Source organism: Leptosomus discolor, chromosome 6, assembly GCF_034619465.1.
Source record: "Leptosomus discolor isolate bLepDis1 chromosome 6, bLepDis1.hap2, whole genome shotgun sequence".
NCBI classification, from domain to species: Eukaryota; Metazoa; Chordata; class Aves; order Leptosomiformes; family Leptosomidae; genus Leptosomus; species Leptosomus discolor.
This window is the reverse complement of record NC_141396.1, coordinates 26780555-26919008: the sequence shown is the minus strand read 5'-3', so window position 1 is coordinate 26919008 and position 138454 is coordinate 26780555. Positions and strand designations below refer to the sequence as shown.

General features: G+C 38.5%; 1 protein-coding gene across 4 annotated transcripts; it reads left to right on the top strand.

The window, feature by feature from the left end:
- The first annotated feature begins 18125 nt into the window (after window positions 1-18125).
- On the top strand, window positions 18126-129243 carry DLG5 (discs large MAGUK scaffold protein 5). Of its 4 annotated transcripts, XM_086466691.1 has the most exons (34): window positions 18126-18426; window positions 61939-62007; window positions 73903-74068; window positions 79251-79394; window positions 82654-82837; window positions 86368-86627; window positions 89723-90035; window positions 92886-93116; window positions 95199-95383; window positions 96026-96151; window positions 96879-97011; window positions 99941-100068; window positions 100732-100907; window positions 101439-101542; window positions 102268-102360; window positions 103261-104280; window positions 107780-107918; window positions 109771-109918; window positions 110416-110537; window positions 111613-111702; window positions 112970-113138; window positions 115983-116060; window positions 116720-116882; window positions 117782-117915; window positions 118498-118662; window positions 119028-119211; window positions 120811-120959; window positions 121261-121431; window positions 122567-122763; window positions 123478-123621; window positions 123820-123947; window positions 124713-124822; window positions 126709-126818; window positions 129140-129243. In XM_086466691.1, the coding sequence occupies exons 1-34, from the start codon at window positions 18126-18128 to the stop codon at window positions 129241-129243; spliced, it is 6138 nt and encodes a 2045-aa protein (XP_086322817.1). The 4 variants fall into 4 exon arrangements, with proteins under 4 accessions (XP_086322817.1, XP_086322819.1, XP_086322818.1 ...); XM_086466693.1 differs by lacking the exon at window positions 115983-116060 and having other exon boundaries at window positions 109774-109918; XM_086466692.1 differs by lacking the exon at window positions 115983-116060.
- Window positions 129244-138454: the final 9211 nt, after the last annotated feature.

Sequence of the window (138454 nt, the reverse complement as noted above, 5' to 3'; positions counted from 1 at the left end):
GCATTGAACTTAGAATAGTAGGGCTGCTGAAGAATCTCAAGTATGAACTGCATAGCCAGTGGTGCAGCCAGCAGGCAGCAAGGCCAGCTGCCAGTGGGAGGCCTGAGATGGGAACCCTGATTCATTATGGTGCTGCTGATGGCATACTTCAAAGAAAGCAAGAATTGCCTACCAAAATTCATTAATTACGGATATCCATATCCTATTTGCTAATTTTCTCCACGTTTTTCATCTGGTTTAAAACAAATGTAAACTTTTCCTTTTAATTGTCAGGCCTAGAAACTCCTCAATAAGTCATTATTTATAAATACATATTAAAAAAACCTGATCCTCGATTTCTCTTTTTTTTCCCTCTGCAAGGTCTGCTGAAAATACTTTACTGTATGACTTGCACTAAAACCTGAAAACAGTTTTCTATCTTAATCTGAAGTAAATGGCAAAGCAGATATGTTGCTCATTTGTATTCTTTCAAGAACAGTAGTTCTGGATTTTCTATGTAGTGGGTCAAAAAAAACCCTTCCATCTCTACTTTTCTGTCTGCCAGGAGTAGCTAAATGAATAATTACTTCTACAAATACATCAGTAGGTACTTGGAGATGGATGGAGCTTCTCTATGACTCTCTCGGCCCTAAAAACAAACAAACAAAACCCCACCTTTCGTCCCTCTGATTGGAACATAGAAAATGACCTGCTGGTCTGGTGACAACTGAGATGGAAAAGCCTGGACGCCTGGCAACAAGTAGACGGCTGCAGTAACGCTGCATGGCGCTGTGCCTACGAAGGGATCAGCCGAGCTCGGCAGTGAGGGCAGCAGCTCTGCAGCGACGGGAACAGACGAGAACATGAGCAGAAGTTAAGGTGAAGGGGACAATGAAGAAATCAAGTGGAGAAGCCAAGTAAAGCTCTACTTCCCCAGGCTATCCCAGGAGGGTTCGTATTCGCTGTGAAATACATTTCTGTGACAGCTGTATGGATGGCAAGATGCAGCTGAGAACATTCAGGAAAGACAAGCCCATGTCCAGGGGCCACAGCCATTTGCTGTGGAGATGGGCAGGGCTGTTGTCCTGGGTTACAGTGTAAAATGTGCCAAAAGGAAAAAAAAGTATTCTATTACCATCTTCATTAGCTGTTGAGACCAGGTGGGGCGGTGCTCCCTGCGTCCCCCCTCTGGACTATCTCCTGTTACTGGGCACAACAATGCCTTATCGCCTGACCCATCGATAACTCGCTCCTGGGCTATCTCCTGTTAATGGCCCATCAAGGAACTGCCTCACGACTCCCCATCCCATTGTGAGATGCTCCGCCTGGGGGGGGGGGGGGGGAAGGAGCCAAGCAGTCCATGCCAAATAAAAACGGAGATTTTGAACACCCTAGCAGCCTTTCTTCCACTGGATTCCCAGAGGAGCTTTTCCCCCCACTGGAGTTCCAGAGGACAAGAGCTACCTACCTACCACTGGACCTTCGGAGGAAGACCAGACTCTTTTACCTGATTGCTGCTTCTACAGAACTACATCCATCGCTTCAGGAGGACTGCAGCCAGCATCTTATCGGACTGCTACTGCCACCCTAACAGGGTGTCAGGTTGTATTCCTGACTCTGTCAGTGTAAACCAGTGGGTTGTTTGTTTTTCCCTGCCTTGTGTTATATATATATATTAGTAAAGAACTGTTATTCCTATTCCCCATATCTTTGCCTGAAGGCCTGTTAATTTCAAAATTATAATAATTTGGAGGGAAGGGGGTTGCACTTTCCATTTCAAGGGAGGCTCCTGCCTTCCTCCACAGACACCTGTCTTTTCAAACCAAGACAGCTGTCTAGGTAGGCTTCAATTGCTGGTCATTGAAGTTAAGCTGGAGTGCTTTTTCAAGCCTGTATTATATTATTCTACAACGTATATACCCTACATAATTTTGACAGAAGACTAGATACAGACCTGACATGATTGTAATTTTTACCAATGAGATTTACACTTACTATCAATCTGTGACTGCTTAACCTATATCCTTTGACAAATGGCTGTTCTCTCCCCATAGTATTTGTGTTTGATGGGAAGAGTACTTTAGGTGAAAGAAGTATGCAGACAAAAATTGAGGTTAAGATAAATTAGTAAATCGATAAGCAGAGACCAATTTTTTTGAAAAGGCACTTAATTTTAAAAAAAAAAAAAAAAAAAGATGAAGTACTTTCTTAGTACATTTATCAGTAAACTGCTTTACAGGTGTCTCTTATCTGCAGAGAGATAAGGAAATGGAAGCATGTTATTTAGGTTTCCTGTGGTGGATAGGGGAAGCTGGGAATAAATCTAGAACTCTGCTGCTTTGGTCCATAATGAAGAAATTCACTATGGAGGGCTGCCTACTCCTGTTTTTTTGCTTTATCTAGGCTTTAAAAAAAAAAAAAACCCACAAAAAAAACCAAAAAAAACCCAAAAAACAGGAAAACAAATGAATGATGTAACTTATAAATTAACTACAAGTAGGATAAAATTTGGTTCCTTGGGGACAAACAGTTCTTGATGTCCGACCACTTGTCACTTTCAGCATAAGCTGAAGGAACCACTGAAACAGGTATTTCCTCAATTTTGTATCCCTGTGCTGCAAACAGAAATGTCTTTAGAAACCCATAGCAAGTAAGATAAAGGTATATATAGTATCTGCATATTTGCCTAAATTCTTCTGTGAATGTAACATGAATGTTCTATCTTGAAAATGGTTAGCTGAAGCTATGTATTCAGACCTAGAAAAGTCTGTCAGTAATGAAATATGTGGAAAAAATTACAAGAAAATAAGCAAAATTGGCATGTGTTTTTTATATTGTCTGAGAACAGAAAAACTAAAAGGGATTAAATTAGAAAATGTGTTAATATTTTAATGCACACATACTTGGCATGTTATTTGGATGTGATCACAGTATTGATATAAATGCATAGTAATCTTTATCTTGAGGAATAAATACTAAAATCTCACAGGACAATCTGAAAGACTGAAATAAAACAAACCAGCCCTACTACTCTTGTGTGTCAGTGCTTATGAAAATGAATTAAGGTTTCCTGTAACTGCTAAAATGAAAATTTCAAAACATTCCTTCAAAACATATGAAATTGTATCATATCATCATCTTCCACTAGAGAGCAGCGTTTTGTTTTGGGAAAAGAGGTGTTCAGGTAGCAGTTCTTTTTCTATTAAAATGGTTTTTTGCAATATGAAGGCTGAAATACAACTATGAGAAGGAATGTTACCTGTTAAAAGGGAGGATACCTAAGGAGAAAACAGTCCAGACATGCCTTTCCACAAATTAGTAAAGACTTGCTTGTCTTTTGCCCCATCTAGCTTAAAAACAAAACAAACGCACACACACACACACCCCCACACACCCCCCAAAGTAGCACGTAATTAGAAGGCTGTAGTCATGCCCAAAGGAACATAGTGAGTTGCTCCGGGCAAGTGGGAGAACAGTGTATCTGTACTGTGAAAGTGGATGTGCCATTTGTGGCAGCATTTTCCGTGCAGCAGTGATAGTTACAATCTGCATTCATTCTCTACAGTGAGTACTTAAATACAGCTCCAAGACCTTCACTGAAGCATGAAGTTCTGGCAGCTCGCTGGGTAGCATCGAGCGTTCTTCAGCTGCTGCAGAACCCCAAAGCAAGGCTGTATTAATAGCACTGGAAGGCGATGCTGAGACATGCAAGAGACCAATGTTTAGAACTGAAAATAATGTGAAACAAGTGGTCTTCTCTGTGCACAGATAGCTGAAAACAGCAAGATTTACGAAAGATGACCTCTACTTTAATGACTGAAAGCTACGGGGATGCCTGAAGCTTTGTTAGTTCCTGTCACATGGGTAACTCAATTCACAGTGGTCTTTTGAGCGAGAACTTCATGTTGCCTGGCTGTGCTTAGAGATATGTTGGTGATGAGCTTCTTTGAATGCAGTTTTGTCTTAACCACCGCAGTTTCTTCTAGATTTATGTAAAGCCACTTGTGCATCAGACGGTAAAAGGTGTTTTGTTATCCAACAAGTCTGTCCTGTGAGTCCAAGCCTGCAAGATCAAAAATAATTGATTGCTCCTTTTGGAAATAATGATGGTAGGTGTGACTGACATTGCACAGGAATCTGGTGGTTTCTGCAGGTGTTGAGGATAGATGGAAGAAAGCTGAAAAGACAGGGAAGGCAAAGATAAGCAAAGGCATATGGAAGCAGAGTAGAGTAGAAGTTTGTATCTCTTTGGGGGGAAACAGAAAGGTGCCAGCTAGGTACACAAAGATACTCATAATCTCTACAAGGAGTCACAGTGAAGTGATGGTGTCCTGGTTTGGGCTAAACCAGAACTAATTCTGTTTCAGTGCTTTAACTTTTCAGTTAAGTCTCCTCTAACTAACAGCACTTTCTGAAACAGCAGCATGTTTTTCCAGACAGTGACTGCTTCTCGCAGTGATAAGGCCTGATGTTTATAGTTCGTACCAAGGAATGGTGTGCAGAGGGGTCCTTGCTTATACTTGTTCTTGTAGCGACCAAGGTCCCTGCTAAATCTTGTGCTCCGTGTTGGGGTGCTGGGAGTTAAAAGGGTCGCAAGCACGTGAAAAGTCGCACCTGCAGGGAGGAGCAAACTGGACGGGTGACCCAAACCTGACCAACAGAGTATTCCATCCTATAGACATCATACTCAGTATAAAGCTGAGGGATCACGAGGGTCTCTCTCTCTTCTTCAATGGCCAACGTCTGAGGAGGACTCTGTCTGTTCTTCTGTCATCAATCCCAACCCATACATCCCTGAATCCAGTGCCTCAGTCCAGCTCCTGCATCCCGTCCCTGTCTGCTGCCGAGTCCAGCCTGGGACTGCCCCAGTGCCAGCCCTGCAGTGCTAGTGGTGATGTATCGTCATCAGGGTGGGGGGAGTTGGGTTCGGTATTGGTTTTGTATCTATTTGTATGTATTCGTACATACTGTATATATTTCATTATTTCCTTATTATTATCTTTTCTTTTATTGTTATTGTTTCATTAAAGCTGTTTTAGTTTTCTTTTCCAAACTGTAAAGTCTCTCTCTCTTGTTCTCTCTCCTTTTCCCTTTTGGGAGGGGAGAGGGGTTAATAGAGAGCGTCTGTCAGTCGTTAGTGGCTGGCCCAGCCTCAACCCATGACAGATGGAAATAGCTGGGAAAAAAGTGTATTCCTGAGAACTAAGATTTTGTCATTTGTGCTGGAGATTTCTGTCACTGGCTGTGACAACTGATAGTTAAATCACCATTCATTCATTAGATGACTATTAATAATGAGTACTAACAATGAATCATTTCCTTCAGTTATTGTATCTGGTTATAATACTCTCACAGAATCATAGAATGACAGGGGTTAGAAGGGACCTCGAAAGATCATCTAGTCCAACCCCCCTGCCAGAGCAGGGCCACCTAGAGTAGGTCACATAGGAACACATCCAGGCGAGTTTTGAATGTCTCCAGAGAAGGACACTCCACAACCTCTCTGGGCAGCTTGTTCCAGTGCTCTGTCACCCTCACAGTGAAAAAGTTTATCCTTATGTTAACGTAGAACCTCCTATACTCCAGTTTGCACCCACTGCCCCTTGTCCTATCATTGGCCATCACGGAGAAGAACCTGGCTACATCCTTCTGACAATCGGCCTTTACATATTTATAAACATTAACGAGGTCACCCCTCAGTCTTCTCTTCTCCAAGCTAAAGAGACCCAGCTCCCTCAGCCTTTCATCAGAAGGGAGATGTTCCACCCCCTGAATCATCTTCGTGGCTCTGCGCTGGACTCTTTCAAGCAGTTCCCTGTCCTTCTTGAACTGAGGGGCCCAGAACTGGACACAATATTCCAGATGCGGTCTCACCAGGGCAGAGGAGAGGAGGAGGAGAACCTCTCTCGACCTACTGACCACAGCCCTTCTAATACACCCCAGGATGCCATTGGCCTACTTGGCCATGAGGGCAGATTGCTGGCTCATGGTGTCCTGGGTTACAGTGTAAAATGTGCCAAAAGAAAAAAAAAAATATTCTATTAACATCTTCAGGAGCTGTTGAGACCAGGTGGGGCGGTGCTCCCTGCGTCCCCCCTCTGGACTATCTCCTGTTACTGGGCACAACAATGCCTTATCGCCTGACCCATCGATAACTCGTTCCTGGGCTATCTCCTGTTAATGGCCCATCAAGGAACTGCCTCACGACTCCCCATCCCATTGTGAGATGCTCCGCCCGGGGGGGGGGGGGGGGGAAGGAGCCAAGCAGTCCATGCCAAATAAAAACGGAGATTTTGAACACCCTAGCAGCCTTTCTTCCACTGGATTCCCAGAGGAGCTTTTCCCCCCACTGGAGTTCCAGAGGACAAGAGCTACCTACCTACCACTGGACCTTCCGAGGAAGACCAGACTCTTTTACCTGATCGCTGCTTCAACAGAACTACATCCATCGCTTCAGGAGGACTGCAGCCAGCATCTTATCGGACTGCTACTGCCACCCTAACAGGGTGTCAGGTTGTATTCCTGACTCTGTCAGTGTAAACCAGTGGGTTGTTTGTTTTTCCCTGCCTTGTGTCATCTATATATATATATATATATATATATATATTAGTAAAGAACTGTTATTCCTATTCCCCATATCTTTGCCTGAAGGTCTGTTAATTTCAAAATTATAATAATTTGGAGGGAAGGGGGTTGCACTTTCCATTTCAAGGGAGGCTCCTGCCTTCCTCCCCAGACACCTGTCTTTCAAACCAAGACACATGGCCATCCTGCTGTCCACCAGGACCCCCAGGTCCCTTTCCCCTACGCTACTCTGCTCAAGTATTACTGCAAAAGTAATACTGAGACTGTGCCAGTAAACTTTAGGAGTCCCAGAAAATGCCAGAATTAGGTGTAAGTGAGACTTAAAAATTATTTGACTTGATTTATTATTCAGGGGGTTGTTAGTTTTTGAGAAGAATTGGTTAGCCGTGTGGTGTGACTCATCCCTGTTTGTAGTCCTGTGATATTATTTTCTGTTACTTCATACAGGCATTGGTTCTTAGTCCACTCTTCTACAGAATGAAGTCCTTCAGCCTAAGCAATACACAGTCACAGATAGGGGATTCTTTGACTCAGGCTGATTCACAGCATCTCTATTGTAACTGCTGATTGTCTTTAGAGTGACAAGGATGGCCTTGGCCATATCATGGTGCAGCTTGAAGCACCAGCAGTGATACTACATGTCTTGTTGCTGAAGGGCACAGTGGGTAAGGGATCTCTTTCATGCACACACTGGGAGGAAGGACACACCTCACTCCTTACTGTACCCTGACCCCTGCACTTTTCCAATGCAATGATGCTAAAGTATTTGCTGTATGTGTAGGTACCTTGACAAGCCCACACAACAACTCATTCCGTTTCCCATATGCCATTCTTCCAGATGTTCAGCTAGTGCAGATGTTTTCCAGTAACATGAGAGGCTTCCTTTAAATTTACATTCTTAAGAAGATATTTAGTTCTTCTGACTTATGCCACTGCTGTGCATTTTCTAGTTCCCTTTCACATTTATCTCTTTCTCCTTGTCCTTGTTTCTCACATAGATTCCTCCCTTCTGGGCCCATAGTGACTGTCACTGCTGGTGACACTGCTTCCCCGCAGCAGTGCTATGTCAACCATACTGTGCCACTGGCTGGCTTCAGCTCAGCCATGCAAAGTTACTGTGAACCTTTGCCTGGAGGATAATTAAACCACTCAAGGAAAAAACATCTCCTCAGCACATCTGGATGTGGAAATTTACTGCCATCAAAATTACAATTATGGTCAAATAACTTTTGAAAAAATGACCTTATTACATAAGGGAACGTATTCTTACTCTAAACTGAAATGAAAGGGATCCCTACTTCATGTGGTTCTTTGTCAGCACTGAAAACTGTATTCAGCTTTCTAATTCTCCACTCGCTTTTGTTTTAGCCTGCTTCTGGTCCTTGCCACTTACCTGACACCAACGTTGTTTCCCTTGCTTGTGTTTGTATGTATTCTGTTGAGAATAAAAATAAGAAGTGATGATCAGCACAGCAGCTTGGTAGGTAATTGCCACATGTAGAATCAGGTAACTCTTGCTGCTGCACATTTGTATGACCTTGGGAAATCTTTAGGCTCTTTGTATTTTAGATTCAGTGTATTAAAGACTATTAAATGATAATAGTCTCTCCTTAGCAACATGGTTGTGAGAGGAGATGATAGAATCATCAAGGTGAGTGAAGTGACTGTGCTTGTGAAAATTTACGCACTATACAGAAGAGTTAGTAAATGGCTCGTACTTGTCTTCCTAGGCTCATATTGCCAGGATGTGTGGATGAAACAATGTGACTAGCACCTGACATATATAGTTCTTTTTATTCTTTCATCTTCCAAAGAAAGCGGAAAAAGGCTAGAAGTTGCTGCTCTTGAAGAAATCTGCAAGATGGAAACTGACTTCAGCAGGAAAAGGAGAGGGCAAAGCAGTGAAGCTCTTTGCTGCCATTAATATTCTTGGAGAGGGAGGATGACAGCCCTGAAGATGCATTAAGGGAAAAAATTCTAAGAGTACTAATAGCCCATGGTAAAAAGGATAATATTTGGCTTGCCTTGCTGATGAAGTGTATTTTTTATCCTTCATGGAATATCCCTAGCAGACTTGGAGACTTTTTATTTCAGTTATTCTTTTGCACAGTATTTTTATTACCAAATTGGGGCTTAATCCAAGTCCCCTGGAAACCAATTAGAGAACTGTAACTCAGCAGAACTGGATGAGCTTTGATATACACATTATATTAAATATTTCTATCCATCAAACTCCTACCAGTTAATGCATCTTCATAAGTTTCAAACAGTTGCACAACACTTCTCTAAACATCATTGCTGCAGACTTGATCTAGAAAGAATCATTTTAACCTAAATGCTTTTTAAGGCTTCCATGCCGCTCAGGACTTGCCCTCAGATGTTTCTGCTTGTTCTGGGCCATGCTGTATATGTTCTTTTCCATTTAGTATTGAGATGGGATTTTTTGTTTGTTTTGGGTGTTGTTTTTTGTTTGTTGTTCAATTCTGACAAATATTGGCATTTATAATAATTGAAGTTCTAAATTACTTTTATGGCATTTTTCTTTAAAAAATACTAGTCAAACTGTTGAATGTTTAATTTTTACATTTGTGTTATGAGGGGAAAAAATACAGATGTGTTGAAGATTTGTAGCTCAGTTTAAACTGGATGACCAAACCTTGTGGAAGCTGGTAATGCAGCTGCCACTGTGCCAAGCTGAGAGATTATTTCATTCTGGAAGTCTCTGATGGCTTTCCCATCCATGCCAAGGCATGTAGACTGACGCAGAAATTGTATTCCTTTTGCCTTCTAAATTAGAGTGTAACTTAGGAGTGATTTCATTTCATGTTAGTTACTGTTTTCAGAACCGATTTTAGTTAAGTTTGGTATTTTTGTTATGTTAAACACTCCTCAGTCTTTAGTTGCGTCTTGGCCATAGTCTGCTTTGCCTGAGTAAATTGACTATAGCAAGTTGTTCAAGGGTTTCTCTTTGACTTTATTCTCACTGTAATCCCAGTCTTGTGTTTACTTCCTACAAAAATAATTTCCCCCTCCCACCCAAGGAATATCCAACAATGTTAAAAGTAAAATTTTTTTCTCAAATCAGAAGCATATGGAATTTATACAGTATTTATGTGAACAGAAATCAATGCGTCGCTGTCAAATAGCAATTACAGTCTTAGCTACAGGTATGACACACAGGATCTGCTTAAAGACCAGCAAATTTTTCAAGCTCCTGATCATCTATGTTTGTCTGGTTTTCAAAAAGACTTGCAAAACTGTTCATAATTAATGAAAGTCCACTAGAAACACTTCTCCTGTACCATAAAACAGATTAATTCAGAATACTAGAGCATTTTATTATGAAACAATAATAATCCGTTCCAGCTGGATGCTCCCCACAATCCTGCTCATCTGCTTCCGTGCATGATAAGCTTTTGGAGTCCAACCAAATCTGACTATTGGTCTACTCTCATATGCAGATGTGCTGGGTACTGCTTTTTTCAGAAGCTGGGCTGCCACTTCTGTTCACCACCTTAGCTTATACATTGCAAAATAGATGAGCTGTGGGACTAGCTCCTCAGGCATGTGTGAAAAGATAGGTGTTGAATGGTATCTAGAGAAACACAGAGAACCACAGTTGCGTGCGTACCTTTCTCCATTTCCTCAGGGAGCTCTTTGGGCTTGGACTAGCAATACCTGGACTGCCCTGGAGCTTTCAAGTATTATTGACTTCTATTTAGCATCAGGAGCCTTTTTCTTCAAGTCCAGCTGTCCCACAATTAAAGCACTGCCCCATGCTCACCATCTATAAAAGTGAGCATTTTTGTACGTCTCAGGCAGTGTTTCCTGTGGCTCTGCAAGCATTCTGCCCCTAAGTCTTTCTAAAGCTCCGCGTTGTCATTTCTGCCTGCTAGACATGATGAGATTTTTTTTTTCCTCTTTCTATACCGATTGGGCTAATGTCTGTCAGGAATTATATTCCATCAAAAGAACTTCCCTTTCTCTCTGGCTGCATTTGTTTTTTAACATACTATATTTTCTCATGATAGAACAAAATGTGTATATTTTGGTAGATAATGAGCAAGACATCTGAACCAAATCATTTTAAAATCAATGCAAGGATCACTGTTACCTGCAAAGAGTCTTGGATTAATTCCTAAGTCCTTTCATTGACTTGGAGACCCTCAAAAACTTAGCTTGTAACTGCGATGTATTCAGCTCTTAAACCCTTCTATGTCAATGAGCAGGGGAACTACTTGCTGTTAAAAGTACGTATATAATTCTCAGCAGATCTGAGGCTTCAAATATGAAATGGAACATAAGAAAATACCTTTCCTTCTTCAAGAGCCTTTAGATTCAAATCCAGTTTGAAAACGCTCATGGCTGACAGAAAACCAATGAAGGTAGTGAAACTGTCCCGAGGCTTACTCCGAAGTCTTTACTATTACATGTGTCTACCTCCTTCAGCTGCAGTTTGGGTTTTCTTATGAATTCCCAGCTTGTGCATGGCTTGTTTACAGAATTTACCCAGGGATGTTTAGGGCACCCATTTGCTTTTATCTCCCCATCAGTGCTAAAAGAAGTAAAAGCAAATGACTGGTATAAATAGCCTTGGCTTGACTTGAAAACTGACCTAGAAACTGAACCAATAACAAACTGCAAGCAACAGCTTTTAAAGGGGCTGTTTAACATCTCCTTGTTTATAGAAGCTAACCACATCACAAGTCAGCCCAGTCTCCCAAAGAAAATTAAAATTACCCCCCAGTCCTGCTCTAAACAGGAGGGTACTTGGGATGTGCTTGCAGGGTGCCTTCCCTACTAAGGCTGAAATTCTTACAGCCCTGTAGGATCACCACTAATGTGCCTCTGTAGTGTTGCTGGTTTTCGTTTGCTGCCTGATTTTGGAAGCAGTTGTCTGAGAAACAGAGGAATTGCGTGTGCTCAGAGCTCCAGGAGGTGCCTACCCTTTCTTTGGTTACCTACCCTTTTCTTCTCACCCCCGCCCCCCCCCAACAAACACCCCTCCTGGCGGGGATTCTGCCCTAGAGGAAGGCCTTTCCTTCCTTTTGTAACAGGCAAATCTTCAGTTCCTTAAGTAAATTTTTTTTTTTTTTTTTTTTTAAATTTGCTTTTTCAACAGCCCTGGGAAATTTATAAACCTTCAGCAGACCGGTTGTTTTCTTTCTATTGAAGCTGACTGAAATAACTGCCGGATCTTCTTCGTTTTAATTTGAATTACCATTTCAGCCCCTGCCCAGAGTGCAAATGGGCCAAAACAATTACTATCTGAAAACTGCTAGTGCAGTGCAAGATGGAATGACTGATAGGTTTTGAGACTACAGAAAAAAAAGCACCATATAATTCTCTGATCTGCTTTCCTTCATACTGTATGTCATAGGACCTCACTTAAGAAAGAGCTAAACCTTTTCCTGGAGTTCACAGTTACACATTTTTAGGAAGATGAATGATCCTTATGCTTCTGTGAGAGTCTGACTCACTTGGACTGAAGCTCACTCGATCCACAGCTTCAGCAGGAGCGCTGAGGATCTCAGAATTTACAGGCATAGTCCATTCCTGGAGGCGGTACTGCCAGGTGAAATATTTTGCCTGGGCAGTGCGGAGACTGCTCACATTATGGGTTGGCTTTTTTTTTCCTTTTTATGCGTAAACGAGATCTTTTGATCTGTTGGCTCATTAGACCAGCACCTTCCTATCCGGAAAAAGCTAATTAATTTTCTGTCAGTTACATCAATTGAAAAAAATAAGCTTCTGTTGAGAACTGCTTAGCTGCTAGTGTTTTATATAACACCTATTACAAAATCTCTATGGTGTGTACTTTGTATCTAGACAGCTCTAATCTTAATTTGAGGATCATTTGCTTTTTTCATACACCTGTCTTGGAGATTGTATAATCTTCCTTCCCAGGATCCATGCAGAGTTGTCAGCTTCCACTAATTTACTGTAAATCCCTCAATATTTTTCTCTAAACCCTTAGATGCTTGAATTATATGATTACGTGAGAAGCTTAGCTTTCATTACATTACAAAACTGTTTCTAGCATACAGGGATGCCAATGAAGCTTGAAGACCTGTATCCTAAGGGCTCCAAAACTGAAAAGCAAATAAAATGTTTCCCGTGTATTTAAAAATAACAGAAAAAATGCCTAATCCTAAAGCAAATCCTCTACTTTTGGCTGTTAGAATTTCTGACTGGTTCGGATTGATGATGTTGATGGGGATGTACCAGTGAAACTACAGCAGCAGAGCTGCTGCTGTCACTCAGGCAGCAGTAAGCAGGTAGGTGTGGAGAAGGGGGAAGTATTTGAGAAGGAATGACAGGTATTTGTTGCACAGAAGACTATTAAAAGTCCTATTAAAGTGAGTATAAGAAATCTGTTTCAAAGCCCAGATGTTTCTAAAGGGTGCCTTATGAGAAAATACCAAGCTAAAATGATACTATAGCGTCACTCAGTATGTGGATGAACGATGTAGAATATAAATCTCATCACCTAACAACTTTTGGAAGTAAAGATTTTGCAAGATGGAAGAACACTGGGTGCAGTTCCTGCCATTGCAGATACAATGTTTTATACTGTCTTAACTGAAATCCATCTTGCAAACAGGTAGGCTTTTCTTTTCTCTTTCTCCTTCTCTACTTTCTTTTTCTCTTCTTCCTCTTTCCTCTGTTCTCTTCTTTCCCTTTCCCTTTCCCACTTGATTGTCATGATGTTCGGAGTCTTCCTGGTTCCAGCCTACAGCTCTCTGATCTCTATGGAAGGTAGTCTTTTACAGTGAGACCTGTGTGCTGGATAATGTGGGTTTGAATCTCTTTTTAGTGAATTTATGACACTACATTATATTTCAGGAAATGTGCTGAGTTGCATACACAAGCATGATGATTATTGCATAATAAAAAATGTGTATTGGCAATTACAGGAACAAAATCTTCTTGTACTAAAAGTTGAATCCTGCTCATGATTCTGATCTTCGTATTTTCAAAGGCTTGCATGTTTGCCTTTTTTTTTTTTTTTTTAACCATAGCTAATATTGTGCAATTTGCTGGGCTTTCATATACTGGACAGTTATATGGACTTATAACAAAGTCTTCAGCTGCAGGACTGTAGCTTGGTGAAACCTAATGCTTGTGCTGAGGATGATCCTATCCTCCCTAGAGAAAGTTCTGCAAAAAAACCTACTTAAAAGTACTTCGCTGCCACCATCTTAAATCTACAGAGGGAGGTTTTTCAGAGGGAGATATACCAAGCAGATACTCAACTTGATTTTTCAAATTCTATGATTCCAATTTCTGCTTTTGAAAATCATTTCCAAGGTCTGATACCTTCTTAAGGCTTGCATGGCAACACCAGTGTTTCTCCTTTTCTTTCTGAAAAGAAGACAAAAAATTGAATAAAAATAAACCCCAATTTCTGCCTCCTTGTCCCCATCTTGTCCCCACAATGTTTGTCAGACTTCATAGGCATAGGTATTGCTAGCCTAATATGTTCTTTCAGGAATTAAGTGTTTCTTTTCTGATGTCCAAAGCATACATCCTCGGTAGCCTAGTTTCCGAATCTTAAAAAAAAGACTTGGAAAGCTTTTCCAAAGCTTAGAAAAATCTACTGATCTTCTTTTTCTGTTAATTTGTGCAGTTGTGGTTTGAATCCAATTTTACACAAGCACCCATGACATCCTGTGTCACAGGTCCTATATTTAATTACAGTTTTTTAAATCCTTCCTTTTATTTGGTTTAAACAAACAAACAAAAAATCTGCTGTCATTTTGGTACTCTGATTGATTCTTGCGTAGTCTGTGCAAATTGTAGGCTTTAATTCATTTCAGGGATCTGTCTTTGATTAACTTAGATTTTAGTTCTGAAAATTTATTTCACAGATATATTCTATTTCTGAAAACTTGGCAGGGGAACCAAAGGGTTTTGCCTATTTTTTCTTTTTCTTTTGGAGGTGGGGATGAAAGAATTAATTGAAAATTGATTTTGCTTCTTATTTTGGCAGTAGGGTTGTTGATTCTGGGGTACTGTCATGATCTGAACCTTGGTCACTTCATAAACTTTTGGCATAATAAATTTGCGTATGTTTCACAGTTTGAGTCTTCAAAGATTACATATATGCCTAAGTCTTATGAAAACTTTCCCTGCACTTGTTGGGGACGGTGCACACTGAGTCAGTTGAGGTAACAGCAAGGTCCCTCTCTTGTACAGGCAAATTGCCTGCTGGCTGGACCCATGAGAGACGTTTATCTGCGCAATGAGAAATTGAACTGAATTTATCTGAGAGCAAAGAAGACTTGCCGTTTGCAAGAAAAATGGAGTGAAAGAGACTCAGATATGATAAAAAGACAGAAACTGCATTGCCAGAAAGAAAGAAAGCTGATATGACAAGGATTTACCTGCTACCTGGCACTATCTGAGCAATGGCAATGGGAGATGTAGATCTGCAAGCAAAACGTGAGGCAGGCATTGCAGAATGAGAAGACTGATGTTTTATTTGGAAAAGAAGGCAAAGGACTACGACACACATTTGGGAAAGGCAGGAGTAAATCGAGTTCAGGGCAAACACTTGCAAAGGCACACCTCGCTCCAGACTTTGGAATGGGACTCAAGATACCCGAGTTACATTACGTGCCCCAACGACGCTGTTCCTGAGTTACTGCAGCCGCTGCTGAAAAGCGCCTAGCAGAGTGCTGAGTCAGGCAGAGGATGAGGACGAGAACCAAGACCATTCTTCTTTATTTCGAGTAGTGAAGGACTGCTGCATAGATCTAAAGTACAGCTCTTACCATAATGCCCCGTGATGAAACTGGGTGGTTTGTTTCCTTTTCTTAACACGAAACTATATAAGCACACACACATGAAAACAATGTTGTTAAAGGACTGCTGAGATTAGAAAGTCTTAAGAACTAGGAAATACTTGAATAGTTTGTGCAATCTTTGTTCAGTTTTCTTGTGCATTTGCCTTACGAAAGCTTTCAATTGCATGATTACTTGCCCCACGTTCTGCTGTAGGCGCAGAAGGGGACTGTCTTGGCGCCGGCTGAGAGCAGCGTCTGCTTTGGCTGCGCACTAGGTGACACGAGGCAGGTTTCACTTCTTACCAGTAGTTTTTCAGTCTGTTCTGTTTCAACTTCGTTTTGCTGGGTTGAAGACAACAATTAATGCATACCGATGTTAAGTAGTATTTCTGGAATGTACGATCACTTTACTGGCTAAACTTTGCCCAACTTATTGGGAAAGATTTCTATTTAGGCAGATTTTCCGATAAATTTAAATAGTCTAGAAAGAACACAGTTTGCAGGAATTTACAACAATAGTCATTAGCTGACAAAACTAATCTCTGTGTATTTTGTCTAGTAAAGAAAGTTTCTAAGAAAACCACGGATGCAAAATCAGAATAAATTACAAGAGCGAGCATAAGTAACATTGGGCCAAACGTGAAAAAACTTGTTTCAAATCATGCCATAATTTCAACTATTGTTTTGAATAATGACTTTTAAAGTTGAGAAAAATCCCTAAATTTCTTTATTCTGTATGTGCCTCCACTAATAGCAGTAGAATGCACACCATGATTATGCATGTAACCCAAGGCTGTTTTCACGTCATCATCATTATCACCTGTTCAACTACATAATGTGACTTAAAACTCCATTCAGCACCTCAATTCTCCTAATGGGTGTGTTAACAGAAAATTTTAGGGAACAATTGCTTCCCCTTGTACCTCACTGAGTCCAGCTTTCTGGACACTAAATAAAGCACACAGAAGGCTTTCCGAAAGTGTTTGGACAGAAGGCTTTCCGAAAATTTCAGTTGCTGCTAGATGTAATGGGGTTAACACAAATACCAGTAATGCTCTTTCTGTGTCGTTTCAGCAACCATTATTTTTTGCGGGATATCAGAAACATACATACAAGTCTTTCATATAAAAGGTGAATTTAAGATTATAATTGTTTGTGGTCATTCTGCAGCCTGTTCCCCTAGCTGTTTGCAAATAAGGTACCACTCGGTGCAAGTGACGTTGGCAGACTGTTTACCTTCAGACAGAAAAGTTGTTACTCCCCTTTTTCTTTGCTGAACAATTACATCCTGCTGCTGAGTACAGACACATTGGTACTTTGTTGATAAGCTGCCTGCTTTCTGGTTATTCACGAAACACGGATGGAAAATTACATTTGGCGGGGAAGATGAGCCAACAGATATTACTAATATTTAGCTCTTTTGTTTGAAAAATTTCATTTTTGTAAATTCTGATGGACAAAGCCCCAAACGGCCTGTTACTGTATTGATGTTCTGCTTTTTCCGGCTCAGGACGGAATAAATCCTGACGTTTGAAGCTGCCGCCCGGCGAAGCCCCTGGCCCCCGCGGCTGGACCGCCAGCACCAGCAACAGGCGGCCGCCCCCACCCTCCGGGAGAGGGCACTGGCACGGCCGCCCGGCTCGGCCCGCCCGGATCCGGGCCGCCAGGGAGGGGGAGGCCGGCAGCCCCCGTGCCCGCCCGGCCCCCGCCGCCGGGGGAGAGCGCCGCCCCGCCACAGCGGAGCCTTTGTCTCAGCACCCGGGGCTGGCCACCCCCTCCTGCCCTGGCGAAGCCCCGTTTCTCCGGAGGGAGGAGCGGGGGAAAGCTCCCAGGGGCCGCCCCTCACAGCGCGAAGGAGAGGCGGCACTACGGCCCGACGCGGGGGTGGGCGCGGGCCCTTCCCCACCGGCCCGGCACGGCCCGCCCCGCCCGGGTGCCGGCGCTCCGCCTCCGCGCCCCACGGGGGCCGGCGGAAAGCCCTTGACTGACGGGTGGGAGGCGGGCAGTGGCCGGGGCAGGGCCAGGGAACAAGAGAGGAGCGGAGAGGCTGCTGCTGCGGCGCGTCGGCGGGAGGCGAGGAGAGAAAAGCGGGCGGGTAATGCGCTGCCGCAGCTCTGTTTCGGCGCAGGCGGCAGCCTTGTGCAACCAATATGGCTGCGTGCGTCCGGGAATGAAAGGAGGTGCTTGGAGCTGAGGCCATCTCCCCCCACCCCCCTCCTCGCCCCGCGGCCGTGTGGCCTGTAGCGAGCGGAGAAGAGAAGTTGCCTGGGCTGCCGGCGGGGGGGGGTGGTGGTGGTGGTGGGTGCCCGGGAGGCAGCGGCGGCGGCCCTTCCCGCAGCTCCTGCTCCCGGCTCTCCCCCTCCCGGGGGCAGGGGAGAGGAGGAGGAGGAGGAGGAGGAGAAGTTGTTTTGCCGCCCGAGGGGGCGGAAAGGAGCCGAGAGGGGCGCCAGCTGGAGGAGAACCGGGAGCAGCAGCCCCTCACGGCGGCTCGCCCCCCGTCTGCTTGAAGGGGAGCGCGACGGCGGCTCCCGGCCCGGAGGAGGAGGAGGAGGAGGAAGAGGCAAAGCCACCCTCGCCTCAGGTCCTGTCCGAGCTCCGCGGCTCATTCCCGGGACGAAGTTTCGCCGGGGGCCGCTGCGGGGGCGGCCGGCGGAGCCCCGCCTCGACCCGCGCCTCCCCGGGGGCGGCGGTGGTGGAGCGGCGGAGCCGGGGGGCGGCGGCGGTGCGCGGCCCCGGCGAGTGAAGTTTGGTTGGCGGCGGCCTGGCGCGGCCATGGAGCCGAAGCACAAGGAGCTGCTCGCCCAGTGCCGCCAGAGCCTGGCGCAGGCCATGACCGAGGTAGACAAGGTGGTGGAGCTGCTGGAGGCCGCCGGCGCCCTCGACCCCCGCGACCTGCGCGACCTGGAGGCGGCGGGCGGCGGGAAGGCCGAACTGCTCATCGCCCTGCTGTTGGCCAAGGAACGGGACCACTTCCAGGACCTGCGGGTGGCTCTGGAGAAGACGCAGCCCCACCTGCTCTCCATCCTCTACCTGAACGGCGTGGCGGGGGCGCCGGCGGCGACCGAGACGGCTGGTGAGTGGGGCCGGGGGGCGCGGGGCCCGGGGAAGGTGCAGAGGAGGCTGCCCTTGCCCACCCCTGCTGGGGCAGGGGAGCGGCTGGGCAGCGCGGGCCCCTCGGGGCCCTCATTCTTGAAGGTGGGAAGGGAGCGGGGCGGCTGCGGGCGGGGGTCCTCTTTTTCCCCCGGGGGGGGGGGGAAAAACTCTGTCGTCTTCGCACTTGGGCTCTTGATTCTCGTTTTGTGCTCCCGACCCTTTTTCTTTCTCTTCTGGCGGGCGTGCTGGTGCTGGTCCCCGAGAGGTGCCGCAGATGCTGTAGGGTGTCCATAGGAGAAGCCACCCCAACCTGGTTCTTGCTGCTGCTCCCACCCCCTGAAGCCGGGTGCCGGCTGGGGAAGACCGGACCCGAAAGGGTTTTCCTGCCTTGAGCTCCTCGAGGCCGCCGGTGGTGTTAAACAGTCGCTTCTTGACCGGGCAAACTGTGGAACTGCCCCCTGCAGCTAGTCTGCTGGAGTAGGCTGGCTGGCAGGACTCCAGCAGATGTGCATTTGAATAAATGCTGTAACTATTTTTCTCCGGACAAACATAGGTTTGTTTGAGGCTATATTATTGTAACTTTTTTGGTGGTTAGAACAGGAAAACAACTGGTTTAACTGCAAATCCAGACGAGAAGAATTTGAGTTTGAACCTCTTTCTCGACTGAAGTAGGGCTTTGACCCACAGGTCTTTCCCTATTCTCCTCCCTCTAAAACAAGCCACGGTCTACTTTTATGTGGACGATACCAGGCTTTAAAGTAATAATAATAAAAAAAATTGGTGATAATACACAAGGGTTTGCAAGTGCGGCTGTGTTTCTGGATGAGAAATACATCAATTGAAGTAAATGGTAATGCTGGATTACAGATAAAGAATATGCAGTTGTCCAAGTGACGTGTAGGTAGTCTCTTCCAGTGTGTGTCCAAGTTGGCTGATTCAGAACTGTGGGATTCTCTTTGGTTTTGTTTGTTTCCCTAATTTGGAAGTTGCAGAGTGACTACCTGTTTACATAAGAAACTGCATTGGGAGGGCTTCCTGGCTCTTATAAACTAAACTATTTCTTTAAGAAAATAAAACTCATTAAGAGCTGCTTCCATCTAGAAAATAGTGCTTACATGTGCAGTTGCACTGTGTACTCTACCCTTATTTGAATTATGCGGTTGATGCTAGGAGTTTAGTAAACAAAAATAAATGCATGAGGCTCTTATGTTTTGTTTTGTATCACTGTATTGTAGTGTATGGCCTTTTGTAATGAATATATGACAGGACCTCACAGGATGGGGAAAAACGGACTGAACAATAGACCTCGACACTTCGAACATCATGTGGTCTGACATCAATGGGAGATGAGGGCACTCACGGCCTTTCAGAATGGAGCCATGATGTTTTTGTATGATTAGATTAATGCTTGGTCTTGTCTTGTTGATAAGTTGCATTAATGGTACTGGGCTATTAACATTCCCCAGCCTTCACCTCACAAAGGTAAATGGTAGGAAAAAATAAAGTAGACATTGGATACAGTAATACTCTTGATTTTTAAAATTCAAGTTGGAATTGCAAAATATCTCACAACACTGAGCTCTCAAGGCAAAAGTAGTTTGATTGGCAAAATGAACTATATCCTTCTTGACTGAATATGTTCATAAAGCTAATCTGAGTTAAATTAATATCTCTGTGGGGAAGGATGTTCCCCTGATGGGTTGGGTTTTAAAATGTTATTGCTTTCATTTAGCAGTAGTAATGAAGAGCTAATTTTGAGAGTTACGGTTTTGTTTCCCTTGTGATAAACATGTTTAGAAACTTGTACACAGGAGACTGATGACAGCGAGCTTAGGAATAAACAGTCATGCACACAGGAAGGTCAAGGGCCTGAGCCTGTTGTATCTGTTCCAGCTTCTCTCCACTGAGGACGTCTCATGGTAGCTAGTCATGAGGCTGCTTCTGTGCCCACTGAAGGCTTGTGAGAAATCCTTTTCTATGCAGGAGTTTGTCCTGGGTGTGTTATGCAAAGAGTTGACGTTTGAGGGTAACTGCAATAGAAAGGTTCTTGTTTGAACCTGTGTTCACATGTAATTGTGTTTTGCTCTAATATCTTCCTGTAGGAAGTCTGACCATCCATTGGCTCTTCTGGTGCTGTTTAGGAGTTCTACTCCTTTTCACTGGGGACCTTGAAGGCTGGAGTCAATTCGCTTTTTGTTCTTTGGGTGTAGTAGCAAACTGTAAACAGGGTAGCAAGGGGAACTGTTGGATTCTGTATTTAAAATACTTCAGTGAAACAGTCCTCAGCATATATTACATAAAATGCCTCTATTCTTAAAGCTGAAAAATATATATCTTAAACATCCCTTTAATTGAACCTATCCAGCTCAATTAATATTTAAATTTACTGTTAGTATATGAAAAAATGACAGTTTACAGTGATACTCTTAATTTTAGTATTGCTTGGAAGAGGAGGGTAGTATAAAATACATCCCCTGAATACTTGTTGGAGATGAAAATTAATTATAACCAATAACTTCTTATAGTAGTGTTTGCTAATTTCCTTTTTCCAGTCTGCTGCTGTTGTGAGGGAAATGGGAAGGTAATCAGCAACATAATGTTGTTCAAAGTTGCAGAATTCAGCATATGGTCTGGTCACTACACTAGCATGAGTGGTTCTCCTTCCATTTTAATGTATGCAACGTGTCCCATTACTTCGTGTTTTCTTCTCATTTTAAGTTTCACCTTCTGTTGGACTTTAAAGGTGATGCGGAAACTTGAATGGAAACTGAGGCTGTTATTTATACCAACAGTTCTTGTGACGAGCTGGACAATGTAGAACTGACACTTTTATAAGTATTTATCTACACAACACAGAGGGTAGTAAACAGATGGTCTAACTGCTAAAGGGAGAGAACTGGGATCCTAGTAACTGCCGAAAGACTTCCAGTATAGATGACTCTGTTTCCATGTTACAAGGAGCTTTCTTTTCTTTGTAGAATTTCCGCCAGTTTAGTTCCCATTTAAATGTATTTATCTTCCATAGTAGCTTCTAATTGCTTGTTTTAAACTGTATAGTGTTTTGTGGATCACAGTTTCTCCAATAAAATGTATGTTTTTAAGCTTGTTTTGTTTCTAATTTGAGAACAGTGTGCCTACCTGTGTTAGTAAACCGAGTGCAAAATCTAACAGGAAACTACTTTCTGTCAAAGCAGAAGCTAAACAAGGTGCGATTTGCTGAGTTTTACTCGGTCGTGTTTGGAGACACTAGTCCTTCCTTGAGTGAGACCTTTGATTACTACATTATGCTTTTGTGTAAATGTTTCTGTGAGAAATTGGATCTGTCCATGTGAAAGTGACTGGCTGATTTAAAATCTCCCAGTATTTCGCATAGGGACTAATTCTGTTAAGTAGTGTGCCAAGTGCTTTTATTTATTTATTTTGGGGTGAATTGATGGATTATCATTAATTGATAATCCATCAGTTCACCCCATAATTAATTTGGCAAATTACCTCCATCACGCATGTGAGAAATCCTGTATCCTGATAGAATAGCATATCCCTTCTAATATGGAAATAAATTTCTTCTGAGCATTCAGTTCTCTTGGGTATCTTGCTAAGCAGATAATACTTCATTCTTGTAGTTGATACAGTGTGATTTTTTTTGTAACATGAAATGTGTCCAAGACAAGAATACAGTGGAAGATACTTCAATGTGACAAGTACTATTAAAGATGTATTTTCTTTTAAATGTAATTAAAGGGCTAAACCAGAAATCTAGTGAGACTATGTAGGCTTTAGACTGCTGTAGAGCTTTGTACTTACATTTTTGTGACATTAAAGTAGTGGGAAAAAGGTGGGTTTGGTTGTCAAGCTTGGCATTTGTTTTTGAGATGAACTTGTGGGGCTATGAAGGTGCTTGTAGTACTTTATCCTTGAGCTGAGTAGATTGTTAAACTTAAAAAGCTTCACTGCTGGTTTCACAACTATTAAACTTTTAGGTTCAGTTTCATTTTATGTTAGCAGTTGGTCTCCTACTTCCTGTGCTCGTACAGCTGCAATCACTGTGCATGTGTCTGTAAGCTTAACCATAATATAATGGCTTTTTTACTGTAGGGATTTAGCACCATTTTGGATTTTAAAAGCAGAGCATGTTAGGCTTCAGAGGTGCTTAATTTAATAGTTTCCAGATTGGAATTGAAGTTTTAAAACTTGGAAATTTAAAATTCAAATTTGATTGCATTTTTAAAAAGGTCTTTAAGGGAGCAAAAAAGAAAGAAGATGGTTGTAGATTGACTTTGAAAGTTTTCCTGCTATTATTTCCGAAGACTTATTTTTCTGACTGTGTTTAGTCAGAGATCGAGTGTAATTTCCAGTCCAAAAAGTAAATGTGGGCATTTATAGGGGTAGGAAAAAGTTAGAATTCAAACTTTTATAGCTTTTTAGAGGGATTATATCAACTTCCTCCCTCTGCTTTATAAAAAAGGTGTGAGTTGTTCCAGACAATATCTGATTTGAAGTCACACCGTTTACTTTTAAATATTGCGAAGTCATTCAGCGTATTTAAAAACAAACAGAAAAGGCAAGCTCTGTATGTATGAGTTCAGGAGATGGAGAGCTGGGACCCACTTGTCTTGCTGGCAGCACTGAGGAGACCCACAAGAAACGCAGTAATTCCAGGATTGTCCCTGAGGACTCCTTTGGGGTATGACTGCTCAGGGCCGGTGGTGCTACCTGTGCATTTTGCCCCCTCTCTACTGTCCCCGCAAAACTGACTGGGGACTGGTGAGAGGAGCTCATGAGCAGGAGTGAGACCTTGAGCTAGTGAGGAGCTGACAGACTGCATGGAGGAAGGGTGTGAGACATGGAGGTGGGATGTGATGTCCTGTAGGAGCAAGTGAGAAGAAAGGTGGGCTCGGGAGACTGTGCGGTGAGGTGGGGGAAGAAGACAGTAGAAGTTCTTGGAGGTGAGAAGTAATACTGAAAGTGTTTGTTCCCTGGGAAAGGAGAGAGGGGAGAATGAGGAGAAATTGTAAAAGCATAATTTACTGACTCAAGGACTGAACTGACAATATTGCAATTAAGTACAATTTACACTCCCTTCTGTCGCTGAAGATTGAAGAGTGGGAGAAGTAGAGCCATATGTCTGGGTTTTTCCAGACCTGTTATTAGTTCTCAGGGTAGCTTCACAAGCCTTGTTACAGGATTTCTCAAATTGTGCAGATGAAAATGCAGGCAGCATTCAGAAGTTGCATTAGAAGAAGTACATACCTTTGGCAGCATTGAGCAGTAATTAAACTTAATAAAATGCCCAGTGCTAGTTTTGAAGTACCAGTGTCTTCTAATGATACCAGATTTGTGCTATCTCTTGAAATTGCCAGGCTGAAAAAACCCAGGAAATTTCTCGTGAGTGTCCAGAAGGGTATTCCCATTGAAGTGTCTGATAGTAGGTGAATGGAAGCAGGCTCTCAATCCCAAAGAATGAAATGTGTGTTTTAGTAGTTCACGGATCCCAAGGGTGGTAGTTCTCAATTATATTTTTGCTGTTTCAGGGAGGAGGTGGAAATAAAGCTGGCAACAGTAAACTCATGGGGATGTTGTTTTCATCAGTGTGAAATGAATAATAATAATAATTTTTGTGGTATCAGTGCATACAGCTGTCAAGTTGCTTTGGACTCACACAGGATTTGGTGTCTTACAAAATTACAGAAAAGAGGAGAGACTGATACATTTGTGAAGGGTTCTTTTAGCTTGTTACTTCTATGAGTATCCTGAAATAGAAGCATAATTTTCGCTTTTGGACATGGTCGGTTAGAAAAGCCAACAACTTTCTGTAACTTTCTCCTTATTTACTTGTTAAAGCTGAAGATTGCCGGTTTCAGGGGTTGCAGATCTTTACCTTGATTTAACTACCACTCTCAGTCTCATTGTTGTCTGGTAGCTTTAACCAGTGTTGGTGGCTATGAGTTTTTTGGGCCTCTAGTCTAGATAATGAAGACCACAGTCGCCTCATGGGTAGCGACTTTGGGCTTTGCAGTTCTGTTGGCAGCCTGCAATTTGAACTAAGTATTCTTTTTTTTTTTTTTCTTTCCTGCTTGCCTTTACCACTTTCTTGGGGTTTTTTCCTTTGTTTCTTTCAATTTGTTTCTTAGCTTCCCTTGCTCCTGTTAACTCTCTTTATCTTTCTCCCTTTAGTCCTAATTATTATTTCAATTATTTTATAGCATTACAATTCCTTATTCAAAACCTGGATCATTGGAGAGATACCAGTAAATCTTGATAAATTCCTTCTACTTTTCATGTTTTTTCTAGCAGTTTCTTATGCTGTAAAACCTCAAGGACAGAGGATTCATCTTTCAGAGCTGTTCAGTCCCCAGAATCTTTTGGGTGTTACACTGTGAGGCAATTAGGCAATTAGTTCCTGTGGGTTTTTTAGGTTTTTTTTTTGTAGTATGCACAATCTTAAAATCCTGTACATATAACAAAGCAAAAACATTTCCTTTTGTAAAGCGTTCATAGTATTGATCAAGATGGAAAAACTTACTAGTGGATGTAACGTTGTACATAAAGAGCTATAGTAATGAAGTTGAGGCACCTGGGCTTCTATGACTTTCCAGATTACATTGAGTAGGCAGTGCTGAAACATTATTTGTGACCTTCAAGATACAAGTCATTGGCTGCTTTTTTGTGAACGGTGATTATTTAGAACTGAATAATTCTGACGTAGAAGCTGGAAATGTCACGCTAACTGAGCTTTGGCTTGAGGCTAACCAATAATTTTCTAATGAAAGGATAGAAGAAGGGTGCTGTCCCCTGAAGAGACGAGCCTTGTTAGCGCATGTTGGAGCCCAGCTCTTCCAATAAGGCCTTATTTTGGGGTTCTCGGTGTTACTCTGGTATGTTAATTCATGTCAATACAAGACCAAATTACTAAAATGTTGAAGGAGGCCCATAGTACTATAGCTTAGAAACCAGATCAAAATACCTAGTATACAATGTTTGCTGTATAATTGGTATATTTTTATGCTTGCCATAGGTTGTGGTGCACTGGCAGGTGTGTTGATGGGTAATACCAGCATTCCCTTCCTGTTGTAGCTTACAAATAAGGTTAAATTTGGGAACTCCTGTTGTAAGCTGTTGTACAAGAGGAGTGTGATCTCCACAGGGCACCCTTTACAGGCTTGAGGGTACCTTGAGGGTAGCAGATGGAATACCTAGAATTGATGGATCTTGAAGAAGCTGATGGAAGCACTTGGCCACTTGGGGTGAACACTTAAGTATATTTTTCTTCATAATGTATGATTACTGGGCAATACAGAATGACTTATTGTAAGGGCCTTGCTAGAAGGCCGTTCTTACCCAAGCTAGTGCCGGAGAAAGTTAAGAGCAGGCTATTTTATATATATAACCCCCACTACCTCCTTCCTCACAACTTCTGAAGCCTCTAATTTCACAATTCCTGGGTTGAGTTGCTCAGCAGTTTGCTTGTTCACAGTATTAATTTATTTGTTCTGGAGAGCTGCTGTTAGTACTTTTGGAAATTTATTTGTTTTTGTTTTTGAGTTGGCTGATGAAGGAATTGAACTTTAAATAGGCCATATGACCTTGATTCAGAAGCTTTCCAGGCATGCAACTGGCCTGTAGCTGGAGAAGGAAAGCAAGCGAGAATGTAAAACCCTTAAGTGTTTCAACTGGAGAGCTGGGAGGATTGGGTAAAGAGGGGCAGTCTAATGGTTGGTTTTTGGCAGATTTTTTACATGGTTGACAATTTATGTATGTGGATGATAAACCAAGAAACTCTCTTCCTCCCCAAACCCTCAAAGCCAACATTCTTTAAACTCACTTCTAAGTTAGCTTTCATAAAAATGCAGTTGTGAGCATCACTCTTAAAATTATTAATGCCTTGTGACAACTTTCTTGCCTCTTTTGCCCCCTCTCCTTTCACCTTGGCTTTTTATTCTACCTGCACGTAATTGGTGATTCATGAAAATGCTTATTAGTCATGTACTTACCTTCCAGCACGTGAGTAATCCCTGTTTATATGCGTCAGGTTTGGCACGTGTGAGTGTTGGCAGGATCCAGGCCTTGCATGCTAAGCTCTTTGGATTAGATGTCTTCAGTAAAGTACCTACCGCTTTTAAGCTTGGGCCTCAGAAAGTGAGGCTGATGGCTGTTTGCTTCTCAGTAGTGCTCAAAATGGAGTTTGTGTGGAAAAACATAGCTGTAGTGTAGGAAGAGTGTATTTTCCTTGAGGACTGATATAAAATGTAGTTGGAATCTGGACTCTCTTGATGCAGGTGAGCTATGTCTTATTGATATTAGTGCACCAAAGTCCTTGCTTTTCAAGCATATTTTTTTTTCTTTCCAAGACAGACAAGCTGGCAGGTGTGTGTATGTATGGTTTTCTTTAAAAGCATGAGAACATTTGGATTGGGGAAATTAAGCTGGTGTAGTAAATATCCATATCAAAATTACTGAATACAGCTGCTAAATTGCTACATAGACATTCGTGTGCTATTTTAATAAGCAGAAAACTATGTTTATCTGCTTTATTGTTTCTGTTTCTTATTTATATTTGGTTTTCTTGTGTATAGCTTTCTCCTGTTGCATGGGAGCAAGCTGCTTCTTTTGTGGAAAAATAACTCCAGGAAGACTGGGGTAACCATGGGAACTTGCTCTTTTGGAGCACTTCTGTAATTTCAGGTCATCTTCCTCACTTATGATCTTCTTGCAGAAAGAGAGGTTAGTTGAGTTGTTGGGAGCTTTTCAACTAGAAGTTGACAGATTGACAGATGCGGTTTTAGTGACTTCTTTCAGGAAAGCTTCTTGTTACGCAGTTTTAAAGTTCTCTGAAACACTTCATACCTGACCTTGTGAGCATTGCAATGATTTTTAAGAAGGTCTGCTTTGCATTTAGATCATGATGTTGTGCTTTTCAGGTGGTGTGCAGGTGAGTATGTGTTTAATGGTGGTGAAATCAGGTTATCTAAAGGATTTTTTTGATGCTATATGCATCACCACAATGAAAATATTGAGGTATAACTTCACTTCTTAATCTTTAAAATAATCACGAATGTCCAGTCTGGTTTTTCCCTTCTGAATGCTTTTATGAGAAAGAGTGATGTTATTTGAGAGCTCGCTTAACCTTTAATTGAAGATAGGACGTGTTGCATTTTTAACAGGTTTGCTCTTTTAGTTTGCTAAAGGCCATTTGTTTTAAGTAGGTGTGGTTAAAAATATTATGAAAAGCTTGAATCTTAAACAAAAAAAGAAAAAAACCCCAAACAAACTAAAAACAAAACCCCCCAAACAACCCTTAAACAACAGTAAGCTTTCCCCTGTAATTGATCAACTGGTTTGCTGTTGTCAGCTGCTCCATCACGTAGTTCTTGAGTTGGGCTAGATTCTGAATGAGCTGTGTAGGTACCACCTGAATCTTATAATAAAATCACAAAAAGTAATACTAAACCCCCTCAAAATCACAAAAGAGAGATTCTCAAGAGGGAATTCACTTTCAGTTATATTGTTTTCACCTTAAAGTGTTGTTATATATTTTTTTTTCCCTTTTAACAGAAAGGAGTATTAAAAATGTAACTTTCTTGTTTCTTGCTTTCTGTGGCAGTGGTCCTTGGGATGCTCAGGCTGCCTGTTTGTTTCCTCTCTATTTAGATATGCTGCAACAGCTTTCCTTTGCTGCTCTGCCAGTGCGCAGGCAGCCTTTGCCTTTTTTTGCTGGAGAAATTTAGGTTTCTAAGGCTTCTAGTCACCATTAGGGTGTATTAGAAAAGGACATTTTCTGTAAGATGCACTTTAGGTTAAAGGTCTGGTTAGTCTGCCTTAATGGGTTAAACACACCCACCTGTTGAGTAACACAAGGCTGACTTAAGTATAGACTGCAGACATGAACTTTGAGTTATTTTTCTAAATTGCTGGCCTTGAAAATGTGTAGGCCAGCATTCTAAGGTACACTACACTAGTTCATAATTAGAATATATTCATCTGTTACCCCAGTTCATGAACCTTTCTTGTTTTTCTGGCACCTTTGCAGTAGTCAGGAGTATTTCGTGGGCTGTGTTGCTGCAAGTGGCAGAGCAGTGTTTTGACTGAGCAGCAGAATGTTCCTTGATAACACTGAGAAGCAGTTTCAGATACTGAGGTCAGAGCTACTTTCTGCCTCAGGTTTTTAGGACTTGGTAGGATATTGAGAGTATTGTTATTAATAAGAAAATCAGTAAATACATGAGGGAAATCTTTGTCAGGCAAGGCTGGTGGCAATCCTGTTCTGTACAGCGTTGTTAGGATGAAACCTGTGTGTAAATTGTGTGCTGGACTGCAAGAAAATGCAATGTATAAATACTGAGCTGTTTTTCTATGTCTGACTGAGTTGATCTGCAGTGGTATCCTGTGCATACGTGACTTGGATTTGCCAGGGAGTATCCCATCATATTGTCTAGAATGTCAAATCTCAATTTAATTTTAGAGCCAACTATAGCAAATTCATTAAGTGTTGCAAAAAGCCAGGTTATTAGTATGGTTTTGGTACTGAACTTTTACTCTTTTTGGGGCCTCTGATAGCCTCCCTTCCAGTGATAACCAGAAAGTAAAGGCAGTCTGGTGAAACTGGAAGGGTTGCAGCATGGCTATTACCTGGCTACAGTGATAAGCACTTCACTGCCTGTACTGTGCTATATACAATGTGCTCCCTTGTAAGGAATTTCCTGGTGCTACACTGCGTGTTGCTCAGCATCTCTGGAAAGTTAAGTTCTTTTTTTCTTCTTCTGCAAGTCTGCATTACAACAATACATTGTCGAGTTTGTTGGTTTTGTTCTGAATCTGTTTAGTTTTCTCACAGGCACGTGAGCCAGATTGTGTCATAGTAGCTGATGTAGGGGATCCACACAGAATGTTCTGTGAATTCATCTCACCAAATGCATTTCTGTGTGTACATTTATGCATGGGAATTTTAAATTCATGCTACTTTTGTAATGGGAAACACTTTTTTGGGAAAAAGGTCTTTATATTGTAAGTAGATGAGACTTTTAAAGACCAGTTCTCTCTTACCAAAATAATAAGGCTTATCCCTGAAATGCATTTAAGAGAACAATTGAAAAAAACCCCAACAACCCAAAATTAAGGTTTTGCTGAAGTGTGATGGCATACATTATCATTATTGTGTAAGACACAAATCCACAGTAGTTGCTCAAATCATTTTGTAGCGTGTTGTGCTGAAATAATAGCTTGTGAAAGGTAATAAACGTGCCATGTTTAGAGCTTTACAATTTTTGGGAACAATTCCCTGGTCTTATGACAGCGAGAGGAGGTGACTTTGGATCACTGGGGCTTTAGGATTTCTGACCTTGCAGATTAGGTCATGGCCTTTGGTTTAATTCTAACTAGTATTGGACCTTAGATAGTATCTGCATCTTATGTGGAATTCTTAGTATTAAAAATGCTTGCTTTTCTAGATCTCTTTCAGAAAATCAGTAAAGGTGTGCTTAATTTTCTTAATGATTTCAACAGAACTTTGTTACTTACAGAGGGGAGTCTCATTTGGCTGGCTAATCTCCCTTCTCAATTTTCTGCTGTCCTCGTGTGTTTTTCAGTTCGCGTGCGGTGTATTGTGAAGACAGGCTTCTCAGCTTTCCCGACTGAGCACGCAGTATCTTTTCATGATGGTGGCGTTAAGGGACCTGTTATGTATAAGCACTATTCAGGCATGTAAACTTACACATCCTAAAAGGCAACGAAATAGAATATACCATTTTAAGTGATTTCTTTGATCTTGTTTAATGCTAGAGAGTTATAATCTAAGTGTAATTTTTGTGTTGTTCTGCCTGCCCCTCTCAGCAGTGTGATCTTAATAGAGCTTATAATTATGATGAAGTATCGTATAGTGCTGTAAACTAAAGAACATAGGAGCCACTTCTGCGATCCCCACTTCTGCTTTGTAGAAGATAAACATATAAGAAAGTGCTTAATAGAACAAATAATGCTGCATTCCCTTAAGAGAGATCCTTATGTTAAGGACAAGTTTTTTTCAGTGAGACTCAAAAAGAATAAAGATCAATTACACTTTTTTCAAAATTAAATAAATTCCAATTTGAAGAAAATACATAAAACACAGATGTCTGGTGATTATGTTATGAATTTATCCTGAACAAAGTTGTTCTGAGCATTTGTAAATAAAGGTAATAAATAGGTGTGGTGTGTTGGGAAGTTCTAATTAATGATCTGTGTCTGGTTGTTGGATTGCAAGGTTCACCAGTGGCTAGGCAGTTCCGAAAAGGATTTTTGAAAGTTCTTGAAGAAATAAAATAGTTCTTGAGTTACCGTGTTGTGCTGGACAAAAGTGATTTAGGGAACTTAGTCTTTCTGCTCCAAAAGGTTTTTTTTTGTGGTGTGTGGGTGTTTTAATAAGAGCATCTTAAAATATGTATGTCTGCAGCCTTCTGAACATAAAATTTGGGTTTGTCAAAGTGCTTATTCATATCACAGGTCTTAGTGAACTTAGAATTTTTTTTTTCTTTTTAAAACTTACTTCAAAGCAAATGCTTTGTGGTGATGTGTGCTTTTTTTTTTTTAATCTTAAGTCTCTGTCAGCCTGGAGAAATTTACAGAGTTCTTTCTAAACAGGAATTACCCAAAGACTAATTTTCGTTAAGCATGGATTAATTACCATGATGAAAAGAACGAAAAATATGTATATCATTTTGCCTATAACTTTTCTCAGATCAAGAACAGGGTTTAAATAAAGTAACTTTGAGTCCTTGAAAGTTTAATTCAGTTGTCTCTATCAGATATAGTGCATATCTGCATTTTTGGCTGGAAGTGGCATCACAGGGAAAAGCTGTTATTCTGAGTCTTCTAGACAGCTCTGTGTTCATTAAGAGCCTCATTAAGAGTGAACCTGCTAATGCTTAAGCTAAGAATGCTCATTTCATGCTAGTATAAAAAACAATTTCAGCTTCAAATAATGCTCCTTAAAAATGGCCTTTTAGAGAGAAGCTTTCTTTGCCAACCACCTTCTGTATGATTTCATTTCAGCCATTTTGTGGATGTCTAAGCTGAACATCTGGCATTACTGATGTTAATTGCTCTGCCTTAGTTTCCTAGTGCAAAAATTGGGAATAAACATTGTGGAGGTAAGTGTGAGAATGCTGTTAATGGAATGACCACCTCTGAAGGACTCAGGGACTTGTGCCATGGCAAAGAGGGAAAACTATGTGTATTCAGAGCAGGATGTGAATAATGTGTTGTTAGTAAAGCATGAAGCAGCTCATTGCAAGGACTCCTCTTCGCGATGAAAATCAGATGGAGTTCTGTAAGGGGAAAAAAATAGATCACGGGCAGTTATATGTGCTTGTCTAAGCCCTGAGCTTGTTTGCAGAACTGGGTGACCTTTCATAGGCTTGGGTTGGGGGTAGGATTTAACACTCTTCTCAACCTGCCTTGCAGCTCAGGTGTTCTGGGAGCTCTGGGTCAGAGGAGAGTATGCCAGTCAGCTTGGGCTTGGGGTCTCTGCTTTGTAGTGTGGGTGGAGTGATGAGCTGCTCAGAGATTTAGGGCCGAGAGCTGGAGTGGGTGGTTGAGAGAAGCGAAAGCAAACTTCTTGAACTTCCTCTGCAATGGCCGTTATGAGTATTCCCTGTTTGCTTTGATACCAAGTCAATTAAGTTAGCTGAGATTATCCTCACTACTAGTTAGAGTTTGCATGAGGAATTCCCTGCCACATATAAGAAATGTTTAAAAAAGCTTTTTTTTTTTTTTTTTTTACCAGTACTGTTGTGGTTGTTGCTGCTCTAGTAAAATACATCTGTTTTTGGCATATCAGTTTGAAAAGGTCAGGATGTTTGTTGAGACAAAGTCCAGGGCTTGGGCATGGCCGGATATGCAGTGATCCATAATTGAAAATGTGTATGAATACCCTTAACTCTAGTGTGTTCTTAAATTTGTCAGTTCATGACCTTAAAGTTAAGGATTTGCTACTGAATTTTTTACTGGATTTGTCTTCCATTATCTAAGTCTATTTTGTGATTACTTTTTCAACTACTGTGGGAAACTCATGCAAAAAGCCCTTTGCAGTGCATGGGAGATGTAGTTGATTTCCCCAGCTTGGGTGGGATAACCGTGGTAAAATTGTTAGTGCAAATTTACTGATAATCTTTGCTACTTTTTAAATATGCAAATGGTTCACATATGCTGATGGAATGTGAATTGAATGCATTAAACGAAGACATATTCTTTTTTTGCTGTGCTTACATTCTACTTGCAGATCTGAGATGGAAATGTATTAGCATTTAAAATGTACACTCTTAATACTGTTTTCAGATACTAAGCAGAAAGTGTGTTCATGGGTTTGCAGTTGGTGGAAAATGTCAAACTAGGTATCATATGCCTTGCTGTTGGATATTCCTCTTCAATGCTGATGCTGTTAAGAAAATGGGAAATTATAGAAGTGTAGTCAAGTTATAGTTTTTATATATATATGTATGTATATATAAACACTATACAGTGTTTAGACACAGGATTGTAAAACTTGTCCTCTGAGTCTAGTGTAAAGTTGTCAGTTCACTTTCATGTGAAAAGTTGATTCTTGGGTGGAACAGGATATTTTTGTCTCTTTTTCTCAAAATAGGCAAAAATTGCTAGTTTCCATGAATGCATGTATTATAGCAACACTAACGAATCGAAGACTTTTGGAAAGGGTTTCTGTCATTCAGAGCGAGCTAATATGTGAATGAATATGAACGCTGGCAGAGCAGATCATGCATTACAACTTCCCAAGTTACATCTTATTTTTCTTAAAATTTATGTTCAAAATTATGTTTTTTTTCAACAATTAATCTCACTTTACAGGTTCAGAATGGTGGTAAAATGCAGTTTTACAGTTGGAGAGGCTTGAAGCAGAGAAGGGAGGAGTTTATCCCGAAGGACAGAAAGAAAGCTGGGAATGGAATACTTACTCCAGCTCTCTGTTATGACAGTGTAGCCCACAGAAATAGGAATGCATTGTTATTATTTTTCCAAATTAGTGCCTTAAAATACACGATGTAAACTAAAGCTGATAGTAAAGTGCTGTGACTATATCACAGTAGCTGTGTCTTACTGGTATATTTTGACAAAAATAGCCTACCACCCAGTACAAAGAAGAAATACAGGAAAGCCTGCAACATCTCCCAGTGGCTTACTGCTGGTGGACTTTGTAATTATATCTGTCTAACTCCATCTGTACCCTGCTCGGCTAGAGGTTGGATTTAAGATTAATTGTATGATGGTGAATCCTGGCTTACAGCTATATCTTAATTAGAATTTACAATCCACTTTACATAAAAATATCTGAAAACTCTTTTCTTAAGAGTGCTGATTATAGGGCAAATAAAAACATTTTGATCTTTCTTTGTGAATAACTTAAGTATATATTCCCATGCCATCTGGTTTATTTCTCTCCATCTTACTCCTGGCTTCTGTCATCTTGCTTATTGCTTTTTGCCTCTTCAATTAGTAGGAAAATGCAATTAGAAGTTACTTTTCTGTGATCACGGTAACATTTCAAAGATTATTAAATGCTATGAAAATGCTGTGGAAAATAGTGCTTTTCTGTGTTTTGAGTTTTATTGCTCTTGAACATAGCTCTGATAGTGAGATGAGTATCCTAAATACCTTTGAGTTAGGTGTATAGTATTTCACTTAGTGTGATTAATCACTTTTTTCCTGGAAAATAGCACGATTTTCAGATATAAGTAGTTCAGTTCTTGAACTCTAATACTAAAGATAGAACTGTGATGGTAAGGTTGTTGTGTTTAACTAGTGCTCTGATGGTGTGAATTGGAAGTATTTAATTAAATGTGCAGGAGTTAATGTTGACCATATTCTGGGAACTCTGAGGATGCAGTGTTGTGAAGACTGACAGAGAAATTCTGTCTGTTCTAATGATTTGGATAAGTGGAAAAAAAGAAAATATACACTTATCTTTTATTTGGGTTAATGTAATCTCAAGTGCTACAATGTAACTTTAGAATATTTTTGTTATTGTTTTTTTTGGTTGGTCGGGCTTTTTTTAACTCTTAAGTGTTTTGGGCCCAAGAGATTTCCTTCAGGTGAAGGGAGTTTCAATATGATAACCTCTTATGTCTTGGGAAAAAAAAAAGGGGGCGGGGGGGAGGAAGTCCTAAAGACTTTCCTTCAACAGCATCACTTCAAAGGTTCAGTTCAATTTAACAAGGTACATAAGCATATGTTCCTCTTAAACAAGACAACACTTCCTCTCTTGTGTTTTATAGTAATATTCCTGCTTGCATGACTTAAGATGATTAAGTATGACCCTAATGTTGTTAAACCAGTGCCTGAGTTCCTGATATGATAATTTGCAAACAAAACTTGCTTTCTCATAGTATCAGTTGCATTCCAGTTTGACAGCATTTGGAAGGTAAATGTCCTGGCTTGGTGCTTCCTTGCTCCTGTTGAAGATCCTACATGGGAATGATCTTACATTTGAAAGAAGATGGTGGACTGAAGGAAAAGCACAAAAATATTTTTCAAACCTCAGGGTTTCTGTATTTTTATTTGAAGCTTTGTATTAAGAACCTGAATCATGGGATAATAATATTTAAAGTTCCCTTAAAAATTAGGAAAATGAAGTTGCTTTTACCCGAGACATAATGTAGATTTTGAAAATAGGAAAATACGCAGCTTCTTATACTGATTGTGTTAACAGCTTTGTTTTCCTCTTTTTTTTTTAATGCCATTCATAACACCAAGTTCTTGTGCGTTTTGCCATTTGATAGTGATCTACACAAGGTCTGTGTTTTGCCACAGAAGGAAAATAAAGCCAAGTAACTCTGATGTTCGAGGTGTCTTACAGCTGGCCAGAGGTGGTCGCTGTGAAGGCCTGCCATAAGACCGTGTGACTTGATTGTGTGACTGTTTAGAGTAGCTGTCTCGAGGTAATCTCTGATAAGTGAGTCATCTTTAGGCTTACTGGACCCGTGCTAGGAGTTAGTGAAGAAGAAAGAAATATAGGGTTTTTTTTTTTTGCTATTGGATCATCTAAGAACTTTTTTCTCTTTATTTGTTTAAAAGACTGGTATGGTATAGACGTGTCTTGACATCTTGGCCCTATTTACTTGCTTCAGGTCTGTCTTTAATAGTCTTGCACGCACATTTGGAACTGATGGTTAAAAGGGGAAGTTGTGTCTTGGAGAGCAGCATTATCAAGAGAGGAAATAGTCCCTCTAGGACAGCACCATGGGATTTAAGCTAATGAGAAGGGCAATGCGGTATGGTAGGATAGGTGGTGTTGACACTGTTGGTGTCTTTAATAGAGAAGAAAGCACAACTGTTTTTTTTGTAAGGAGGTATGTCTTGAATTGTTGTTTATAGCACATGTACAAAGCTGAGAAGCTTTGTGTTGTCCTGATTATACTTTCTGAAGGGAATGTTGTACTTCATTGCTGCAGCTTGAGTGTCTTTGGCAATAGAGTATGATTTTTGTCTTTCCTAATTACTCCACAGCTGGTCACCCCTGTCCTCCTCAGCATCTCAATTAATATGGTTACCTGGATCTTGAAGAGGAAGACCCATAGTATCTGCCCTTTACAAACTAAAATTATGTGTACGTTAAAACTGCTTATCTCATCTCGGGAATTTGAAGTAAGCTTTATACAGAAAAAAACAAACCAGTGTTGCAATTTCCCTAGATTTGGGGGAATCTGAAAGCTAGTTTTGCAAAGAAGCCAGTAATACTGCTTTATAAAGGGTTTGCACTGCAGTACTAAAATTCATCTGCGAGTGACCTCTTAGATCTTTGTAACTCTACACCAACACATCCTAATTGTCTGCTCAGGTCACAGCCAGCCTTTGATGTCCCACAGATCACCGTAGGGTACTGGGCTAGCTGGTTCAGCTGCTGCCCTGATGCTGGCTTAGAACAGCAGCACTTGGCTTAGAACAACAGTCCTTTGTTGCGCACCGGGCTGGTTGTGCTGCTTAAGGACCAGGGAACCTGCTGGCCAGGCCTCCTGTCGCGTTGTGCTTCAGTACAGCGTGCAGTTTGGGTAACGTTTATGATAGTAGCGCAAAGTCCACGGGATAGCTATGGTGTGTTTTGTTTGGTTTTGGCTGTGAAGGTGTCTGCTCTGTGCTATATGCACAGCTTGTAGTGCCTGAAGTATGGCAATATTTCCTGGGTGGGTTAGCAGGCTTAGACTTTTCAATCTGTATTCTCACAGGTACTCTGCTTATGTTTTACTTATGTTTTAGCTTATACCAGTGAAGTTTCTTGTAAAAGTTACTAGGAGATTTGTTTGCTTTTGTGATGAGTTTTGTTGTTGCTGCTGTTCTGAGTGTGGTTTTGTGTGTGGGTTTTTTTTTTTTTAACTGCTGCTTTTCAGAAACTTTTGGACAGGCTTCAACTAACTTATAGTTAAAACTAATTTTAGGATGCTTTCTCCAGACCTGCATGGATAAATGTCCTGGTATCAAGAATAAAATTTTAAACAGAAAATTGTTGATCATGCACATTGTCTTTATGATTCCAAGGATTTGGAAAACCAATAATTTAGGCTGTTATGGCGATGTTGCTTTATAAGAATATTGCCATGCCAGGAAGAATATGAAGTATTTTGAAGCTGTATCTAAACTGATTTGCATCCAAGACATGAATTTGTGTTGCATTTATTCAGACATTGCTCCTAGGGTTGTTAGTGCTGAATTTATATCTTCTTGCCACTTTAATACAAATACATCCTGCAGCTTGACTACTAGAGTACCAGTGGTTCAGTGTACATAACTATGATTTCTTTAGCCCGCCCCTTCCCACCCCAGCATTAACTTATATTTTTAAATCACAGGGACTCTAAGCTAAATAGTTTGTTTGATACGTAGATACATATGCATAGAATATATGTTGGTCCATGTACAGTGCTTGGAAAAGTAGTATAGCTGCTTCTAATAACACTTCCCTTGTGCTTTTTATTGATGGTTTGTTATTCCGATTTTTTTTTCACGCTTGCATTAAGTCAAGCTTAAGGTTCGGCTCATTTCATTTTACGACTACTTGCTGGTTTCAGTCATCCAAAAAGCAGTGCTGAAGAGTGCAACAAATACATTATTGCTGTAACATAGTAAAAATAATGAAAATCAAGTGTTATGCAGGCAGCACCTGAAACCAGGTGATAATGATCATGGTTATTAAGCAAACTTGTCTGGCTTTAATTTGAGACCTGTTTGTGGAACATAGACTTCATGAGGAAGACAATAACAACATGATAATGACAAAGCTTTGCTGGGGTGGGAGGACTTGGGAGCAGCATATATGAGATACTGTCTGTATGATCAACCTGTAATCTTTGGAGTTGAGACGGAAGATGAGTTGGAAGAGAGCAGAAGCAGAAATGCATTACTGTAAAGCTATACTGAAAGGTACTGGAAAGTTGAGTGGTTGCATTGGTGCTGAGTAGCTTTGTGGGCTGTTTGTTGGCTATTCTTTTAGCTTTCTGCTTGGTTTTGGAAAGGAAATGGAAAAAAGATGTGAACAATTTGGAGTACTGTTTCTTTTTTCCTCTTATAATTTCTTTATGCGACTCTTCTGTCTTTGAGGGATATGATTATAGCATTGATCTGCATCTTCAACAGTGGATTGATGTATTTCAGCCATTCTTTGCAGTAGTTTGGCTGTAAAATACACAAAGTTGCTGTTTACGAGCAAAATGTAATTGAAATAAACGGCCAAAGTCGCTCTAAAGAAGGAAGAACAATTCTAATGACAAATCAAACAGTCTGATGTCAAATCCAGCTGTTACCTTATGTGGGTCCTGGTAAGAACTGAGCAGCGTGAAGTGAAACATTTTGAGACCAAAACCGAGCTTGATTGTGGGTGGTTAGATTGTGGCAGTGTCATAACCCACTTCCCCTTTTTCAGTGTTCAGTAGCGTGGGAGGCTCTTCAGCTGAATTCCAACCACTCGGATTTCCTGTGGTTGGTTGGAGGCTGATTAAAACCCACACATGGGGGAAGAGAATTCATTTTTCCTTCAAAGAAAAGTGGTTTGGTTTTTGTTCTTTGTAGCCCACTGCCCCTGGATATGTGTGTTATAGCCATATATGTGCTGTGGAGTAATTTCTCGTTGAGTCTTACTACCTTTTGACTTCGTACCTGTAGCAGGCAATCCTGTTACATGTCTTTTCAGATCTTATGTTCATTTCTACACAATCATCTTTTCTCGAGGAAAAACTGTTAAATGATTTCTGGTAATAGATTGGCAATAGCTGAAGTGGCTTGTTGAAAAATTTTCGAGAAAATCATTGGTCTGCATGTCTCATACCAAAATCATGGTTTGATAGAAAGAAAAGGTCCTTCTAATGTGCTGTTGAAGTTCTGGATATGTAAGTGTAGTGATTCAATTTATACCTTTTTCCGTTTATAATCATTTATAGAGGATATAGTTTTACTGGCAGCTGAGACTGAAAACCCAAGGCATTACAAACCTAGCTGTTGACAACTAAGGCTTTCTACAAGTGGCTTCTCTGTAAAGGGAGGTCTTGCTAGTCATCATCCTCAGACATGTGCTTTTCATTTCTGTGTTCTCCCCCCCCCCCCCCCCCCCCATGTTTTGTTTTATTTTAAAGGTCTCACGGAACTTTTCCTGGAAATCCCACAGGAGGCTTTGTATTGGTGGTGTTGTTTGTACTGAAGTCTTGAGTTTGCAGCTGCAGAATCAAACAGAAATTACTGTGTTTGGGACATGCCGCAGCCTGTATTTTGGATGGAGTGAGGGGCATTAATGCATAGCTTTTCCTGAGAAGTTAATTTATTGTCACAATGTTGGTTCTGCACAGTGTGTGTTGAATGGGGCACAGCTGAAAGCATCAATTCTGAAGCTTGCTAGGCTGTTCTAGAAGACCTGGTTGATTGAAGGCATAAGTGGGGCTGCAGTTTGGAGCTGTTGGTTTTCATGAAACTCTTGTTCATAATCCATCTTATTTTAAAAAGTACTTTTAATGAGGAAAGTGGGATGTGTAGCTGATGTTGAAACATTTTCCAGAGCCTTTTTGTACCTACAGACACACATGGCTTGTTAGGCACGTCTGTAATGTATACCACTGCAAGACATTCAGACAAAGGAGATTATTTTTTAAGTATTATTTACTGACGGTATGAAACCTAAATAATGCCCATTCTCAGTCCTTTTACTTGTGCAATAGTTAGTGTAGTATTTCAGTAGTGAAAACAGAGGTTCTAAGTTTTGAGAAATTGAATAGCATTCATCCTGCATATCAGCTTCTTATTCCACACACAAAAAAGAAGTCACTAAGGGTGAAAATAAGAGTTTGGTGGTGTGCAGCAGTTGTCTTCTACTGAGGCTGTGCTGAGGTGGTGGTATGCATTGTGCACATCATAAGGACAACATCTGGCTGTTGTGAGGGAAAATAAGCAGAATGGGGACCACAGTCACCTTTGTGTGAAGACTAAGATTTGAACAGTCAGCAGCTTCTTTTTCAGTCCACGGGCAAATGGAGGGACAGAGTCCTGGCACAGCATGAAGAACACTCGGCTTTACAGTTTGCTTCACTGATATGGCACTTAAATTATGTGAGACACATATCATATGGGGGAAATAAACTTTGATTTTGCTATGGTTTAGGTTACAGGATTTTGTAATAGATGAAATGTTAGAATATACATTTGTCTTTTAGTCTAGTAAATGGCAATTGGCACCCCATCTGGTGACACCATTTGCTGTCTGAGCAGGCATTGGAATATCAAGGCAAATGAACGTTGACCTCAGCTGTAGCTCAGGTTTCTCCAGATTTTCAATTTCTTCCCTTTCTCCAGCAGTCTAAAAGCACTCTCAGAGCTTGCTCTTATGAATTTTTTGCTACGCCCATCCCTCTGTAGCATTCAGACAATAAACACAATTTTCTAGGCCTGCCTTTTTAACAACCTCAGTAGTGCCGTATTGCAGCTTCTGTCTTGGTAGCAGAGCAGGTGCTATCATTCCAGTTTTCTTTTCTGTGTGTGTATATGTCAGCCATGCTCACAGCTTTCCTGCCTTTCACAGCTAAACAGAGAGGCAACAGGATTTTTTAAAATTGAAGTTGTGGTTTGTTCCGTAGGGCTTGCGGTTCATGCATCTTATTGCTCTTAAAACATGCTGTTACAGCTTTAATGTTGTTCAACTATACCTGTGGAAAGTATATACATGCTAAATTGCAGTTGTAGGCTATACTATCCAGGATTTTTTTTTCTTTGAGGTTGCTGAAAGTTTTTTTAGTGGAAAAGCCCATGTGCTAACACTAATTTTTGGTTTTCAAACTGGTGTTTTACTCTCTAGGTTTTAACTTAGTATGTGTTATCATAATACCAAAATGCATGGAAAAATTGTCACCCATTTAGAGATTTATTGTGCCTTATGTGGCTCTGGTTTATTTTCTGGATTTTTTTTGTACCGTACCTGCTTCTTGTTGTGGATATGTGAAGTTGAGAGCTATGTTTTGGACTGAGCTGTCATGATGGCATCAGTGGTCACAGTGGCAGGAGAGCTTATCCCTCCTACCCTCATTCTTTGCACTACTGTCACGATGCTTGAGGCTATCTGTGCTTGTACCTTGTAGTCACAGGGACGCTACAGGTTCCTTCAAGTGCCCTCTGAGTTTGGCATAGGGAGCACAACACTGAAGAACATGTTAGCATTGACGTTGTTCCTCGATAGGTGTTTCCTGTCACACCACAGGATTTTCGCCAGACCTGTTCCTGCTGTTAATTAGCATACTACGTTGCGAATAGTCTATTCCGTGATCTTTTTTTATCCTCTTCTTCCATGCCTACATCGCTCACAGCAACGCGATGTTTTATGGATATTTCAAAGTTTTAGCATTGGAGAACAGGCTCTGAGCCACTGTGAGTGATGTTACTGTGCTGCCAGTTTGTCAGAAAGCTTTCTGCTTCTCATTAATTTTGGGGAAGATGCCCAGTAATTTAACAGTTCTTAAGGTTGGTTTCTGTTTTTTTCATCTTGAATATTGCTGTCTAAAACGCCTGTCTGTCTAAAACCATCAGTTATCTATCTTCTTTATTTTCAGTGTTTGTGGGAAGAACAATAGATGTATAGTGTACAATGAATGGACATACTGTGTTCTAACAAATTCTCATCTGAAATTTTAAAAACAGTAATAACGCTTTCAGTCATCACTAGACACGTATTCATGTTCTTCTAAATGTAGGCTACTGCACTTGGTGTAAGATACTGTTGATCTTGTAACTGTGGAGGTTTGGAATAGGGAAATTACAGGTTTTCTGACAGTTTAGAGTTTTGGGAAGGTAAGGCTAAACCTAATCTTGCTTCTGGGTATCAGCAGTGACACTCTAATTTTTTTATTTTTTTTAAAGAAGTTAATCCAGCCACTCCTTTTGTCCTGTGCTAAGACTTGCAACAGAAAATGATGTAATTTGTTCCAAATGACATCTGTTTGTTTAATGCACAACACAAAGAACACCTTGGTAAATTGAATCAAATAAGCAAGCTACCTGTCTTACTAATTATGGGTTGTCACTTGTTATCATTTAAGACTTCAGTTTTTCCGCTTTATGAACATACCTTCTCCACGGATAGTATTATATTTAAAGAGAAAATAAAGTGTGCAAGTGTTTTCCTTACCTCACTGCTTGGAAAGCAGAAGATGCAAGTATGGTCTCTAGTTTTGAAAATGGAATGCTAGATTTGTAGGTAGGAAATGGGAATATTGATGAGATGATGGATGTTTTGAGCGATTATCATGTGTGCGTTTGGAGCCAAGGGCCATAGCAAGGACTTTCTGTTCCTATAAAAATTAGTCATTTTGCTTTCACAACACAGCTTTTCATTCTCTTCTCCAAAAATACTAATCATAAGAGCTCCCCCTCCCCATAGTAATGAAAATTGTTACCTTTTTTTTTTTGTAAGACAGACAAAAATTAAAAAGTAGGAAAATAAAAGACGTTGCCCTCAGAACGTCCGAGATAGAAGATAAGCAATGTCTTGGAAGGCAGATGAAAGATCATGATCTAAATCTAAAATTAGGACTAAATCTGTTTCTACAGTGAGAGATAAGGAGGAGATAGGAGCCACCTCCACTTAGGAGGGATGAGAGTAGGACAGGGCCAGCAGTTTCCTTAGGGCTCCGATTTCTACTAGCGGGGGAACATGAAGGAGCGTGGTTGCCTCTTTCAATTGTATTCCGGTGTCCTAATGGACCAAGAATAACTTTGGTGATGCCAGCGTGGATTTCCTTATCCTGTTTCTACTAGTTCTACTAGTTGTTTTTCTTCCCTATCTGATGGGAGGGGGATGGTTCATAAGATCCACTGTACTCGTGAAAACGCAAAGCAAATTCCAGTACCTCTCTACATGTGCCAGTAAAACATGATGGCCTGGTTGTTTGATCTTAAGTCTTTCTGTTTGGATGTTTATCTTCAGCATGTCTCTTTAGCTGCCCACTATCACTGCTACTTATTTGCTGGATGTTGCTTTTATTTGTATCTGCTGTTAATTTGTGTAGGTGATAAATGTGCAGTTATGTGTGTGGGAGAAAACATACCAAGTCCAAATCTGCCAACATGTCTTTTCTGATGAATTCTGAACTTTACTGGCCAGAGGGCACGTATTTGCCATGCAGGCAGGAATCAGTGGGTGATCATTTAATCTGTGCAAATATTCTTTCTTCTTATGGCGAGCTGAGGAACCAAGGAGATTACATTTTAAAAGCATCTAAGTTGTGACTAGAATCATCTCATCTTGGAAACAAGATGATGCTGATCTACTGTGTCCAAACGTGAAGTGAGTAATAGTAGTGGTTAGCATTTGCACTTTTAGGAGTGCTTACAGGCGTTCAGCCTAGAAGTGGCAGGAGGTAAGTGCTGTCACCAGGCAGGACACTTTCTTAATCGTCTTTAATAAAACATACTTCCCTAACACATGTTTCCAGTACAGGGATATTGCTCGCCTAGGCAAAGGGCCATGGTGGCTCAGATGTTGAAGGTTTCATTTTTCAAAACTTTCCTAGTGGCTCCCCTTTTCCACGTGGTGATTGCTTCTGGATGGCATCACTAAAAAAGCGCTTGAAGCTGTGCTTTTTGATGGGGAAACTTCTGATGTTTTTAAAATAAAACAGATTCCAGGTCATCTTGGATGTAACTTGAGCTCAGTTTTGAGTTGTACAGCCTCTCCTGTATGCCTGAGAGGATGCTTCTGCTCAGTTTATCTTGAATAGTTGCAAAGACTGAACAGTCAGCTCCTGTGTTTTGTATGTGTGATGCTTGTGGCAAGTCCCTAGCTTCATTTCTTGGTGAAGTGGTTGGGTAGCACATGGAGATTACCTAGGCAGGGCCAGAGACATTAGCAACTCTCCCTTGATTTACGTTCTTCTTTCTCTTAATAGTCTACCTGAAAGTAGCAACTTTATTGTGTTGTTTATTACGTTGTAGGACTCTGATGTTTGTACTTATTTGTAGTGCAGGGGACTGTGATAGGCGGCTCTTGTTAGGTGGGTGGAAAGGGTTTGTGTAGGGTTTTCTTTGTTTTCCCAAGTGTTAATTTACATTTGTGCTTTGAGTCCTTTCCCTCTAATAATTTGGCTGGGGAATGGAGAAAAGCATACTTGATGAAAGTGAAAAATAAATGAATATGACCAACCTCCAAACTCACACCTTTCAGCATACATTACTGGAGACATACAGAGAACGTACTTAAAAACGAGTGCTCTCTGGATTAAGTCTTGCTGGTTTATCCCGTTGTTCTTATACTAAGGATAGTAGCATGTAGGTTATCTGACTTTGCCCTTGCATTGGGTTTGCGCATCAAGGTTTTGGTGGCAGGGGCTGCAGGGGTGGCTTCTGTGAGAAGCTGCTAGAAGCTTCCCCGATGTCCAATAGAGCTGATGCCAGACCCGCTACGAGACGGACACACTGCTGGCCAATGCTGAGCCTATGGGCAATGGTGGCAGCACCTCTGGGATAACACATTTAAGGAGAGGAAAAAGTTACTGCACAACAGCAACTGTGGCTGGAGAGGGGAGTGAGAATATGAGAAACAACTCTGCAGACACCAAGGTCAGTGAAGGAGGAGGGGGAGGAGGTGCTCCAGGTGTCAGAGCAGAGATTCCCCTGTGGCCTGTGGTGAGGCAGGCTGTCCCCCTGCAGCCCGTGGAGGTTAACAGTGGAGCAGATATCCACCTGCAGCCCATGGAGGACCCCACACCAGACCAGGTAGATGCCTGAAGGAGGCTGTGACCCTATGGGAAGCCCACACTGAAGCAGGCTCCTGGCAGGACCTGTGACCCTGTGGAGAGAGGAGCCAACGCTGGAGCAGGTTTGCTGGCAGGACTTGTGACCCCGTGGGAGACTCATGATGGAGCAGTTTATGAAGAACTACAGCCTGTGAGAAGAACTTATAATAGAGAAGTTTGTGGAGGACTGTCTCCTGTGGGAGGGAACCCATGCTGGAGCAGGGGAAGTGTGAGGAGTCCTCCTTGTGAGGCGGAAGGAGCAGCTGAGACAGCATGTGATGAACTAACTGCAAACCCCATTCCCTGTCCCCTTGTGCCACTCGTGGCGGGGAAGGTAGAGAAAATCTGGAGTAAAGTTAAACCCAGGAAGAAGGGAAGGGTGGGGGGAAGGTGTTTTAAGATTTGGTTTTATTTCTCAGTACCCTTCTCTGATTGGTAATAAATTAAACTAATTTCTTTGAGTTGAGTCTGTTTTGCCCATGACAGTAATTGCGGAGTGATCTCCTTGTCCTTATCTCAACCCATGAGCCTTTTGTTATATTTTCTCTTCCCTGTCCAGCTGAGGAGGGAGAGTGATAGAGCAGTTTGGGCACCTGGCATCCAGCCATCCACAGTCCTGGATGAAAAAATCTGGACCTGTCTAAAAGTCTATAAAGGCTTAAATATTTCCTCTTATTGGAAACAAGTTTTCATTTTTTTGCTTTCAGGGATCTCTACAGTAGCTTGGATTTCTTTTCCCTCAGTTTTTACAGTTATCCCCATTCTGTGCGTTTAGGTTTGTTTGGTTGTTTTTTTTTTTTAAAGTACTGATTTATTAAATGTTTCTGGAAGATTCTCTGCATTTGAAGTAAACCAGAATCAGCATAAGCATCACTAATTATAAAGCAAATTTAGCCTTTCAAGTGAAAAGTTGCAGGATCTATTTTCCCAGCAGGATAAAGCGTAGCACAGGAAGGGAAAGCAAGAATTTAGAGCTACATGCTATCAACATTCTTTTCAGTCAAAGAATTTCTGTTTTCTCGGAAGTTTTCTACTGATGTTATTTATGAAAGAAAAGAGATGGTTATATGCTTTCATACAAATTACAACCCTTTTGGGATTTGTTGCACTGTGGATTTTGAAATGTGAACCACTTTCTAATGGATCAAAACTAATATTCACACTTTTTTTCTGACAAATCTTCTAATGTAATCAAAATGTCAGGTTTTGGAAGATACTACCCAAGCAGAGAGAAGATACAGTATTTCCCTTGAGGAACTTGTGGCTTACAGCATGATTAGAGAAGTCAGAACTGTTGACTTATGCTTCAGTTGTCTATTTGCTTTTACGTACTTAGTTTTTTTTTAAACCATGTAGTCTTAACACTAAAATCACTCAATAACAGAAGAACAGATGGCTGTAGGAAAAAAAAGTAATTGAATGTAACCTAATTGTTTGTAATTTAAGTATCTTGAATATTCTTGATTTATCTAGTGGAGATCTAGAATAAAAATATTTCTGTAACAACAGGAGATGATGCAAGAATAAATTAAAAAATGGTGAAAATACCTTGTAGAAAAGAGGTGCAGTATCAAAGATTGCTGTAAATAATGACAGGTAGATTTTAATCCTGTGCTTCTAGTGCTCCATCTCAACCTATGTTTACATAGTCATTTCCTAAGCACTCTTTCATATTACAGACTAGTTGAATTTGGTCTTCATTGTAATGGATTTCAAATATTTGGTGGTTATGGGTGCATGTCAATTTGGATCTTTTGGGGGGAAACCTTTTCTTACTGTATAGGAATAGCACGGTTTTGATTATGATTGAATCAGTGCTTAACTGTATGTCAGTGTTTCATACTGAAAGCAGTGGGAATGTGAGGAAAACAGTGGATGCAATGGATGTGGTGTGGTTTTTTTTTTTGTTTGTTTGGTTGGTTTTTTTGAACCGACTGCTGTTCTTCTCCTGTTGTTTCTGTCCCCTGTACACACTTGACCTCACTGCTGCTCTCATGGCTACTGCTGAAATAGGAAACAAAATGAAACCCTTGATCCTGATGGCACCTGCTCTCATCATCTCCTTTAGGAACATACCCAGTATCTTCAGAACTTGTTCAAGGAGGAAGATGTAAAGAATCTGGTTCACTGGAATCTTAAAGTGGAGAAGAGGTGTCAAAGCCTGCTGTTAAGCCTACATGACAAAGCCTGTTTCAAGGCTACCTATGAAGGCACAACTTTTACTTCCTCTTCTGTTGCCGATATGGGAACAATAAAGTGTGGATGTTTATATGGTTAAATGAAGAGGTTGCAAAGTGTTGTGCAGTCTGCTACTCCAGACCACCTGGCGCACTATTTATAGCACGTCTCTGCTGGCACTGGTAGCTCAACCTGAATGTTAAAGCTGTCCTCATTCAACCTTCACACCTGACAAGTGGTGCTGATGAGGAGGCAGCATCCTCATCTGCTTCTCTAATCTGAGAAATGTAGGTGAGACAAGGTTGAGGGGAAAGCACAGCTCTGTGATAGGCATGTGACTTTCCAAGCAGGACAGATCTTAACTCAGTTATTGGCTCAGTCACCCCTCGCAGGTGGGTGGCCACTCTTTCTCCCGTCAACACCTTTGACTTGTGCTGTCCAATATGCTATGTTCTACTTCTTCAGTGTTACAGTCTTGTTTTCTTTTGTCTTCCCTCCTGCCACTGTCTTAGTGAACTGGGGCATTTTATTTGTATTTGGAGTGGCATGCTGGACATTGACTGCATTTGCTGAATTTGTAGCCCACCTCTCTTCCACAGACTCCAGGGAGGTCTGCTGCACTCTCATTAAGTCATGTAATGGTGATGCTACCACTTCCTGGTGAGAGTGTGATTTCAGTCTTTTGTAGACACATTATCAGTGCAGTAAGCTTTAAAACTTTTTCCAGAATTGATGGAGCCAGTAGCATTTGTATTGAAGGCATTTCTTTTTCCTCCTTATAATTGATCTTATGCTGAGTATTTGGCTTATAAAAATCCTCCCATTGCTAATATCCACCTGGCTTTCACTAGAACATCAAGTTCCCAGTTATTCTTTGTATACCCACTGCATTTGCCTGCTTGGTAACCCAGACCTGTTGTCTTAAAAGGTCATAGCTAAGCTGTTCTAAAGTCATTAGCTACTTTGTGACTTGCTAGAGTTGCAGTAGTTGCAGTTGCTTTCTCCCAAAATAATTATCTCAAAGCTAGAAGGCCTATCTGGCATGTTGATTCTCTTGCTATGTAGGAAAATTTCTCTCTAGACTCTAAAATTGATTTAGTCTCCAAACAGGATCTGTCATCAAGGAATTATGTAAAAGATGAAACCGGAAAAAGGAACCCCTAGGAATGTCTGTGTCTAAGCAAGCCAGCTCCTTCAGCACTGCAAAGTACTGTGTGGCCATGCAGGGCTGCCTCGCTGCTCTCTCAGGCTGCAGCAGAAGCTGAGGACACTGTCTCCTCCTTGCCCTGCCATGATCATCAGAGAAGGAAAAGTAGCAGCACAGAAAAAGCAAAAAAAGCGGGAGAGGAATGTGTGCTATAATTGCTTCCAGATGAGTTCCTTTTTTTCCAGCATTCTCTGCTCCTAGCTCCCAGGTGAAGTGAGCATTTCTATGCATGAGGACAGTGGTACATAGAGGAAGATGGCTTTTTGTTGTATTTAGTTACATGTGTTACCTTTGCCATTAGGAAGCTTAAGCAAAGTTTTCTTGTGTTATTCCCTGTGTGTGTGTCAGGGAGAGGTCTGCTCACACACGCTCTGGCGGCGCTTGTGCCAGTGGTGGAGCTATCAGCCTGTTGCTACCATCATCACAGCCGAAGGTTACTTCTGGTGAGGGATGAAAAGTTCCTGTGAGTGGTGCAGCTGTAACCAGAAGAGTCATGAAGTCTACTCCTGGGGATTTCTGCACCAAATTATTTTTGTAAATAGTTCGTAGGTAGTAAGACTTACGTAGTAATCACTCAGTACAGGAGAGCACTTAAGGACATACTTAGTTGCATTGTTTAAATGAGGGTGTAAGTGCGGTTTCTTTTTTATATCTCTGTGTTTGTCTTCTGAAAAAGTACAGTCTGTGGTTCAAATATATTCTTAATAGATATAGTTACCTTCTCCACCCCCTCTTCTGAGGTTATACCAGTACTTGGCGCTTTCAAAAGTTGTCTGGTTAAGCTATTGCCTTTGTGAAAATTTTTACGTTTCTGGAAAGATCGTGTATAGATGCACGCAGAATGTTTGCTCCAGTTTGTCCAGTTTTAGAGGTGTCTCAGTCACTTTGCCATGGATTCCACATTTCATTTGTCTGCTGCACTTGATATGTGCTACTTGCCTTCACAGAGTTCTGATGACCTTTCTGTAATTGCAAATGTCATGAAGAGGACTTAGGTCTGAAGTCTAGGTAACAGAGTCTTATATCTCTTTTACTGAGCAGAGCTTTTGACTCTGTGCCTACAGAATAAATATATATGTATTTAATATGGAATTACTGCTGACAGCAGGATTCCCTGCTCTACAGCACTAGGAGGGGGGAAAAAAGCTGTATATTTTATTCTTCGTTACTTGTGCTTTCTTAAATGAAGTAGAGTGTTGGGGAACAAAAACTTGCCGAGGAGACAAGAAAACTTAAATTAAATTATTCACCTTAGATATATCTTTCCTATTATAATTTCAAGTAACAATTGCTGTAAACAGAAGGTCAGAAGAAGCTTGGGATACAAGCCCTCTTCTGTATGAAAGTGTGTGTAGTTTTTTTCCATTTTAACAACACAACAAAGTTGAATTTAAAGCCCTTCTTTAACATACCGTAATGAAACCATCTTGGGACTCTTTTTTTCTGTTGTTTTTCCTGAATGGGGGGTTACTAAGAGGCTGGATATCGAAGAATGCTACAAAGAGCAATATAAGGAGAATGAATTTTTTAGGACTTAGTTGGGGAGTATGCATCTCCTTTGAAGGTTGAAGGGAAGTTGCTTGAGCATTATGCCAGGTTTCATACCAAGCAACATGAAACACTTTCTAGAGGTGCATAGCTTGAAAAAGTCAAGCCTCATAACATCATTTTAATTTCAAACAAGTTTTGTTGAATATTCACTCCTCCATAGAGTTTGGATGATTCTCTCGATACATCTCTTGTAATCCTTATAAGCAGTAGACTTGAGCTGTTTTGAAGTTGTAGGAACATGGGAAATTTGGGCTAGAAACAACAGGCTCATCAGTTTTCCTAATTAGTTATTATTTATGGCATTAAATATTGAGAACAACATACGAGAACATACTGTGTAACCGTAACTTATTCCATCAGTTGCTGGGTTAGTTCTTGAGTAGTAACAGAGGCTGCTTTTTGAGAAGAGCATTCCAGCTACTTTGCTCTACTTGATAGGAAGAGAAGTTTGGTTCTTGCTGATATGCTAGGGCTGTAGAAATTGGAAGGATATTCAGAGAAGACAGCTTTATGAGATTAAATTGTACACGGGCAGGTTTAGATAAGGTAGATAGTATGGGGAGAGGGGAAAAAAGCCCTTGGACTTTGATATGTCACTTCTCTGCTTGGAATCACAAAGGACTGGCCTAAACGCGGCTTCCCCCCCTCCCCGAGCTGTAGATAGCTCAACCCCTTGGTATGACTGTGGTTATGTTTGTGTTGAGGTGCTTTCTTCCTTGTGTGCCTAATTCTCCTGCTGTACTGGAGTAAGCTAGAACTATGTTAAACCCCTTTGTCTTTGTTTAAAAGTCTCTGCAGAGTAGGGAAGGTATGTGGCTTTAACTGTACCAGTATCGTGGAAGCAGATCAGTTCTTATATTTAGACTACATTTACAAGTGAGTGTAGGTACGTGTGTGTTCTTGGATGTCTTGTCCTAAAAAACCAGTTTGAACCATAATGCTTGCTTGTTATGTGTGAAGTCTGAATTGCTAGAAAAAAGCTCAGGTTAGGCATATGATAGATGCTCTCGTCACCTGCAGTTCAGGTGTGCCCACAGGTGCTTTTGCAGAGGAAATACCCAGTTGCAAGATACAGTAAATTAATGAAAGGACTGGATGAGTTAAGAGGCTAATCTTGAGGGGTTAATGCTTGCTTTCTGTGTTAACCTGGTAGATTCCTAGTCTTTTTAATGTCAGTGTCTGCAGTTTTAAATACCTGTAGTTACTTTTTCTTTTCTTCTTCCATGTAGGGTGTGGTTTTTTTTTTATGGCATGGCCTTTTTACAAACATAATTAGGTGGTTACTTTTACTTAATTCCAAAATTTAAATTAAATTTTAAATATACCATTTAGTTGTGGAGTTAATAATTGTATTTTTTTAAATTCTAGTTTGCCATTCATATTACCTGACTGTACAACTATTTGATGAAATAATATGCTGCAAAGCTTTGTGTATATCTGTGCAAAATAAATGAAGTCTGAATTTCATAACTGTCACCATTGTAAATTTAGTAAGGCAACTGTTGCTGATGAGAACTCATTTGTAAGGATCTAGTGTTTACTACCTTCATCCCACAAGAGTTTCTTGCTTTTGATTGCATAGTGTATGGGTATTTTCTGAACATAATTTCCTTTCACTTAAATCTTCTTTGGCCAGTTGCAAATGGCAGATGGTGTCATCCTCCAGAAGTCTCAGATTACTTGCAAAGCTTCTGGATTGTAGCTTGATGTGAAGAATTGCCTCCAGATATGGAAATAACTCTGCAAAGTGAGCTTTCCCTGGAAGGAGTGCTGCATAACAAAATCGACAACCAACAAGTCTTTCTTCAAACTTTAAGAACTGGTTAGTGTGCTAGAAAAAATAGATGTGAATATATTATTATCTGGGATTAAAAGAAGCTAGCAAGGAGATTTCAGGGTATTTCGGAATACTATTTCTGTCAAAGCTTAATGAAAGGGAAGGCTATTCTAAGATGTGTCTGTTCCCATTCCCAAATAATGACATGTGACTTGGAGCATCATCTGTTTATCCTTTTTTCCTGCAGAATAAAACCAGATGTATAGTATTTCATTACTTTTAAGAATTGTCACTCAAATCTCAACTTGGTGATGTTCTTAAAAATTTTGTACCCCAGCATTAAAGGGGGTTGGGGGTGTACTTTTCTGGATGACTTGTCATGTTTCTCAGTTCACCTTTCTTTTTCTCCAGGTGTAGTGAGCAATACAACCCTTCAGTCATGGCCTAGGAGGAGTCCAGATTGCATCTGTGCTTCTTCAGTGTTGGTGTCTGAAGCCGCCCAGTTAGCTCTTCACATACCATGCATTTATAGCCCAGAAGAGCTCTAGTAGTCAGTATCAGGTTCAGCAGGTTTGAACTGTGAGTTCCAGTGAATAGAAGCCATTCATAGTCAGAGTAATGTACTTAGTCAATTCCTTAGCTTTTTATTTGCCGAGGTGCCTTAACTTCTTATCTGCCCTATAGTTGGCAATAAAATTCAGAAAGTGGACCAGAATGACTGAATGGTGGCCTTGAAAATGTCATTTTCTGAATGTCCAACAGATAAAAACTGATCATTGTCTACATACAGGGCAGATGAGAAACTTTCTAGGTTTCTGAGGTGGGTCTGAGTTACCACAATCTGTTCAGGGAGCATTGAGGAATAGTCAGCTGGGACCAGGGTAGGTGGAATTGGGATGTGCTTTGAGCACTGATACAGAGAAGAAGAGAGTGAAGTTTGCAGATGCTCCCTGGGTGGCATAGATGGGTGGTATGCTGATACTTTGTTACTGCCCTGTGTGTACAGAAAGAGGAATCTGTAGGTGCTCCCAGTTGGGGATGGCATCTCATCCATGGCTGTAGGGACAAAGCACTGTGCTCAAGATTATATGAGTCCGTGCAGGCCTGCTGCTTTCTGGTGACTGTCATCACTGCACTGCCCAGCTGAAGAAGCCTTGGGCCCTTCAGCAATACCTGGAATATCCAGCGAATGGTCAGAATGCCTGTGGTGGTTTGACCCTGGTTGGATGCCAAAGCCACTCTATCACTCCTCAACTGGACCAAGGAGAGAAAAATACAACAACAGGCTTGTGGGTCGAGATAAGGACAGGGAGCGCTCTCAGCATTTACCGTGACAGGCAAAATAGACTCGACTTGGGAAAAATGTAATTTATTACCAATTAACTTGGAGAGGAGTAATGAGAAATAAAACCGAATCTTAAAACATCTTCCCCTGACCCCTCTGTTCATTCATGGGCTTAACTTCGTTCCCGATTTCTCTCTTCCTCCCCGCGAAGCAGTGCAGAGGGACAGGGAATGGGGATTGCGGTCTGTTCATCACTGTTGTTCCTGCTGCTCCTTCTTCCTCAGGGGGAGGACTCCTCATATGCTTCCCCTGCTCCAATATGGGGTCCCTTCTCACAGGAGACAGTCCTTCATCAGCGTGATGTCCAGCATGTCTTCTCCAGTGTGAGTCCTTCCCATAGGCTACAGTTCGTGAACTGCTCCAGCGTGGGTCTCCTTCATGGGGTGCAATCCTTTTGGGAACTGACTGCTCCAGTGTGGGCACACCCCCCACCCCCCACCTCCCCCCCATGGGGTCACTAGCAGCAAACCTGCTCCAGCGTGGGCTTCTCTCTCTCCACGGGCCACAGGTCCTGCCAGGAGCCTACTCCGGTGCAGGCTTCCCATGGGTTCACAGCTTCCTTCAGGCATCCACTTACTCTGGCGTGGGGCCCCTCCATGGGGTGTAGGCAGTCATCTGCTCCACTGCCCATGGGCTGCAGGGGGACAGCCTGCCTCACCATGGTCTTCACCACAGGTTGCAGGGGAATCGCTGCTCCGGGCGCCTGAGCATCTCCTCCCCCTCCTTCACTGACCTTGGTGTCTGCAGAAATGTTTCTCTCACGTATTCTCACTCCTCTCTCTTGGCTGCAGTTACTGCTGCGCAGCAGCTTTTCCCTTTCTTAAACACGTTATCCCAGAGGTGCTACCATTGTTGCTGATTGGCTTGGCCTTGGCCAGCAGCGGGTCTGTCTTAGAGCCAATGCCAGCCGACTGTATCGGGCACAGGGGAAGCTTCTAGCAGCTTCTCACAGAAGCCGCCCCTATAACATCCCCAACACCACACCCACCCCACCCCACCTCCCAGACCTTGCCACGCAAACTCATTACAATGCCATTTAGCTGGACACTCTGCAGATGGAGTACTGAAGGAGCACGTGCTTGCCGAGTAGATTTAAGCCCTAGGTTATCTGATTTCCTTTCCCAGAGGGAAAGGGATTGGTGAATGCCCTACTGCATTTTAGTCATCTAGGAGGTTTAATGAAAATTTACCTCTCTTTACCTTAATAAACAAAATTAATTATATTTTCTTATGTATAATTTAGTGAGTAATCTAGATTAAGAAGATGACTTTAAGAGAAATAGACTTTGAGATTGAAGGAAGCTTGTGAAAAAAATAAAATGCTATTGTTTTCTCTCTTTTTTTTTTTTTCCCCCTTTGATTTATCATACATAATCCAGCAAGCAAATGTAATGTTCCTGATGGCTAGAAGCAAGAAAAAATTAATGGATACATTAGGCTTTTTACCAGTGGAACGGAGAGGGGTTTTCCCAGAACAGGCTAACTGAATTTGTTAAAGCAGCTGTATTAAAAATAATAAAAACAATTTCTGCATTTGTTTGATAAGGCAGTCAGCTGTAATGACACATTGCTTTTGCAGAACAGAAGATGGCACTGCTCATTGATAATAATGCAAGGGCCACCTGTATAATCCATGTGAGCTGAAATATGTGGCAATTTTTCACCTACCTGCATTGCAGTTTTACTAAGACTTTACTTCAAATGCAACTTTTTCCTATCTGTACTAAATGCTGAGGTTAAAGAATCTGAAGACAGTTATTCTTTTCTCTGCCTTTTGAGTGTCAGCCTACAAAAATAAGTGTTTCTCAAGTTAGCAGGGAAGGCAGTGTGTGTAGCTTTACAAACCGAAAGTTACTCTTTTGCAAGAATCTGGGTAATATAAGTTTGCATGCAGATATTTTCATGGTAGCTAGTTATGTTGCTGTTAGCCTTAAAATAACTTGAAAATTCATTCTCCATCTCGCTGCACTACCTAATGGAAATTCAGGGCTGTAAGAGGAGGGCATGGTCGTTTGCTGTTGCAGTTCTCAGCTGAAATGGAGTGTTGGAGACAAATGACTTGTCAAGACAAAATGCACTTGCTAAAGTAGAGTTAAAAGCCATCCCAGTCAAAAAGCAAGAAGACAAAGTTTAAAGCAGTTGAACCAGTTTCTGGTTCAGAACCTGAATGGCTGCAGGACTTTTTGAATAAGTAATAGCAGCAATTATGATTGCATCTTTGGTGCTACTGCTCCAGCAGATATATTTAATCACAATGTGGTTTCACAGTGTGAGAGTTTAAATTAGTCATTTTATAAATTGCAAAGAAATGAAACATTGGAAGGTAGCAGGGGGCATTATTTCTAGCTGACCTGATATACTTGGGTGTGGTTTTGTTATTTTTTTAGGCAGTCATAAGGTTTTTTTGTACCTCTTTGCTTCGTTACCAGTTGGTAATAGCTGTATCCTGCTAATAAAACTTCATGGTAATTTGGCTCTTAAAAATTGCTTTTGTCCCACCTCTTTAAGGCATTATTAGAGCATCTCGTCCATGGCAAAGTAGCTTGAATGCTGACAGCTGAAGCACTGTCATCATGCATGTTTTGTGAATCAAGCTATGCAAATTCAGTTCCGTAAAGATTTTATTAATCTCTTCTGTGCTTCTTTGTGTGAAAAGAGGGTGATTTGACCCAATGCTCAGAATGCAGTAAACAAGAACAAGTAACTCTAATAAAGCATGTGGACAGCAGCAAGTGTATCCTAATGGTAATGTGATAATGGAGAAAAATTAACTACCTCATTTTCTTGTCTATTGTCCTTTCTTCTTATCTTTCTCACTGCCACTTTTCTGCTTTTTTTTTATTGAAGGCACCAACGTCTGCTTCCTTTCATAATTCATGTTGTAGTAAGATGCACAATAGTAGTCCAGAGATTTACATTTCTCTTAAAGGTAGATTATAAATTCTTTTCAGTATAACTCACTGTATTGCTTCCTGACTAAAGAAAAAAGTATATATAGCAGTGAGTGTAGATGTTGCTAGAGAGGGTACACTTAGGAATGCATATTTAGAAATATCCGTCTGTGGGTTTATTCTACTATGAAATGTGTTGACCAGATGCTGCTAAGAAAATAGGATTTTTACAGGTATTTATGTCTAGTGTTGTTTATAACAGCTGAAGATCAACTGCTGTACTTGACTGTATGACTGACAACTAGGAACTTAAGCATCTGAACTCAGGGCTTCTTTACTGATGTCTGTGGCCTCTGGCAGGTTACTTAACTTCTCTGAGTCTAAACCTACACAGAAGTTATCATATTAAATCAGAATCAGCCTGACTTGTTATTCTGTCACCAGTGTTGGTTTTTACTATATGTTTCAGAGAAAGGTGCCAAAGTCCTTTTTCATGTGTGAAGTGTTCTGTCCTTAACAAGAGTTTATTCTTAATCGCTTAGCATAGAAAGGTGGCTTAAGCACTAAATAATCTATCTTTTCCAAAACAGATCTTTTAGTACTAATATATTTGTAAATACGTTATTGTAAAATGTTTTCTCCATACTAAAAGAAAATAAACTTTTTGACCTTCACTGTCTCTGTGAAACTGTTACAGACTGAGGCATTTTGGAAATATAAATCGTGAATTTTTAGCTGCTTGATTATTTAAAAAGCCATTTAATGTTCATTTAGTTTTCGTGGTGTCTTAAAAATAAGATGATTTTGTGCTGCAGAGCACAGTATTAAGGAACTGTAGGTGTGCAGAATAAGTAATAAGGACATGTTTAACAGCAGATGGGTAAAGAGACAGCAAACTTTTTCTGATACGTCCTCTACTACTGTTTTACCTGTACTGATAAGTTTGTACCTTTGTTCTTGGGGTTACTCATATCCTTAAAGGTAAATGACTGTGAAACATCTGAAACAAATATGACATGGGTGGAAGCAAATACCCAGTTGAAGGTTTTGTGTGAGGTCAGAATTTAGTGTCTGAACATCACAGAACTTGAAAGAAATGACGGTGTCTTACGGTTTCTGACAAACGTGGCTGCACAGGCTGCCAAGAAAAGAATAGCCTTAGAGACAGAGCATGGCAGATCCATGTGATCTTAAGCTCCTTGTGCAGTTTTGTTTGTTGTAAAGGCAATGGGAACATTGTAATCTGGGTCATTTCCAGTTTTAATCAAACTGTTTTGCTTCTGCCACAGCAAGTAGGAGTCCTGCCAAAGTCAGTCTGGTTTGGTGCATGGAGATGTGGATAAACAAATGTTTGTCGGGCTGCCCTCTCATCCGGTGCATTGGACCTCCATCAAAAAATCATTTGCTGACAAGAAGTTGAATCAGCTGACAGTCACTGTGCTGGGAAGGGAGGGGGGAGGAAGAGCAGAGTTTAATTAACATTGGAATTTTGCAGCAGGGGAGCATGGATAGTTGTTTAATGTCATCCTTAAAAGCAGAGGTGTAGCAGAAGAAATTAGTGCAGGCAAAGCACTCCTCCTAGGCTCAGTCCTACAATGAGCTAAGTGTTCTTAGTTAGGAAACATGCTTAATTTAGGAGTCATCCATACTGCAGGTCTTAATACAATCCTTAAAGATGGGTGATGTGCCTAGAACTGTGCAGCTAAGACCAGAGCACTCCCCATCTTGTGGGATGAAACTCTTAATGCTCCTTGAATTACACCCTGGTTCTTCACACACCAAACAGGTTCAATATACCTGCCTCTTTGTCCCTGTGCTGAAGGTGGCTGAGGGAGTAATGATTCTTATTCCTACACAGTCATTTAGTTAATATAGAAAATTTTGGAAGATGAAATATCATTTCAGTTGAATTATAGATACAATTCTATAAATATTTGAGAGTAAAATATATATTTTGGGGAAAAAAAAAAAAAGACCTGAAAGTGTAAGTGCAGTGAATTTTGGAAAGCTGAGTTCCTGTATCTTATTTTGCCACTATGGTCCCCTTGGATACACTATGCTTTAGGACCATGAGCAGAGCCTGCCTACATACATGTATTTGTATGGAGAAGGATGAGAAGGTTCTACGCAATCCTGACATTCAGCTTATCTCCACATAATGAAATTTGAACACTGTTTTTCTCAGAAGTCATTCCATAATTTAGCATTTAGTCCTAGAAGATATTTTACTTGATCCTTTCTGCTACTTTCTTACAAAAGGTACCAAGTGCAAGGTTGTTTTGAAGGCTTTACTTTGAGAATAGCTGGCTTGTCTTTTTTGGTCTCTCCTTGAAGAACAGGTGACACCCAGTGTTACGTGGTTTTTCACCATTCAAAGGTTAGAAAGACAGAAGAGAGAAATGTTCTGTTTTAATTTTGTGCTAATAATTTAATTCTATCAGTCTAGATTTGGCATTACTGATGAGGAAATTGCTTGGTTAGACAGTTGATGTCTTCTTAGGATGTAACTCTTCTCTTTTATTTTTTTTTCCTTTCCCCTCCACCATTCTTGTCTGTCTTAACAAGGAACATACATATCACTGTTCCTGTATGATCACTGCGTGAAAGATGGAGACAAACTAGAATCTAGTTCTTTTACTGTCCCTGGAGGTTGCTTCCACAGTTAAGCAACTAGTTATTTTCTTGATTTGCAAGTTTTTAAGTGGCCTTCCTGTCATCTGACTAATAAAGACAGTAATAACTTAAGGAAATTTGACTTGCTCTAATTGTTGAAAATAGTAGGAAATGGGATTCATAAGATTCTCAAGTATATACTGTAGCAGTTTCTAAATCCCTCTGCTCTGCCAAAGCTGTTTAATACAGCCAGGAACTGATCCAAAGCTTAAATCTGGATGAGTAAAAAAGAAATGCCCCAAAAGCAAGCCTGCCATGCAAAGACAGGATGCTTATGCTCTTTTTTCCTCTCTGTACGAATGTGTATCTGTAAAAGGCAAGTCACTTTTTTTTGTTTTGTTTTTAAATTAAATATGACTACTGTGCTTCTCAGAATCCTGTCATTTCAAGTTGTAATTTTGAACTTAAAGAATGTGTCAGCAGTTGTTATAAGTCGGTGAATGGAAATAAAATGTAGTGAGATTTTGTATTGGGAGACTTTGGCATGTGAGGTGAATACTAGTGGAAAAATGTGAAAGACAAATATTTGGAAAAGTATAGTGAAAGGCATGTGAACCCCTAGATGTGAAGCACTTTCAAGTTTATCTTGAAAAAATAGTCATGGCTTCTTGTTGGGTTTTGTGTTCTGATCTTATTTTTTGAGCAATTTGACTAGATAGACAGACAGAAAGTTTTAAGGATTTGAAATAAAGTGGAAAATTGCTTAGCAAAGGGGGAGTGGTTTTGCAGTAAGTTTCTTAAGATACTATGATTGTGTAGCTCATGAATAAACAGGGTGTTCTAATGCCTTTGGTTATAGAAACTAGCTTTTGCCTTTTTCCTTGCCTTTTTGTCTGTGTCTGGATTCCTGTTGGGGTGATTTTGAGCATTTTCGTTTGTGAGGAGGCATCCTGTAAAGTGGGGAAACGCTGTCCTGGAGCATTTTCAGGTACTACTGAGGTATTGCTAGTTTGATCAAGCAGAGTACGTCAAGTACAATGCTACTTTAACCTGAATTGAATACGTGGTTGTGTATCAGTTCAGTGCCTAAAGATGAATTTTAATATTGTGAAGGCTCTGTGGAGTCCTCTGGTTGTTGTTTCTGATGCTTACTTATACTACTTCTGATGACAAAGGTGGCACATGCTACAGATGATGGACTCATATCCTGTGTAGTTTACGAACAAACCAAAACCAAACATATCCACAAACAGCCTTGGAAGCCAAACAAATGCTACTGGTTTTGTTTTCTGTGGTGTGGTTTTTTGTTTGTTTTGGTTTGGGTTTTTTTGTTTTGTTAGAAGTGAGGAATTATGAATGGGTCAGATGATTCCTCTGCTCTTCACAGTTGTACATTTTCTCGTGATAACATGCCATGCGTACCAGATTTTGCATTTACAGATCTGAGCTAATATTTTAAGGACATTGCTAAGGAGAGTTGTATGTCTCCCTTGATGAAGTCAGCTTCACAAAATTTTTCTGTCTATTCCAGAGAGCAGACTTTAACTTGTTTTAAGTCTTTGCTCTGGCTTTTGACATGGGGAAAGAAGACAGAGAGGATCAGTCCTTCTTGAAGCTAAATAAAAGCAAGATCAGTTAAGATGACGAGATTTTGAGTCTCTTCTTTCTCTGCTCTTAAAAAGAAGCAAAAGTAGCTAACAATCAGTAAAAAAGTTTGTTTAGGTGTGGGACTCCTATGTAGTCTTTTAGAAGAACTGGGCTTAAATTACCAAGTACAATGAAGTGTCACTTCTTGGCACAAGATTTTATTGTGCTTGAGTCCCATGCAGTTTTGATACAATCTTGGTACACATTGTCTGTCATAAAGATGTCCTGCTTTAATATATTTATCTGCTTTTTTCAGCTTCCCTTATGATTCTAATCCTTCTAGTTCAGACTACAAGAAATACTGCAAGTCATACGAGCTTAGAATATGCAGAGGTTGGTTTTAATTAATGAAGAAATTATTTTGCTTTTAATAAGCTTTAATGAAATAACACAGCTTAAATTTTTATGTGAAAATGTTTGAAATGGAAGCAAAAATGCACAGCAGATTTTTTTTTTCTTGAAGCCAGTGTGTTAGTGACATGCTCGTCATATGTTTTATTTAAAATTTTCCAATTTTTTTTAATTTAAAAATTTCCAAAATTTCCAAAAATTTAAAATATTCCTATTTAAAAATTGGAAGATTACAAAAAAGCTACACCCTGTACAATCAACTAGACTTATTTATGACCGATATATTTTGAATAATTTTTCACAGGTTTGTCAAGTTAAACAGTCTACTTCAAGATTCAGTTCCTTTTCTGGTACTTATTTTTGCAATGTCTGCCAATAAAATCGGAGGATTTATTTGGAGGGAGTTTTCCCTACATTCAAATACTTGTTTAACTTTGCTTCTGCCTAGACATCACTCCTTTTATCAAATGTAGGAGCCTCATTCTTTGTCAAGATAAATAAATTTACCTCATTAAAATTGGGGTCCTTGTCACTTTTGATAGCTGAAGATCAGGCCCTAAGTGTGTTTGCTTTTTTAAATTCACTTTGCTGTTATTGCTCATGGTGTTAGTAAACCTATTTTATCTTTCTTTCATCTAAACTCTTGTAGTTACAGATGTTGTGTCTTTTACTAGTAAGCAGCAGAGGAGATGAGCAAAAACTAGGGTTAGTTTCTTAGTTTCTGGCCTGTCCTTTCTTTAATTTGTTTCAATGGTAGATCCATGTGTTTAATCTCATGCTGCTTCTCAGCTTTTATTTCTTAATTTTAAAGAAACTGGGAAAAACAGATATTGAAACAAGAAGGAGTGCTATAGGAAGGGCAGCTCCTGAAAGAATTGAAACTGTCTGAGCTTGGCTGTTGTGAAGATGAGTCGCACATCCTGACTAGTGCTGAAAATGGACTGTGTTTCAAATCTCTTGTACGTAATCACTCCCTGTCTTTACTGCAGCATGTTTACCCTGTTTGTAAGGGATGGTGGAGCTGTTTAGTTTGTAAGATTTTGAAGTAGGACCTGTTTTTCTAGTTCTTCTAGTAAGTAAAATCTAGCATACTTCTGAAATAACTAAAATAAAAGGCACCTCTGTCTGTTGATCTATTAATACGTGAAAAAACTTGCTGTTGTGAGTAACAGCAGATAGCTTTGTAGGTCCTTGCTTTTAAGGTCAGATACTGAAAGCTGAAAATGGATGCAAGCAAAATTTGTTTACCAATGAAATGAAATTTCTAAGTCTGAAGGAAGCTTGAGGATAAGAATACAAATCAGTTATAGGAGTTACAGTGAAATAGGAGCTGGTACTTTTTTTAAAAAGATAAAAAACCAAAGTAGATTCTGACTGTTGTGACAGGTATCACTTACAATCGTCATAATGTAGAGATGAAACTGTATTTTCAGTGTATCTGAAATAACCATTGTATTAGTTCAGTATTTTGCTGGTTGCTTTTACAGTTTCATTGGAAATTATTTCCTGCTCAGTGCACACTGCAGTGTTCATTTACAAATTATACTTTTCCTATTAGATTTTTATGTGTTAGTCATATGTGTTCCTTCTAATTTAGTATGTTTGACATCTGCAGTGTCAAGAAAATGAATGGTTAGCTTGGTTTGGGGAGAGGAAAAGAAAAAAACAATACTGTCTTTATTTTTCTAATTTTAGGGTCTACTTACAGTGTGCTGTCCATAATGCCTTCTGATTCTGAAAGCAGCAGTTCTCTGAGTAGCATCGGTGAGTAAATTATTAATCTAACAACTTGATGAGTATGACTTTTGGGAGCTGGGAGAACAAGTTTTTAAGGTTGCCTTTGGGAAGGGTAGAGGGGTTCTGGTCATAAAATCAAAGATGTTGAACTATAAGATGTAACCATGCATTTTCACCAGAAGAAAGTATACGCATTTTGTGTAACACAAGTGAAGCCTTTTCATAGCTGTATGGAGTTGTTGCCAATCAAATCAGATACATTTGGATACATTAAACGACACTAACATTTTGAGTTGCTTAGTAAAATGATGAGGCTTATACAAGTCTGTGCATATAAAAATAGATACAGGCATGCATATGTGTGTATGAATGTATTTACATAGATGTGAAAATTGTAGTCAGAGTCAAAAACATCATAGAAATTAAAAATATTATTAGCCAAGGTCATAGCCTTTTAAACTTTCAGAAGTAGCTGCAAGCTTTAGCCCTTTTCCACCTGCATGCAATGAATAGCTTCATTTTTTTCTGTTTTTAAACTCATTGGGAAAGACAAAATGTTCCAAAAAAAGTAGAGGCAAAAGAAATGTGGACAAAACACCTCTAACAACAAGATGATCTTGGAATAGCTGTATTAGCTGTTAGTTTTCCTCTTTTTTACTTAAACAAATAACTTCTATTTTGAAATCTATGTAAGTAATTTGCCTTGGATAGGGAATGTAGAGTCTTGCATGTTTAAAGTTCCAATGTTGTGTCAGGCATCTGTAGACTTCCTTGACAGTGCCAGGCAAGTCAGTTGTCTGTTTAAGGATGTGGGTAGACATCTGTGGTAGTCATTGAGTTGAACTTTTAACTCCAGCATGCAGGAACAAGATTTTAGGGTTGACTGAACTATTTGCTGAATACAGGAAGCTGTGACATGTTTGTTTGATTTTTATCAAGATCACACTTGTATGCTATTACCTGAAGGAAGGGTATGATTTAGTTTGCTATGAATAAATTTGGGCTGGAAATAAGAAGAAAAAAAGTTCCTAAATTTTTAGACAACCAGACTCAAAAAAGAGCCTTCCAAAGAAGGAAGTTCTTCTAAGGTGAAATCCGGTAAGTTTGTGGAGTAATTGGATGAAGTGGTGCCTGAGATAAGAGAAGATGCAGCTAGTCCTTTCTAGTTCCATGTTCCTAATTTTACAAAGGAAAGGTACACTTAACTTTTTTTTTTTCCAATTTTTGTAACTTTGAGTGCATTATATCTGACCTTTTACAATTTTGGAAGTAAAGGTAGGCAGGTGAACAGCAAGTATTTGCCATCATGAAGAGAATTTTTGCTTTAACAGTGACTACTTGAGAGCTACAGATACATGGCCTCTCATTTTCTATTTTATTAATTTTCTGTGGCATAGTACCTTGTGCAAGTGCAGGATTCCTGTTTCTGAACACTTACTTAGAATTTGACATGTTACTTCTGAGACATCCATTATTTCCGTATGTGAGTCGGAACTGAATTCTTTCCGAACTACGTTTTGTTCATTTTTTAAAATATTGAAGTTCATACTGAATCCTGATCTGTGTACGTTACCTAAAAGGCTGTCCTTGGAAGTGTTTTATGCCTTTGGTGTGTGCAGTGATGAAAGTTATTTATAACCTGAAAGTTAAGTAACCTGCTATTAAACAAAACTTGGGATCTGGTATTCTCTGCACTTTTGTTTCATTCAAACGATTAAAGTGGGTTAGGTATTTAATATTTAATGCATTAACAGCCAGGGGAATTCTTTGAAGCTGGCATGTTTGTTTTATAGTCTGGCTATAGACTTGCTATTAATGAGTATAATTTTTTTCTCCAACCATTCTCTCTCCCTCACATTTTGCTCTGCAAGAGGTAATATTTCTACTGTGTTCTAATACCAATAGCAAAATTTCTTTACTTAATAACCAACATATCCTAATAGACATGTTTGCAAGTCACTTCAAAGCTGCAGTCAGATTATTTTAATACTGGCTGATTTGTTGAATGACAAATCATCATAACTGAAACCACGTGCCAGCTCCTGGAAGGGTTCATATGACTTCTTTGAATGGAATCCCAACAAATACTGAGTTGCTATAGTGTTTCAGGAATTTCACATATATCTTCCACACACTCTGTCCCCATCTGACTGGAATACATTTTCACGAGGGTAATTCTGTGCGGTGGAAATAAGTTTAGCCTGTGAAATTAATGCATCAGTGAAAAATGGTAAATAGCTCATGATTTTGAGACAATGTAAGCTCTGGAGTATGTTCAGTTTGACATTGATAATTATATGTATACACTCATGTATATAAAGGAATATTTTCATTCTCCCACTGACATGGACCTTCCTATTTTATTGTTCCCAAGTTCAAAACACCAGTTTTCATTAATATTTAGCAGGCTTTTATTTCTAGTCTACCTTTCTTCTGTTTATCAAGCAGCTGAGAAACACATTTACACATTTGACCTTTCAAAAGAAATGAGAAAGGTATTGGGGCCACTAATTAAGCCCAGATAAAGAAGCAGAGTGAAGCTTAGCATCTTCTAATTAGGAGAGATAATACAATCTTTCATTTATAATCTTTGGACTCCATAGTTCATAAAAGTAACTAGAGAAGCGTATGTCTATGTGCTTCATCTTTTCTTCCCAACCTTAATCGCCCTTGCTATTGTTGGAGGTGGTTTCTGCTGCTAGCATTCTTAATTAAATGATCTTTTTCTGAAATACTTCCAAGTAAGCTAAGTAACAAGGATGTTGTGAAACTGAGGTGATTTTATATGTTTTACAGCTATTCTGGGTTTTTTGAGTTGATTTATGAAGCTGATGTCTATAACAATGGGCTTGTTTTCCAGAAAAACCCTGATCTAAGAACTAAGCTTAAATAGTACTAGGATGACTGCTCTGAAGAGACTGTACTTCTAAGAAAACATGAGGTCAGTCTTAGTCAAATAAAACATGGTGTTAGGATTTGGAAAGTAAAAGGGAAAGCTGAGAGAACATCGTTTTGCTACTGTATAAACCCGTGGTGTGCCTGAGTTTTGGGTATATTTGCAGTTCTGATTCTCCCATTGAAAGAGAAGAGGGCAGCAAGCATGGAGAGCAGCGGCATGAATGAACAGTTATGGAGCAGTTTCTGTATGGGGAACAGCTGAGTACGCTGGGGTTCTCTCGGTCTTCAGTAATGTCATAGTCCTAATATAAAAGGAGAGCAAGGACTCAGAGGAGAGTTTAGGGCTAGTCTATCCTGAGCACTGTGTTGTCATCCAAGTGTTTTTTGCTCTTTCCCTGCCTAGATGGGCTTGCTGGGCATGAGGGATGCAACAAGAATGAACTTCCAGCCTCATGTACATGTGGTAGAATAAGCAGTTGAGTGGAAGTGCCTTTTCCCACCTGTGTAGCAGGAAGGTAGCAGCCTCTTCATAGGTTTATCTGCCTCAACCATAGGCATATCTGCTTTTTTTTCTTTTGTGTCTGTGTGTAAATAAAAATACAGAGTGATGGGTTGTTGCTCTTTACAGGTTTTTCTTGTGTGTTTTCCTCACCGTTTAAAATTGGTTTAGATGACAGTGTTTTCTCTTTTCCCTTATACTTCCTTCCTTTTCTTTACCATGTGTATGTAAAATAGGTAGTTTTGGTGGTACTGAGGGCAAACATTCCCTGTTAATTTCCGAGGGAGGTATGATATTAACTGCTGTAATCCCTGCATCCCACTGTTGTGCTTCAGCCCCACCTTCTTTCCCCCAAAGAACAAATCCTCCTTAATTTGTCATGCTCTCTCTGTATTTCCTTTCTCTTTGCTCTTGGCTAATGACAAAGATTTTTGTGTGTAAATAGAAGCATCCTTCATCTGCTCACTCCTCGTGCCTGGCAGAGTCTCTGGATGGAGCTACAATCCTGTGTCTCTGACATCAGAATAATTATTTATGGAGATTCAGTGCTTGGCATGACAAGCATGGAACAACAGTGTCACTTAGGAGTTGGATAGAAACCAGTAACAGCTATATGTGACAGTCATTGGCTAGTCTCCTGCTCGACTGGTCATGGTAACATAGAGGAAAAGAACACAGAATAAAGACGACCTTTTAAAAAAAAAAAAAAAAAAAAAAAAAAGAGAAAAGAATTGCCAATTTCTGTAGCTCACTCAGTCATTTGACATTGATAATTTCGAAGATAAATGCTCACTGAGCACTGAATTGAACTTAAATGATGTAGTCCTGGACAACCAGCTCTGAGTAGTCCTGCTTGAACAGCAGGGTTGGACCAGATGTTCTTTGTGTATCTCAGCAGATAATTTTCTGGACCTGTAAGGAAAGATGGAAGGCCTTTGTCCTGAAAAATTATCTGAATGATATAGTATCAGCCAAATATCACCGTACTTATACAGTGTCTCAGCCTGAAATATCAGATTTTTTTTCCTATGGGAAGTAGTAACACAGTGTCCTTGTTAGTTTCTGTGCATCTTTTGATTTTCTACTCCCAATTTCCATATTTTTTTATTTTTTACTTTCTTTGCTCTTTTGTTACAAAATCAGGCTCCTTTCTTCCTCTTTACAATAGCCAGGTAAGTTACTGTTCTGGCCCATGTTGCCTACTGACCTAAGCAATATGATTCCATGGCAGGATTATGGTTTCTAGAATCGAGCCATTTTTTATTTACCCTAGTACCATAATGAAACTTCAGGGTTTGCCTTTCATGCTTTAAAAAATGTGATTCTTCCACCCCTCCTCAATGCACAGGGCTTTTTTGTTTGGGTATTTTTTTGTTGGGTTTTTTGTTTGTTTTTTTTTAAAGAACTGTTGCTTAATAGAAACCAGCAGCTTGAATGCAGTAGTCAGGTTATGGTTCTGAGGATAGCCTCCATTATGCTTTTTCATGATGAGTTTCTAACAAAAAGGTGTTGCGTACTCTTCCGTTCTTTGAAAATATACTGAGATCCTAATGAGAGGATATTTGGAATAGAAAAGGCCTTCTGTCTTTCACATGTATAACTTCCTTCTTTCCACAGCCAGATCTCTTTGCATTGTTTTGATCACAGCTGTCAATTCTGTATCCTCTTCATTCTACATCGCATATTGCCACCTTTGTCTTTTAACAGACTGTTATTGTTCCAGCTGTTCAGTTCTTTGCAAATGGTATCACTTTTTTAATCGTAAGTGTTTTTTCTTGCTCTTCACTGTTCTTATTGCCATGCTACCTTTTCTTGTGGGAATTTACATACCAGTTTGTAACAAACACCACCGTCGGGATTACCGTTTTATGATTTTTCTTGCAGCCATCGGGTTGTCATACATCGGTCCCCACTTAAGTTGTCCAACTTTGACTTCAACTGACAGTATTTTCTTGCTTAACACTTTGTTAGCTTATCAGCCTGACAGGCTGTTTACAGGTCATTTTTCACTAATTGCAATTCAAGTTACTTAGTCTGAGAGCCTTAATTCTTACTGCAAAGCAAACACTACCCCCCTCCCGTCAGGTAATTCCTCCCCAACAGCATGTAGTCTTTCATTCCCTGTTTTCATGTTGGCCATTTCGACAACTGTCCTTTTATATTGTTGTGCTTTCAGTTTATTGCTTCACGTTTTCTACAACTCTGTATAACAAAGTAGTTATTTTCACTATTCATAGGAAGAGTTCAGTTGCAGGTATGGTTTATGATACTTCTGTCAAAGATAAGCACTCTTTCTTGTCTGAAAGAGTGATATATTTATTTCCCCCAACAGCCTATAGGAACTGCTCATATTTTTTTCCTTTTTAACTAACACAAATGCAAAATTTATATTTGGTAAAGATACCTCAGCAGTTAACATGTACTGACAAAGGAACAAGTGACAATATTACACCTGCTGAAAGGCCTCAAATGAATGAGAAAAGGTGCTAGGAACACTACCAGTACACCACATCGGAATCCTTTTCTGTATTGCAGTGATTGCCTTTGACGTTCCGCCTCCTTGCCCATCAGTCTTTCTATTCAGAAATAATTTTCCTTTAAAAATTTGCCTCAATGATTGAATTAAATCTCTTTTTGTAGATTTATTTCCTATGTAATTTTCTTGTGCTTTGATCTGAATAATTCCTGTTTAGTTTACTGGAACAAGACTTTTATCTTAGGAAATAAACAGACCCTTCCACAAACTTTAATGTCACTCTTCTATTTTACTGTATTAATGAATCATGTAGATGTCTCTAGGATTGATCCTTAATCTCTGCCTAATTTTTGGTTTGTTTGTAAATAAACATCTTCTGTTAAGTAATAAGCACTTTGAATAGCTTTAATGTGTTATCACTGACCTCTGTGATGTCCGTTTCTAGGCAGCTATGGGTTGATATGTAGTTATGCACAGTGTTCTCTCAACTTCTGTCACTTCAAAGGTAGAAATTACTCGGTGGATGTGATGCCCTGTTTATAAAAACCAACAGTAACAACAAAAAAGGTAACTTTGCTGGTGTATAGTGATATGATCTTGGAGGAGGGGAGTTGGGTTTTTTTGGCTTTTGTTTGGGTTGGTTTTTTGTATGATTGGGGTTTTTGTGTGTGGGTTGGTGGTTTTTTGATGTGTTGGGTTTTTTTTTTTTTTTTAATCTTTCCTGTAACAAATCAATATGAATTACTTCTTGGTCTCCTAAGGGTTCTGCATAGATACGGCTGAGAACCACTAAAGAATAGCTGAGCACTTAATGGTATTTTGTTGTTTATAACATTTGGCAGCTACCTGGGGGAATTTCAGAAGATTTGGTTGGTTTATAATGATTTGAATGGAAATACAGTGTGTGTGAATACCCATCTCCTGCACTCCAGACAGCATGTCTGGAACATGATGTCTTTCACTACTCCCTGAGGCCCTTCATCAGTCTGTGCATTCAGGAAATCCTTTTGGTGTCAGCAGTTTTCTTTTGAAGGCTATGAAACAGTATGGTGAGACGATGCTCACAACTCGTCTGCAGGAGATGATGTGAAGGAACAGCACTGGTGGAGTCTCATCCCCTTGGTCAGTGTGCAACAGTTAACCCTAGTCGTTGTCCTGCTTGGGTTCGGATTGGACGCTTTTGTCTAGGTTATGCTTTCAGTGTGCAATTGTAAGCCTGACAAATGTGGGGTTTGAGCTTTCCCACTAGGGAGCTCCTGAATATTCAAGCCCAGAAGCTTCAGCTGTATTTTCCTTGGTCATGGTAACAGATTTTACTCTCTATTGTATTTTAGCTCAGCAAAGTTCTGCAAGGACTGTTTTAATTGACATATCTGCTCCTTTTTCCCCATCCATACTTTTTTTAAGTATTAGGTTGTAGTTTTTCTTTTATATTGATCTTTCTAGAATCACTATTCATTTCTTTCTAAAGTCATAAAGTTACTGAGGTTGTAAGTTTGTTTTACATGCTGGTGGGTTTGTTTAGCTTGTTATTTTCTGCATTAAAACAAATACTGAAGTGCTACCCATTCTTTTGCCTTTGCATGTTACATGATACTCACTGCTTTCATAACCTATTAGATTTTCTGTCAGTCAAATGAAACTGTTTCCACAGTTCATTATTTTACCATTCAGTTTCCTTTCCTCAATGCGCTGCTGCTTGTTTTTACTAATGTTTTCTTTCACTTGCATGCAATTCTGTTGTGTGCTCTTTGCTATTTCAAGACCACTTCAAGAGAACAAATCTGACAAATGTATCTAGATGATAACTTCTGACATATAATCCTGTGGTAGTCCTGTTGTAGTCCTCATAAATTATTGAAAGTAAGTAAATATTTTAGCACGAGTTTTCCTACAGCAGGCATAAGTCTTTACTCCCCCCACTCCCCACCTTCCCAAGCTTGGGAAGAAATCCTGTTGATCATGCTTTGCAATACATCTTGCAAGTCTTTTTTAATGTTCTCTGTTGTGATTTACAAGGCCATAAAGAAATAATATTCTGAACATCCCTGTTGATTTGATTTTTTTTTTTTTTTTAATGAAAGAAAGCAATGAAAAAGGCTTGACTGTACAATGAATAGTCTCCTGTTTGTTTGCAAGCAAGTATTGGCACAAATTTGAGTTTAAAAACTCATCATAAAATTCAGGCATTCTGTTAGCTTGTGGCAGATTGCCTTTTGATTTAGTTGAATCTATCGTACAAGTGTATTTCTTGAAGAGTAATGAGTTTATTACAGTGCAAAATGTGTTAATGGTATTTCTTAAAAGTAGCTGTTTGTGCATTGGTACCCATTTTCCCACTACAACATTATATTGATTTGGCATTATGGTACATGTTGGTCAGGTTAACAAGTTTCCCAGCCCTGTTTCTCTTAAAATGTTCTTTTTTTTTTTTTTCCCCCTCCCTTCAAAAACTGTGCTACCTCATTCCCAAGTATAAAGCTAACTGAGCAGTGGTTTCTGGGTGGCTGTATTATCTCTTCAGTCATTGATGATTAGAGTAATCATCAAAAATTGTTTGGTGTGTACTACAATAATGGATCTTTGTGGTTTCTGTGAAGTCCAGCATTTGGACTGTAATTATGGAAGATATAATTGCTCCTGTTTTCCAAGGCTTTTCTTTTGTACAACATATGACAGAAATCCTGCAAAATCTTGCTTGGATTGAGTCAATGTATACTCGGGATTTAATGCATGTACTGCATTATGGGTAAAATGCATTTTGCCCGCATGATGCATCACTGCTGTTGGCTGTTTCAGGAGTTGGTGGAACGCTGCTTACCTAGAGGTCAGCCATGGAGGTGACTTCCATACGGTTGGGTTCTCCTAGCCCAAGTGCAGCTCATGTGAAAAATGAGTTGTGAGGCTTACCAAAGCAGATGAATGAGTTGCGCTTTGCAGGACATGTGGTAAATAGATTTTCACAAATCCAGGTTGTCAGAGAAAGCAGGTGGGTTACTGAAAGGTGGTATAATTTGGATAATGGAGATTTAGCCTTTAGGCTTGTGCTTTTTAAGACCAGGTTGACTGGTTAAAGTGTGGAAAGGGAGTACCGTTGTGTAAAAAATATGCAGTCAGATGGAAAAAGAATACAAAACTGGAAGCACAGGTCACTTTCCTTCTACTGCATCAGGATGTCAGATGCAATAAAAAGCTTTTAGCATTCAGCTATAAAAGCCCCTTTAAAGGAAATGAAGAGTATTGAATTTTTCTGATGAGAGGAGTTCACTGACTTTTTTTTAAACATCCACAAATCTTCTTAACATTTATGAGACCTTTTTGTACAGCTGTTGAAAATGTAAGGTTGTTACCAGATCAAGATAAGATAAACTTTTTGGACTTCTTTTAAGGATAAGAGATGGAATATCTGGATTGTATTGATCTGTGTTTTTACAGCACTTAAAAGGTGTACATCTCTTGGCTGGTGTTATGTGTTGACAACAATTTCATTGCGTTTGAGTTTAAAGTATTTGTTGATGTACTTGTAAAAAGCAACAAGTTAATGAAAAACAACCTTTTATGGTATTAAAATGAATGGCTATTAGTCAAGACAGCTTCTTGTCTAAGGCTAATTAGCCTGTCTTTATTTGAAGCACTCTTGTCTTGCTTGGCACAGTTTTGGGACTGTATGCTCAAATGTTCTTCTGAAGAAAATTGTCACTGGGATGCTGTCAAAGCTGGGGGGGCAGGGGGGAAAGAGGTGGAGGAGCAGAGGTATAACTCTTGCCTCCTTTAACTATGTTTTAGATTCCCAGAGCAGCTGTTGTGTGCTTGTGTAGGACTTGTGTAGTGGACATTGTCTATGGAACAATGCTGCTGGGGTTAGCACTGATGTTAGTGATGGACAATTGTTAATTCAATGACCTTTCCTTCATGTGAAGCACACCAGCCTTCCTGATTTTTTTCTTTCTTCTGCATTTGCCCCTCACATCTGGTTCATCTGTTTTGCTTGCAAGCAGCCCCAGGATGACAGATAACCTTTTTAACTTCTCTGTAAGGATAAGAACGGGACTTTTTCAGTGTTATGTGTATTCTGGTGTGTCAGCTCAAGTGAGAAGATGTGCAGGTTGCCACTGAATTTGCTCAAGACTCTGCAGCCTTTCATTAGCTGAATTGGGTTTGTCTGACTTTACCTTTTCGCTTGTTGATGAAATTCCCTGCTCATTGGTGTGTCCAACCTATTCCAAATAAATATATATTCTGACTTTTTTTTTTTTTAATCTGTCCATTTGGTTTTCTCCCTATTTATTCCCTATATCATGAGCCTAGCATAGTTTATTTGTATTATTACTGGTTTCTGTATAATCTTGCCTTAAAAACTGTGTAGAATCATTCTTATTTTAGAAAAAGAAAGCATAACTGCATTTTAGAAGTGTGAGATCCTTAGTCCTTATGGATGAAGGGGCTCCATTTGAATGGAGGAGTGAAACAAAGTAGTAGGAGAAAACTGAAATGCAGCCTCCACTGACAATTCTTTTGAGTGATGTGAGTTTGTGTCTTTCTACAGAATGCAGGCTGTTCCTGCAATTTTATTTCTTCATTCGCTATTAGAACATTTACATACATTACTATGCAATAATTAGATTAAAAGAACAGTCTGTGCTCATAAATTCTCCTTACATAATTCGAGTAACAGCTGAAAGCAATAAGAACAGGGATCCTATTATTCTAGATGCTGTGTATATATGATAGCCCTGACCCTGCAGTTATTTTGGTGTGGGAACTTAGATGCGCAGGTAGTTTTGCTTAAAAATTGGATGGAGTTTTTGCTTTCTGCAATGCCTTCCTGAACTGGGTTTAGAGATAAAAAGCCAATCCTTGCAACTCATTAGCATTTGATCAGGTGGAATAACTTTGTTTGAAATTCTTTCTTTGAAAAGGCAGTGATCATAGGGGATTATTTTACTATTGTTTCTTTATTTTGTTTCTTTTCAAAAAAAGGCCTAATAAAGGTACATCCTAACAAGTTAATACATATGTCAGCAACTTCTTTCAGTTGTGTAACTATGCAAACTATTTCTAGAAATTCTCTTTTGGGTAGGAAATCATAATCTGCTGTATACATTTAGGCATTTAACTTTCATGTTTGTGATCTATATCTTTGCTCTTGTGTGTCTGGGATTAAAATGAGCAGAACCAAAATTACAGTGAATTAATTGTCAGCATGTTGTGAAACAACATACCAGACTCTCATCTCTCAGGTGGAAGAAGACCTCTTTGTTTTGGTATAGCTGTCTGAGAAGATAGTACACATCATCTTTCATCTCTGGTATTATGAAAGCTGAGAATTAAAAGATGCCACAAAACTCTTTAATGTATGGCTGCCCCTTAGAGGAAATTCGATGTGCAGTCCTGTTGCAGTGATTGTAATGTGCTTAATTTAGCCAATGTTGTTAAAAATGAAGCCCATTTCTCATGATGTGTTGGCAAGTCAAATCTTTAACTTCACGTACTGGACTGATAAATTGCAACATGTGAGAGCATAGAATTGCGTTAAAAACAAGTGTTGACAGTAGCACCTAGCAGCATAGTATGTCTGTGCTGCTAGGTAAAGGAAGACAGACTCTGTGCTGTAGCAGTTTCTCTGCTGTCACTGGGGTAAGTTGATGTGGGTGGAATTTACTTTATTTTTTAGAAGCAAGAATACGGTTCCTTATTGGAAATAACTTTGTACCTATGACTTCTTTCACTATGATAGTGTCTGAGGTCTTTGCAGTTGTGACTGCAAACTCGCCTTGCCTTTTAGGCAACCTTTAAGTTCATGGGTAAGCAAGGAACCTACTTGTGCGAATTTAACTTGCAACACAGATAGGGCCTTTCGGTTAGCATGGGATCTGACTGGATTTACTCTGTCAACTCACTGGTGAAATCTTCCATGATTTGTTTCATTTTTGAACAGGAGTCTGCAACCAAAAATACATGTTTTGTAAGTTAGTGTCAATTTCTTTGGTGAAGTAGTATTGTTCTTTTGAGGAGTTCTCTGACTGCCTATTATTTATCTTCTGGTCAGGTACGACTGGTAAAACATCATCTCCACCACCTGTAATAGACTCGAGACAGATGAGTGAGAAGCTGGAGACAATATTATATCAGCTCCGTCAGGTAACTCGAGAGAGGGATGAGCTGCGCAAGCGACTTGCACTTTCATCTCCTGGATCAACTTTTGATGACTGCAGGTAAAAATAAAGGAAATGTAACATTTTAATTTAATCCCCAGTAGTGTTTTCAAGTGTCTTGACTCCTGCTTGCCTGTGAAGCAGCAAGGATATTGCGATGTGTATGTGTTGCTTGTAATTTGCTTGCATCCTGGTGAAGCGTGTGTATGTAGGTGATCACATCCAGGTTTCAGAGCTACCTGTTGAATGCTTATTTCAGCTTTCTCCAGCAATTTTGCTGTGAGAATGAGGGGAGTAGGGCTCATCTCTATGTTGGGAGAAGAAAGCAAACAAGTTATTTAGGCTTCCTGGGTTATGGTGTGGGAAGAGAAAGAAGACAGTGGCTGAAGCATTAGCTGTTTTGAAAGCAGGAGAGAAGAAAGGGAAGTTGCTCTGAACACTTGGCTGGAGGACAGAAATTAGGAGACGAAAAACAGCCTCAGCTATTCCTGCAAGGAGAAAGGTTAGGGCTTCTGTTGAGGGGCAATTGGTTTTTAGGAGATAGACTTTCTGGTATACATATATTGGGGGACTGTGTAGCATTGACATGTTGAGAGTAAGGAACTCATCCACTGAGAAGTTATGGGTGCTGCCAAATTAAAATAACGTGTACAAAGTCAGTTAATGGCCAGCAGCCTTATGCAGCTCATTCTAATTTGAGGGTTGATAAGTTATGAGGAAGATAATACTCAGGGAGACTGAGTGAATTGTAGATAAGGGTTTTATTGGGTAGGAAACAGAGTTGGTTTATTTTAGATGGTTAAAGATCTGCTAATGTTTAAAGTGTGTCTTTGGGCACACTGAGCAGGTAATTTTTGCCTACAGTAAGCACATAGAAGAGAATTTTTTTAAACCTTGGAAAAAATTGTCTGTCACTGAGTCTGAAATAAGATCAAAGAACAGATTTTCTGAGAGGTGTTGCCATGATGCATAGCTTCTCTGAACTTAAATGTTTTATTGTTATTATTTGTACCTGTTACTTTGTCAGCTCTAGCTGTATGTGATCAGGTAGTTAAATGAACTTTTTGTCCTTATGAGAAGAGGTCAAGATTTGAAACAGCGAACTGGAATTGAGAGAATCTGGATATTTTATCCATTACTTAGTGGCTTATCTTAATATCCTCTTCCTCTTTCCATGAGTTCTGAGAGCTACTTTAAAAGCATTGTGTTCTAAGAGTCTCCAAGCATTGTGGGGACAGGAGGGGAAAAGGTTGTCAAATGTCAACATCTTTTTCATAGCTTCCAGTTAATTATTTATACAGAGGTATTTCTTATTTGAAGTCACTAGAGCTTAGGCATTGAGGACTTTATAGCGTACAGTAATGTTCTTCATAATCCAGGATGCTATTAATAAAGTTCTGATGAGTTGTCCTCCAGACTGCCAAATTTTTTCTTTCTCTTTAATTGTCAAATCAATCTTCTGCTGCCAGTGTAGCATTTGTATGTTGTGGAAAACATAAATGTTTACAGCATAAAGAACAATTCTTCTAAATAAACATTGTATTTGGGCAGTGCTTGGACAATTATGTTAGATGGAGGATACTACCTTCCAAACAATTAAATATTTGAAGAGTGGGAAATGAATCAAGCTTATTAGTTTACTTTTTTCCTTCAGTACAAAAGCAACTAATCCTCCTATCCACATACACATCTATGGTTTTTGAAAGCTTGCTGGTATTTTTTGTTACTTTGTTTTGCATTCTTTCCTCATATAAAACTGATCTTCAGCCTTCTAGGAGTCAAGGCCCAGACATTGTGAACTGTTACGCTGAAGTGTGAAAGCTGAAACATCATTATTTAGATGGTGACTTTTACTACCCAAAAAGGGCTTTAGCTTTCCTGGCTGTGTGTGCTGCTGTAACCATGGCCCTACCAAACACAGAGGGTGTAGATGCAAATCTTGACATGTCACGATGGCATGCTTTAAAAAAATTGCAGCTCGCAACACATTCATAAGCTGGGCTGTGCTGGCTGCGAAGGCTGGCAGTTGCAAAACTGAGAGCTATTTAAAGTTGGCGAAGTCTAGAGCAATGGAAGAGGAGCCACACAAGTGGATTGTGATGTGCTGAATCATGATGAACATGTGTCATCCTACTGGACAGGAGTAGGATTGCTCATGCTGTGCTTGTTTGTGTCACTTGACAGTGACTGTATGCGTGCACGTGTTGTGGTGATTAAGCAAAGATCTGACCAAATAATTTAGTGTGCTCAATGTGCATTTTATAAACTTGCTATTCTTACGACTTATGTAGTAGCAGAAGAGAACTGCAATGCAAATAAACCCCCTGAAAACTGCCTTTGAGAAGAGACTGTTTTATGTGTAGTCTGTAATTGTTGTTCTTCATGATGGAATTGCAAGCGTAAATGATACTGTTTTCAAGTTATTGGGTAGGCATGGCCCACAAAGTTGGATGTGCCATTGGTATTAGCTTTTATGTCAGCATCAGATACATGCAAATGTCAATCTCACTATGGTGTCGGTTTATGCTCAGGGTAATTTCACTGGAATACAAAGGTTTTTTAGAGTTGTTATATGAATACCAGAAAAACAGTTGGGCCTTTGACACTAGGATTTTAAATTTTGTTTACATTTGAACCAGTGCTTCCAAAATAGTAACTGACACCTCTCCTTTATTAAAACCATAGTTTTCTGTATTTTTGTGAGGCATTTTACATAAAACTGTGGTGGTTTTACTTAAAGAAGAGTCAAACACTACATACATTTGAATGGTCTGCTTGTTGCAATGGTTTTGATTTTTGACTTCTGACCAGTATTCCTTCTATGTGTATCTCTGTTTTTCTTGCTGAGACATAAACCGTTGGAACAGCACTGCAGAACATATATAGCCTTGGCTATCCAGGTGTGTTTCATTTCATGGAGATGAGCTAGAATGCAGGATGTTACTGGTGACATTGTTGTGCCTTCCTCGTTGTGTAGGAAGGCTAACTTCTGTAGTTACCTACGTGGTATCCATGTGGTTATAGGATTTTTTTTTCTTTTAGCATGGTGCTATTGTTACTTCAGCAGTGTGTGAAATACAAGTGATTGATGTTAGACTTGTAGAACAAGTTCTCACGATAGCTTTCAGACTGACCTAATATAGTTATCTTTTCATACACTGAAATATTTTGCACAAATGTGAATTTATGATTACAAGCTTTATATGAACATCTGTTAATGGATCTCAGTTAGCTTAACACTTCAACTGAGAGTTAAACTCTGCTTCAGTTAATGTTGTTGTTTTAATGACTGGTGGACAGATGGTGTCTACTTCCTGTAATTTCACCCTAAAGTCTAATTTAAATCAATACTTGGGTTTTTAGTGATTCTGTCAAGGGTGTGAACATGTCAAATTGAGTTTTACTTATGCTAACTAGGGTTGTATTTTAAAAGAATAACACTGCAGTAGTTGCGGTAATATGTCTGTAACACTGTACAAAAAAAGTACTACTACTTTCGGCACCCTAACAGTGAACTAAAAAAAAAAACCTAAAAGACATCCCTGTAGATGTGACTTGAATTTGGCCTTTAATTGTTGCTAAAGTCATGCAGTCAAGGCTGGGGTTTTTTTTTGGTTTTGTTTTCCCCAGGAGCACTCTGGAGAAAGGAGAAAAAGAGGAATTACAATTGAAGGCCTTACTACTCAGCTACCCAAATGCAACTGGGTTGCTAAAAAGCCCTTTCATGTCATAAATCACACAGTCCCTAAAAGTCTGTGAATCAGATGTGGAGGGCATTATTTTCTTTTTTTTTTTTTTTAAAACAACTCTCACACTGCAGTAATGTGAAACCATTTTCATTTTGATTCAGTTGCCAGTTGCATTTCAGTTCCAGAATCCACGTTGCTGTTTTTGTATGAAGCAAAGAGAATTCTGATTGATTTTCAGGCTGCGCTTACAGCAAAGCTGTTCAGGAGAGAGTGAGGTGGGAGGGAGAAAGGGTAATCTGAGCAGCAATGGAGCAAATCTGATATGAGAATAAACAGAGTTAAATTTTTTTTTCCAATGCCTGTGGAATTATAAGAGACTAGGACATGACACAGGGATGGCTGTCAGAAGCTTCATTTTGAAACTAGAAAATTCAATGGTGCAAGAATTTTGTGACTGTAGAGGGGGAACAGTTCAATTTAGAGTCTCTTTTAGAAGCTTAGCGCTTCAAAACAAGAAGTCATAATCCTGCTAATTTAGTTTCTAGCATGATTTACGATTTTTCTAATAAATGAATAAAGGTATCATGTGCAAGGACCACATATTCTAGACATATTCTATGTTGGTCAATTGCTTGACAAGGTAGATTATTTCAGAAAGTTTCTCCTCTCCCAATCATCCTGATATACTAAAAAAAGTTTTGGTCAGAAATTTTCTTTTGACTGACTTTGGCTTTCACTTTCTTCAGCTTACTGAAAATTGCTTATTGGAGACTTTATTGTATTTGAGATTCCTAATAACTATTTTAACAAAATTTAGGTTATCTTACAGAAATGTGAGGTAGATTCTGACATGTATTCTCATTAATTTGTAGCAGTTTAAAAGAACATGGTAACGCTCAATCAAATATGTATTCAGCAGAATGACTTGGTCAAATTATTTAAATTCAGTGCTTGATTAGTTGAAGTGGTCAAATTCTGCCAACACAGATGCATGTATTTGGTGTCTCATTGGAAGCATTTGTCTCAACCCTAACCATGATTTTCCTGTGGAGCTATAGACAAGGACCTCCAGCCAATGCCTGGATGAGAAGTTTTTCCTAACCCAGGTCTACATGCACCCCACTTGACTTTGGCAGCCTCTTCTCACTCACTGCAGCTCTGTGCTTTTTCTTTGAGAGTTTTGACGTGGTAGCAGAGGAAAGCTGAGTGTACCATGATTGACGTGTTCCTGTATCAAGTGACAATTCTGCTCATTGGTAGTACTGCTGCTCACAAGAGAGCTACATGCTTACTCAGTAATATTTTTGGCCGTGTAGTAATAGACAGAGTTGTCTCATTATTAGATGTTACATCTCAGTATAAAACTAATACAGGTTAAAGTCAGTGAATTTTTATTTGTGGTTGCATTTTGATGTCAAGTAGTCAGTAGTTAAAGCATGATATAACCTAATTATCAACAGTTGTGTGATAGTATTTTTTATTAGAGAGTAACTTCACAGACTTTTTTTTTCTTTAATATCTGATATCTGACTTCATATTGTTTGCCTTGTTAGGCCTAGTCCAAAACCAAATCATGATTATGAAAGACTGAAGATTCAGTGCATGAAGGCCATGTCAGACCTACAGTCTCTGCAGAATCAACACACCAAGACACTAAAAAGGTGTGAAGAAGCAGCAAAAGAGGCAGACTTTTATCAGTAAGTATTAGTAAAGCTGCACAAGGTAAGAGTTTACCAGTCTGTGCTAGATCATAAAGTATTATGACATGTTAATCAAATGTTTCAGTTCTGTTTTTCAACTTTAATTGCAAGAGTAATGTTTGTTGGTATCAGATAAAACATTGCTGGCCTATTTGAAATGGTAAAGTATGAATTGCTTGTTCTACTTCATTGAATTTGAGATCGAAATCCCTGATGTCCTGATGGGACACTGACAAGGAAAGCCTAGTTAATAACTTGCAAATACAGTCCAATAGTCTCACTGTCAGGCTGGAGAGAAGAGTATAATTTGATAGACTGTAATTTCTTACTCTTTTTTTTAATAGGCTGTGATAGATTTCATGCTGATTTGTATGAGTTTTAGTACAGGTTTAGACCAATTGTAAGCGTTTATGAAAACGCAATAAAGTAGGGATAAAATATTTCTAGCATGTGTTTCTGTTTAAAAATTAGTTGTTGATGCGAGTAGGAACGTGTTTTCTTCCTTTGAAGACAGGAAGGAAGACAGCTCAGAAATAGAAATGCAGGTAAATTTTTGAAGTTTATTTCACTTAAATCTACACTATAAAGTAGGACTAATGGCAGCATTTGTTTACATTGGGGGTTGTTAGTTCTTACATAGCACTTTCACCTGCAACTCTTCAAGGCTTTAATGATGGGCATAATTTCTTTACATTCGTCTTCCATAACCTGAAAACAGTATTAAAGGTTCTCGGCAGGTGCACATGTAGCAAGTTGTGCGGCTTCTTCACAAAGACCTTTATTCCTAGTTTCATTTGGGGATTTTCGAGTACTTTAATTTGCTAGTGAATTCTGTGCAAAGCATTAGTGTTCCGTACATTGTAGATGGATTTTTTTCAGACCTAAATTACCTATGGCCATCCAATGCTGATGTGAAACACTTGTATTTATCCTAAAAAATGAGTGTTTGGTCAGCTTATGTAGAAGTTCTGTAGTCCTTGAAACCATGCTGTATTACGCTCTATTTTAGTATTTCCATGATAGCATGAAAGGATTTACCCTCTCATATCAGGAGAAAAAGCTCTGGGTTTTAAAAGGCAGAGTGTTTGTTTGAAATACTCAAGTATACCAAGAATATAGGCATATTCCTCAGAGACCAACAATTTAGGCTTGTGAAAAATGATGCATATATACAAGTACAAGCTTTTGCATTTGCAGTTACTACAGACTAAGATTTTCTGGTCAGAGGAAAGTATAGCAAATTTTAATTGATTCAGAGGCAATTCTTCTTATAATAAAAAGTTATTTACTTGGACTTGAATAATTCAGTTTCCTGCTTAAGACTTCAGGGCAGCTGAAATTGACTGTTGGAGTTCAGGTGCCCAAAACATGGCAACAGACATGGAAATCCATGCATGCAATTCCAGTTTGTCCTGTGAGTAATTATCAGGGTAAGGAAAGGAATTGAGATGATGTACTGGGTCTGCCTGAGATGGAGTTAATTTTTGCCATAGCAGCCCTCATGGTGCTGTGCTTTGTAGTGGCAGCTAGAAAGGGGTTAGTAAGACACCAGTGTTTTGGCTACTGCTGAGCAGGGCTTACACAGTATCAAGGCTGCCTCTCCAACATTTTCCCCCCTCACCAGTAGGCTGGGGGTGTGGGCAAGATCTTGGGAGGGGGCATAGCCAGGACAGCTGACCCAACTGACCAAAGGGATATTCCGTACCGTATAGTGTCTGCTCAGCAATATAAGCTAGGTGAAAAGAGGAGGAAGGAAGAGGGGCATTTTTATGTTTGTCTTCTAAAGCAACCCCTACTTATACAGAAGCTGTCCTTCCCGGGAAGTGGCTGGACATCAGCTGCTGATGGGAAGTAGAGAATAAAATCTTTTGTTTTCCTTTGCTTCTGCATGCAAGCTTTGCTTTGGCTTTATTAAACTGCCCTTATCTTGACCCAGGTGCCTGTTATATTTTTCTCCCCTGTCCAGCTGAGGAGGGGAGTGATAGACCATCCAGCCAGGGTCAACCCACCACAGTAGAATATGCTATTCAAATATTGATTTATCCTGCAATAATTCTTAAAACCCCATGCTTTTAAAAAAAAGTTACCGTTCAGAAGGACTTATAATTGCCAACAAAATCCGAGTAACAGATAGCAGATAATTAAGCTACGTGTAAAGATCATGTGTATTTAATTGTGTGAATATAATTTGCCAAAGGCTTTTCTTTTTTTTAGCAGGTTCTAATTTTAAGGAAACCATTTTTTTAATGCTTTGGGTCATTCTGTGCAGGAAATACTAGTATTTCACTTCATAAGGAATACAAAGTTAATACTTAAGATGTAAATTGGTTTTATTAATTGCTCTGTGTTATGTGTGTTGGGTCTGTTTGGTTGGGTTTTTTTGTTTAGTTTTGTTTTTAACACATGGGACTTTAAACATTTTACCAGCAGGTGTGAGAATTCAGTTTGAATCATTCTGTTTCAAAAATAAAAATACTTGTCAGTATCCAACTGTCAATGTTCATTTGATCTGCATTAGTAAAATACACTCAATTGATTTTTCTGCTCTTTTTCAATCTAATTTTGGACTGCTACCTTGAATTATAATCTGAATGATAGCCTTCTCCTGTGGTTCTCAGTTGTTTAATTTTTCAGTGAGAGTGTATTTCTTTCAATAATTATGGCTTACATAATGAAGTTCAGAGTAACTTTGATAGCTTTTTATGTGCTTCAATGTAGTTGAAACATATCTAATGTGTTATTGTTGATTGTGGTTTTTTTTGTTTGTTTAGGAGGATTTTTTCTTTGTTTTTAAAACAATAGTGTACAAGAAGTTTTTTTTGTAGTTCTCATCTGTATTTTGATTAGCTGCTAGTCAGCTGAGGGGCCCAAGAGAAAGTGGAGGTGGTTAGTGGGGTAATTCCTATTAATTTCGGGGATCATCCTGTGCTCATGTTGCACCATTTCTGTTTGTCTGCTTGCTTTTAAAATGGCTATGAAATGTCATTCATGGGTGGCATAAATCCATCATCTCTTCTGATGAGTTTTGAGAGTACTGTGTAGTTTCACGTATTTTCATACTTATGCTCCTGTTTGTTTGTGATTTTTTTCTTTTTCTTTTTTTTTTTTTCCCCCTGGTGCTTGGAATACTCAAATAGGCAAAACTGAGTTAGTTTAACCTGCTTTCTTGGTAGGAAACTCATGCCTGAAATGAATTAGTCTAGGGCTTTGTCCTGGCAAGATGACCTCTAAGAGCATTTTTTGTGTGCCGTGACAGCACATTGCACAGTCGGCTGCTGAGTGACCAGTCACAGCTGAAGGAGGACATGGATACCTTGAAGAGGAAAAATACACAATTGGTGCGAGAACATAATCATCTCCAGCAGTCGTGTGAGGAAATGAAGAGACTTCATGATGAGGATCAGAAAGAGATAACGGACCTGCGCAGCCAGCAGCAGCAGGTGAGTGTAGTCTATGTGCTAGAACAGATGATGAATTGTTCCTTTGATAAATAAGTCAGTAAAACTGAATGTGCAGTGTTGCTGCCTTTTATGTCTTAGTGATTCTAAAACATCCACCTTACATTTTAGAGCACTAAGGGAGAAAATGCGATCTTGGATATTAACTGCTGTTCTGTGTCTGTCTGGAAAAAAGAACGAGGGATCTAGAATATTAGGTGATAGTAAGAAATTTGATGCAGAGATGGAAAAAATGTACATAAGGAAGATTGTATGTGCATGATATTTTTTTTAAGAGGGTGGAGAGGTCTCAAAAACCTAGCTTGAGGTTGCAAAGTGATTAAAAAGATGACTTCCTAGGGTATTTTATATTCTATGGGATGGGGCTAGCTTTAAACTTGCGTGCTATGTTTTTTGTAAAGAATCACAATAAAAATTAGTGACAGAGATGGATTTTGTGTGGTTTTAGTTTTGTTTTTGTGTTTTTTTTTTTTAATTATTGTAGTGACACTGTAAAGATTAGGGGAATGACTGAGTTTGATTATTTAGGTTTGCAGATACTATTCAGTTATAACAAAGCTCCAGGTTGATTAATTTTTTTGAATGTGAAACAAAAAAAGACAAGACTTTTCAGGACTGGAAGAGGTGGACATTTCAGAACTGTATATTACAGGCTGTTTCCAGGCCAATGTTATTCACACATTCTGAAGAAAGAAAAGTAAAAGTAATAGGAAGGAACAACTGGTCATATCAGATCCGTGGTTCACCTATGGAAAAGTCCGATCATTTAATTAGAATAGTTACAGTAACGTGTGGAATGGTTAAACAGAGTATATCAGTTAACTGTGTGTAGGCTGATTCACAGGGCAAACTTGCAAGTCAAATATTAGGCTTCAGAAGCAAAACCTATGCAAACAGAAATAATTATTTTCTAGAGTAAGAGGGGCAAAGGTTAGAGCAAGCTGGATGTGCTCAGGCGCTTTAGGAGGTGCTTGAGGGCTAATGCAAAGAGGAGTGGAGATTTGAAATTCCTTTTGTTCTCATCCTGTAACACTATCTTGAGAGTTCTGCTGCAAAGAGGTTTAGTGCTTGGTTCAGAAGATAGCAGAAATGTTTTGCTGTGTAAACCTGGGCAAATCCCGTAATTGTTCTGTGCCTCAGTTTCCCAGTCTGCAAAGCAGGGATGTAAAACCTGCAAGAAAAGGCTATTGTATTTTGAGGTTCTGTCCTGAAGTTTGAAATTATCTGTCAGCACAGAAGAAGGCTGAAGTATCATTGTTAGTATTTATTTAAAGAAATTCATTCTTATGTCAACATCATGATTAAAACTTTAAAGAAAATTATGTATGTGACTCTCAGTGAGAATGTTGTGTAACTCCGTTTCTCAGCATGTCAGAGTGAATCATGGTGTCTTGAAGGAGTGGCAAGAGTCTTACTTTGTCTGTGTTGTTTCTCATCTGAATTAGTCTAACTCTGTGTTGATCCCTCTGACGTGTTGTTTCATTGTCAAGCTGTAGCAAAACACATCCTGGTGGCCTCAGAGAGCAAAAACTTTTGATCGGGTTACTCTGTGTGGGATTGTCATGGATTTGCTGTGTAGCAGCTGACCAGCTTAAGTTTCTGCTGCTCACATACAAAGTTTCTTGTTGCCATGGCTGTCTTTCTTGGTCCAGCTGGGACTGTTTGCTTTTTCTCAGACTGGGATTTTGAATGGTAGACCTTCCTTATTACATTGCTTCCTGTTTATGGTGTTTCTGTCTTCGTCAAATCTCTGTTAGCAAGTTCATGCTGTATGCCATCCAATTTCTAGTATATGCATCCTTCTTTTCTTTGTTTTTTTTAGTGTGTTTTCAGCAAAAAGACATTCCATATATGCTTTAGACAGTGAGAAGTGGTTTGTTTCTGTTTGGATTCTCAAATACTTGATTCTCAAACCTGTTCTCAAAATGCTTTGGGAAGTAGTCTTCAGGGAAATGGCTCTGTTGAGTGGGTTTAAATCAACATGTATTTATTTTACGTATGCCTAGAGTTTATCACATTTATTTTGTCTGAAATGGTTCACTGAAGCGTGCTAGCGCGTGGGTCCAACTCTGTGTGGGTTATGCTGCTGAATCCACTGAGGATAGAGATGTATGTGGAAATAGGCATACCAGTGATACTGTCACTAATGTGCAGCCTTGTTCCAGGACTGCTTTATGAACAGTAACTTCCTGCTCTTACATGTCCTGGTTAATTAAAGGAGACCAGTGTCAGGCTGAAGAACTTCATTTCTCTTACCTTGCCTGTGTAGAGAAGTGGTTTCATGACAGTGACGGTTGCTATCTGCTACTTATGGGCAGCGAGTACCTGCCAAAGAGTGGGCAGTCTTTTTCGGTCTCCTTTCCTTTTGGTCTGCAGGCATCCAGGTTCCTCCGTGTTCAGGAGCTGGTCTTTACTCTGAATATAAGGCACAAAAGAAGATGAGGAGCCAGTTTGTGTGTGTAGGTTATTGCTATGTGTTACAACTGTTTGTAGAGCTCAAGTTTCCTGTCTCTTTTTTTTCCTTCTGAGTATTAAAAAATACTTTTTATTTTCAAATAGTTAGGGACATACCTTTTGGGAGGCTAATGTTAAGATTATATAAATTCCTAGTATCTCTGTATATAGAGTGTTCCTGTTTCTTCCCACTTGATGGCTCCATCAAGGCCAAAGTTCAATTTAAAAGACAAAAACAGAACAAAAAGAGCATAGCATTAAAAAAAAAAAGATAGGGCCTCATTTCAGGCACATTCTTTTGCCTTTTGAGAAGGAAGAAGGACTAGATTTGCTGTAGCTCATTAGGGGCTTTCTGTTGTTGCTGGTAATTTATCATCAATGTTGCTATTTACAACAAGATTCTTATGTCAATGGAAATTAATTTGAAACTAAGATTTAGGTCAGACTTTATTCATGTTTAAGTAGTTTTTTTCCTCTTCCTGTTCATATTTTATGGATAGCTGCTGAAACAAACCTCTGTGGGTAGTTCTCATATAGAATAATGTATGAATATTAAAATGTATGCCTGTGTGTATAACATATTTAGGGTAGACTTTATTCTCTTGAAGTTTTAAATTATTTAATTTGTTCATGGGGGATACAGACAACCTATCATGAATGCCACCTCGTGGTCGTTTCCTAAATTACCGCTATTACCTTGCTCATCGGATAATGATTACCTCTTGCTAAAACTATGAAGTACTTCGAAAACAATGTGGTTTTAATAGCTGTTGGTAGCAATTACTGTTAGAGAGAGATTTTCATACACTTGTGCACTATAAGTTGTGATAAAGCAGATTTTTTTTTACCCACTTAAGATTAAGCAGAAGTAGTAATGTTTGGAGTAACGGTAATGCATAGAAGAGGCTCACTGTTTCCTTGGTCATTAAAAAGAGTGATTATTAAAATAGTTTACTTTATTTTTGTTCTAATATTGTTTCTTATATATATTCAAAATCAAATTTATTGGACTGATTAAAAACCTGAGTGTATTAATACAGTTTCTGGCATTTTTTTAGGTTATGAAGCAAAATGGGTCATCAGAGATATTAAATAAACTTTATGATACAGCAATGGACAAGCTCGAGGGTGTGAAGAAGGATTATGATGCCCTAAGGAAACGTTACAATGAGAAGATTGCAAGTCACAATACGGATCTGAGCCGCCTAGAACAGGCTGAGGAGGAGAACAGACGTCTTCAGAAACAGATTGACATGTTAATGCAGCAAAGGGACACAGCAATACATTTTCAGCAGCAATATTCGTCCTCTCTTAGAAGGTAAAACCGGTTTTTGGTACCTTTCAGGTATTTTGTGATGGCAGTAACAATTCTAATGTAGCATCTTACTTTCTCTGTGGTGGAATCAAAAATACTTTTCTAACTTGTTTTCTAAATTTTTTTCTTTAGCGTATGTTATCTTGGTGTGATGAACAAGTATACATTTCTATATAAGATTTTCTGGAAGGTCCTAGGAGGTGTCATGGGGATGTTTATTTGGAGAAATGGTGCTTTTTTCTTGAAAAAAGGATTTCCCAGTTAGGGTTTTGGAATTGTATGAGGAATTCCAAGCATTGTTTAGCTCATGTGGGAAACGAAATTCTGCCTTACAGGCTATGTTTATTCTTAGTTGTAGACACAGGAGTCAAATACAACCAAAGGTTTGTTAAACCTCAGATTTAGTGTTCCAAAGAAACTCCTCAACTGGTTGTGAGGCCAGCAACATTTATTTAAAAATAAAAAACAAGTTAATAAGAGGATATAATTTCTAAAAGATGTTTAGCAAATGAAGACGTTCTCAGGCATAAGAAGTCTTTTCATGATATTAGAATTACAGACTGTTTGGGACTCTGAGACTGCTTTGGGCTGGCAGCAGAGTTCACTGGATGCAGATATCTGGGAATCTTGTTTCACTGAGACGGCGTTGCTACAAGCAGCTCAAGTGCCAAAACAGAAGGGTGTGGACACTATGTCACACCACACTTAACCTCTTTCTTCTCTTGATACTAAGCCTACACAGCCTACAGCCATATAGGGTAGGAAGAATGCTAATATATATAAGCAGTCCAAAGAGCATCCGTGGACATGTGGAGAATGTTTTCACTGATGTAAGTTAGGGATAATACACAACTCCATAGACCAAAGCCAAAAAATGTTGGGTTTTTTTTTTTTTTTCACTTTCATAGACCTTTATTATTTCAAAAAGGTGAGACTGAGCATAGAAAATACACATGAATACCATGTACATAGTTGTGATACATCTAATTAAATTATAGGAGAATATGAGTAATAAGAGAATAAGTTATGTAATTTAAACTGCCATGGATTCCTGAAAGTGAGGGAAGGCCTAACATACACTATGAGAAACACTGCAACTGTGCTGATACATGGAGAAGCTCAACCTATTTGTATTATGGCCTTGTGATTTAGGTCTCCTTCATAAGAGGAAGATGTAGTTTGATGCTGAGCAGAGTTTGGTTTTAAGAATTTCATGAAAGATATTAATGATCCTGTGAACCAGTGATCCACCTAAATTAATGTAACTCAACTTCAGGAATTTTTCTGTTTCATTCAGTTGATTTTGGGTCTGGACTTCTTTCTTACTTTTCTGTATTTGTAAAAACCTTTATTTGTCTTAGGTTTATACCCTTTTTTCCTAACCAAAACCATATTTCTCTGTGTGACTGATGAAAAATTTTTGAAATATGTTTCAGGTGTATATACTTTTCAGAATAGAAGACTTAACAGACTTGTAGTTTGAGGATGAATGGATCATAAATTGCAGCACTAATTTTTTTTAATTAATACTAAGTGTAAACACAGCCAAAATAGTTTTTAAAGGGAGCAGGAAGAGTAAGACTCCAGTGATGGCCCAGGTCTCACTTTTTAATTAATCTTTGGCCTTAAAAAATGTCAGAGAAGTGTTCAACCTTTTTTATTTCATCTGTAACATTGCACAGCATATGAGTGCTACCAAGATGATTTAGTTGGTGAATAGTTTGCAGATCACAAATTAGCTATACTGGCTATATGATTCCTCTGTGCTAAACCTTACCCTACATGTGTGCCTCTGCATTTTGAATGTGGGCTATGGTGCTCAGACAGGTCTGCCTGTAGTTTGCAATTGCTTTGAAGACAAAACATGTAGTTCTGATGAGGGTTCTTTTCAGTTTTGGTTGCTCCTTGTAAACCCATGCTTACTGCTACTGACCCATCCAACCCTGCTACTTACAACCCAGTTACAACATTTGTTAGAAAGGGGCTTTCTCTACAGAGAACATCTGTCAGAATGTGATCCAGCTGCCTATATTGCCTCCTTAGGAGGCAATGCAAGGTCAAGCAGGACCAAGATGTTTCAGCTGGAACTTTGCTTTCAGGTTTTCTTAATTATCACTATTTAATACGAATGTCCTTCTATGGCAGAGACTTTGTTCTCTCTCCAATCACTTCACCATGCTAGTAGGCTTGTTGTGGTTTCGTTTTGTGGTTTGGTTTTTTTTTTTCTTTTCTTTCTTCCTTACAGAGATGTCTGTTTTGCTTGTCAAATGTTGTCTTAAATCTTTTCTCCTCCCTTCTCCCTTGTATCTTCCCAGTGTTGTCTTTGATTTGACCCCCCAAATAACTTGCAAATGTACTGTGGGTTCTCAGCGATGAGGTTGTTTCGCATAGTCTCTTAGATTTCTGATACATCCTTGTACTTCTCCTATAGTGTATTCTTCTTACCTTCATGCTCACAGTTCTGAAAATAAAAAAGAAACCCAGATTCTAACGTGTTAGGTCTTTTGTACTGCCAGTCCAATGATATCTTACAGTGAAGAATTTCTCAAAGGGAGCAGGGCGATGGTTTTGAAATTATTTTGAAATTTTCTCTAACCTATCCATTACCAACCTTGTAGCATATTTGGGCATGTGGAAGTAGTTCTTTTTATTCCAGCTTCTGCATTTGTTTCCCTTTTTCCCACATGCCTGAGAGTGTGTACTGGGAGAATAATTAACTTCTAAGATGAGCAGAGCTCGACACAGTAAATGTAGTTAAACTGGTGTTATTAAATAATGGCTATGTTTTGCGTTCCTTTTAGAATATTTTTTTTTAGAAATTTACTTCTTAATAATTAAAGTTATTCTAAGTTATTTCTAACAATTTTTATGTTTTTGTTCCTTAAAAAGGTTCTCTAATGTTCCCGAAGGTTCACCAATATTCCTAAAGCAATAATTAGGCTAACTTTTATTTTGCAGCACTGAGAGTACATTGTCTACGTCGTCGCCTGCGGTTGTGTTTTACCAATGGATCCATTTGGTTATCCAGCTGAATCCTTAATCTATGAAAAAGGACAATGAGAAACAAGTATCTTATTTGCGTTTCTGCTTGATTTTAGATTTGAATCAGTACAGCAGGAATTAAGCAGTGCCACAGCACAAAATAAAGAGTTGCAGAGAGAGATGGAACGATTACAGTCAGAGGTGACAAGGTTCAAAACGATGCAGCTGAAAGCAGCAAAGGATGCAGAAAAATACAAGGAAGAAAGGGATTCAGTTTTCAATGAATACCGCCTAATAATGAGTGAGAGAGATCAAGTAATCAAAGAGGTAGATAAGCTTCAAACAGAGCTGGAGCTTGCAGAGTCCAAACTGAAGAACACTTCCTCTGAGAAGCGAGTGGCTAGTGAAGAGATGGAAGCTCTAAGACAGGTACTAACCTATTGTTTTGATGGGGAAGGGAAATGAGTATAACATTGTTGATGCTAGAATCAGAAATGTGTGACTGATAAATCGAAAGTAGGAATGCACTGTGAAGAGGAAATTCTGTGCTGATATTTTTTTATAGGAGTCCTTTTTGCTATCAGTTGGTTTTTTCATGTTTGAATAGAGTACCTGTCAGTTCACTTGACTTAATTCTGATCTGCTGATTATAAATACTTCCTTTACTGAGTTAATCTTCTATGCCTTCTCAAGTAATGCTCTCTGTAACAATCTAGCTCCAAGTATTTGTTATTTTTAACTTCTAATCTCTACAGGAACCACTGAATACGATCTACTATGACTCAAGATGGTACATGATAAAGTAGTCTGAAATATTTATGCAAAGCCTGTGCTGACATGTATGTTCTTACTCATTTGCCCTCCTGCCTTTAAATTAAAAAGGATATTTTGAAGATTTTTCCTAGAACTCAGGCATGCCTTAAAGTGTGTGAAACCAGAACTTTGTATTTTTCAGCAATATGTTCTTGAAATGCTTATATCACAACCATGTTGTAATGATGTTGTTAAGGTTTCCAAAACACAATTTGCTGCTCATCTTCATTTCAGCTGATATGCATTCACTTGACCCCTTGGTTTACAAATACTTAATTTAGCATAAAATAGATACAAGCAAACTTACTCCGTTGTCTATAAATCTCATTTTACTTTTTTCACAGCATTACATTTGAACAAGGTGCCCTTTATGAAAAAAATACGGTGTGGAGCTTTTTAACAATTGTTGAGGGACGTAATGTGGATTGTGACATGGCATCAGAGCTTTTAAAAATAAAGAACTTCTGGCTTTAAGAATTCACACTTTCACCCCTGTGTATTTTTCAGCTAAGTAATTTAGCTTTGACAGTGAGAGGTTTTAATACATGTCTCATACCTGTTCTACTTTCATCAAAGCCATTAGGTTCTCATGAGTTCAGCCACTCAAAGCTAGGGATTAGATGTTACGGATTTCTCCCTCTACTTTCCTCAGTAGTTTTTTTGTTTGACATAATCTTTTGCTCCAGCAAATACTTACAATGTTGTGTTTCATGTCAGTAGTAGTCAACTTTCCCCTGTGTTTAATAGACATATTGTATTTTATCCTTATTGCACTGTGTTCAGATGTGAGAACTTTATTCAAACATAAGAATTCTTCACAAATTCAGAATTTTTCTTCAAACTAAACCACTACTTAATGTTTCCAAACGGAAGCTGTTCTAGTCAGCACCAAATGGCACATTGCCCTGTGCTGTCATGTTGTAAGTTTGTGCAAATGTCACAGGAAAATTCAGAGGTGTAATTTTAATACTGACCATTAGAAGCAATGGCTGCTCTTATTCGGACAGTTTATATCGAGCATGCTGGAATAAACTGTGGCAATATGTACTGTTTCCAGTCACCTTAAAGTGCTGTAAATTCCTGTTTAATGAAGGGCTTGCTGAGAGCTTTGCCTGTGCCTTGATACTTGATGACTTTCATCTCAGCTGCATGCAGGAAAATACTTAATATATTTGTGTAAGTTTTATACACACATTTGAATGCACATTTTATACAGACTGTAATTAAGCTGTGCAAAATGTTGCTTCCGTTACTAAAACTTGTCTGTACCACCAGATGGGTCAGGGATTTCTCTCTGTAGGTACAACAGAAACTTTTCCTGATGTTGAAAAAACTTGAAATGTTGTTGTTGTTCATTGATATGTTTAAAGTTCTTGGAGTGAGTCATTAATTCTAGTGTTTGTCTGTTACTCTACAGCAAGAATACCTCTTTTAATATCATTGGAGAGCTGTTTTAACAGCGTGACTAGCCTTAATTAGATGCCATATTTCACAAACAGTTACGCTAGTACAGCAAAATGCATCTGTGCTTTAAATAAATGATCTTATTCCTGCAAACTATAGAGGAAAATAGAATGGAAGTCAATTTATGACATAGTGTCTTTCTACCCTTAAGTATTTGGACCCTTTCCTTATTTTTGTCATCTGTTTCTGGTAATGTTTTTGAGATGAAATATCAATAGTTTCCAGCTAGGAGTGCCTATATGTAGAAGCACATCTTTGTAGCCATTGGCTTAATGCTTCTAGAGGGCTGAACCATCTGAAAATTTAATGTCATGAAATTCAACTGTTTCAATGCCTCGTTCTTCCAACAGGAAGTCTAGTTTGAACTATTTCAAAAGGGCAGATTGTATTTTAGAGCTACATTTGCCTCATCTTTATTATTATGATGCAGTTGCATTCCACATCTAATAAGATGCACTGTCATTCTCCTTTATGGCATACTGTAGTTTTAACTTCAAACTTTCTGTAGTTTGCACATTGGTATCTTACTGGCATATGACTTTAATGTCCCTTTAAAGCTTATGGGGAAGCTATAAGATACTTACAGAGCTGGGTTGTCTAAATTATTTCAGACTTATAAAATTAAGTGTGTTGCTTAAAAATATTTGCAATACATTCTTACCATTTGCCACATTTAAAGCCTTTTTTTGAAACACCAAGTCCAACTGGTTAATAACCTTCCCTCATTTAGGTTCCTTAAAACTGTGGGTGCTCCCAGATTTTTGCTCACTTTTAACATAGCACTGTGCTAATGTGATGGTGTGATATCTTTAGTACCATGTTTAATATTCTCTGCTAGTACTTACTTGTATGTAATGTGAGCACACATCTGTTCTGCTCCCATTTTTCAGGACGTTAGTGGTAAACTTTCTAGGCTTTTAAGGTGTCAGTGTGTATCCAGTTGGAAAGATAAACTATTTCCTTCTGTATTTAACATGCTGCAACCAATGTATCTTGTTTTAGGAGCTAAACTCAGCTCTAGTGGAAAGAGATCGAGCAATTTGTGAGAGGAATGAGCTGCTGGAAAAATACTGTCATGAAGTGAAGGACAAAGCTGAGGCCCAGAAGGAACTTGACCAAGCTTGCAAGGATATAGAGGCAGTGAAGGAAGAAAGAGATGTTGCCAGGAAAGAGAGAACAGAAGCTATCATCCAGAGAGACCATCTACTAAGGGAATATTATCAAGCCCGTCAGGTATTGCAGGTCTTCACAGATGTCTTTTTCTTTCTTAGCTTCAAAGGGTCAGTAATTTTCACGAGATTAAACATCCAGGCACATTGGGTATCTTCCCCCTTTTCCCAGAGTCACTTGTAAAATACCTATGTATAAATACATCCACATTTTTCAAGATGTAGTGACAGACCTTCTTGTTTGAAAAAAATACAGTCATAAGAAATGAGTTTCTGTTTGTAAAAATAAATGGCAAATAAAATATTGTGATCCAGCAGGTGGCTAGGCAGTTTATTACCTCCTGGTAGGCTTTTTGCCATCTATAATGTGTGTTGTTAGTGCCTGTGACCTGTTTAGGATGTTAGCTATTTCTAATACTTCTTAAAGGAAGTTAATTGAAGTGCAATTGTAAATTTTCTCATCTGTACACGTTCTTAGTATAAATATGCTATTCTGATAATTTATACCTCTGTGTGGGTAAGTAACATTTTTACAATTCTACACGTTTACTGATGCTGTTGTGTGCAATACTAAACGTCAGTCCACGTACAACTGTAAATGTTTATATATTAATGTAGTATGAAAATACATAGTATCACAACTTCTGTGCTCTTGAAACAACTAAGAAATACAAAATTATGTAGTATTAAACTAGAATTTTTGGGCTGTTTTCATTAAACTTATATTCTCTTTTAATTGAATACCAACTCTTTACCAGTGCAAAAGAAGTTTTTAGTCTTGCCCGTCATACTGATTTGACAATGCTAAATGAGTGTGTGGGGCAGCAATTAAACTATGTTTTCAGTTGTACTGGAAATACATATTTCATTGTATTTCGTTCTTCATGGCCGAGCCAGTGGGATTTTGGAAACTTGTGCTTTTCTCAAGGAATCCGAGTAAGTTTGGGTGAACTTTGCTGTGACTTAGCAATGGACCTGCTCAGATGCTCACCTTTGGTGGATTCTAAATCAAAATTGACATTACAAGTGCAAATGTCTGCTGTTTGATCTGAGAGGGTTTTTTGATTGTCTTTTTCCTGCCAGTGGACTGGAATAGAAGAAAGTGATCCTTGGAAATGAAAGAGACAATCAAAAGGCCAGACATAACTCTTCATAGCCTCTGTTTGGTCTTACTTGTTGCAATTTTTATTTTTTAATGTTGAGGTGAGAATGTAAACCTGGGATTTAAGGTTCAGTGCTTTGTCATTTTTTAATATAACTCAGAAAAAAAGAACATTTAAAGTGTATTAATCCTGATTTAGTAGTCTCTCTTTGATATATGTGCATTCAGGTCTTAAAAACATTACTCCGAAGTTTAATCTTTAATCAAATAACAAGTCTTGTCAGATTCATTGGATTTATTTATGTTTTTGAAATGAACGATGTAAAGTTGTTTGCAGGCCCACGACCTTCAGTGCTTGCGATGGGCTGTACTGTTGTAGTTGGCTTGTATTTATTGTGCTGCAAGCTTGGAGTATTCTCTGTGTATTTGTCTTACTATTGTCACTGTCTCTCTTGTTCAAAATAGAGACTGTTAGAGGAGCAAGTTAATTTAAGAAGAAAGTTCTTATTTAAAACAAAAAACATTCAAAGAAAACTTTTTGGAATCTCATTGCTCTGCTTTGGAGTTATGGGACCTGTGTGAATCACAAGTCTGGGTTGTGAACGTGCATATTTGATTGTCCCAGGGTAAATAACAGAAGTCAATGCAGGAAATCTGTGTTGTAACTGCACATAATTATGTAACTGATTTCTAAATATCCTTTAAGTTGTTTTTTTATTTCTGTCTGCCAAGCAGAACAAGATAGAAATACAGAATATCACTTCTGAAATACAGAAGTTCACTGATGTTATTTTGAAGTGAGAATTTGTATTAATGTAGATTGTATTCACATGAATCTGTGTGCCACTGAATGAAATAAATTATAGCAGGTTTTATCTTCCCTCCCCCCCCCCCCCCCCCAAGTTGCCATTAAGGTCAGTGAACATTTTTCGTGGAAACAGGAGAATTGAATACATCAGGCAACACACATATAGTAAAAGCTGTTTGTGCATTCTTACCTAAAAATTGTGCCTGAAATACTTACCTATGTTTCTTAATTCCTAGATACAAGATTCTGCTACCCTAGACATAGAAAGAGCAAACAAAGAAATTGAAATGCTTCGGAAGCAATATGAGGCAATGTCACAAGAATTAAAGGAAGCTGTCCAGGAAGCAGAAGTAGCCAAGTGTAGGAGAGATTGGGCCTTTCAAGAGCGGGATAAGATTGTTGCAGAAAGGGAAAGTATACGGTAAAGAAATCCTAGATGATGCATGAGTGGTATTTGTAACACCTTGTGTGCAGTTGATGCAATTCTAAGACTTGCTGGATTTTGTTAGTGCTTTCTTGTGCATTAGCTGTCACGGGGTGATTTTTTTTATTTTTAAGTTGAGGGCACCTTGCAAGATCCTTTGCTTTATCTGTGCTTTCATACCCATAATATGTCTCTAGTGAATACTATAGAGCCTAACAGCACTGCTACATAGGAACAACAAATTATGAATTATCTTAGGCATGATATACCCAATCCTGCTGTAGCTATAGTTCTGCAAATAATTCTTTAGCTGTGGAACGTTTTGCAAAAAGTACCCAACATATTTGCTACTGAATATATGTAAGGAACTAAGGGAAAATACTTTAATCAGATTTTTTTTTTCTTCTAGTTTAAAGATAAGTAGAAATAGGGTTTTGAAAGTGGCGAAAGTTTCTTCTGTCTTTACAAGCTTTTCCTTAAGACCAATTACATAGCAGATGTAATTTTTTTCTTCCTGTTTTTTCTTTTGAACGCTTTTTTAAATTTTGTATTAACTGTACAATGTAAACTAACTGTAAACTAGTTTGTTACTTTGATAGGTTTTTAAGTAGCTAAATTGAAACTTGTTTGCTTTTGGAGGACTTTGTGTGACAACTTAAGGAGGGAGAGAGACCGGGCTGTGAGCGACTTGGCTGAAGCTCTTCGCAATCTGGATGATATGAGAAAGCAGAAAAACGATGCTGTTCGTGAACTGAAGGAACTGAAGTATGTTAGGGAAATGATCAAACTGCATGGAAGTTTGTGATAAAAACTTTGTTTTGTTAGCTGTGTTTGCAGGTGAACAATACATCGTTATAGCTGTGGGCAGCAGTTATTCATGATGTTGTATATGGAAACGTTGCTTATATTTTTAATAATTGTGGAAATTGTTGTGATGGGCAGGACCCTAAGTCTTACTATCTTAACCTTTTTGTCTTACTAATGACACACATAGTCTAAGCTTTGTACTGTGGGGATACATTTAAGCAATATGGCATTCTTTCAGTGAAGCTGGATTAACTGCAATTTAGTTCCTCCTAACTATATTCTTACTGGTTTATGAATGCAAGGAAGATGTGCGCCATACGTCATCTCCAGGGGTTGTGGAAGAGGTTTTGCTGTTGATATTTATCATGCCCTGCGTGTCTTGAGCATACTGATGCAGCTTGTCTGAGGGTACATTAAATGCGTTTTGGGAGATGTTAGAAACCTAGTTGTGCACTTCAATCGTGTAAAAATAATGCAAAAAATGTAAGATTATGTTAAGACAATATATAGAAAAAGAAAGTCAATTTGATAGCAGCCCGAGAATGTTGGAAAGATGGAAGCATGGGCCAAATTTTTGGCACAGCTTGGATTTTTCAGTTAGAAAACAAAATACAAGGTATCTCACGATGATAACGTTATGTGTCAGTTTATTTAAAATGGTTATCTGTGTCTGTAATTTGCCTAGGGAGAAGATGGAGAATCAGTTGGAAAAGGAGGCCAGATTCCGTCAGTTGATGGCCCATAGTTCCCATGACTCAGCCATAGACACAGATTCTCTGGAATGGGAAACAGAAGTGGTAGAATTTGAAAAAGACAGAGTAAGTCAAAAATACAAACTGCATTATCTTGTATATTAGCTTTGAAGTAAATTCTAACATCTTGATACTAGGTATGATTAAAAATAACTCTCAATTTGTTTGTTTGTTTGTTTGTTTTTTATGTTCTTTGCTGATGTGTGAGGAACCACACACTCATATGCAGCAAGCGTGGTAATATCTAGATGAAAGTAATTGGCAAAACCAAGCTGTTATACCCAAGCTTTGTATTCTTCTTCATGTGAATTATAAATAAAAGTAGTTCCTCCATCCGATCTTGCAGGGTACCCAGGTCCATGTACTGTAAAAAATATCTTTTCAGTTAAACATTTAGTGTTCTTAAAGGTAGTGATTCATTGCAGGACTGGCAGTGCTAAGGAAGCTGAAAGTTAAGATGTGATGGAAACAGTGACATCGGAGAGGCTAGTCCTCTGTTCTTACAAGCAGTATCACCTTATAATCTAGGCATAAAATAGTTAAGGATTTACATGAAGTTATTTCTCCTACTTTTGCTCAGATTTGATGGTTAGAAATTTTAAAGTATTAAAAGTATTTATTCATGATGAACGTATATTTTAGGGCAACACTGCCCTTCATCTTAAAAATCTGGGACGAAAGGAGATGCTAATCTCTCTTGCTTGTCTGTAGAGGAAGTTAAATCCCTTTTTCATTTTGGCATATTAAATAAAGTTCTTATGTTTAGCTTTCCAGATAACATCTACATCCTTTCATTATCGTAGTAGTAGTTTTCTCTATTTAATTTTATTTTTCTTCATTGTAGTCTAGAATTTTCATTTCACCGCTTTGTATGCAAGTCTTGTATGCTGTTCTATTCAAAATTTTTGGCTGGCACATCACACTGTTTGCTAATAGTTATTTTTTTCACCGCATAGAACACACAGGTGGTCTTCCAGATTGTGTTTCATTTGTAACAGCTTCTGCATATACCAGAATTTCTTTCTCATTCCTGAATGACAAAATTTGTGATTTGATGCTGTCAAATTAAACCGTTTTATTTTACTGCAGTATTTGGCGTCATCTTTTTTTATGCTCTTCCAATCTGTCTGTGTCCTGACAGCGCATCCCAACAAAATCACTAATACATTCCTTTTTTGACACTAAAAATACTATTTACTATTATTATATGTTGAAATATATACATTGAAAAGGCTGTATGATCTGAGTACCAACGCTGATTCATCAGGACCACAGTCTATAAAATTCTTTCTGGGATAACAATTCCTCTTTCACTATGCTTTTTTCATCTCTTTTGATCAGCTCCTCCATCTTTGGGTTCTGTGCATTGCCATCTTCTCCGTTTTAGCTGATAACTAATAATTTTGCTTTTCCATTGTCTGTAAAATTATTTAGCAAGTCTAGTATATGCTGTACCTGTGATAAACAACATTACAGCTGTTAAATTTTCCATTCATATGCAGTTATTTAGTTATCCTTTACTTCGAAGATAGTTCTCAATGTTTTTGCATTACTGAGATCAAATGTGTAGATTGTCATTTGAATATATGTTGCCCTTTCCTAAACATAGGGATAACACTTGCTGCTATCAAATTATAGTAATAATATTGTGCCAACCTTTATTAGGTATATGGGAGAATCATTGCTGACCTACCAGCATTTGAATTCATGGATGGGGGTTATAGAGTTGAATACATTTAAATCCTTTTGGTTTTGCTTCAACTTCACCTGCCTGCTTAAATTTGTGTTCTACATAAGCAGTCAGCTCAACTGAGAGAAGGAATATTCACTTTTCCGCTCTGAGGCTCTGCAATGATACTGTAATCTCTACTCGATCTTTGTTTTATGTCAACCCCATGCTCTTCCCTGTGAAATTTTTTCTTACGTATAACATACGTATCATAAGGATTTTGGTATATTTTTGGCAGATTTAACTCAATTTAATTTCTGGTAAATATAATTTTTTTTTTTTTAATGATTTATCTTCAGCTTTTATCAGTGTCTTTTGTACTCCCTGAAGATTTTGTGCTTTTTCAATTTTTAAGGGGATTAATCATCAAACCATGTCTAGAACCATGCCTTACACATCTGATTTAAGCTGAAATTTTTGCATGTTGGATTTTAAGTTTCAAGTATCATCTCCTTTCAGTATGCTGAGATGATCGGTCCTGCCGATTTCAAGTAGAGTTCGCTGATTTTTATAAATGTACTATTTAAAACTGAAAATAGCAATAATACCTCAGTTTGTGATCAGTTGGTCCCAGTTTATTTTCTTTACACAGGTTTTTTTTACAGCAATCTTGACATTTACCAAAGTAAACACTAAATTAAGATTTCCCTGTTTGGTTCAATGACTGATTTGTTAAAGATGTTTATCACTTTTTGCATTGAGGATGATCTGTTTGGGGCCAGGGATGGTAGAATATTGCCTCTAATCTGTATTTAGAAATGGTGCCCCATAATGTCAGTGCTTGCTTTCTTGTTTACTTCTGTTCTCTAGCCATATCAAAGTGGATGTCTTTCTGAGTTCATCATTAAGACACAATGCTGTTTCCTTATCTTGACAATTGTTTTTTTCTCCACGTAATGCCCATTCTTGGGGAACATGTCCTTGTTCTCTCATTACACATACTGCATCATACCTTAAAACAGTTCATATGTGTCTGAATATGCTTTCTCATATGCTTTTCTGCTGTCCTATTCCTCTTTGGTTAAATTCCCCATCTGCATTATTTCAGCCTTAATCTGAGAGAGAAGGATCATTCTAATGCCAGAGGATGCCTAATAACTAATGGAATTGTGAGCTTATACATTGAAGTACAAAATATAAAATTTGCCAAGAGCGGGTAGCCTGTAAACATAAGCACATAGTACAAACATGCAGTAATGCCTCTTGCTAACAGACAGCGGCACAATGGTTGCTGGCGTAATTGAGTCACTTGTTAATATTTATTAGGATGATATGGACTTGAAAGCACTTGGTTTTGATGTGGCAGAAGGTGTGAATGAACCATACTTCCCTGGAGACTGTGGGATCTTTGTTACCAAAGTAGACAAAGGAAGTATTGCTGATGGTCGATTAAGGTAGGGTTTGACTTTGGAAGATACTTGTCTTTTGTTGATCATAATAAACTGAACATGAGTATATTGTAAATTGTCTTTGGTTTTGCCCATTTTTATCATTGGTCATGTGTATATTATTAACGTTGGTTGGGAAGTCGCACTAAGACCAATGCCTAAAAGCATCACAGAAATTAAACACTGTTGGACTTATCCATTAAAACTCACCAGGATTTGAAATGTTTCTCTGTCTCACTTGCTCCATTTATTTATCTCCTCAAACTTCGATCTATTTCTTTAAATTTTGGAAAAGGCATGAGGGTGAGCTATTGAGGGAGGGCAAGGGGAAAGGAGACAAGAATAAGAGATAATTTGAAACTTGCTCTTGTTCCTGTTGTGGATTGGAGAATTTTAATAGTTCTCCTTTGTCCAAACAGTTGCTTTTAAATAAGGAGTATTCATTAGCGATTTGAGGATATACTTTTGCTAGTGAAGTGCAGACTAGAAGTCCTGGTTTTCATTTAGCTGCTATTTAATGCTTTTTCAGGAATGGAGAACTCCAGATAATTAAGGTTTAGTGTACTGAGATCAGCTTTGTGGCATCCCTTTTCATGAATGTTATTCATGTGCTGCATCCAGCCACGTATGCTTGTAACACTTACCTGCTTATTTCTGTTTATCTACCAGAGTGAATGATTGGTTGCTGAAGATAAATGATGTGGATCTTATTAATAAGGATAAAAAGCAAGTTATAAAAGCTGTTCTAAATGGAGGAGGTGTTATTAACATGGTGGTTCGAAGAAGGAAGTCCTTAGGTGGGCGAGTGATAACACCTCTTCACATCAATGTTTCCGGACATAAAGGTAATGGTTATAAAGGATATGTGTAAATGGTCCCTGTTTGTTTAGCCAAAAATGGCTTGACATAAGGTACATGTTCTGACCCTCTGATTAAATCCCACTTAAACTGTTACTTCCTCCTAGATAGGGATATTTATTAATTGGTTTTAGCTAAGAATGTTAATATTGATGATAACTTTATTCTGTAAGTACAGGTTTTCTTTTTTGGTTTTGGGTGGGTTTTGGGTTGTGGGGTTTTTTTTTTTTTAAATACTTGGTTCTAGTCAGCTGCCTGCGTAGAGTGTTACTAGGAGTCTAAACAAGACACTTAAACCCATTAGTCACCTCAGCTTTGTGTGTTGATATTAAATTTTGGGATATCCAAAATCCTATTTTCCCCCCACTGTTTTCCTATTTCTTCAGAAGGGTTTTCAGAAGTTGAAATTCAGTTGGTTTGGTAGTCATATTTCTTTATTGTGCAGGCAGGTAGACATGCTGTTTGAGCAAGGTATTTGAATTGCAAGAGTAAATTCATTTCTTCTGGGTGTATTTCAGATAGTGGGATCAGTCTAGAAAATGGAGTATTTGTTGCTGCTGTTGTGCCCGGAAGCCCAGCTGCCAAAGAGGGTTCCCTTACTGTGGGAGATAGAATAATTGCTGTAAGTCTTAAGAATGCATTCTCCTTTTTTAATGTTTTAAATTTATTTTAAAGTGTTATCATTGATATTGCTCTTTAAGATCCAAAACTTTACAATTAATTTTTTACTTTCACTCTATTATACCTTTTTTGCATATTCAATAAATATTTATTATAAATCAAGATGTTTGTAGGCTAAGTGATTAATATAATGTGCAGGTTGTTTGCTACACTTAGTTCATATGAGAATTTTTGACTCTTCGCACTTGGCTTATGTATAACAATAATTGTGATCTTTATACTGAAGAGGAAAGGTCAGTTCCAAAAAGACATCCCTTGGCTGGATGAAAAGTTTCATGTCTTGTTAAGTTAGAATACACAGATGTCATCCATCTGGGTGGGAACTTTTCCGCTGTGTGCATTTGCAGCCTTAAACGACCTGTCTGATTTATGAACTGCTGCGAAACAGAAGGTAGTTACTGTCGGTCTACAAATTAGTAGAGGCTAATGTAGTGAAACAAGTGTTGTTACACTATGTCTCTAGGAGGAATAACAAAATCGTAGTTAGGAGGCTTGGGTTTTTTTAGTGGAGAATGGAAAAAAAAACAACCACAGGACAAAGTCAACCAGACATCAGTCATGTATGCATGTAAAACTAGTGTTTTCCCTGTCTAAGAGAGGCTACCTTAAGATGTTCCCTACCTGCTACCTTTGATTTATCGATGTCTTGTGGTTTTTTGTGTGTAGATCAATGGCATTGCACTAGATAATAAGTCAGTTACTGAATGTGAAGCTTTGCTACGAAACTGTAGGGATTCCCTCACCCTGTCACTGATGAAGGTGAGTAGGAGAAGCTAAATTTGCAGAATTTTATTGAATTTATATAGAATTATTTTAGTTGTTCAGGGAAGAGTATATGAAAGAAATTAATATATCCTCATGGGAAGGTCTCTGCTAAAAATAAGACCATCTGGATGCATTTCACTGGTGGTACGCTCACTCCACAGTTTTTCCAAAGTAATGCTGTTGTGGCATCTGGTAGAAAATTAAACTTATTTATTGCTCTTACTTCTTTCCCATTTGTTTGCTGGTCACATGAAATGATTCCTGGCCCATTTGCTTCTTTCTTCTTGGTTTCTGCTTCAGAGCTGCAGCAGTTTTGTACATGAAAGATAAACTGCCTCCTGACTACAGAAAGGTTTGCTTTTAGTCAGGAGGGAGCTGTGCGGAAAACTGAACTCTGTCTATCATGAGGATTAAGTACAAGGCTTTCTTTTTCAGGCTTACTGCTATAAAAATATTACTATTTTGCTTATTAAGTTTAGAATCCCATTATGCTGGGACTGTTAGATGGGCTTTGTGAGTGATAATTCCAGCTCCAGAGAGCTTGAGGTTTTAAGAAGGTAAAAAGATGAAATGTTTGAGGGGAAATGGGCAATGAAAGATGACTCACTAGCATCACTTGCGAGGTAGAAGTAGAATGCAGGTACCTTCAATGTCAGTTCAATGCTTCTGCCCTTCTGGAATCAGTCTGAAAATGTTTCAAAAAATTTCTAGATTAATTTTATCTGATGTTCTGTGCTTTGAATCTGTAAGATTTTATTAAACCTTTCCCAACTGTAGCTGTGCATGTCTTGGTGTATATTCATGTATAGGTAAATCAAGGAGGCTAGAATATACCTTATACTGAACAGAAATCAGCCATAATAATAAGGTGATCATATGTGGTTTTTGTTTTAGGTTTTTCCTCAGAGTTCATCTTGGAGTGGTCAAAATATTTTTGAAAATCTGAAAGATTCAGAAAAAATATCAAACTGTAGGGTTCACGTGTCAGAGATACAAGCCCAAAATAAAAGAAACCTGAAACTCAACAGCTCAACTCAGACTGACATTTTCAATCCAGACATCATGGATGGCAAGAAGGTCCAGAGTGATCAGGGCAGCAGTTCATTTTGTGATCACAAACCTTTCTCTAGTAACACGTTACGAGTGGACTCTCATAGGAACACAGTACACAGTTGCCACAGTAATTCAGAACACAGTCTCAGCTCCTTCAGCCCAGAGACATATGGGAACCAAGGGTATGGAGCTGTTGGCTTGGACAGCAGGAGGCTGCCTTATGAACCTACAGGAGCTGACTGTATGATGGTTGAGACCGCATTTGACAAAGGACATGGAGCCAAGCATAGTGGTGGTACCTGGCCAAAAGTCATGGTTAATATCTCAACAACAGAAACAGAGAAGTTCTCTGTGTACAAAAAGCCAAAACAAAGGAAATCTATCTTTGACCCTGATACTTTCAAAAGACCACCAACTCCTCCTAAACTGGAGTACCTTTCCCCTAATCAGGTGACAGGCCATTCACTTCAACCACCAAAAGCTGAAGTGGCTTCAACTCCTCCAACTCCTCCTAAGAGAAGTGACTCTATCAAATTTAAACATAAACAGCAGGCAAGCTCTGCATCAGAGTCTACAGTAACAACTGGATCACCACCCACCAGCCCAGCCACTGCCCAAGCGCCAGTTTCCTTGGCACTTAAACAGGACTCTGCTACTCTCAAGGGGCGCAGCAGGAATGTTGGGCATTATTATCGGGAGGAGGGAATTGACTGCACTCATCTCTCTTCAAGGAAATCCTGTGAAGATGACATTGGCTTTCAAAGAGTTGAAGAGCCAGAGATTAAAAGACCAAGGCCAAAATCAGCTCCTGCTCTGAGGCATAAAATAACCCCTATGCCCATTCCTAATCCTGCGCTTCAGGTAGAAGCTTGGTGTATTGAAGCACAAAACTAGAAAAAGTGCATTTTCAGCATGGTTTGTGGGTGCCCTGTTACATGCCATAACAGGAGAAGCATAGCCTGTTCTCAAAATCCAGGTCCCCTGAGAAGCAACCCCAGATTCAGTTGGCACTTTGCAGTATCACAAAGTACAGAACCAATTCATGGAGTTGCAGTATTTAACAGGCAGTGATGGATGCTAAACAGAATTATAGGCTTCTGCTTAGCAGCCTCATCTTGGGCTTTTACACTGCTTGTTGGAAGATAGGGGCTCGCTCTTGTACATTTTCAACAACCTGAAAAAAATTCAAAGATGCAGCTTTAGAAAAGCTGAAAATAGGACCTCCTAAGCTTTACAAAAGTCAGATTGGTTGCCCAGCTCACTGTACAAATTAATGGAAAAAGGTGTACCCCATTCACAGTGGTGTTTTTTGTAAGTCTTTCTATGTGTCTAAATAATTTTGTAAATCTAATCCGAAATTCATAGCGTGTTAGGCACATTACACTGTAAAGATGGACTGTTTATAAGAATATCGTTTAGTAATACAGTTCAAAATAAGAGTATAATTTGTTAGAATAAACAACCCTGCTGTGGAGTTATGGGTCATGTCTTGCCAGAGTAGGTGGAAGAAAAATTTTGTGGTCTAGTAAGAAGAACCTATTTAGATGACTATATTATATAAAGTGGCATAATCAATAATGTAGTTTAAGGTCTACCATCTCAGATTTGCTCAGGTGGCAGATACAGATCTCCGCCCCCCCACCCCCAATCTGAAGTTTCAAAAAGTGTTATTTTTGCTTGTATATAATCACATCACAGTGACTTAGAACATCATATTCTTTGCCCATACGTTTTTATACCTGGATAATCCTACCCTATTCATGGAGTTTTAGAAGCAATACAGACAGCAGAGCTGAACTGGAAGTAGTGCAAGGTTTGGAGCCATATTTTGCAAAATCACTGGTATAAGAGAACAGCTGGCAGTTTTGTTTCTCTTTTTTTGGCTGCTTCCGTTGTATTCCTTCCACATTGCATAACATTTTTTGGAGAGATTTAGGCCTTTTTTTATAGAAATATCCAGCAAATTCTGCATTATTGTCATGGTTTAACCCCAGCCAGCAGTTAAGCACCATGTAGCCACTCTTTCACTCTGCCACAGCGGGATGGGGGAAAAGAATTGGAAGGTTAAAAGTGAGAACTCATGGATTGAGTTAAAAACTGTTTAATAATTGAAATAAACTAATAATGAAGATTAATAATAGTGAAAATAATAATTAAAAATTGTGATGAAAATGAAGATAATAAAGAGAGATAAATAAAACCCAAGAAAGATAAGTGATGAAAATGAAAACAGTTGCTCACCACCACCCAACTGATGCCCAGCCAGTCCCTGAGCAGCGTCTCCCCGGCCAACGTTCCCTCTAGTTTTGTTGCTGAGCATGACATTTTATGGTATGGAATAGCCCTTTGGTCAGTTGGGGTCAACTGTCCCGGCTGCGTCCCCTCCCAACTGCATGTGCACTCCCAGCCTCCTTGCCTTGACTTTGTAATGAAAACATCCCTGTGTTATCAACACTGTTTCCAGCACAAATCCAAAACATTGCCCCATACTAGCTATTGTGAAGAAAATTAACTATCAGCCAAAACCAGCACAGAAAATTACAGAAAAGCATAAGGGTTTAATTTTGTAGATGAAATCAGCAGATTTATTCTGAACAGGTCTGAAGAGCAGTATGGCTAAGAGAAAGGTCACAGTTTTTCATCAAGAACTGCACTGCAAGAAGTGAAGGATGGCGTATTGTAATGTCATCTTTTGGCACATACATAACAACAAAACAAGATCAAGCTATTGAACACATTTGAATATGGGGTGTTTGCTTTACATAGAATATCAGGTTGATCCATTAGCATTGATAGTCCCATGCTTCATTATAGTGCATTGTTGTGAGCATATACACTGTCCTGGTTATAATTGTAGTAATATTTCTATAGCGAGTGAGGAGTTTCCAACTGTGACAAGAACCCATGTAGGTGGGGACTTAGACCTAAGACACTTGTTACCTGGAACAGGGGGGGTGGTTTTGGCACTCACTATTTAAGAGACCAGAAAGGATAGACAAGGACATATTACGGTTGGTTCTACATACTGCCTGAGTGATATTGCAGATATTATATAGGCGTTGGTTCAAGGTGAAGAAGCAAATTGCATAATAGATTTATGAAGTATAACTTGTTTTTTAAGATTACTTGATATGTGAGTTAATTTATGTTTCTAGGGTTAAATTACAATTAGGATCTTTGATTCTTTTTTTTCCTCCCCTTAATTTCTCCCCCATCCTTCCAGAAAATAGAGCTTTGTAACTGTAAAGCAGTTACAAACTGGAGAGCAGAAGTGATAGTGTGCCTTGAAATGTGGATGCTATTCGCTCTGGAAATTTCTTTCGCATGGAATTGTCTTTGTGCATTACAACCTTATCAGGCTGTGTGACAGTAGTGTCCTATCTGTATCTGTTCATTCCTGAAGAGGTGTTTATAATATTAAAAATATGTATATAGAACATGCAATGTAGTTGAATTTGTAGCCATATGGGTGTTATCAATTTCCTTAGTTGTGTATATACACAGTTAAGTTTGTGTACTTTGATATGTTGATAAATTTAAGAGAACTTTCATCTCCAAGTAGTGAGTGGTACAGTTACTCATACACCTGTGGTAGTGATCAAGTACTGGTTCTAAGAAGGTACCTCTGCATTTTAGAGTCTTTGTACTCTCAGTAACTCTTCATTTAATTAGAATACTGCTATCATAAAAACTGTAAGTACCTTTTCAGTAATTATTTTTCACTTACTACATAATTCAGTCTCATCTTTTGTGTTCTACATTTCAAGTATGTAACCTCTGCATGCTGAGCCCTGAACTTGCAGCTTTCTAGCATCACTGTCAGTATCTGAGCTATTCTTATGTTTCTTAACTCACCAGTGTCTACTCATTATGAACAGCAGTTGTAGTGGTTCCAAAACCTGAATTGCTCAGTTGAAGAGATATTTTCACATATCTGGAAAAAAACAGTCTTAGAGGAAAACACTTTCTGGCTTGTTAGCCAGGTCTGCTCTAGGAAACACTTGTGATAGTGGCTGAAGTAACAGCTGAAATGCCCTGATTAAGCATTATTTTAAAGGAGAAATGTAACTAAATGCTGGATGTTTTATTGTGAAGAAAAATATATCAGTTAAGTTCCAAACATTGGCCTAAAAAGATTACAAAATAATAAAAAGGAATAACAGAGCAGGATGGAGGAAGAAGGGGTAGAACTGAATAGCATCATTCAAAGATAAAGGTGTAACAAGCACGGTGATGGCAAGCATGTTCTGGAACAGTTACTAGAAAGTTAGAAGTTGCTTACTGCCTACGAAGTTTGACTGTCTTATTTTTTTCTTCTGGATTTCAAACTTCCTTTAATCAAATTTCTGTGGTTTTGTAGGTGCAGAAGTATGCTCCAGCTAGTGAGGAGCATCTGTCTCCAGAACTACAGGAATGGTCACCATATTCACCAAAACGGTCTGCTAGGCACAGTGATGGCTTTGTGCCTGCCGCCTTATATGCTGATGGCATGTCAGCAGGTGAGTGACAGAACTCGTAGTTACTTTCTAGGAAGGCCCCAAGGAATTTGCCCTTATTGAGGATTAGTCATGATAAGCGTAGAACAAATGTTGACTCACAAAACATATTTCCATGATCTGTTGTAATCTCAGTGTGGTCTGCTCAGCTTTTGGACTGTAAAGAAGTGAAACCTGTTTAAGCTCTGTGAAGGAAACTGAGCAACTTCTGGCTGAAGGACTTGTGTTTCATCAATTTCTGTGCAGAAGAGTTTTGAATGAATTGGTGGTGAACAAGGTGTAGCCTATGCATTAGAGAGACAAGTATGATTTTGAATATTTTTGAAAACAAACAGTAAATGGAGGTGTCCCAAGCTTTAGCTGCTTAACTTCTGAAATACTTCCAAAGAAAAAGATCTGATGTTCAGAAAGTGCAGCCACACTAAGTTCTGCCTATCGGAATCAAATACTTGGAGTATCTCAAGTTGAGTGTCCAAACTGGTTATGATATTAATCTAAATTAAAAATTAAATGCTTGAGATACTAAGCTGCTGAAGAGGGGACTAAATTGAGATGCTAAGCTGCTGAGGAGGGGACTCACAAGAAATTCACAGAGAAATCAATATAATTAGGTAGAACAGGAAACAGCATGTTGTCTCGATTGATCAAACAGTTGTTGGTTTAGAAGTTCGGGTTAGCAGGTTTTAAATTGGCACTGACTAAATGGAGTGCTTCAGGAGCTAGTTAGGGTATCGTATGCTAGTTGCTTTGAACTGGGTGAGAAGCATTTGGTAAACTTGTTGCCAGATGGATTGTTCAGTCTTTAGTGTAGTTACCTTCAGCAGTTGCATACAAAACTTGATTGTCAAATCCAGATGATACTGGTTTTTATGAGTTTACTCTCAATTCTTTGTGAAGCCCTCCGCTCCTACACGCTCTAGAAATTATGTAAGACTTTCTTCTCACTGGAGACCATGAAGGAAGTAATGACTTGTGTATCTGGAACAATGGACAGTTTCAAACCCTGTTGTCCCAATCAATTTTCAGAATGTAAAGATGTGCTCAAGAGTAGCTCAGATGAAAGAAGATTTTGATTTCTTTTACTCTTTCTCTCTCTTTCTTTTAGTGATAGTAGAAAAAGTATTAAAAGGTATTATTTCTAACTAAAAGCTTTATCTTTTCATGATAGCTTTGCATAATAAATCAAACCTACATTAGAAAACGTGATCGTACATCTTGAAATGTGAACAAATTTTTGCTATTGTATTCTATGCTGCCAGCATATTTAAGAGGAAATTGATAAAATAGACTTTGACTGAGTACTGAAGGATGAGTGTACTTAAAAGAATGGCTTAAGTAATAAGTTTCATAAATAAGTATTGAAATACTTTTTTTTAAAGTCATAGGATAGACTAGACTTGGGAGTCTTTGAGGCAACAAAAGAGGAACAAGAGTAATTTAAGCTGCAATCAGTTCAAATATCAAATAAAAATGTGTGTTCCTGTCAGATGACTGTTCAGAGAAAATGCAAAGTTTTTGTTGCTGTATAAAAAAGTTTGGTGCATGAGAAAATCCTCCAGTTACCAGTGCATATTAAAATGACATACTGTGAATTACTTAATTTTTGGTGATATAATCCACTTTATTACTGACTTATTACAAAACTATAAACTACATTTTAAATATGCTTGTACTTCTTAAAAGGTGTGACATGGTGCTTAATAATGTATTTGTCTGTATCATAATAATTTTTCTTTATGGATTCATGCTCATTCATGCAAATGTGATACATAATTATACAAATATTTAAATATATTTTAAATCTGTAGTTTATATGCTAATAATGTTGAAAAGAACATGTTTTTATCATCTTAAGCAGGTACGGTACCACGAAGCTTAGCACCATGCCCTGCAGTAACTGCAGTCATGAGAAATCCAGTCTATACTGCCTGGAGCCATAGAGTTCACACCAGCAATTGCCCATCAGTTGCCAGCCAAGTATGCCATCAGCATCTGCATCCCAGGTGTGGTGAAATTTCTATGTCGTTAAATTTTTGTTTTCATTAGGATGAAGTTGTTTCTGGTAGCTGTTTTATACAGTGCAGAGTGAAGCATGCAGCTGTTGTGTGTTGTTTTGACCCAGGAATCTCAAAACCATTATTGCATAGAAGTGATGTGCTGGTTGCTTTCATGTATTTCAGTAACTGATGGATTAGGTTTTCCTCTGCTCCACTGGCTGATATTGACAATTTTTTTTTTATGAACTAATTTTAATTCTTTTTTCTTGTTCTTGCCAAAACAAATAAAGCCTTCCGCTTTTTTTATGGCACTTTAGGCCATTTTTCCTCACTTGTCTTAATTCATAAAATGATGGGACAACTGGGAAGTGGGAAGGAGAGGAGCATTCATTGTATTCAGTAAATCAGGGATAACCAACAATTTTTATTGGCCAGTTTGCTATTTGGTGAGGTTCTTTGTCCAGTTCTAACTGTTGCCCTATTCTCCTTTTCTTTTGATGTAGTTCCCAGCATCAAGGTCGCCTGAGTTTGGACCTAAGTCATAAACACTCCAATGACTACTCTGAAAATTCACGTACAAGAGCATCTCATGGCTCAAATTCGTTACCATCCAGCGCAAGACTTGGTAACTAGCTTTACTAATTTATTTCCTATGGGACTTCTCCTATGGGACTTCTATATGTTGGAGACAAACAATAAATGAAAAAATCCTTAAGTACATGTATTATGGGATTGTCATAACAAGCAATGCCTAAAGGCTTCCTGTGTTCCTTTGCTTCATTTTTTTGTTGTTTTATGACTGAAGGTGTTCCCTGGACGTAGCAGTGTATAATTCATTCTTTAGTCCCTTTAGAATGCTCTCTGTGTGTGTAAGTGTGAGTGATTCTCCTTTCCTTGCCTGTTACTGTTTGAAAGTAGCCTTATGAAGATGGGAGGCCCAGCCAAAGTATTTTTGAGGTTTGGTGAGGTGGAGAGAAGAAGAGAAAAGGAGAGAGCCCCCAGAACAAAAAATTAAGGATGGTTAATGGCCTAATGTAAATTGTATTGCTGGAAGATGAGTTACACTTACTTACTTGATTGACATGTTAGGATTGTTTATGCCTATCCTAGTAATACCAAAGCAAATGAATGCTTTGTAGCAATGACATTTTAACTTTTTAGAATTTTAAAAATTTTCCATTAGGTAATAACTTTTTTGTGCATGTTTCTGTTCCTGTATTCCATCAATGACTGGCAGTTGCATCTGAATAGAGTATGGCAGCTTTGTAACCACAGCAAAAAATGGCATGACAGTTTGCAACCAGTGTCAAAAAAATATGTATTCATCCAAGCAGAATGTAATCAGGATATTTTAAATGTATTTGGGAAGTTCCATGGATTCTTAGTAAACAAAGATGTTAGATTCTCTTTTGGATGTCAAGTTAAGTTTGATTGAAAAATACCAAAAATATTTTCATACAAGAGTGAGCAGTGTATATACTGTATAGCTGCACTGTGCTCTGTTTATACTGACTGTGTAATCAAGACAATTTACGGGAAGTATGGCATATACAATATATACGAGGGTAATCATCAAGGCTTGTGCATAAATTCAGAGGCTGTTTCAATGCTCATTGAAGTAGCAGCATTTAAATGTACTTTTTTGTTCAATGTAGTTGCTCTACTTTTGTCTTTGTAATGTTTTCTTGTTGTAAAACTAGGTTCTTCGAATAACTTGCAGTACAGAACAGAACGAATTAAGATCCCTTTAACACCAAGATATCCAAGGTCCATGATGGGCTCAGACAGAGGTGAATTATTTCATAAGTAATTTTAGTTGTACTATTTTCAGTATTACCAATTCAAAGCCTTTGCCGTTGTTAAATCAGGTTGCACCAAAATCTAAATATGACAGTTTTATTAAGGTTACAAAATTTGCATTTTGCCACAGAAAGGTAAAAAAAGAAGCTTTCTAATTAAAGTTCATTTTTCTGTTAGTTGACTCTAGGATGTGGCACACTAAGAAAAAGTGCATAAAAATGAAGTTAAGAATAAGCATTGATGTATGTTTTACAGTTGTAGTTTTCTATAGAATGATGTCTTAAAAGTTTTAACAGTGAGATGACCTGCATTATTTTTTTGATTCTTTAAGAATATTTATTTTACATATTATTGTATTAGCGATTGTAAATTATATTTTGGAATGCAGATAACATATTTTAGTATTTCACTCAAAATTGCTTGGTAGAAGTTATTTAAAGACACAATACAAATGCCAGCTGGTGTGCTGGAGAGCTGTAGAATGCAGAGTTTGATGACAGTAAATGGCAACTCTTTCCTGCCATCATTGCTCAAATGTTCTGTAGCCTTATTGAATTGTATGCAGTGGTTTTCCTAACTGGGCAAATACAATTCTTACAAATGGCTTTCATTTGTGATTAATGATTCGATTTATTTTCTGTAGTTTTTTCAGAGGAAGAAAACTGAATGTTTCTGTCAGGGCACTTGTTCAGTAAATTACTCTGGGAGGTTATAACCAGGGAAGAGATGCAAACGAAGTCTCATCAAGCTTGTTTGAAATTGCAGAGTTTTCCTGTCTCTGTGTATGAGTCGTGCTGGGGTTTTGTTGGTGTTTGCAGGTGTTTCGTAATGTTATCGCCTACCCAAAGGAAAGGGCTATACATAAATTATTTGAATATAAACCTACATATTAAATTTTTATTTTACTTCTCCTTTCCTGGTTTTTATTGTTTTTCTTGAACTTTGGATTGCTTAGTGTTTTCAGGCATGCATATGGTGTAGCTTGTCTGTAACCTCCTCTCCTTGTTGAGAATGGCAGTAGTTGTATGCACACTTACGAAGGACAGATTTAGCATGTAGTCATTAAGGACAGTAAGTTTCCACTGCCTGAAATTATTTACCTGGTCTCCCTAAGCTCCTTACATAGTTAATAGAGTGCTAGTGAACAAGTACCTCTTTCCTGTCTCAGATGTGTATGGTGTCTTTCAGTATGTCTGTGTAGCTTTCCAAACTATGACAGATGCAGAATACTAAAACTCAACTGTTGATTTTCCGTAGGCTCCTTGTCACACTCTGAATGTAGCAGTCCCAGCCTGATAACTCCTCCACAGTCACCTCTTAACTTGGAAACATCCTCCTTTGCCAGCAGCCAGTCTCAGAATTCTCTTTCTACATTACCTAGGATTTCCATTAGCCCAGTATCTATTGGAGAACGTAGAAAAGATAGGTAAGGTCCCTCTGTTATTTTCTTTTAATACAAATGTGTCTGAGGAAATTTTGTACATTTGTTCATTGGGCTGACAGGACTACGAACATTAAATTTAAATGGCAGATATGTAGGCACAGAGGTGCATCTCAGGTCCTGTTACTTAATGCTTTTATTTTCTTTTCAAAGTATGTAAGAGATCTTTGTGTAGATTTTTTTTTTTATTCAGAACAAAAGAGTAGATTTTTGAGTTTAGAAAATAAAGGAATTTCACAAGGCTTTTATTTCTTCCATGTTAGCTTAATGACTACACCAAATACGAGCAGTCTAAATTGGAATACACTCCATCAGCTGAACTACCTCAGATGCTTGTTTATGATAGACTTGTTCTGTGCTCTGGAAAGCTAAATAAAATTAAGACCTAGTAATATCTGATAGCTAAATATGAGGTGCCTTAGCATTGTAGAATATGTACTCTCACCACTGTGCCTTGATTCAGTTTAGCCAGATTACACGAGAAATTGAGGGCCTAACTCTGCAAGAATGTACCCATATGCACAGATGCAATTTTACTACTGTGACTGATCCCTTTGGCTGTACCTGGACAGCTGCTGGCAATAACGTTAAGTATATGTGTAGCTGCTTGCAGAATTTGAACCTGATATGATAGCTTTCTTAACAACATGAGCTTTGTGTTTTACCAACTTTCTGTATCTGATTATTAATATTTTCAGGATGCGTTGTTTGACATCTGATTTCATTTTATCATGATCTGGCTAGACTGAATATATGAGAAAGTTTACGTAAATTCAAAGCATTGAACAGTAAGACACAAATCTGAATCAAGCTTTTATTTACAGCAAGACAGCCAAATGCTATTCTGGCACTTATAAAGGAGCTATGATGTGTTGGAATAGGTTACGTTTATGAGGACTTCAAGACTCCTTTGTATTGCTTGATCTATGTAAAAGGACTGACCATAAAAAAGTGTGAATGATAAAGTAATAAGGATATTCTGTATTCTAAATTCTCTGATAATAATAAAATGTTATTCATAAAATGTTATATGAAACATGTCTCGTTTAAAGATCCAGTAAGTAAGTTATTGTAGTAACTCTAGAATGTATATGGTATACAAAGGATAGTGTTACTTTGACAGGGAATGTAAAGAGGTTTTTGTGAATTTTCATTCTTTCTTACTTCAGTGTGACTTTCGTACTATGTGGTCAATTTGTGTTCTCATATAAACGTTCCTCTGATTGTCACTTGCAAATTCAGTCAGAATTTCTTCTTTCACATGACTAAAGATGTATAATGTTCAGATGAAAAAGCTAGGGTTTTGACATCCCTATAACTTCATATCTCTGAGCACAAAATTAGTGTTGTAATCTCTGGGAAATAACCATTTCTGTTAATGTTGATAAGACAATTGAAATGCAGTCAAGTTTCTGCCCCTTTACTCTTGCTGTGCATATGTATAAACTGTAGTCTGAATTGATTTTCTAAAAAGAATATAATTCTAAGCTTTGTTTTGAATTGGATTTTTTATTTTTTAAAAAGCAAACCAGAAAACTAACAAACAAAACCAATTCTTAATTTAGGAAAGTAGCTAATTTAAGTCTATCCTAAGAAAATGTTTGAAAATGCCTAGATAGCATTTTAAATGGTTATTTGGTGTTACAATTCTTTCTGTTCCCCACAAAATAAAAGTAACTCGCTTGGTCTTTCCTCAGATAAAAATAAAAATAATACAGATGAAAAAAAAAAATCAATGTTTCTCTTATGTTGATTTTAATGTAAATGAAAATTAAAAGATTTGATCAATTAAGACTGTTTTTCTAATCAGTGTTTAGTGATTCTGACAGGCAGTGTGAATGTTATAAAGAGTGCACTTGATTTTAATAATAGTGCTTATCAAGTAAGACCTTTTTAATGTTATAATTCTGTTTTACTTTATTACTGATTCTCTACTACATGCATTACTAGTTGTCTTTCATTTTGTATTTACTAGAATTCTAAGATATGATCCTGTGTAATTGGTATGGGTTTGATTCTTTCTTATTCCAATCCGAAACAAACAAAATAATTTTAAAAATGCGTGTGGTAGATAGAAAAGCAGAAAGGTACAATAAATAAAGTTCAGAAAGATGTAGTTTTTAGTTTTTAATGAGAGGCTTCATATAACATCATGGTTTACATGCTCATAATGAGTAAAAAAAAAAAAGTCATTACTGGGTTATGGAGCTGCATTTGTATCAGCAGCCAGTTTTTGTAAGACTGTGACAATAAGCATAACTTATGAAATGATGTCCTCTTCCCTCTGCCCCCTGCCCCAAATTCTACTCTTTCCAAAGATACCTTTCCTCAGCCTGGCTCACATCGGTAGCAATGAGTGAAGTCCGGTTAACTCTGATCTCTGAAGAGCACAGTTAAACTAGCTTAAGCAGTTGGCACGATTTAGAGAATGTCTATGTGATAGAATGAAGTATTAGGAAAGGAAACATTCAAATCAATGCATGTCAAAAGGGGTATAACACTATTAAAATAAAAAAATACACCTGGTACCCAAGCTGTTTCATTCAGAACAAGCTCAACTATTAATATATTGTGATGCCTTTTGCTATGTAGACATCATTAAGTTTATAGTAATGTGAATCAGCACTTTTTAGGAGGCTATTTGTTTATACATACCATGAAGGGACCAGCCCTGTTTGTACAGGTGGATACATTCTATGGGGGGAGGAAAGGGGAATGTATCAGGGGTTTTGTTTGTATAGGCCATTCTCTTGTTATACTTATAGTGTCTTACTGCTGTGTGTCTTTTTCTAAGTGTTCCTGTCTTCTAAAATCTTCTACATCTTTCAGATATCTGTTCCGTAATAGGTCTTTTCTGAGAATCCCTGTGGCTCCTAGGCCTAGGTTCTCATCACTAAGGAGTTTGAGGTTGGCCTGATATAAGGTTGTCCTTCTCAAGCAGTATTGCGCACTTTGTGCTATTTTACATGTTTGGATAATTGCCCTAAGGAGAATTTGCATGGTAATTGTAATGCTACCATGCAAACTGCTGTCTTAATGGCTTGAGTTTGCAACTGCTTATTTTTCATTACTAATTTATGTTTCCCTGCATACAAATATGAAATCTAGTATTTGTGCATTGTTGTCCTTTAGTTTACCACCTTATTATTTATGTTGTTTATTTTCACTGGCAATAAAGACTCCCAGCATTTGAATTTGTAACATACCTTTCTGGAATATGGTTTGTAAATGACATATTATGTGCAGTGGTTCAAATACTTTTACATAATATGCATCGGAAGCTTATTTCCTATCAACTTCACCACCATGCTATTTATGATTCATATTTACCATAATGTTCTAGAGCCGTCATGTACCTGGTATACATTTACTTCTGCCACTGTACGTTGCATGGTGTTAAAGGAATGCATTTAAGACAGTTGACAGTAAATTTTTTTAAAGTAAATGTTTAAACCTATTTTTATTATTACAGTTCAGACAGATGTAAAGTATTGCATGTAACTTTGACATTGTGATGGTTCAAGTGCAATTTTGTCCAAATCAGTTTTAACTATCTCCTCTAAAAGGCCCTACATGGAAGAACCACGTCATGTTAAAGTGCAGAAGGGTTCTGAGCCACTAGGGATTTCCATTGTGAGCGGAGAAAATGGTGGAATATTTGTCTCTAAAGTAACAGGTGGGAGCATTGCCCATCAAGCTGGCCTTGAGTATGGTGATCAGTTACTAGAGGTAATTGTTTGCTTACTACTCCTATGGCATAATGAATCATATGACTCCAGCCGTAACTGCCTTCCCCAAAAGAGTATCTTGTGAAAGTTTGTGTGCTGTGAGATGTGGCAAAGGGTACTTCGTCTTGTAATATTCCAGTAATTGTGGTTGTTATGACTTTTTGTTAGACTTTATCATAAAATAATGTCTTTTGATGGTGGATCTGCGTTGCATCTTATATAGAAAAAATTAAATTCCAAGCTAGCTAGTTGTGGTATTTAAAACAATATAGTCCCAACACCATACTCTGCCTGTTAAGGTGAGTAAATATTCAAGCAGCTGGCTTGTACTGAGTTTCATGCTGCTGTTGCTGTGCTATATCCTTACCTGAGATACCTGGTTTAAAAAATACTCAGGTAGGCTTCAGTCATGTTTTTACCTACAGTGTTAGGTAAACATGTGGAGGAGCATTTTGTAAAGCACAGAGCTGCTGTGTAAATGTTAGATCTGGTCATGCTTGTGTATGTTAAAGCATCTTATGTTGCATAGTGTATGTATGATGCTGCAATGGACCTGAATGGATATGAATTTGTCTTTAAATCCTGAATTTATTCAGATCAGTGATCTGAACCAACTTGTATTTAATCAGTGATATCAAATCATAACACAGCTCAGAATACATAAGTCTTTAAAAAGATTTTTGAACTCATGATCAAGTTACCAATTGTTTTAAAATTACAGTGATTCCTTCCAATGAGTTAACTGTAGGAATCATTGTACAGCAGCATTTCCATCCTCCTATTTATCCCAGTGGAAATAAGTCAGCATTTAGACATTAAATTAATTAGGAGACCAAAAGAATGATTTTGCTCATTGCCATCTGAAAACTTGACATCCTGGTTTGTGCGTTTTTCCTATAGTTTAATGGAATAAATTTGAGAAATGCTACAGAGCAACAGGCTCGACTAATCATTGGACAGCAGTGTGACACCATTACTATTCTGGCTCAGTATAACCCACATATGTATCAGCTTGGCAATCATTCACGATCAAGGTAAGGCTGGCTAGACTTTGAGAAAACTACTCTCTGGTTGTGGTTATTTAGCTAGTAGATAACTTCTGTACAGATAATGTGTTTGCAAACAGTGACACGTTTATGCTGATAAAAGAAGTGTGATTGCTTAGAAAACTATTGTGTAAATATATCCTTGTTGAAAAGAAAAATGCTTGATGCACCTACTTTATTTTCTTTCTTATTTGGACATAATCCTTAGATACATTAAACTAAAACTAAAGATGACTTCTTCCTAGGATTTTGAGATTCGAGCCTTCAAATGGGTTTTAAATTTTTTTATGATTGGAATTTCCAAAAACTAATTAGAGAAGGCATATGACCCCATGAAATTATCCATCCCATTTTAATGCATGATCACACTTCAAAACTGAGCTTTATCTTTCTCTTAGACTTATGGTGAACATATGTTATTTGGCATGTTGTTTTGAGTTTTTTTCCTTACTTTATACTAGATTTACGGCCAAATTAAAAACTTTGTCTGCCTGGAAAATATTTGGCACTAGTGAAACACTAACCCACCAGTCTTTTTTCTTTTTTTCTTTTTTTTTTTTAATTTCTTAGTTCTCACCTAGAACCTGTGAGTAATCGTTCCACCCCTCAGGGCAGTGGAGCTGCAACACCTGACAATCATTCCGTAATCGATACTGTGAGTGAACAGGATGAAGGAACGATGACACCCCCCTCCAAACAAACCACACCAACTACAAGTCCCCGGAACTCCTTAAGGTAGAGAGTAAGATTTTTTTTGCCTTAAGGAAGTCCGGGTGGATGTGAAGGATATTAAAAACCAATATGTACTTCTGTGAATACTGTATCTTTGTCAGCAGACAAGTTAAGTGGACCCCAGGATAAAAGTACATGTTTTCAGACTGTTTTTGAAAGATGGGGTCTGCAAGAGGTGAAGAAAGTTTGCCACAAGACTGGTTTAGTTAAGAAGGTCTGCAAGGAACATTATGTTTGCCTTACAAGATGGTATCTGTAGCTGACCTATTCTGAATAATAATTACGTAAATATATATTCTTCAGATGACTAGTTGATTGTATGTAATGCAAGTTTTTAAAGTACATGTGTTATTTCTCACTGTCAAAAGGGGCCCTGTGGACACAAACAAAAGGACTGCTGAGCCTAGAACTGTTGTTGTTAAAAAGTCCCAAGTGGATCTTGGGATTCAGATATGTGGTGGAAACCTGTATGGAATATTTGTCTCAGATGTAGATGATGATAGCCCAGCAAAAGGACCTGATGGACTAGTCTTGGGTGACATGATACTTGAGGTAAGCTAATAAGAAAAGTCTGCAGCATACTGACAAAATTATAAAGAGGGAATTGTACAAAGAATTGTGCTGTCTTGCAATGGGACGTGTTCTGTGAATCTTGAGTTCCTGCCACAAAACCCAGATAAGAATGGTGAGAATACATAACCTTCATTCTGGCTGCAACACGTGAAGAGCTGGATGATGTGGACCTGGAGAACTACCACTGTTGAGAGTACAAGTTGCCCACAAGTTTGAAGGACTAATGTACTGATAGAAAATTCAGAGCTTCCAACCCCCCTTGCTTTCTAACACTCCTCACCGAGGTGGGAGGCCAGGTGCAGCTGGGTAAGAATTCAGAGATGAAAACTCGATAACAACAGTGTTATTAAGCAGGCATTCTTTATTGCAGCGCTGGGGACCATTCCACCATGAGTGCTCCAACGGGTTAGCAAAACACATCAGTTCATATACACAAAAATCTTACATATTCATCAGATTATGATTCCTGAGAAGGGCAGTCTTATGGTGATGAGTTCCCGGCATTCATAGACTTCCTCATGCTGTCCTCTAGTTGAGTCCTCCTTCGTGAGCACAAGCCAGGGCCCCTTTTCTGATGCAACCTTTTGTAACAATCAGTCATGTATTAGACATGTCTCCTTAACGTCTGGAGCTTTGTCTCCTTGATGTCTCCTTAATGTCTCCTTAATATCTAGTCATTTGTCTCCTTGATGTCAGGCAAGATGTTATCTATTTTATCAGCTTTGCTCAGCGAATAGCCGTCCTTGTGGGGGAAGGAAAACTCAAAAAAACAGAGGCAAGCGAAACTGAACAAAAATATGCGAGTAAAGCTTTTATGTGGCACAGTGAGGCCTTAGTCAGGGATTGTCAGGGTTTAGTTGTTTCAGTACTGTCCGCTTGGAATTAAAAACATCTGCTCTCTTCGTCTAAATAGGAAGCCTTGAATCCAATTGCTGTACACAGGAGAAAGACAAGGATATGAAAGAGACTACAAAACAGAGAACAGTATTGATCCTATCACTATGAAATTCTAATGAGAGTTTAAGGAAAGCTGTGCAATATGTCTTTGACTCTGCTTTCTGTATCTGAAGTGAGAATATTATCTACTTGGCAGGACTGTTATGGTGATAAACACATATGTATTTATGAGCTTTTCAGATACAACTAAGCATTGAGACTGTCTGAGCACTAAGGATTCTCCCATTATGCCTCTAGTATCCAGATGGAGATTGTGCTTTGTAATTGTGTTTCTGACTTGCCTCAGACCACGGTGCTTTCCCTAAAACTTTTAAATTCTTTCCAGTGTAAGTTTTATGATTCTCAGCTCACACTTGGAAAACTATTTAAAGAGGTGCAGGTGCTCTCTCATGCTGCATGTCTGCTGTGTTCATTTGAGTATTTTGTTTTCCCACCCCCATGTCTCAGTCTCCTGCTAGACATCTTAAGGTGCAAACTGTACTACAGTTAAGTGGAAAGATTTACTTGTAAATAGAGCCTGCCGGTGAGGAAAAACAAACTCATTTTCCATGGTTTTCAAGCTCACCTAATTCTGTTAAGATACAATGTCACACCTAAGAGTTTGTGGTTTGTGTTTTGCAGTATGGGTCCATTGATATGCGAAATAAAACAGCTGAGGAAGCTTATCTTGAAATGTTGAAGCCTGGAGAAAACATCAAAATAAAGACACAGTACAGAATAGAAGAGTTTAATAAGATAAAAGAGCTTCCTGGAGATGGATTCTATATCAGGTATTTGAGCGTGAGTGGTAATGACAGCATAAGGCTGTTAGGATAATATGCTGAACATCTTGAGATATAGTACATCAGTTTTGCCACATTTTTTAAATTCAAAGTTTAATAATTTATCCTAGCTAGTCTCTGACAGTGAGTACACGACCTGTAGCATAGTAAGTCTGCACGTTTTGCTGTAAACTTGTGTGCTCTTGGAATGTAGACCGTGCCACTAATCTGTTAACTTTTTTCAGAATAATGTCCTTCCCTTGAGTTGATGGAGATCAGTTGCAGAGCCTATTTATGTCTTCCTTTCCAGAGCACTTTATGACCGTCTGGCAGAGGTGGAGCAGGATTTAAGCTTTAAGAAAGATGACATTTTGTATGTTGATGACACTCTACCACAGGGAAACTTTGGTTGCTGGATGGCTTGGCAGCTAGATGAGAATGCTCAGAAGCTGGAAAGAGGACAGATTCCAAGTAAATATATGTGAGTGATCTCAGTTACAGTATTTATCTTGTAGTTTTTAAAAGTCTGACTAGTGAGATGTGGTATAAAAGACTTGTTTGCTTCTGTTCTTTCTGGGACATCCTAATTGTTAGACATGTCATTTTAGACATGGTGTATTTTAATAACATTGAATTAAATATATTGGTCTATCAAGTTGTTTCTAATGCTACTAAATAGTAATCTAGGTATGGAAAGGATACATAGACCAGTGTGTTATGTTAGATAATTCAATAACAAAAATGAGAGTAGCCACAGCAGAAGTATCGTTGAGTCCAAGGATATCACATTTGTTCTTGGGAAGCACCAGTGTGTTCAGTTATCTGTGGACAGCGACGTTATTATAAAACTGTGTATCCATCACTATCTCATAGTGTTGGTAGAGGAATAGGCAAGAACTCTTAATTTTTCCATCATTAATGAAATCATATTAGTTACCACTTGGTGATTAAAATATTTTTTCATTTTAAGATTACTGGTTTTCTGGTTTCCTTTTGTTCTAAGTCTTCTCTCCATGTCATAACTCAAAATTCATCCTGACAGTGGGACAGTGGTACTACATGCAATGTGTGGAAGTACAATATATGCATACAGATCCCTACAAGTGATTGATAGGCTTCTTATTGGAAGATGGGTAGTAAAACCAACTACATTTTACATGTGTTATGTGGCCAAAATATTTGTGCTTATGCTCATGTAAAATAAAACTGTTTTTTTGGATTGCTAGTAAGTTATTTGTAAGGATGAGTGTAACATGCAACTTCATAGAAAGAATGGGATCTTCACTTCTGTGCGAGACTGACTTTGCTGGCAAGTAGGAGCATGTGGCTGCTTCTGCCTTGAGAATTTTGCACTGCCTGTCAGAGTGGTTGTCCGCTGTGCCATGCTGCTATTTATATTATAAGAATCCTGAGAAAATTATGATAGTGAGAGGTCTTCATATGCTTATTATTTGATTTATGTTAACATTTGTTTCTGATTAATTTTCTGTGATGAAGATACTCAGGCTAAGGCTTGAGATGAGTATTTCCAGTGTATTTCAGAACCAGCTGTGATATTGTCAAAAAAATTTAAAATACAAGTTTAGGTACCAGCCGTTTAGTCTGTTTCATTATAGGATGGATCAGGAATTCTACAGGAGACACAGCATGTCTGAGGCTAAAGATGAAAACAGCTCATCTAAGACGTTGTCAGCAGCAGCACGGAGGTCATTCTTCAGAAGAAAGCATAAACACAAGCGAAGTGGTTCCAAAGATGGAAAGGATTTACTAGCTCTTGATACAATCAGTACAGACTCAATTCCTTTCTTGGATGGTAAGTACCTTTGTTATACTTGGGAGGGGGTTGCCTTTCTTTCTCTTTCATTTTTTAACAGCCGCAGCATGATGCCATGAATAACGTTGCCTTCTGGTTGGTCTGAAAACATCATATACCTCACTTTTAATAACAAAAGGGGTTTTTGTATTAAATAACAAGTCAGTGTTTCAAATTAATTTTTTTTTGTAGTTTATTCCTAAATCTATTAGCATTAATTTTTGCAGAGAGAGATTGCTTTTTGGTGCATGGTTTTGATCTTCCTTTCAAATATTTAATTTCTGTCCAGATCGCTTAGTCTAGGTGGAAATCCTGGGCATTACTCAAAAATCTTCTCTTCTAGTTCTTCACTCCTCTACAAAAACCATGTTGGTTACAGTGCTTGCTTCCTTGGTAGAACTCAACAAACCAAACCAAAGAAACCAAATATTCTGTCGTCTTTACACTTTCAGGAAAACAAATAGGAATGATTGGTTTTAAAGTTTGGATGAGGGTGTGGGGGAGAAGCGTCAGGTTCAATTGGAAAAAAAGTCTGTTTTAAGCTGTAGTGTAGAAAATGTCCATAATAGCTAGTAAGCACTTTTTGTATTTGTCAAGGCTCTTATCCTTCGCAAGGGAGTTGTTTTCATAATGAATGTTAGGGTGCTTCTGTTTATCTGAGGAATGCCAGGAAAATAATTTATACTTTTATAAGTAAATCTTCTGTGTGTGTAGATTCTGCAAGTCTGGCATATCAGCGTGTACAGAAAGTGGACTGTACCTCTCCTAGGCCTGTCCTTATTCTGGGACCTTTACTTGATGCTGTGAAAGACATGTTGGTCAAAGAATCCCCTGGAAAATTTTGCAGATGTCCTCTCGGTAAGTGTGCAAATATAATAAATTTATTCTTCTTTAGAATACATTATAGTAACATCTGTATAAGTGAACTAAATGGTAGCAAAAACATGTGGGGAAAAAAAAACCTAGAATCTGAATTTGCAGACATTGTTCTGTTAGCTTTGTCCTGTGCCTAAGGAATAGTAATGAAAGTGGATCTCTTCTGGTTCTGTGAAACAGAAGTTATGAAAGCTTCCCAACAAGCCATTGAACGAGGTGTGAAGGATTGTCTGTTTATTGATTATAAACGTAGGAGTGGACATTTTGATGTGACAACTGTAGCTTCAATAAAAGAGATAACAGAAAAGGTGAGTCACTCTTAATGATGTAGTTCTTTATGCAGTTTGCGATATATGGTCATACTATGTTAGGGGGGTGGAAATTACATTAGCATTGTCCTCCTTTAAGGCCTTCAGAGAATTGTTCCCCAGGCCACTGAGTAAAATGAAAGTTACCTCACTTTTGCATGTAACTGTTTTAAGAGTATTTAATGCAAGCTCACCTTTGTAGAAACTAGGACTGTCCATATTCTTTTACAGTATTACTAAATAAAGTCAGAAATTATTTTCTTCGACACCCACCCCACCCCCAATGAGGATTTAGGTTTTTTAACTGTTCCGTTTAATGCAGTCATACAGAATATGAACATTCTAATAATCCTGGAGACAGATGTTAATTAAAATCTGTACATTGCTTATAGTTTTCTGTCAAACCATACAAAGTCTATTACTTAAACGCTTGTGTTTGCTTATGACTTCTGAAAGAGAAAATGAATATAAATATTTAAATATGGAAAAAAAGTATTGCATATATTTCAATCTGAGTTTTCATTTCATTAGTTCTTCAAATACATTTATTTCTATCAGTGCATGCTTTTGCTACTATGAATTTTCATCTTCTGTCTTTTGTTATAATTCCTTCAGGTACAAATTGCTCAGTAGCCCCGAAATGCTAAAAGTGTAGCAAAATTCTGTTGGGTTGTTATGATTTAAGTAGGGGAAGAAATGGGGGATTTGCATGTGTGCTTGTGCTTCTTAACTGAATGAGTGTTTTGCATTTACGTTTGATCTTAGGATTGTCATTGTCTGCTTGACATCGCTCCTCATGCCATCGAACGGCTCCACAGTGTTCATATCTACCCTATTGTAATTTTTATTCGCTACAAAAATGCTAAACAAATCAAGTAAGTCTGTGAGGGGTATAGTTCAGGGATGTTTATTTTGTCTTAAAATAAGCTTGTTACCGTTATTGTTTCTTTCATCATAGTCATCTTAAATCTCTTTAAAATGTGGAAATTAATCCTCATAAAAAACACTATGAGGTGAATGGTCTTAACTTCATTTTGTTTGCATGACAATTAAGTGAATCTTTCAAAGAAATCAAACAATGTAGACTAAACTGTATGTACTCCAGGAGGCACTTGGAGCTTTCCTGCTCACCTTTGCATTAAACTGTAAGAGATCCATTGAGGATTAAGTGGTGACCATGACGAAAAGCTGTTCTTCATCCTCTCAGCAGGGCCAGGTGTGTGGATGCAGTGCCACACACTTTCCCACCTTCATTCTCTGATGAAAACAGCAAGGGAAGTCCCCTTTTGCTGTGGTGTGTATATACTGTGGTCTTCTTGGGCCATGCTCTTTCAATCACTGGGAGTTTCCTGCTCGAATATAGCCAGGAACAGAACATGGGAGTTAGAAACCCTAGTCCCTCCCCTAACGTTTGAGTAAGCCATCACACATTCTGATAGATGGATTTTGCAAGAAGTGACATAATCTCCCAAGATTATGTTGATAAGTAAGAATACTTATCCCAAGATAAGTATTAAGAAACAGTTTTGTTGAGAGATTTTATACTTGTGCTGTCTTCATTTTGAAAGTTGAAGGCTTCTTACATTCTTGATCTGAAGGTAAATTTGGTGACTATCTATTTAATAAAGAAGATAAGTATCACCACTTTCAAGTAAAAGCAAGCCATAAAGCAATGTTATGTATTTCATCACCACTGTAGGATCACGCACTTGAATGATAAATGGAACTGTCATTTCTTGAGCCCCTTTGGAAATGGAATGGTGACCATTACAGCTTTTTTGTTTGTTTGTTTGTTTTTGTTTTTTTTGTTTTTTTTTGGAAAGTGACAGAAAGCAATTGACCTAGACACGTAAGGATTTCTAGCAGTCATCAAAATAAGATGCAGTGGCACATTGTCTCTGCCTATTACGAGCACCAAAGATTTTTCCAAACAGCCTTTTTGATATAGCACGGATTCTGTTGGTGTTCTTTGAAATGCCACACAGCAGTGGTAGGTTAGTTCAGTAGTGGTTTCTTTTATTTATAAAATAAAATTGTGCTGCTTTTCTCACTGCTATAAGAAATTATGCTGATATTGTTTCAATACCTATCTGTATGACCTTACTCGTTGATTATAAATTCTGCCTCCTTTTAAACAGGATCCCCTACTGGGGCCTCCAAGTCAGATTTGGAAGAGAGTGTTACAAGCCTTGTTTGGAATGAAAATACCATGTTTGTTTTGGGGTTTTTTTTGGTGTTGGTTTTTTTTTTTTAACCATTTGTATTTCTCTATATTTTTTTCTTATTTTATTTTTAGCAGCTTGTATGATAGGAAAAAAGTTATATCAAAAAGTGTCATATAGAAGATGACATGGAAATACTCTGTTTGCTCAATGCTTGATACTTTAAGCCTTCAAAAGGTGGTACTTGAGCCCAGCTTTGTGTAGGGAGTACTGGAGTGTGTATGAGATGATCATCTGATCCACATGAACTGGAATACATTATATTCTTTCGCACTTAACGCCCTCCTGATGTCTGAGACTTTAAAAGGCATACTGCCTTGGTCTGATAGCAAATAAATCTGTTGGCACTGAGATGATCCTGATGGCTATGCTGATACTGCTGAAACACAGTAGATGGCACTGTATGCACAGGATTATGCTTGCAAAGTAATTAGTCTTTCACATTCATCCAACTGGAGATAATAATTTCAAGTCCATTACAAAAAAAAAAAATTGCTCTTATACAAGGTTTTTCTTTTTTCTTTCTTTTTTTTTTTCAGAGAGCAAAAAGACCCAATCTTCCTGAGGGATAAAGTTACACAAAAACATTCCAAAGAACAGTTTGAGACAGCTCAAAAAATAGAACAAGAGTATAGCAAGTACTTTACAGGTTAGTATTTAATCAACATCTCGCTAGGAACACAGTGGCAATTTAGTCCGCTTACTCTGTAATTCAAAAGATCCTATGTTCCTTCGAAGAGCACTTTTTTTTCATTCTGCCTTCTCTTTTGGCAAACTCATGCTCTGGTGTTTTATTTTACCGGCAGAGGAAATCTCAAGATACAAGTACTATCCCTTGCTTTTCATCTTTTTGTTTTAGCATGTTATCAATCTTATGACCTAAAGAGATTCTGAAAATATCTTATTACAAGCCAGGGGTATTGGAAGTGTGGTGAAGATAATTTGACACAGTGTTGTCAGTTTTATACCATGTAAGGAATATAAGTTGTTTTGTAATTGTAAAAATCAAACGAAACAAAACAACAACAAAAATAACCAAACCCTGTAGTGTAAATTAATCAATGATTTGTGAGAGATACTTCAAACCTTTTAAGAAAGGAAAAAAATCGTCAAAGGTTTCTTGAGCATGCATTGTAATTTGCAATAATTAAATTCAACTTCAGAGGCCTTTTTAACATCATAAAGTATGTTATATGAGTCTTGGATTGTAGTTAATACTGTATTTTTAGGGGAGAAAGAAAACTGTTTGAAGACAAACACTGAAATTAGCAGAGACAATTTCCATGTGTTTCCACATACATTCAGAAGAGCAGGGATAAAATTTTAGCCATCTTGATGTAAATGGCAACAAAACTTTAAAAAGAAAAAAAAACCTACAACACCGCCCCCCCCCCCCCCCCCATCAAGAAAACACCTCTAAACCAGCCAAACCCCAACTTTACATCCCCCGAACAATGGGATTCTTACAGAAATATTTTCAAGCATACCTGCCAAGTGCGGGGGAGGGAAGGGGCATGTATTGAGTATAGAGCTATCTCAGCACATCCTGAGAGAAGCTGCATGTTCTCAACAAAATCAGTTACCTGGTATAGCCGTACAAATGTTCATTTAAATGGTAGTACTAAACCTTCACAGAACTTGACATGTGCATGGCCAGATTGCATTACCACATGTTATCTTCTGCTCCTTGTTAAGTCATTTGTTGCGTTTTAATCTCACCCTGATAGTGAAGGTGGCACTCAGTCCAGGAGAGTCCTACATGTATCTTATGTCATGCCCTGTGGGAAGGGCCTCTTGCTGTTACTGCCAAGTACGGTGGACTCCAGCTGTCACCAACATTTCCAGATGCTGGTAGTCAGAGAGGATTGGTGTTCAAACTGCACTGATATTTAAGCTTGTTGAAATTACAATGTTATGTGTAAAATAAGCCTGTAGATATGTGTGTTGGATATGGTAGCTTCCTCATGAAGCTATATGACACACTGTCTCAGAGCTGAGCTCTGTGGCTACTGCATGAAATACATTTTTTGACTAATGACTCTTTCAAGTTGGCTTTGTTTCCTGTACCAAGTTGTGAGCATGGTGGGTAATGTGAATCGCTTCCTCACTGTCATTTGTCACCTTTCATAGACCCTGTCAGTTACTGCGTTCTGTATCCAAGTACACCTGATATTATTAACTGTAGTGTATACTGCAGAGTCAAGTAATATTTTGTGTGAAATCAAATTCTCTCTTTTAACAAATAGAAATTGTAACTTAAGCCTTATAAGACTTTCTGTATTTTTCCAGCATTAGTGGTAGCTGAGGCCAGAGGCTTTGCTGACATTTTTCTCAAGTCATGAAGTTCCTCACTTTTCAAGTCTCAAAGCTAATAAGTTCTCCTCTCCTGTGTCAGTGTTGGCATTTTCCTTTTTATGACTGTTATGTTTAGCAAGGGTAGAATGCAAGGTGTTCATTTGTCTTTTGAACTGATTTTCAGGGATTTGCTTGCTGTTGGCCTTTTGTTCCTTGAATGTAGCTGATAATAAGAATTGGAGTAGCAACTTCTGCTACTCCAATATAAATATAAAACTCTTAACACCACATGCTGAACAGAGAAGGTTTCTTATAGCAGGTTCTGACCATCTTTAGACTTAAACTTTGCCACCTGATGCATCTGCAAATAGTACATGGAGGCCTCTAACAAAACAGTTGTCTTAGTTGAGTATAGCCATCCATTCTGCGACTTCCCTGGGCTGTTTTAAGAGCTAGCAGAAGAAACTATATATTGAATGCTTGACCTCTTTGCTCTGTTTATTCTTTTTCTTGTTTTAATAGAGTCATGCATCTGGCAAATACTAAATTGGGTAGATGAATTCTGATCTGTTGATAAACATTTTGCAGAAAAATGTAGAAGACTGCTTTTTAAAATTAGTCATAACTTTTTGTTCCAGTCTCATTCGTGGGGGGGGGGGTGTTCTTTTTCTCCAGGCATTGTCCAGGGAGGAGCCCTTTCAAGCATTTGCACTCAGATTATGACAACTGTTGATCAAGAACAAAACAAAGTCCTGTGGATTCCAGCTGGCCCACTGTAGATTTGTTTCGCTGTGAAACTGCTTTGCAGATGTAAATAACCAACTAACTTTCTATTCAACGGACTCTGACCATTTCTGTCTTTATAAAGATATCCGTAAGTGATTTCTGTTTTGTGAAGGGGAATAATAACACTGAACACACAAGGACCCCACGAAGCGTGTGGGAAGGGGAAGATCACTTCACCGAGCTTGTCTCTTACATAGTATATGTACGTGACATGTTGTTACAAGGAGTTGCGACCTGCGTGTGCTTGTCTATGAGTAATGAATTTAACAATGCTGCAAAACCTTGTAGAATGAGAAGTTTACAAAAACCTTTTCAAAGTATTGGTTGTTGCTGTTTACTTGAATGTCCTTTTTGTTTTTGCCTTTTTTTTTTTAACTCTGTGTCCTTTCACTTAATGAGGTACTCTCCAAAATGGAGTGAAAATTCTGAATATGAGCAAATGGTTTATGTGCGATGTGACTTTTAGTTGCAATTTTAACTGTTTCTGAGCATGTTGTTGACTAGACAACCAGGTAATAACGTGGGATTGAATTGGTACGTCTTGGTAGTAAGCTCAGAAAGAAGTACACTCCTCTACAGGGCAGACCACTGTTTGTATTGTGGCAACACTTGTCTGTCAAAGATATTGTTTCTTGTTTTATGCATGAATCGAATATTTAAATGTCATAATATATCTGAACAATCCAAGCTTAACATGTGTTGAGAAATAATAATTTTTGATTGTTCCGCCTGGATTAAGTACTGGTGGGGAAGAGTCATAAGCTAGACCTAGCATGCTGTGTTCTGTCACTTTCAGATACTGTAAATATGGAAAGCTTATGTCAGTGTAATTTTGCAGGGTAATTCTTAAGCTTTGTACTTCAGTGTGTAGCATTCACATAGATTGTTTATATTTAAGGGCAGCCACAGTTTTAGGGCTTTGATTAAAAGCCTTTAGAAAGGTACTGAATTGTTAGTGTTTTCACTGTCAAAAAATAAGTGATTGTTTAGTTTTGGTTGCAATACTTATATACCTGTTGTACCAAACTCCATTGTATCAGTTCCCTTTTTGGTTTTTTTTTGCACTTCTGACTCTGTGTTCCTAACACAGGTTTTGTACCTGTCTCTTCTCTCTCTTGTGCCATGTTTCTTGGGGTACTGTATTTTAATTGTTTTTAAAATATCGTTTGAGTAGAACTGCTTTTCGGTCACTGTTCTTAACATTTTGTTATGTAGAGTTTCTAGTTTTACACTACAGGCTGTAGTTTTGCTTCTGTTTGCAGCTTTTTTAATTAAAAAAGGGATTCTTCTTGCACAGGTCTTCAAAGAAAGATCTGGTCCTAAATTTAGATTCTGTTTTACAGATGCTATTTTATAGTTCAAAATACTTTATGTAGTATATGTATGCTTATATACTACATAGAATATTTTGCACTATACTATATATAAAATATATATAGTATTTTAGATAGTATTATACCATACTATTATAATACTGTATATATACAAAAATTTAAAAATAGGAGATGGTATGGATGAATTACTAGTCAAAGTACTTCTCATGGTGAGGGACAGCAGTTGTTCTTTGTTTATCTCATATTTTGTTTGTTTTTTAAAGTTTGAGGTCAGAGTAGACTCCAGTGGTAAAACTGAAACAGACTGGTACTGTTCTGACATGGTTTTTCTGTACTAAAATAAAAATCTCACTTTGTATCAAAAAAAAAAAAAAAAAGTTAAAGAAACTGATTACTAAATAAAGGTCAATTTCTGTAACTTGACTTGTGTGTAAAAGATGTGTATAGCTAATGTCCTCCTTAAATCTACTTCGTTGAGTCCTCATATAAGGTTTTATTTTCTTCCTGAAATTGGCACATACAGGTTCAAGTGCCCACCTTCGGAGGAACAATTTTTGGTTTTGTGTTTTTGCCCAGCCTTGCATACGTAAGACGTTAAAAAACTGCAGGACACAAGAAAAGAGATGTTGGTTCGTGTTAACATATTTTTAACGTTCTGGCCCTGTAGTGTTAAGGATTTCAAGTGGTAATGCAATTGATTGGTTGGAGACTTTAGCTGGAGAATTAGTCTTATCACTATTATTTTCAAGAGTGTCACTGGAAACCAGGGAAAACCTAATAGGCAAACCTACAAATTTTTAGCTTAAAGGCACATTGTAGAATTCTGTGCCTCAGTTTTTACACTTAAGACAGTTCATCCTCTTCTGTTGTTTGAGTTACCTGAAAGCTTAGGGAAGGTAAATATTGTGCATTAACTTTTCTGCTTCATCAGTTCCTTTATTCTCAGATGCCAAACAGTCGACTTCAGCATGAACCAGATTGGTGGGTGGTCAGTCGTCTTGTAATCTGCATACCTACTAACAGCCTTTAGTCATAAGACAGGACTTGAACCTTATCTGCTTTTCTTGGGAAAAAACACCATGGTGCCATCTTCTAATGGAGGACAAAGAAATGAGAAAAGCAAGTTCTGGCAGGACAATAACTGTCATACCTTGCATATCTTCTGATCACAAGGAAGTAGCATTGAAGTCTTGCTTAAACACTAGAAAGATTCCTTCAGCTCACATCAACAGTTTCCTGATACACCATTTTATTTTATAATACTACATGCTGGAACTAGATTTGACCATCCTTCCATAAAGAATAACTTTATCCAGGTGTTTAAAGAATATAGTTCTGTGGGTATTTTGAAAGTAATATAGCTAGACAAAAGTCTGAAAACTTCACCCTCATGCTCATAAGCCACCATGCAGTGTGTATGGCTGTAGGTAAGGAGTTAGCTAGAAATCAGCATTTTTTAACTTTATTTCTCCATACCTAAACTGCCATAAAATGGCTGAAGATTCTGCACCCCATATGTGTGATCTGTTGTTAATACATTGGCAAGCATCTATTTGCTTTCAAACCTTTGCATTCTGTTCACATTGACCTGAATTGCAGGGCAAGTGTTTGCCAGATCCAGAATTACGCTCGGACAGCTGCCAACCTCTCCACCTCAGACAAGGGTCCTTTTTCGGTGTCTGATAAATTTGGAGGCCATGATCCCTTTCAGTGAATGCAAACATCGCTTTAAGCAGTCTTGAACAGATTTCCGAGATGCGTCTGGGATGAATCTATTGATGGTTGAAGTACAGTCTTGTAATCTTTCCTAGACTTATGTTTAAGGCTCCATGTAATTTCAAAGATTTTATGTCTCTATTTCACAATGGACAGTTTCTTTTAAAATACTTGGACATTGGAAAAATGTGCACTGGCTTGGAAACTAAAGAGACTGCTGTGAAAAATACAGATACCCAACAAGGCAGACTTTGGTCTTGTGCAACAACTGGTAGAGATCCCAGACCTGTAGTAGAAACTGAACAGTATAAAAATGGTACTTGGCCTCTTCCTGTAAATTTTCTTATGGCTGCTGTGTCAGTGAGTGTTGTAAGGGTTTCTTATTCATTTGGTTGCTTTTAAAGAGATTTTCTTTTTTCCCCAACTATAATTCTGTATTATTTTGATTAGAAAATGGCTTGATGTTCTTCACTGAAAAAGTACATTTTTGATGGACGTTTGGTAGCAAACACTTTATTCAATTTGACTTCTTTCTCTTAGTATTCAGAGATGCTTTTGCTAGCACAACCCAAATGATGCAAGCATGAATCCAAAAACCAGGTGTATAGGGGATCCTATTACTTAAGTGTAAAGGTACCATACCACCTTAATTTGGGATTGTTCAGCTCTATTTTAAACAATTCCTTACAAGCTTTCATAAGAGTGGTTGTTTATTACATTATAATTTTAGATTAATGTTGTAATTTTATACTTAAAAGTTATCTAGATGGATCCTCTTCTTGAAGTAAACTGTGCATAAAAAGCATAGTGTGGCTAAAAAAATGCCAAACATTTTCCATACTGGAGGTTATCTTGTAGACCTCCAGTATGGAAAATACTTTGAATTTTTTTAATACTTTATATTTATTTAATCTTGTAACTTTGTTTAAAAACAGTGAGGAGTATTAAAGGTATTTTGATTTCAGTAGTTCTCATTCAACTAAGTGTTTGTAATTAATTTTCCTCTACAAAATGTACCTGTTAAAGGTGCAGTGAGATCTTTTTCCTCTGTGTGTAAAGTATGAGATTCTAGATGATTTTTTTAACACACACAAGTTTTGAAAATATGAGTAGTCTTGTTTAAAAATCTTGGAGGGAAAATGGCACAGATCTAATTGTTATTTTTAAGAAGCAAATCGCTAAAATCTTTGTACTATTTAACGTAGTCACTTCATATTTTGATGAATTATCTGTCATTGCTATATTTTATTAACAGTATATTATAGGCTAAATGTGAGTGTTTACTAGGTTATTTTCTGTGTCCATCATATTGAAGGAAATAACAGTAGTGGTTGAGGAAGCTTTCAGAGATATGGTATCTGGATTTGTGACCCTTTCCTTTGCTTGTTCCACAGTATAAAGACAACGTCCAAGAGCTAGAATACTACTTCTGCTAGTTATGAAAAACAACCAACCCAAACCCAAAATGATGTCGTCCCCCTCAGCCCAATGCACAAAATAAAACAACCCTCTCCCCCTTGAACGCCACTTTGTAAGTGTGCAATTTGGTCTTACTTACAATTTTGGGTCCTTCCCGTCTTCCTAAAGATCTATTAAAGTTTCAGAAAACAAAGATAACAGATTACTCTTAACTTAATCCACATACATACTGCATATTTAACAATACACTGATGTCTCCAAAATTGGAAGCAAGTCTGTCAGAACATTACAACAGCTTGGAAAAAAAAAAAAATCAAGGTGTTTCTTGGTAAAATTTCATTTATATTTGCAATAGTTTTTTTCTTCTGAAGTTTTTTCAGTGCAAATGTGAATGACATTTGTTATGTAATCTTCCCTATGTCCTTCCTCCGAAGGCAAGAGATGATTGGCTTTCTGAAGATGGTGACTTTGATCGTCAGAGGAAGTGACCCTTTTCCCACAACTTTTGCATCTGGTTTTGCTGCAGATTCATCTTATCTCGTTAGCAATAATGGAAATCAAATAAAATCATCATAATTCCTTCATTTGTCAAATCTGCCAGCTCCACAAATGGTTAGCATTTGAGCTTAGCATTTAGATGCTCAAATCATCTAATTGTTTAAAATAATTAAGACAATATTTGTGGCCCACCTGTGGCAAACCTAAGGTTTTAGGTTTCGAGATTGTCTGATGTTTGCTAGTGTAATCAATAAAAGGCTGAAAATGCATTGCTTCATCTAAATACCTGCCAGGGGTCTAAATGCAATTGTAAGTCTTACAGTTCTGTGATGAAAATAATTGTTAGTTACAGCATTTTTAAAGGATAATTCCAGTGGAGTCAGTCAAAAGATCCTAAGGTAAGGGACAGAAACTCATTCTTTGCTGTGAAGATATGATTTGAGAGTGCTAGCAATTGCTCGCATCATTATAGTAACAAGTAGGTTTGTGATGCAAAGATGAGTAAGTGCAATTACTGAAGAAAGTAAACACATGGAGCTGAATTCCATGCATGCAGCGATATAAGCTGCATGTCCTCAACAACCCTTAAGGTTGGTCCCATGGTGACAAATCTGTATCACTTATATCTGGCGTTGGCTGAACTGTGTGGCCTTGCAGAGCTTCTGGCTGCAACTGTGTTTCTGACATGGAAATGAATACTCCTACTTTCATACCCTGACTTGTACTGTACTAAAAATGTGTGTTTAATAGCTGCAATTATAGTGCGATCTGTTGAGACTTGCTCTGACCGATTTGCAGTTCAATTATTTAGAATTCGTTTTTCAGGGTGGTACTACATATTTTGTGCCAGAGTGACTATTTTACAGCTGCGAAATAATTCAAACAAAGTTGTGAAAAATCAATTGCATATCCTTCCCTTCCTCCTGGCCTTACATGGCAGAATTTTGCTCAGAGCTGCAAGATTCAAACTCCAAGAGACACTTGAATTCCAATCTGATGTTGAGACTTCTCTGTTGTCCTGCGCAGGACATGATCAGAACTGTTTCCTGACAGTGTGGAGTAAGGAAGTGTTTTTTAGGGCTGCACTGGCTTCGGTCCACAGCTCTGCCCTTCATAGGGTACTTCATAAAGCTTCAGTCTTTGCATGAGCTAACCCTACTGAGATGCTTCCAGTCCTGGCTCGACAGTGGCAGTTCTGTGCCTTCCGGAGCTGAAATGGGTTTTCGGATCAGCAATTGCTGCCAAATTTTTCCTTTCAGTTGTCAGAAAATTCTTTTTTTTGTTGTTGGTTTTTTTTTTTGCTTTTGTAAATCGTAAAGTACTTCAATAACTAAAAAAACCAAACCAGACAATCATGCTTAGGTTTAAGAAAATAAAAGAATAGGTATTCTATGACAATTCCTTCCATAAGACAGAAAGTGTTAGCAAAATTAATACTGAAAACTTGCAGCCTTAGTGATGACTGTAAATCAACGTCTGCCATGCATGGCATGAAAAAACAAAGTAACTGAAACTTAAAATAATGTATGCTGCAGTCTATAATGCACCATTAATGGGAGTTCAAGTAATGGTGGTTCTGAAGGCTTACTAAGCCTTGTATGGCCCCAGACCTTTAGTTGAGACCAGACAATAATAATCTAGTCTCTGAAGTATGCAAAAAGCATGAGAGCACAGCAGGCTGACTGGCTCAGTGTCAAGTCCTACTTATAAAAGGTATGACTTAAAATGGAAAGCCTTTGTGACGGTTTATGCTGACTAACTCAATGTGAATACCCTGTGCAGAGGGTTATTTTCCACCTATTTCTGAATACACAAGCAAGGAAATTGGCTTTAAACACAGAGGGCTGCAGACAGTTCTTTTGTTTAGTCAAATATTTTCTGATGGACACTTAACTAGTTCTAGTTTATGGGCAACAGATGGTTTTTCTTCATTAATAACTGTTTTTCCAGAAGATAACTTTCTGTTAAAGTTTGTGAGGATTCATGGGCTCTCTTATCATAGATAAAGCTCTTTCTTGAAACCACTTGATTTTGTTTAAATGAAAAAACAAGGCTTCTTACTTCCTCAAACCTCCAAAGCCTATAGCTTTATTGTATTCTGTATTTAATTAGAGGCAAAGGCTGTTAAATATGTAGTTGCACTCTTCCCTGAAGGAAAATCCTTAAGTGTTTATAGGATGCAGGCTTAGCAGAAGTTCACTAAGACTACCTCTGCTTTTAACTCAGGTAAGATGCAGTGGCATCAGATCAAGATGTCAGATGTAAGTCCTGGAAACTTTTAAATTCATCTGTGTTCAAAATCAAGTGTTCAGAATTTCCTGATAATGAAAAAGTTTTATTCTTGTTTTGGGACTAGTGAAGAAACAGTTTGATTTTTGTGTCTCCATCGTTGTCCCACTAAAATAGACAATTTACCCCTTGCTGTAAGGACAAGAACAGGAACTGAGGCCTCACACATTATAAATGGTCCTGCCAGAAGCATATTGTTAAGTTCTATTTAAAGCATATGAAGTATTTCGAGTAATCAGAGCAATACCAGGAAGTTTTAACCTTAATAACCACTATGCTGGTTTGACAAGGCTTTCACAGCAGAAGTCACTGTCGTATAAGCCTTCACAGATACAGCGCTTCTCTCATTATGAAAACATGTACAGCTTGAGTAGTAGCATTTTCCTTTTATGACATATTCAGAGCTCTCTATAATCCTTTAAGATGTGTTCATACCAATTTGTGGAGGAAACCCTCTAAGAAACAAGTATTTGAAATACTAGTGTCTAGTTATGTTGACTTTGAGCTTTCAATTTTAAAGGATCAGAATTCAATGATAACAGCATTTTTTCCCAGTGACAGGTGCACACTTTTAGGTACCGGCTTCTAAAGTTAGACATACAGAACTTCCTCTTACTTGAGAAAAATACAGATTTGCATCTTTCTTTTGTTTAGGCACCGATGTAAGTAATATAGTCATTAACTTGTCAACAAAATCCTCTGCCATGTGTTCCTGTCTTGTACGCAGCATATGCAAATTGTCCTCGTGCCTCACAAGAAGTTGCTACATGTCTTTCCTTTTGCGATCCGTGCATTGGGCTGTGACCTTTCTCTTCTAAATTTCTTTATTCAGGTTACAGACACCTCTGCGTACAGGTTTTGAAGTGATCTGTGCCCTGTTGGGGCACTGTGCCCTGTGCCCCAATGCTAACCTCTACCATCAAAGGTCACAAGAAACTTGCTCTAGCGTGAGTAGGAGCGTGGCTGCGGTCCAGGTCTGCCTGCTGTGTGCTTGCTCTGTATGTTTTGGGTTGCTGTTCTTGAAGTGACTGAGACGCTGACTGTGTTTCTTGCTTTTCTCCTCACCCTGCTGGAGGTCCCGGAGCCCCGATTTGCTAACCTTTATTTTTTCATTTGCTTTTGAGACCATGGAGGTACTGTAAAACTGTTTTAACTACCTGGATTTTACAGGTTGCTTACCTGTTTGTATTTGTCTAGCAATATAGAGTGGGAACAGGGCAGGAAGTTCAGTGAATGGTTAGCTGTTCTTCAAACAGGAAAATAATTAAAACAAACCCTTCAACTGTGAAGTGATTTATGGGAGGCAGAGCACCACGTTACCAAATGTGATTGCAGGGACAATTTTTTTTTTTTTTGGGGTGCTTTTGGTTCTTGGAAGAGCCCGTGTTTTACCGCAGAAGATTATAGGGCCCTTGTTATGCAACTTAACATCTTTTTACAGATGTCTTGCAGATAAACAGCTGTAACTTGTTTTACAGGTAGGAAGCTGAAAGGCAAATAGAGACCCGCATTTTTAAGAACTAATAAGGGATTTTTTAAAAATGACTGATATAGTACTCTAAATGATGCCGTAAAGAGGAGAGGCATGTTACTCTGAGCTTAACAGGAGAATCGTGCTACCTGGTGCTGCATAAAGTGTCAAACTGCCTTAGTGTTGCTGATTGCACTCACTGAGGCAAATAATTACTCCAGGAAATAACATTTCAGTATCTCACAATCAGCATTTCTCTGACTTTACTCCTTGCATCGTTCTGTTCCTATTTCTTCTGGTCTTCCAGAACAGATTGGAGCTCTTGCTCTAGTGCCACTGAAGGCAATAGAGTTTCTCCTGCAGCTCAAAGGCAAAACTTGTTGCTGCCTTTTGTCATTGTTTAGCAGCCCAAAAATTCTCATTTTTGAGGAATGGGTGGGTAGGGTCATAAACATGAAATTTTTAAAATCTTTTTTT

Coding starts and splice junctions, on each gene's coding strand:
- DLG5 (XM_086466691.1), top strand. CDS start 18,126: ATGGAGCCGAAGCACAAGGAGCTGCTCGCCCAGTGCCGCCAGAGCCTG. Junction 100,069..100,731: donor ATTGCTGATGGTCGATTAAG/GTAGGGTTTGAC, acceptor TTTATCTACCAG/AGTGAATGATTGGTTGCTGA. Junction 121,432..122,566: donor CAGATTCCAAGTAAATATAT/GTGAGTGATCTC, acceptor GTTTCATTATAG/GATGGATCAGGAATTCTACA.